The following is a 144,179-nucleotide window of genomic DNA, read 5'->3' as shown; positions in this document are numbered from 1 at the left end:
GCACAGCTGAAAATCAGGCATCAATTGGGCCCATTTATTTTCAGTAAAAGAGAAGAAGCCTGGAAGGAGGCAGACAAGATGTTGAAAGACTTTCTGTTATTAAAAACAAGTTTTTACTGGGCACCTTATGACCCAAATCACTTTATCAACCTTAGAAGAGTCAAATACAAGCTTGCATCATATGAACACTGTGATATCCCCAAATTGAACAATTTGCCAACCAACCAGAATGGGTAGAGGGCACACTAGTTGAAGAACTATCTAAGGAAGAGATAACAGAAAAAGCAATCAAAATCCTTGAAAAAGCAGTTGACTTGGAATCTTTTGGACAGGTGTCTTTTGCAGCTCCTTGGCAGCTTGGAGTAGGCACCTCATCTGCCACGGCCCCCCAGCAACCAGTCCAACAGACTGTCCCACCAGCAACAACAGACAAAGGTAAAGAGGTAGAGAATTCGGAAGAGCAAGTGCACCATTTAGGACAACAAGAGAAAATGGCGGATCAACCAGTTTCTACTGATGAACAAAGTGAAGGGCAAGACTTTTCGACACAAACAAAGGTAACAAAAATTCCGATGTTGCAGACACCTCTCAATGAGGAGAGATCAAAGAAAAGGGACAGACAGCAAGAAACACCTCCACGCACATCCATAGAGCAGCAAGGGGAGAAGAGACAAAGGTTAAATCCTTTTTCAGAAGAAGAAATGCCAGAGACAACCACTGAACAGCAGGTTCCTCCTAGCATGGAGACATCGGCCAGCTCATTTCAGCAGGAGCATGAGAGACAGCGGGGCGTGGAAGTATCATCCACAATACAACAAGGCCGACAACCCTCTGACATTAAAAAAGCATTTACTGATATAAAGGCTAGGAATGAGCTAGTGAGAATCCAACTGTATAATCAGTTAATAAGGATGGCTCCCACCAACCAGCAAAGACTAATGGCAGCCTATGACATCCAAGAAGGCAAGATGACCCTTGGTCACTTCAGGCCTACAACTCAACAACCCCAATCAGCTGTTGATTACATTAGAACCAATCTGGAGGTGTTTGCCAAGGATATACATCCAATGGACCAGATTTAATTGCACAAGCAGACAGGGGAAATGCTGTATTCTACCCTAGCAGATAAGACATTGCTAGCTCACAAATTGCAAAATTCTTTGCACAACACTGTTGCCCAACTTGAGTTGGAAAAGGCTTCCTCATAGGACAAGGACAATAGAATCAAGTCCTTGGAGGAGATTGTCATAGAGATGGGATATGATCCCTCTAATCCCAGGGGCGTGCAAGCTCTATTAAAAAAGAGGGATGAAGACATAGCTTCCCTTAGGAAACAAATCAAACTGTCATCTACGTTGCATCCTCAGACTACAGAGGTAGCTCAACAGAAAGAAGAAAAGGATGTAGTAGCTTTACTCATGACCTTGCATAAAAGGTTGGCAGAAACAGAGACTGCCTTGGAGGCAGCATTGCAGGGAAGACAGGGAGAGTTGGCCTCTCAGCCAATTCAAACAGCTCAGATCTCCACAGCCACCCCTCCCACGACCAGCACAACAGTCCCCTCTATCACTCCAGTAGCAGAAGCAGGTACCTCAAGTTCAGCACCAACTACAGCAACTACCTCAACACCTACAGATAAAGACACCAGCTTAAAAATGGACAATATGATGAAGGAAATTGAAGCTCTGGAATTACAAATGACAGAGTTGAGACAAACCAAGGAAAAGCTGGCTACAATTGAGGCAAAATATGACAAATCAAAGCAGGAGGTAGCTGAGAAAACAAGAGAGGTCAAAGCCTTAGAAAAAAGAATAAAAGAGCTAGAGAAAGAGCTCACTTTTGATAGAACTCTAGCTGATATAAAGAAAATTCTATGGGCCAAAATCGGCCAATCCATTACAGACCAGTGGCAAGCCATTGAAACTATTCACGAGCAAATGGAGTTGATAAATTTGGCTCAATTCGAAAACCAAAAGGCCAGAGCATCATTGAGAAATATGCCTGAGGAAGCAAATAGGATGATCCAATTCTTGAATACTCAAACCAAGGGGCAGCTGGCAGCATTAGGAATCAGTAGCAGGATTGAAACTATCTTGCCAATAAAAAAGGTGTTAACCCTTAGGAACTTTGTGCAGGAATTGGACAGAAAATGCCAAGAGATGCAAGCTGAGGTGGATGAGTTCAAGGCAAAGATCATGGCATTGCATAGCAGAGGACTGCCAAGTTTGTTAACCAGTGCCGGAAGACTGCTGTCACATGACCTTTATGCTAATAGAGTCAATAATTTTGCTGCCAACCAAATCACAGCTTCCTCCAGCACTTCAGAAGGAACAGGGCCTCCATCAGGACAGAGTGTTTTTAATAAATTAGAAAATCTATTCTATATTGCACAAGAGATAAATCACCTGTTCGAATTCCAACCCACCTTCCATAGGTACACGGAGGCTGAGGAAACATTGATAAAGATACAGAGGCATCAGCTGCCTACGGAGGACTGGTGGAAGGGAATAAAAGAGATATTGCTCAGGTGATTTGGTTTATTAATTATTTTTGGTCAAGTTACAGGTCAGCATATAGAAATGGCAAGATACACCTGTCAAAGGTAGATCGACATGGAGCAAAATTGAATTGATGATTACAGCTCATCCAATGCTAAAAAGCCAAACACGCAGGACAAAGACCCAGGCAGCAGCAGGCAACGTACCAACATCAGGGGACACGCGCTAAAATAAATGCACAGCAGGCAGCCCACCCACTCAACCTACAAAGTCAATGGTTTTCTGACAAAAAAAGACAGCTAGCAAGCTAACATTAACTGCAGTGTTAAATGTTTCATTTACTCCCTGGCAGGAGTTGGTGATGTAATTTATTGTCTGAAGAGTCATCACCTAGATATTTTGTGACTTCCTTTTTTGTATATATACAACCTCTTGCACTGTAAAAGGGGTTGATCGACTGATGTATCCAGGAAAGACTTGCACTGTATTTCTGATATTTTTTCTATAATCAAAGACTGCATACAAGCTTGGAGAATGGACTGTTGATGTGTGATTAATGTTCCTGAAGAGTTAAATGAGGAATTCTTGTGCTGCAATATGATACAATAAGTCTCCCTACCTCTGTTATTTCATTTTCATACATACTCAAGTCACTTAACAAAGGATTGGTATAGAATTTGCTTTGCTGCACTCTATGCCCAGGCTCTGTGGCTTCTTAATGTTTTTCTTCTTGAACTAGACATAAATATGAATTCTGTTATGGCTCATGTTTGATCTATTTTCACATATGAATGACTGTCATCTAGGAATTCTTAGCTGCTCCCAGATAGAGTTCATTCATCTTCTTCCTGCTAACCTGTTTGAGAGATTCTTTGCTGCCTCTCATTCTTTAGCCCTTATTCATCCTTATAAACTTGCAAAATTGTTTCATGAACAGCTACCCTGCTCCTCATCCTTTTCGTGATTAAGAAAGCACACCAACAGTCTTACTCCATGACCCCATGCCCAATGGTTTGAAATTTACCACCATATGCCTTGCCTCTCTACTTGAAACATCATCTTTCCAACCAAAACACAAGCAAAACCCCTGAACTCAATAGCTAGCCTAAAATTATCATTAGCAAAGCTAAATCAAAAAGAGAGAGCCCTCTCTGACTGCAGGTGGGCTAGAACCTGCAGTCCAAAGTTGGTTTGTGGTTACCTCGGCCGTATCCTTTCTTGAGATTAAGGACAACCTGAGTGATAACAGGTGTTATATTGAGATGGACATGGCTGCCCTAACACGAGTATTCCATAATGGATTATCCAAGTAAGAGAATGGAGAGGAATTGTTTTGTACCATACATGTAGGCCACGATTTCCATGGTTTTGACCTTGTTGCAGCTTCCCCATCTCTTTCATATGCTACTCCGATCCTAGATAAGGAAGGAGAACTATCTATGGGATGCTCCTTTTGGTAATGAGGGAAAAACACTTCATCAAATTCTTGATTTTTCTGAACCTGCAAAACATCCAATTTTGAATTTAGAGAGCTAATAAAATCAACTTTAAAATTTTCAAATAAAACATTGATTTCAGCTCTTATGTCCCCTGTTCTTGTAGCAGATTTGGAAAAGAAAGAAGAAAATTCTCTAGAATTCTTACCAGCCTTGGAGATTCCTCTTGAATACCTTATGCACAATTCACAAACATCATCATATGACAACTGAAAAACATCACCTTTTCCTATCAGATTTAAGATTTCTAAAAATTCATCTTTGATTCCTTTAAGAAAGAGCGTTTTTAAGATCTCCTTTTCCAAATACTTATGCTTTGATTTTTTAAGGTTGTATCAAAATTGCTCCACATAGTCCTCCAAGCTTTCATCTTTCCCTTGTATCATATCGAAAATATCTTCATTGGATTTGTGGTAGTGTTGGTACTTCTTCAAGAATATGTTATTCATGTCCTTCCATGTTTGGATGCAGTTCCCACCTAGGTTCATGAACCATCGGAGAGATGCTCCTTTTAGAGTAAGAGGAAACACTTTCAACCTTTGGACATTAGTACAATAATCATATCCTCTACAAATTATTTCGAACTCAAATAAGAATGTATCTAGATCTTCATTTGTCAAACCATGAAAATTTGGTAGAGAAGATGGGGGAATTATGTGCATTTGTGTCACTCCTCCTAGATCTTTGATAGAGAATTCAAAATTAGAAATGTGAGCCATTTCTTACCATAAGAGAAGATGTTCTTCACGTGTTTCTTTGAGGCTCCTCCCTCAAATGTTCCTGTCAATTGGTTAGTGAAATGGGTGGTGCTTACATCACCACTCGAGTGGAATTATCAGATTTTTAAAAAAATTCTACCTCTAAATTTCCTACTTCAATCCGTACGAAATTTTGCTGAAAAGAAGGCGGAGGAGCAAGCACTTTACTTGCTCATTATGCAGGTTCTTGCCTTCCATTTTTAATACACATTTCTTTCACAATAGACAAACATCAAACACCTACTTCAACTTTTATGAAATTGTGCTGAAAAGCGGGCGGAGGAGCAAGCACTTTACTTACTCGTTAAGTAGGTTCTTACCTTCCATTTTTAATACCCAATTCTTTCCTAGCAGCAAATATCAAACATACATCACTTTCTGTGAAATGGAAACACTCTCCTTGGCAACGATGCCAAAATGTTGGGTGCTAAAAGGTGTCTTTTAAAACTCCTAATTGCCTCACATTAATTATCAACCTGGGTAAGTCTTTTTGTTTCAAGAGTGTACACAATATGTGCAAGCTATAAATCCAGAGAGTAATGCTTTTTAAGTTGAACTATAAAACTTGATACAAAAGTAACTCAATGCAATCATAAATCTCAAGCTATAACTTTTAAAGGAAATAATACATCTAAGCATCAGGACTTAATCTCAAGCAAAATCATAATCAAATCTGAAGCAAGAAATTCAATTGAAAATAGCATCAACCGAGAGCATAGTAGCATTAACCAATCTCTTCTAGTTGATTCTATCTAAATCACACTCAATCTCAATTAAGAAATTCAAATGGAAATGATGTCAACTGAGAGTTCAGTAGCATTAACCAATCTCCTTCAACGGATTCTATAATAACCACACTCTTACGTATGCCCTATTCTGCAATGCTGTAAATGAAAGAAAATGAAATCAATGCTCTAATCCACGCCTGCCTGTGTAAAAATAACTCACGCTTATGCTAGAAATTAAACACTCTGTAATGAAATTAACACACGCTCTGCAATGAAATTAACACTCACAACCTATAGAATTGATAGAATTGAAATGCTACCGGTAATGGAAATCTATAGTGTTGGTGCTAATATAGCTAGATATCCCAGTTGTGGCAGGCCCTTGCCACTTCTGAGAGGAAAGAACTTACAGTAACCGGAGAATTAAAAACCACCCAGGCTTAATCAACATGTCTCATTCGATTCAATCTGCACGCGTCAAGGGAAATCAACGGACTCTTTCATTGAATGAAAATAATATAACATAGTCTACCTATAATTCAACAGTGATTACATGTATATATCAAAATCTCTCCTTTATCCCCTCTCCTCCTATCCTATCCTATCCTATCTCTAATGAGCCATAATAATCCCCTTCTTTGATCTCTGTTTTCATTTAAATACACAGAGAGCAGGCAAAAGTTACAACATAGATGATTACAAAATGATTCCCATAACAAAATTGGATTGTTCACAACAAATTGATCAACAAGATCATATTTGCAATATCTTTCCATCAACATTCAACAGGAATAGGTCGAATTTGGTATTGAAACTGGGATAATTTGGAAACTAGCCGCAACAACGAATCTGAGAAAAAAGTATTAAAAGAACCTTCTGTTTCTCTTAATACTGACCAAATTTGGGAAAAATGCACATTACAAAACTAATTCGGTCTGTTCCAAACAAAACCCATTTTTCGGATTTTCTAGATTCTTCTCCATTTGCCCAAAACGTCCAATGCAAAACTATCACTTCTTATTCCAACGAATTTCTAAGTTGGAATATTTAATGATGAGATGGAGATCAAATCTGCAATCTGGAAAATATTTTGGAGGCTAAAATGGTAAGTGATGTTACAAAAAATTTATTAATAAACCATCATTAGTAAAATCATGCATAATAATCATCAATTTATTAAAATAAAGGAGAAGAAATAATATTTATCCAGAAGAGCATAAATAATTATAAAATAGAATTATATGATAAATCATGATAAATGACGTGATAAAAAAATGGTAGAAATGGATGAAATAGGCATTAAAGAGTGATAATAATAATGACAAACTAGTGGCCCAACACAGATAAGGCCAAGGTGGAGAACGACCTGGTAGAGGTTGAGGACAGGTGATTTGCTACAATTGTAGGGGACCAGGACATTACGCACGAGAATGTACGAACCCGAAGTGTCTATCATGTCAATATTGCACTAAGTTTAACCATGCGAGAGAAGACTACCCTGTATTACTAAATAAGATACGTAGAAAAGGGGCGCAGCCTTAGCAGCTTACCCAAAACCTAAAGATGATGAGGGATGAACCCCGAGAAGAAGACCCTAATGTGAATATTGTGTTTTGAAGTGGAATGACAACAGGCAAAGATAAGGGAAAGTGACCTAAAGATGATGAATGGGTCCGTAAAGCTCTAGAGAAGGAGGTTGGCTTTGATTTGGAGCACGTGAAGGAAACCTTCATGGAAGTAAAGAAAAGCTTCGCTAGGGCTTATAACTCAGGAAATCAGGATAAGCAGTCTGAAGAAATGGACCCATCCATGCTTACTAAATTTTTGGAGACTTGTATGAAGCTGCTATAATATAGCAAGGCCATAAAGGGGTTACAGGAGTTGATCAATAAATGTGATGGTAATACTCCTAATGGACCCCACGTGGTTAGGAAAATTGGTAAGCATAAGCCAAGAACAGGGTGGGAGATGAGACTCACCACGCAAATAGGAGAATATGAAATGGACCAAGTTATTCTAGATCTAGGGTCCAATGCTAATGTTTTTCCTAAACAAACATGGGAGAGAATGGGGAGACCTGTGCTGCAGTGGTATCTTATTCAATTGAGGGTGGAAAATCAACAAAACATTATCCCCATGGGAAGATTACAGGGAGTGATAGTCGATATTGAAGGCGCGAGCACATTGACCAATTTTGAAGTGATAGAGATTGTGGATGAAAACAATCCCTACCCTACACTCCTTGGGATTGACTGGGCTATCGACATGAATGGGGTGATTAATTTGAAGAATCAAATGATGTCATTTGAATGAAAATTGCTTCGCGTAGTAGCATTGTTGGACCCTATAGAAGGACTGCGCTACAATGAACCAATCTATGATTATGAAAGTGACAATGATTTGGACCAGATTTATAAGATAATGGTTAGAGATCAAGACTGGGTGAATCTGCCAGCTGATGGACGTATTGCATGGGACCGCTAAAGCTCATGCACATCAGATTTAGACGAGGAATTGGAACACTAGCATAATAGATTGCATGAAGTGTCTACGCTACGATGTAACATGATGACCAAATTGTTGTGATGCTTATCATCAAAGGTAAGAAGTCTACCTTACTATGATGGTTTAACTGATGTTGATAAATTTTTGGATGAAGTTGAAAGGGAAGCACCAGAGAAGCATCACTTCCAAGCGTTGGAGTTGGCACTGTGCGCTATGCCTGCAATATGGTGGGGTATGCATAAAGACAACTTCGATGGATGGTGCGAATATAGAAGAATGATGATGGTGTGGTTTGGTCACCCAAAGGTACAATTGGAAGATAAATACGATGGAAGGAGTGACCCACGCGATCACTTAGCCAAATGGACCAATACTTATCGAGTAGAACCACAACCAGAGTGGGTGCATCTGTTCTATCACACCTTAGACGTAATACCTATGAATTGGTACTTGAGCTCCGCCATGGCACAAATGAATGGGATGTTTTGAGATAGGAATTCTTGATGACATTCAGCTTTGAAGATGGATTTGAGTGCATTGATGAAGTGTTGTAGGAGGTTAAAGCAGCGATCTTCAGAATATCATAGGATCCCTTGGATTTGATTCAACTAGATTGGACCACCCAGCTACGCCACGCGCTAGAGTGCTACAATGTGACTGCTGAAGAGGAAGCTGAGGAGTTGAGGAATAGTAATACCTGTTTCTAGGAAAACTAGTGTCTTTTCAATTTGCTAGCCCTCTAGGATTGGCATCTATCCTAGAAAACAAACAATCAAAGAAATTTAGGATTTCCTCTATGTATGACAGATAAGAGAGAGGCAAAGGAACCAACCTGGATCTTTCGCTTGACTCCTTGCTTGACTTCTCTCCCCTTGATAGATCTTGCAACTCCTCTCCTACTTATCCCGCTTAGAGAATACCTGTAGAAGCAAAGTAACAAAACACCATCAAAGCATATTGATTTATTATATCATAAGCAATGCAAAATCAGAAATACATTGAACATACAATGGCATTCACAAATAACAATATTCACAAATACACGATTGTATGGAGAAAAAATCAAAGAACTTTATTAAAATAGAAGGGAGAATTACAACCCAGCTGTTTGATCCAGCATCATCCCCCCAACATTAAAGCCCTTTTCACCTCATGAAAAGCAAGATCACCCAACAATACAATGCTCTTTCTCAAAGACAAACTCAACACTTCCTTACAAGTTACAAAATTCCAACCTCTAGATCTCTCAGATGAGGGATCCATTTATAGATGTATGCAAGGGTGTGAGTCATCTCTAGGTTTTTGATTAGTGTCATTCCACTTGTTGTTTTTGGTTCCACTTGGAGATTTCTCGGATCTCTTACTCATCCCTGGGTGAATTCAGAGAGGCAAGTGTCATAGAAGAAGTTTCTAGAAGATTCCATGAGCATCCACTTAGCAAATTGTCTCGGACATTTTTCCATTCTCACTCATTGCACCCCATAGAAGGCCTCTTCAGTATGCATCACACCTAGCTAGTGTAGGAGTTAGTATGCATCGCACCATGATAGTGGGGCAGTCAGTATGGTCTAGTTTTGGCCAGTTCTGGATGGTATTTCAGGTGGAACTTTTGGGGAATGATATAATCAGTTGACCATGATACTTTAAGGTATGAAACAACACTTTTAGGGGTTAAAGAGCCCTAGTTTATCAACATATAATATTGGGGTTGCAGTGCCCAAATATGTCTATAACAGTTGCCCCCTAAAACATGAAATCATAAATCTTTGATGTCGGGTGAAATGCTTTATCACGAGGATACAAGGTAATCAAACTAGAAGGTGACCTGTATAAGATACAATACAATACATCATCATCATATTATTTTCATGATCTAGCTGAGGCGGGCATTCCCATGCTCAGCTTTATAAATTCATTTTCATGTACATAGAATAGATAATCATCTGTAGTTGTAGACTGGTGATTCTTTATATGTAGAGTCATCATTCTTGGCTTGGATGACCATCTGTGTAGCTTCTGTGTACATTTGATGTCTTTATATTCTTGAATATATTGCAGCCCGGATGGATGAAACTAGTTACGGGGTCTTCAAACTTGTTCAATCTTCACCCAATGTACATGTTGATCCATTTGAAAAGATGTCCTGAAGTCAAACATGGAAAGACATCGTCTGATTACTAGCCAATAATGTAAGCCGTTAACAGATGCGAGAGGAATCATCGATAATGATAATGACCCTCAAGGTACTACAGTACAATTCACGTGTTGTGAATATATGATCTGATGTTGAACACCACACAAAATCTTTCGGTCGAAGGCCATTGATGTCAACCTGTCGCTAGAAGTGAGAAACTTGCCATTGAGGCATGCAAGCTTCAAAGTACTGAAAGGGTTGCTTATAAGTCAACTTCTTGGATAATGAGCTAATGTCAACAAGAAGTGACCGGTCATAGGAGGGGCTTAATATATCCTACATCTATGACACAAAATGAAGCAAATGATTTTCTGAAGGTGAAAACGATCTGATGACACAAGGTTTAGGAATGGTGGTCATGAAAAATGGAGGGTGAAGCTATTGCAGTGGATGAGGCATTAGTTGGATGGTGAAATCTCTGAATGACTTCTCTTGAACATATCAGCGACACTGAGATGAATTGGTAGCGTTAACCCCAAAAATGGATGGTGTGAAGTACTAACAGTGAAATGACCAGTGAACGGAATAACCCAACTTGACTCAATCATGGCGATGGAGTGAAAGTGTCATGTTCAAGAGTGACCTACTACCAATAAAATTATTCAAGTTTTCTTCCCTTTTCCCCCAGTCATTGCTGACCAATACCTCTTTATTTTTGTCAAGCTTGAGGAGGATAACATATGCTTGTTATATAATTTTCCCTTTGGGAAAACCTGTCGCTATGTTTTAGTGAGTCTAGCGATAGTGAAACTTGTTCTTGTCATGGTGGACAAGTTTTTCGCTATTGTTTTAGCAAGTTTAAAGACAAGGATAATTCGGTCCTTTTCATGTTTAGAGAGTTTGAAAAGGGATGAAAAGGAAACTCCAGTAGTTCTTTTTCATAGCATAATCCCCTAAGTCCAAAAAAGGATAAAATAATACAAAAGGGATGACTTCTCGATAACTTTAGCGAGCTGAAAAGACAGGCGCTCAAACTTTTTCACGAGATAATCCCTCAGGTCTGAAAAAGATTAAAATATATAGGAGGGATGGCACTTTCAATTACTTTAATGAGTTGGAAAGGCTAACATCTCGACAATATTTTCATATTTAACAAGTCTAAAAATACTTTAAAGGGGACTCGTTTTTTAGGAACGAGTGGCGTTTAGGGTAGCAACTGGTTCGGGTAAGCTTGGAACTTCTCAAAACACGGTGATGTGAAGAGGGTGGCTAACAAGCCCACTCGTCGCAGCTGTTCCTCAAAAAGGTAAACAATCAAGTGGAAGCATATGATTGGCCAAAATAATGGAGGTGATGGTAGGAACACAACCAAGGCTCAAAAAGCTGATAGGAGGGAAATCACAAAGGTTATTTACCGAAGGTGGATTCATTTTTTAATGAGCTTGAACCATGCGATAACATTGCTCATTGTTGGTTTCATTGTGTTTACAAGCTTGAAACGAACAAACATATGCTTAGAGGCGGGTTCATTTTTTAATGAGCTCGAACCTTGCAGAAAGTAGGCTCATATGGAGGCGGGTTCATTTTTTAGCGAGCTTGAACCTTGCAGAAACTATGCTCGGTTTTTATATTTCCTTTCTATGCAAACTAGAAATGACAAAACTAAAAGCTAAAAAAAACTAAAAAGCTAAGGAACCACTGAGGTTAGGTAGGATGATTTTTTGTCAGCAGTTTAGACAAAACACTTCCTTTGCTTCGTCCGTAGCATAGACGAAGGTGAATGGTGTGTCAGACCAATCACCTAACCTAAGGAGTTAAAAAACTAAAAAGCTAAAGAAACTAAAAAGCTAAAAAGCTAACAAAACTAGGAAATGAAATTGGTCATTTTTAGCTTGCATAAAAAGGTTTGCATGCCCCCAACATGATGAAAAGGAGAGTCTCTAGTAACCATATGGAAACTTACTGTGGTTATGCAGGATGGTTTCATCCACAGAACAGACAAAACACTTCCTGCACTTCGTTTGCCAAATAGACAAAGGTGAAAGGTCACCCAAACCAATCACATAACTTACAGGGAAACTTATCTCTACAGGAAAACTTAACTTTTCCGCTGGGTTCATCTTAAAATAGACAAGGGTGCATGCCCCCCTAAGCTTCGTTACATTCACCAGTTTACTCGCGGTAATTAGGTGGATGGAATGAAGGTTGAAGAGACACTCTTAATGCAAAAGGACCATTTAGAGATGATGTTTGACTTGGATCTGTGTTTGAGCCCGGAAATGAAAGTTGTTCAATAGTGACAATTTTCCTTCATGCGGGAAACACATCACTCGAAAGAGTGTTGAAACAATAGCTTCCATGCTATAAGCATAGTCACGTCCAAGGAGTAGATTGTAATCTAATGGTCTTGGGACTACCATCACGTTCAGGTGAACGGTTTTCCTTCCTAAAGTTATCGGTAACTTAGGAAGGATCCCTAATGGTCGATTGATTCCTTTATTAAAGCCTGACAAATTCTACGTAACAGGAATAAGCAATGGCGAATCAAGTGATTTCCAACTAGGTGAGGAAAGGATACTCACTGATGCCCCTTCATCTATGATAGTGCCAGACACAATCATTTTGTAAACTTGTACTATGATCCAAAATGGTACATTAGAAGGAAGGCGAGATGTTGCTAGTCAATTCCAATCAAAGGAAGTGACTAGACTACTTGGAGGGGGTACCAAATAAATGGTAGAAATGACCCCTTGAGTTGAGGGAACTGGGGGATTCCCTTCCTGTTGTGAAGGAATGGGCGGATTGCCCCCAAGTTCATCGGAGTCTGAATTAACAAAGAGAATTTGAACGGTATCGTTCTCACTCTCTTTGGGAAGGATATGATCTTTTGAAGGTAAAACTGGGTCGACTGCCATCTCGACCTGTTGACTTTGGTCTGGTATGGACTTAGAAGATTCACTTTCAACGATAGGTGTTTCGACCGATGGTTCAGTTAAGTCAGTCGGATTTTCAACTAGTAAAGGACTTGGGGAGAGTTTCCTATATCCATATGGAAGTCGCTACAGTGAAGCAGGACGGTTATGCAAGACTCCTTTGGCTTCATCTAGAAAAGGACAATAGGGAAGGGTATGGTCCCCTTCACATAACTTACATGGAATTTGGACCTTTCTTCTCTGCCCATTATTACTAGTTGATGGTGTGCTATCAACTTTATCACCAGAGTTTGACGACACCGCTTGGTGCGAATGGGGGGACCATTCTCTCAAGATCCGAGGAATGCAAAAACATTCTCAATGTAAATGGTCTCCTCTATAAATTATGCATGGATCTTTAGGTTTGAAAAGCTTAGTGTGTGGATTTTCACCAAATGCTACATGGTTTCTCCCTTGCTTAACTGACTTCTTCTTCTTCTCCTTTCCTTTCTTCTTCTTCTCACGCACTTGGTTACTAGCATCACTATTTTCACCAAGCGAAAACGAAGAAGGGGAGGGAGAAACAAATGAAGAGGAAGGTGAAGGGTCAACTTCAGTTTCAACTTGATGCTGATTCAATTGCTGAGGAATCATGGTGTTCTGAATGACAGAGGTTGAGAATAGCCATATTGGTAGGCCAATAGTCAAACCTAGTAGAGACAAAGTGGCCATATGAGGAGCACCAATATTTCCCCAAGAAGTAAAAGGACTAGGATTACCCTCAAGAGGGATTCCTTGATTGGTGGACTCCATTATCTCAACCTAAGATCAATGAAGGAACAGGGATGTTATTCTGAATTTAATAAATTTTAATGACGCTTTGACACAACTTTGCTTTTTCAAATTTTTAAGAGTTGAGAAAAGGCTAAAGATGACTCTAGTCCCCTTCGATTGTTAATGAGCCTGAAATGAAAAGTTCTCAGGTGGACCTTTTCTTTTAAGCAGTCGAAAAGGAACGAAAGTGACTACTCTGGAAATCTGGATAGAGGGATTACCAAACCAATTGCAAAACTGCAAAATACACCTTGGTGATAAATTAAAGAGAAATTACCAAGGACCTATGTATGGTAGTCAATCTTCCCAAATGTTGTGTTCAGTGCATTGCGATGGATAGGGCAGCAGACACGGCTTCCTATGGATAAAGGATATAAGCCTATTGTGGTCTCCTAATATATACGTGACGGTACGGGGAGCACAAGTCTGTGCTAGCACTTGTCGTATCAAAGAGGAGGAATCACCCAACCTTCGATGAAAACGATAGTTACTAGATTTTACAATGTCGGAACACGTCTCTAGCCTAGACCTATAGATGTGTTGCGTTATGTTTCGAAGTGTTGTTAAGATCATTGAAATTTATTTTAGAGTTGATCTTGTTTAAAAGTTTTCCTTTCAATGGTTCACCATGTGATTTAGATTTAAAATTCCTAAATATGAAGTCTACAATGATAAACAATCGTTGTTTATTTTGATCAATGAAAATCTTAGCTACTAAGGAAAGAAGATTATGATTCTTTCAAACAAAGAGCAAACAACACACACTAAATGCACTTTTCCTAAATCATTTTTCGCACACAGTCTAAATGCAAATGCAAATTCATGTATTTGTTTTTGTTCTCTTTAATGTGAAAATGCCAAAAAAGAAAACTAAATATAGTAAGGATCTGAAATATTTTTACTCAAAGTGACATTTCGACAATTTCTTTTTCAAAATATAAGGGAAGACTAAATGACACTTTTCAATTTTGAATAGAAAATGCTTTTGACACTTCAAATATCAACAAATCAAATCAAATACATGAAGAAAAGTTCAATCGAATATTCAGGGAAGGAAGACTCTACGACACTTCTCTTTTTGACACAAAATGACAGTTATGACACTTTTTGTACCAAAACGATAGATTGATTTAAGCAACGTTTCGACAAAGGATTGTAAATGATGGACAAATACACAAAAAAAATTACTAATCCAAATCAATGGAGGCTAATCTATGTAATGCAAGTAGGCTTCAGTAATGAGACACTGTTCATAAGCAGCAAATCAACTAAATAGAACTGAAAACAAGGACAAAAACCCCAAATTTCAAGGAGAGAAATAGGTTTAGTCAGTCATCGCACCTATGCTTCACAGAAACAAGTATGAATCACACCTGCTACACTCAGGAAGTGTGATGCATACTGGTTGACAGTGACAGACAGTGCGATGGGCCAGAGAGCGCAACTGAAGTGGGTTTTGGCTCAAATTTGCAGCTGATTTTAGTGATTTAAGTTGAGCTATGATGGACAGTAAAGAGAAAAGTACAGAGGTATGATATTGAGAGGTTACTAAGCTACCAACAGGGCATCTAGAATGCTTGTAAGTCAGATGTTCAATTCATAAACTAAACCGGAGATTGACTGAAGCAACATTCATCTACTATGCAATTGCAGAGAAAGAGTAGTTCGAAGGCTATCTGGCTAACTTCAGGATCCGTTTATGGTTTATAAAACAAACAAAAATAAAAAACAAGCATCTATTCGATCCCCAGTGGAGTCACCATTTTGTTTTTGGGAAAACTAGTGTCTTTTCGATCTGCTAGCCCTCTAGTATTGACAGCTATCCTAGCAAACAAACAATCAAAGAAATTTGGTATTTCCTCTATGTATGACGGATAAGAGAGAGGCAAAGGAACCAACCTGGATCTTTCGCTTGACTCCTTGCTTCATTTCTCTCCCCCTTGATAGAGCTTGCAACTCCTCTCCTACTTGTCCCGCTTAGAGAATACTTGTAGAAACAAAGTAACAAAACACCATCAAAGCATCTTGATCTATTATATCATAAGAAATGCAGAATCAAAAATACATTGAACATACAATGGCATTCACAAATAACAATATTCACAAATACACGATTGTATGGAGGAAAACTCAAAGAACTTTATTAAAATAGAAGGGATAATTACAACCAAGCTGTCTGATCCAGCATCATCCCCCCAGCATCAAAGCCCTCTTCACCTCATGAAAATAAAGATCACCCAACAATACAATGCTCTTTCTCAAAGACAAACTATCAGCACTTCCTTACAAATTACAAAATTCCAACCTCTAGATCTCTCAGATGAGGGATCCATTTATAGATGTATGCAAGGGTGTGAATCATCTCTGGGTTTTTGATTAGTGTCATTCCACTTGTTTTTTTTTCCACTTGGAGATTTCTTGGACCTCTTACTCATCCCTAGGCGAAGTCAGAGAGGCAAGTGTCATAGAAGAAGTTTCTAGAAGATTTTATTATCACTTAAGAAAAATTTCAAATTTCTGAGCATCAGTTTGATTTCAAAAGATTGGTGTTAGTCTTGGTCTGGTCTTTCCATGGTTGTTTTAGAGTCTAAGATTTTGAATAGAGTCTTGTTGGTATGGTCAAATAGGGTCAATATTCTGTTCTTGCCTATCATTTGTCTCATCTCACACATGGATTCCATATGTCAAACTTGTTTCAAGGTTTTTATGCGCTATGAAACTGTCTAGGAGTTTTTGTAGTGCAAAACCCAGTCTAGGTGTTTTCGTAGTGCAAAACCCAGAATTTGCATTGGCTGCGCTACGAAATCAGGGATTCATGTAGATCCATAGCAAATCTCATCCAGCTATCAAATCTATCAAAATCCGTTATTTTTACATCATCAGTTGTCAGCCCATACACTTTGCCTATCACATCCAACCGCTTATTCTCATCATTAGGGTCGTTAAGTGTCTTGGTACGCTCAAGTTGCAAGTTTCAAAAAGAAGCCAAGTATTCGTAGTCATGATTATGTTTGGGTTCATGTATGAGGAGCAAATTGGTAGGCATTCAATTATAATTCCTTGAAGATCAAGCGAGGCAGTGATCAAGATTGAGACGGTGCGATTTTTTTCAAGTCTTCACTTTGTTGGAATTTCATGGAGGGGTCTACAGAAAGAAGAGATCATAGGTCAGGCAGGTGTCTGAGGAATGAACTCGAAGGCTTAGATATCATCCTAAAGAATAATGAAGCTGAACAAGCCTTAAAACAGGTTGGCTGTTGGAGATTTTGTGAAAAACTTCAAGGAGGCCATATGCAAGTCACCAGGGAATCTGCTTGAATTTCAGAGGACTGAATTCGAAAGTTGGGGTGCTTGAATTGCCAATCTCTCCAGAGGTTATATCTACAGTCACTAAGATTCCAAGGGGATAGGAGAGATGGTTGAAAAATTTCAAGTTTGATATGATCCCCTACAAGGAATTTATGAAGCCGAAGTTCATTGATTTAGACTTAAACAAGTCAGTGCCCAAGAGTTTTGTCAAAGATTCATATGCTAATTTACTTACCTGCATACAGAGATACTTCACCTGCGAGGGGAGGTATCATAAGGTGTATTATTATCACTTCAAGATTCTTCTTCATTTCACTGGAAAGATATCTTTTGATTTGCCTTTCTATTTGTTTCCTAGCCTAGGCAAAATGTGTGACAAGGTTCAGTTGAAGAAGGAAGCCTGTGAGACCTCGTTGTTTCATCATGGCTTAGTCAAATTGATCGTTTTGCATGAGCTCCAGAAAATAGATAGGGAATGGTCCATGTTCGTGTTTATGTCTGGCTTCAAGAATGAAACTGGTCTCAATCCTTAGGCTATGAAGAGTTCTCCACCAGCAGTTAGTCATCGTGCAGAAACACGATCAATAAGATTCATGAAATTGAAGGCTAGGAAATAGGTAAAGGAGACCCAAATATCACTAGTAATCCAAGACACACCTCAATAGTCACAAAAATGGAAAGGTCAAATAAAAAAGGGGGTACAAGAGCAATCTACAGGTGAAATGGTCCAAAGAAGAGTAACCAAGAGCCAGTTAGCTAAAGAAAAAGGCAAGACAATGGTTACTGAGCCAAGCTCGACTTCAAAAGGAAGTCTGAATGATTTGCTTCAAGCTATTGACATTGAGGAGTCTCCTCTGGTTTGAGCAGACTTGATAGAAACAGGTAAAAGCAAAATCAGAAAGGCCAAAACCTCTAAAAAGCTCAAATTTGATGATCAGGTTTTTGAATTTGTTTTTAAGCCAAGAAGACCTGTGACAAGCCATTCAAAAGAGATACAAGAGATGCTGCCAGAAGCAAGTGAAACAGGGGAGGTAAAAAAATCTCATGAAGGACCTGTGACTTCATCAGAAACATCATCACAGCTGCATAAAAACGATAGAGGTAAGGCAGTTATCTCTCAAGAGGAATATAGTGTTGAAGAGTTGAAAAAGAAGTTGAAGTTAGCAAATCTTGAAATTGCCAAACTGAGGAAAACCTCAAGGAAACATGCAATCAAGGAAGCTTATTTTAATAAAATGGAGGCTCTGTGGGAAGACAAAACGATTTCAATACCCGAAGTGGTCAACTGTCATGCTCAATACTACACCTGGTCAGTCCCTGCAATAAAGGAAGTGAAATACATCAGGAAAGTTAATACAAAACTGAGAGCTGGAATCAGAATTATGAAGAGGAAAATCGAGGATCTGAAGATACAACTAAGCCAACGTGAAGGACATCCTTAGCTAAGAGAAATCACATAGCAAGTAAGGCTAAGTCCTAAATTTTGATAAATTACCTTTTTGAAGTTTACCTTGAAGAATAGTGTCTATGCATTCAGTTTTGAACAGCTTCAGGACAGATGAAAAAGACATTTCAAGAAAAAGAAAGCTCAAGATAGTCAAATTTTGGCCTTAAACTATGTTTTTGAAATTACACAGTAGTTTCGTAGTGCGCTACGAAACTGCTGTAGGTGATGCCTAAGGCACAGTAGTTTTGTAGCATGCTACGAAACTGCTATAGCTGCATATTATGTTTCGGTTGACCAATTTTGAGAGACAAAAGGGAAATATTTTTGAAAGGGAGTTTCTGAAGAGGATCATTTACAAAGTGTAAGCATCCAGCAAGGGAAAAACAAGCAGAGGAAAGACATATATGAACTCTAAGCTATGTGTTATAAAAATGATCATTATTCATAGCTAGTATTGTTCATGATGCTTCAGGCAACATTAAAGAGGTTTTGTCTTCTCACGTGTATATGGGCAAGGTCTACAGTACATGGAAAACAAGATAGTCCAATACATTTTTGTGTAATTAAGAAGAACAACAGGGATAATTGATTTCGAAGATCCTTGTGGAGACCAAAAGCAGAAAAACAGGAGCAGTTTCCTAGTTTCCAGGAGCAGTAAAGAGATGAGGCATCAAGGGCCAGCAAGGAATTTCAAACCTCCACCAAAGCTAAACTGAAGAAGGCCATTTGTCAGAGAACGAGTTTGGATTGTAATAAATGCTACTACCAACATGATGAGGAGTTATACTCCTAATTGTTTTAGGTCTCTAGAACTGCCAGTTAGTAGTCAGTTACATTTAATAGTTAGTTTTAAGTGTTAATAGGTGTCATAGTAGGAAGAATTCGAGTTCCCCTCATGCTGGAGGAGGAATCTCAGTTATGTAAGGAGCTCTATATATAGGAGAAAATCTAATGTACAAAGGGTTGGAAAATTTCAGAGAAACTTTGTTATTGTGCTTTGTGTAAGACTCTGTTTTTAGTAATACAATATTTGGCTTTACTTCTCAGGAATCAGAAGGAATTCAATGTTTAGAATGTCTTGTATTGTTCTCTTCTCATTATCTACAGCAGTATGAATGTATGTTTACTTAGAAATCACTGATTGTGCTCTAACTTCCTTCATACATTTATAGACTGTGTTGTCTTATATTTCTCTAATGTGTTCTCCAAGTGTTGAATTCTAGATGCCTTGACTTCCATGTAAGGCTAACATTATTGTCATACTGAAACATGTTTGACTCCATAAGCCCAATGAATATTTTCTAATTGTGTTTCAACAATTTACACTTCTTCATTTGTTTCATAGAGTTAGCCATCTTATTCATTATCAAAATCTTTAGTCTTGTGAGAGAGCCCTCTCAGGTTGAGGAGGCTAAGCCTTAGCCAAAAGTAGGTTTGAAATAGTTACTCAAGGTCTACCTGATCAAAAACCTTTCAGGGGTTGATTTTGAGATAACAGATTCCATGAGCATCCACTTAGCAAACTGTCTCGGACATTTGTCCATTCTCACTCATCACACCTGACAGAAGGCCTCTTCAGTATGCATCACACCTAGCTAGTGTAGGAGTCAGTGTGCATCACACCCTGACAGTGGAGCAGTTAGTATGGTCTAGTTTTGGCCAGTTCTGGATGGTTTTTCAAGTGGAACTTTTGGGAAATGATATAATTAGTTGACCATTATCCTTTAGGGTATGAAACAACAATTTTAGGGGTTAAAGAGCCCTAGTTTATTGACATATAAGATTGGGGTTGCAGTGCCTAAATATGTCTATAACAATACCCCAGAAACAGAAGGACACCATGAAGTTGAGGGGCCGCAGATAGAAAATCCAGATATCACCACGCCACTGAAAATAAGACAAGTGAACATTGGGACAAAGGCGGATCCAAAGTTTGCAAAGATAGGGGACTACTGGGATCATTCTATGGTGGATAAGGTTGCTGAGTTGCTCCACGAATACCAGGACTTGTTCCCTACGAAATTCTTCAACTTAAAGGGGATAATAGGGGACCTGGGAGTTATGAAAATTACGTTGAAACTAGACGTGAAGTCGATCAAGCAAAGGCCTTACCACCTCAATCAAAAGTATAAATAAAAGGTCTTCTTAGAGTTGGATAAAATTCTTACAGCAGGTATTATTGAACCGGTGGAGGAATTTGATTGGGTGAGCCCAAAAATAGTTTAGGAAATGAAGTAGAAGGATGAAATAAGCATATGCATAAATCTCAGGGAGCTGAATGATGCTTGCGTACATGATCCTTTTCTGACTCCATTCATCGATGAAGCGTTGGATAATGTAGGAGGACAGGAAGCATATTTGTTCACTAATGGGTTCTCGGGATACCATCAGATCAAGATCGTGCTAGAGGATAGAAGTAAGATGACCTTCAAAACTGAGTGAGGATGCTTTCAGTATATTGTAATGCCCTTCGGTCTGAAGAATGTGTCGATGATATTTTCATGCGTAGTCATCACAGTTTTCAAGGACTTCATTCACAAGTTTCTGGAGGTATACTTTGATGATTGGATGATGTTTGGGCTAGTGAAGCACCATGTAGCTAGCCTATGCTTGATCTTGGATACATGCCGGAGGTATCAGATCGTGCTCAATTTGAAGAAATGTTTGTTCTGTGTTCCTTCAGAATATTTCTAGGCCATGTGGTATGCAGATAAGGATTAATAGTGGACCCAGCTAAGTTAGTAGTTATAATTAATTTGGAGGCACCAAGAAGTGTGAACTAACTACTCGCAACGTTGGGGCATATGAGATACTATAGAAATTTAATCAAGAGTTATGCCCAGATTACCACGCCAATGGAGAAGCTACTAAAGAAGGATGCCACATTCTATTGGAATGAAGAATGTTAGTGGAGCTTGGATGTGTTAAAGGAAAATATGGTCGCCGCAATGGTCCTAGTCTTCCTAGATTGGAAGAACGAATTTCATGTGCATGTGGATGCGTCATGTATTGTGCTCGGAGCAGTATTGACATAGGCCGGTGAGGGAGAGTTGGATCATCCTCTAGCGTTTGCAAGTCAGAAGTTGTCTAAAGCTGAGAAGAATTATTCAACGACAGAGCATGAAGGTTTGGCTATGGTGTACGTGCTCCAGAATTTCATACACTACTTGCTAGGTGAACACTTTAAGATGTATACAGACCATTATGCATTGAAGTACCTGGTTAACAAGCATATGTTGGGGGGGAAGATATGTAGATGGCTGCTGCTATTTCAAGAATATGATTTTGAAGTATCTGTGAGGCTAGGACGATTGAATGCAGGACCAAATCATCTGTCGTGCATTGAAACAGGAGAGAAGCCTACTAATTTGGAGGAAGGACTACCTGACATGCATCTCTTTGAGGTGCATGTAGCTGACAATCACTTTTCAAATATCATACACTTCCTGACAATGGGAATGGCTCCAAAAGGGTATACTAGTCAACAAAAGAAGGATCTCATGGTGCACGTGGCAGACTTTTATTTCATTGTAGCACATTTATATAAAATGGGCTCGGATGAAATTCTGCAATGTTATGTGTCTGAGTTTGAATGGAATGACATCCTCGCTGAAGCTCATGGAGGAGCTGCGGGAGGACACTATGCAGGAAAAACAACATCGCAGAAGATTTTACGTGATGGGTTGTGGTGGTTGACATCGTGTAAGGATTCCAAAGCTTATTGTAAGGCATGTGATGCATGTTATAGGATGGGGAAGCCATCATGGAGGGATGAGCTGCCTTTGAATCTGCAAGTGTCGTTGCAACCATTCGAAAAATGGGTAATTGATTTTGTAGGACCAATTCAGCCTCCACGAAAGAAGACGGGTGCACAGTATATCATCACCGCGACGGAGTATTTGACCAAATGGGTGGAGGTGCAACCTTTAAAGGATTGTATAGGGGAAACAACAACAAATTTCCTCTTTGAATATGTGCAGACTAAGTTGGTTGCCTGAAGATTTTAATGAGTGATTGCAGTACACATTTCCTTAATGAAATGATCAGTGCACTGACACAGGAATTCTAAGTTTATCATCAGAAGAGCATGCCATATCACCCATAGGCTAATGGGACGATTGAAGCATTTAATAAGATATTGGAGAACTCTCTGAAAAAAGTTTGCAATGTGCAGAGGAATGATTGGGACGTGCACATACCTGCGGTGCTATGGGATAAGAGAACTACATGTAAGAAACTGACTGGATAGACACCCTTCAGGCTGGTTTATGGCATATAATTTGTGATGCAAATGGAGTATATTGTACCTAGTCTATGCATAGCAGTGCTCACAGGAATGGAAGATCTCGGAGCCTTGGGCGAGAGGCTCATGTAGCTGAAAGAGCTTGAAGAAGATAGATTTTTGGTTGTATTCCATTAGCAAGTTCAGAAGGAGCACAAAAAGGCATGGCACGATCCAAACATCAAACTGCACACATTCAAGGTAAATGATTTGGTTTTATTATATGACAACAAGTTTGATCAATTTCCTAGAAAATTTCAAATGCATTGGATGGGGCCATATGTCATCAAAGAGATTACTAATGGTGGAGCAGTTCAACTAGTGAAATTGAATGGAGATCCATTTCCCAGAAAGGTAAATGGCAGCTGATTGAAGCCATACACTGTGGATCTGGACATTTGACTATATGATGGAAGCACAATATTAGTGCTCTAGGTAGCTGAAAGGAGGCGCGAGACTATAAACTACACTGCCTGGGTTGTTGAGCTGCGTGACAAGGGGATGCGCGAGATGGAAGAATGTCACAACATCAGCCGAAGTGCGACAAGAGCTGTACTATAGAAGGAGATACAACCAAGGCAACAAGAAAGTAACATTACAGTCATTGTTCATGATTTGGCAGTCAGAAAACAGTTAAGGGGAGAGGGGGGTCGACATTTAAGGATGAAATTAAGAGCGAGATCTTTGAAAATATGCCACCAATCTAGCATTTATGAGTAGATTTTGGGGGGAATGGTTGGATTTGAATTCGAATTTTCTTATAAATTATAGATGGCTTCCCAACACAAAACACTTTTCATTTTGAGAGCTTTTGTGTCATGCTATCGGTTGTGCATGAATCCTATGGTTTTTGAGGATTTGGTCGCCAATTTAGTATTTGACAAGTTACCTAAGGAAACCCAGGAGCTCCTTAATAGCCTCATGTCAGTTCCCATAGAAACTTATAGTGTTGGAGGATCTATGGCCTCTTAGGGAGCTTCCCCTGAGGTCGTAAGTGTGGAGGTGCCCGCCGCAGTACCAAATCGCCAAGGTTATCTAAGTCGAAGCCCACACCAACAAGAGAGGCTTCCAAGACAAAGAAAGATAAACATAAGGCGACATAGCCGATGTGCAAGTCACCAAGGAAGCATCAGAGAAAAGAGAAGCCCACCGCGTAGGAGAAAGGCAAGGTGGTAAACCTAGAGTTCGACGAGGGTGCAGAGGAAACTGATATGGGCGTAGAGGACATTGATATTGAGGGAGTAGAACCTATATCAAAGCTACTAGAATACATCACTCTGTGCCAGGGAAAGGTAAAGGTCCTGAAGGACCTTGATGAGGGAAATTTTCTCCTTAACACACCCCTGGTGCCAGAAAACATTACATTTGAAGGTCCGTGCTTGGCGGGCATCCCACATTTGAAATTACAAGATTGGGACTTGGGGGACACTGAACGGTTCCCCCACATGGCTACTGATAATTTAATGCAAAGATTATTCTACAAGGACTCGGGTGTCACCGTACTGGAGCCAGTGAAGTGGATTCATGGGGTGCAAAACACAAGAATGCTAAATCTACTATGGGTACCACATTACCACCGTGCTCCCATAAATTTTATAGTTACCAAGAAATTTTTGTGCTCGGTGCATGAAGGGTGTCTGTGGTTGGGAGAGTCGATCCCTATAATTGATATGTTGATCCATAGGATCACCCTACTACCCCATTCAGGGCTAAAACTAGCCAAGGCATTTGGCAGAAAGATGGGCGAGCACGACCTCACTAAAAGGATTAAGGACAAGTTTAAGCTTGTCAAGAAGTCATGCAGATATTCAATTTCGAGTATTACAGACACCACGATGAAGGTGGCCACCCAAATCTTGGTTGGGAAGGTAATGAGGAAGTATCACGCAAGTGAGGTGCCAACACCAGTTGTTTCATTAGTGGCCCAGTGTGCGGAGGGTGTACAATTCAATTGGGCATGCTACCTGTGTAGCTAGTTCCTCGTGAACTACAGGGAGGCATAGAACCACAACAAAACATTCCACTACTCATGACTATTGTTATCGATTGTGTTGGTTGCGTGGGAATTACTGGAGGAAAACCAGTTTCCTCCAATTGCGACAGATCTACCAAAAGCAGGGAAGTTTACTTCACTATGGGCCATGAAGGACATTGGATGGGTCCAAGAGAGTAAAATATTTTGGGTGTTAATGGAGCCAAGCATCTGCACGGCCATCAACCGCAAGCCACGACTGTCACCAACTGTTTTTGAGCAATTGTCAGGATACGCAGAGTTCAAAGAGGACTTCCACTGTATTTCCATCCGGGCATGCAAGGACCCAGATCATAAGTGGTATGATCTACCATACCTCGTTACAAATGATGCCATAGCAATGGTCCTCGATCGTTGGCTATCCGAGTGGTGCACATCACCAGATTTTTCCACCGGGTCTAGTAAGTCCGCAGGAAAGCAGAAGAAGGAAGAGGCCTGGTTAAAAATTCATCAGTTGGCTAATAAGAGAAAGGAGGAGGCTGAGGAGAAGGCACACGCAGAAGCAGAGGGCACTGCCAAGGAATGGGAGGAAGAGTGTGGCTCTAGAAGAAGTCAGACATCCCTGTCATGACAGACAGAAGAAGAAGAGTGATCAGAGCAGGGTCGTGCAGATCTGGAAAGCACTCCCTTCCAGGTAAAGTGGAATTGGGAGCAAGAGAAGGAAGGGCCGCACAGAAAGACCAAGGCCACTAAGTCATCCCTAGACCTGATCACCTTCACATAGGGTGACTTAAGTGACATTGGGGATAAGGTAAGGGACATGATAGTGGAACTGTTGTAGTTTTTTGAGCAGCAGTAGAAGCAAGCCTTGGTTTCCATTAAGACAGGTCTGCGCAAGCTGCAGATCCAAATTACTCAACTTGAGGTAGATGTAGGGTAGAGTAGTGCATCGTTGACTAGTTTAGCATCAGGGACCACTGGAGTAGTAGAGATGGTTTTCTCTTTGGATCCTTAGGCTATCACGATACCTAATGGAGCCATAATTATAGAGATAGATGCTAACAACGCTGCTTTAAGGAACATTGGTCTCAACCTGGCTGCACTCCCAAGTGACTTCGTTCACATGCTACAAGCAGGTGTGATTGCAGAACTTAGGGCCCGAGAGAAGCGTGCACTGAGCATGATCAACGAGTAGAAGGTTAATAGTGAATAATTGTTTTTTGAGAAAACAACAATGATATACACTTAGAAGAAGGTCTAGGAGAAGAAAGAGCGCACCATAGTGGTGGTAGTAGAATCATGTAGAACCATTCCGTAATTTCACATCCTTGAAGAGGCACCTGTGGAGGCCAAGATTTGGAAGTTGGTCGTAGGTGTACGTGGTGGTCAGACCAAAATGGCCAAGGTTCAGTTTGAGGTGAACCCCAAGATTAAAAAGCTCAAGTTAAGGGCACAGCCTTCAACTCCACCAGAGGTAAGAGAACAGCACAAGGCAACTGCCAAGAATGTAGTCACTACAGTAGATGCCACGGTTGCAGAATGCACTGTGCTCTTCAAGCAATTGATGGAGGTACTCACGAGTCTGTAGGAAGATCCCAACCTATAGAGGTTGAATATTGAGGCAAGATAATTACAGTAGCATTACGAAGACGCACACAATCACCATCACACAAAGATTGGCCAAGCTAAAGGAGGAAAAGGAACTCAAAGAACAGGCGGAAGCAGCACAGTGAAAAGAGGCAGTCCTCAAGGCCAGATTGGGGCCTTGGCTAGATGAGGCCTATGTGCTCTCTTCCACCATTAGGGAGAGGTTGGCTAGCCTACAGACAACACAACAAAAGATTTAGGTAGATAGCACAGGACAAGAAATGGAGTAGCTGGTGGAGCACGTCAAGCAGGAGGCTACGCAGTGTACAACTGAAGTTGCAGTGGTGCAAGTGGAGCTGGGATGTTTTTGTAGTAAGATCTCCATGCTAGCAGAGTGACTTGGGGGTGAGTCAGCATATTTGTGTTCGATGCCTATTGGGACAAGGTCCCCTAGGGTCGATTTTAGGGTTAAAATCCCAAGTTTTGGGGCAGAAATCCCATGTTTTTGTATGTAAAGTGTAAAGTATCTGTAATTTGTGGTCACGGAGCGTGTAGATGTAAAGTGTCAAAAAGGGTTTCCACCCTTCTTTTATGTAAGTTGTGTCGACTTTAGAAGATCTACCCATGGTTCGTGGACTATGGGCTTGTATAAAAAGGAGAGTCTTAGAAGTGGGGATTGTACAAAAAGGAGAGTCTTAGAAGTGTCTAAGGCAGTTTTGTGAGAAGTAGAAGTAATAATGATGAATGTAATGGGTCATTAGTGAAAAGAGTGAAGGGTCAAAGAGTAGAAGGGAGGCTCTGCATCTGTGTGCGTAGAGGCCTAGGGTAGAATTCCACAGCTGAGTGCGTGGACCCCTGCAACTGAGTGTGCAGGGTAGTTAGAGTCTGTAAGAAGACCCGAACTACTAATAAAGAAGATTACTCTAGAAATATCTATGTTTGATCTATTTACTTCTGTTATGAATAAATGCGGTTATGTTATGTTGAATCATGGTTTCATGACCTAATTCTATATTGATGTGCGAATCTATATGTTTTACATTGTCCCTTGAACGCAAGTGATAATATCTGTTTACGTGAAGAACATATTAATGCATATTGAAGTTATCAGATACTTAAGCCGATTTGGGTAAATATGGAAGTAAGTGTGATTACAGAACCACATAAGTGGTTGATTCACCTAGTTAGGGTCCGTGAATGGCAGTCGTTGACCTTCACGAAGGTCTAGAGGCCGATTAAAAGAAGTATATTGATTACCCCTAAAAGGCTTATCGATTTGTGTGAAGGTAAAGTTAGGGCATAAAATGACATCGCCACCATCTCTAGGTGCAAAAACATGGTTCCAACATCCCCCCATACTACTTCAGGTGAGAATTCAGTCTGCGCTTTGTGGATTGATGCCAAAAGCGCTAGTAGTGTAGGGATTTGTTTGGCTAAATTAACGCTAAACCTGGGTCAGGGCCCCCTAAGCCAACACAACTCACTTCTTGGATTCATACATAACCCTTCAGATTAAGGGGGAGAATTTTGGACACCTAATCCTCTAAGGGTTGGTGTGGAAGCTGAAAAATCAAAGGGAGTCCAGGAGACCTTGGAATATGGAATCCAATGGTCACTCCCATGTATTATAAATTTGTATCATTTTTTAATAGGAAAGGGATTCACGCTTTACCTTATTTGGCTGTCCACATTCCATGTACATCTAACAGGGATTCTTTTAGGAATTTCTCCCTAGTTGTTAATTTCAACACCATATTCCAAATATTGATATGAAAATGTTTGATGGCAAGGATCCAGTAACATGGATACTACAGATGGAGCAGTTATTTGATCTACATGATGTGAAACAAACAAAAAAGGTACACATTTTATATTTATATTTAGAACCCAATCAATTTTTGTGGTATCAATGGATATTTTCTTGTAAATCACTTGGATAATTTTTACGAAGGAATCAGTAGCACATTATGAGGATACAAAGAGAAATACCTTCTTTAGCCAATTGATAAATATCAAACGAAAGGGTTTAGTTGGGGGGTGCAATGAGGACTTCCAAATATTGAATAGCAAGGTTACTCATATTCCATAGGAGCATGTAATTGATGTCTTCATAGGGACATTAAAGGATAAAATCCAACATGAGGTTCTCCTTTGGGAACCTAAGTCGTTGGAGAATGAATTGAGGGTGGCAAGAAAATTTGAAAGAAAAATTGTTCAAAAAGTAGGTTTACCACTCACAACTATAAATATGGAACTGTTATCACTCCTAGCCTCCCACAATCTACAAGGTTGACACCACAACAACTGGAGGAAAAAAGAGCAAAAGGGATTTCTTACAGTTGCGATAGAAAATACAATAAATGTCATAGGTGTGATGCGAATAAATTATTTTACATAGATTGTGAAGAGGATGTAGAAAAGGAGAAAGAAACATCAAAATAAGAATATATACACCACGAACCAACCCACGAGCTAAAAGAGAAGAAATTAATCTGACAATAGCTTGTAATGTATTGGTGATAATTATCATTCCTAAAACTCTCAAGATAGAAGGTTATATCAAGATGAAAAATCTAATAATATTGATTGATTCATGTAGTACTCATAATTTTATTCATTGTAGATAGCCAATGATTTGAATTTCTTTCTATATCTAGCACCTGAGTGTCAAGTGATAATTGCAAACGGATGAATTTGCACCTGAGCTACACCAGACTTCACAAAATCCTTTATTGGGGAATGCAATGCCTCGAGAAATGAAATTGGTTTTGTTTTAATGCAATAAGGAAGACCCATAACTTTTAAAATTTGTCCAATCATGGGAGACTATTTACAAAAACCTATTTATGAGAAGGAAATGTTGGCAATACTACATGGACTAAAGAAATGGCACCCTTACCTAATGGGAAGACACTTCAAGGTAAAAATAAATCATGATAGTCTTAAATAATTCTTTGAACAAAAATTATCTTCAGAAGAGAAGAAAAAATGGGTCACAAAGATCTTGGGTATGATGACTTTGAAACCATCTACAAAAAAGGGAAGCAAAATGTTGTTGTAGATACACTCTCAAGAAAGGATGAGGATGTGGAGGCATTTCTCCATGCCATTTCTACTATCCAACCTGATTGGATAACTGAATCAAGGGATGAATAGAAGAATGATGAATAGGTATGGACACTCATTCAAAAGTTGTAGCAATATCCTAGTGCATATTATGCATTTATTTGGAAAAATGATTCATTGTGGTACAAATATCACTTATATCTATGTAAGAAATCCCAACTCAAAAAGAAGGTTATTTTGGAATTGCACACCTATCCTATAGGAGGGCACTCAAAGGTTTTAGAAACCTACCATAGGGTCAAGAAGTTATTTTTTGCAATGTCCTTAAATATGATATTCAGAAGTTTGTGGTAGAATGTTTGGTTTGCCAACAAAGTAAAATTGATACAATTAATACCCTAGGTATTTTACAACTATTATCCATTCCAAGTCAGCATTGGGAGGAGGTCTCAATGGATTTTATCATAGATTTACCCAGTCCCAAAGGAAAGAATTTCATCATGGTGGTAGTTGATAGATTGCCCAAATATGCACACTTTTGTGCACTATTTCATCCTTTCAAAGCTAATCCAATCGCCACTACATTTGTGGAAAGAATTCAAAAGCTACATGGAAACCCAAAGATTATTATAAGTGACAAAGATACCATTTTCACTAGAGAATTTTGGACAACTATTTTCTTGTCATGGTACTCAATTAGCCCGTAGCTCATCTTATCATCCTAAATCTAATGGGTAAATTAAGATAGTGGATAAATGCTTGGAAGGATATCTTTTTTGATTTGTATTTGATGAACAAACAAAATGGATCATGTGGTTAACTTTGGAAGAATGGTGGTATAATTCTTCCTTTGTTATGCAACCAACTCACAAATAGATAGATAAAAGACTTAAAAATTATCCTCTTCAAGGGGGAAACCTCCTTTACATTACATAAATGAACAATTCTTGGATGATACAAATAACAAGACCTCCTTTGTATATATAGGGGTCTAAGGGGTCACAATATAATCAAAGCCTACATAACAATAATAATGTAAGGGAACAACAATAACAATAGTGGGATTCTATGGGGCACACCAATAACAATATGGGCACAACAATAACAATAAGGGGGGTACACTAGTAGTATAGGGACCTAACATGCCCCTCTCCTTCAAAAAAGAGTTTTCCTCAATGCTTGAGAAGTTCTGGATTCTTCTATATGAAATTATCATCCTCCCATGTGGAATATTCGATGGGTAAGTTCTTCAACTTAATGAGGTACTCTAGAATTGATTGATTCTATATTGGGTTCTTGTTTCCATGACTGCTTCAGGCTCAAATATGATTTTTCCTTCTTCGTCAAGTTCTAGAAACATTGTTTGAACTGGAAGCTTGTCACCTATAACCTTCTTTAAGCATGAAACATGGAAAAATGGGTGTAATTGGGAAGATTCAGGCAACTCCAATTTGTATGCCATAGTACCAATTTTTTTCAACACCTTGTAAGGACCGTACTACTTGGGTGATAGTTTATTATCCTTCTTAGCTTTCTTGAAAGACATTTGGTTGTATGGTTGTAGCTGTAAAAATACCCAGTCACCTACATCAAAACTTCTTTCACTATGATGCTGATGTCCCCTTTGTTTCATTTGATTTTTCACCAGAGTGATGTTATCCTTTAAGAGTTGGAGAAATTGTTTTTGATGCTTGATGTGATCTTCCATTGCTTGAACCTTAGATTTTTCTCTTAAAGATGTTGTGATGGATGGTGGATGATATCCATAAAGTGCCATAAATGGGGTCATTTTTTCTGTCGTATGGATGGAAGTGTTATACCACCATTCAGCCAGAGGTAACCACTTGACCTATTGTGTTTGTTTGTCAGATACAAAGCAATGAAGATATCCTTACAAACATTTGTTCACTATCTTATTTTTCCCATCATATTGAGGATGATAAGATGATCTATGAGCTAATGAGTACCAATAAAAGGAAATAATTATGTCCAAAAATTTCTCATGAAAATGGGATCTCGATCACTTACTATCATCATTGGATTTCCATGAAGTTTTTGAATTGTTTCCATAAATGTAGTAGCAACTATGGTGGCTTTAAAAGGATGAGATAATGCACAAAATTTTGCATACTTGGTAAGTCCATCAACTACCACCATGATGACACTCTTTCCTTTAGACTTGGGTAAACCTATGATAAAATCCATTAATACCTCCTCCCAGCACTGACTTGGAATGGATAAAGGTTGTAGAAAACTGGGGGTATTAACTGTCTCAACTTTATTTTGTTGGCAAACCAAACATTTTGCCAATTTCTGAATATCAGATTTAAGGCCATCACAAAAAATTCTTTCTTACCCTATGGTAAGTTTTTAAAAATCATGAGTGCCCTCCTAAGGGATAAGTGTGCAATTCCAAAGGAATCTTTTGTTTGAGTTGGGAATTCTTACAAAGATACAAGCAATATTTGTACCATAATGAATCATTTTTCCAACTAAATGTATCATATTTACTCGGATCTTGTTGCAAATTTTGAATAAGTGACCACACCTCTTTATCATTCTTCTATTCATCCCTTGATTTAGTTATCAACTCAGGTTGGATAATAGAAATGGCACAAAGCAATTCTTCCACATCCTCATCCTTTCTTGAGAGTGCATCTGCAACAACATTTTTCTTCCCTTTTTTGTAGATGATTTCAAAGTCATATCCCAACATATTCTTCACCCATTTTTGTTGCTCTTTTTAAGATAATCTTTGTTCCAAAAGATATTTAAAACTATCACGAGATGTGTTTACCTTAAAGTGTCTTCCCATTAATTAAGGTTGCCATTTCTTTATTGTATGTAGTATTGCCAACATTTCCTTCTCATAAATAGGTTTGTGTAAATATTTTCCTTTTATTGGATACATTTCAAAAGTCTTCCTTATTTCATTAAAACAATAGCAATTCCATTTCCTATCACATTCCAGAATAAAAAAAATTGTGAAGTCTGGCGTAGCTAAGATGGTGCTTGGCACATTGCCTCTTTAAGATGTTCAAAGGCCTCTGTTGCTTGTGGAGTCCAAGAAAATGCATCTTTCTTTAGTAATGATGTTAGGGGTGCCTCTATTCTCCCACAATTCTTAACAAACTTGTGATAATACCTTGTCAATCGAAGAAATCCTCAAAGATGCATTATCATTGTGGGGATTTTCTATTCCTTAATGGTTGTAATTTTGTTAAGGTCTACCTTAACACCCTCATGAGATAAAATGTGACCCAAATATTCCACCTCCTGTACTCCAAAGAAACATTTTGAGGTTTTTGCATATAATTGTTTCTCCACCAATAGTTTGAGCACACTGTCAACATGTTGAAGATGATCCTTCCAAGACTTGTTGTAGATTAGTATATCATCAAAAAATAATAATACAAATTTCTAAGTTAGGGTTTGAAAAGGAATTAATAAAACCTTGAAATGTAGAAGGCGCATTAGCGAGGCTAAAAGGCATGACCAAGAATTCATAATGACCCTCATGAGTTCTGAAAGTTATTTTCGTAATTTCTTCAGTATTCATTCTAATTTTAAGATATCCTGAATGAGGATCTAGCTTGGTGAAGTAATTTTATCCATGTAATTAATCCAACAATTCATCAATGACAGGAATGGGAAATTTATATTTAATAGTGAGCTTGTTGAGCTCCCTATAATCTAGACACATACGCCATGATCCATCCTTATTATGCACCAATACAATTGGAGCAGAGAAATAACTTTAACTCCGTTGAATTATACCAACCTCTAATAGTTCTACAACCATACATTTAATTTCACTCTTTTGGGCATAAGGATACATGCAAGGTCTAATGTTTGGAGGAACACTTCCTAGAATCAAGTTAATGACATGATCATGATCACAAATAGGTAGGATGCCTTTTGGAGTCACAAACACCTTGGAATGATTGTCCAAGAATTTTTGGAGATCTAGAGAAATATATGATTTTAATGTTTGAACCCCTAGTGAGCATAATTGTGTAATTACGTCCCATTGTTATTTCTTCAGAAGATTTTTCATGCCATTAGAGCTGATTACCTTTCCTATTTTCCCTACGATGCCCTTTAATTCAACTTCCTTTCCTTCCAAATATTTTTTCCAGAAAAGTTCTTGAAAATTGAAAGTTATCATCCCCAAAGGTTGTAACCATTAGACTCCTAGTATGACATCAACACCACCCATTGGAATGAAAGAATTGGAGTATTCAATACATATCCCCCCGTGGTTAGCTTGATATTATGGCACTTTTCAGAGAAATTTGTAGTTCCTCCATTTGCAACCATCACTTGACTCTCTGGTGCTGAATATAGGGAGCAATTCAGTTCCTTGGCTCTCTTACAATGAATAAAATTATGGGTACTACATTAAACAATCAACACTATTACCTTTTTCTTATTGATATATCCTTCTATATTAAGAATTTGAGGAGTGGTAATTCCTTCCAATGCATTATAATATATGGTCAGATTCATTTCTTCTTTCTCTGGGGTTGGTTCCTAGTGTATATCCTCCTCTTTTGATGTTTCTTGTTCCTTTTCTTCCTCCTCTTCACAATCTATGTAGAATAATTTCTTTTTGAGCACACTTACGACCTTCAATGTATTTTCTATCACAACTATAACAAAACCCTTTTGCTATTTTTTCCTCCAATTGTGGTGGTGTCAACCTTTTAGGTTGTGGAAGGTGTTGTGCTATTCAACAACCCCCATTTGTTAATAGTAGTAGTCAATATTACATTAATAAATGGGGAACCTTTAACAAAATCTTTCCAACAATAAGTTTAGCATTTAGGCATTTTTCTTATTAATTTTGGAGTAAAACAAGATATCAATCAAACCCCTTTTCAAAAAGTACTAGTAAATGCTTTCCTTTCCCGCATATCACATGATTAAGCATGATTGAAAGCCTTACTAATCCACCAAATCTAGAAAAAAGAAATCAAAGAAGGACTGTGTGCTAAAATGCTTTGAAACTACTAAGTTTCTTATATAAACTAGGTCCTTAGGTATTTCTCATCAAAACTAAGTCTCGCATCGCATATAGCTATTCGTAGAAGGCACGCCTTAATAAGCTACCTCAAAAAACAAGTGAAATGCGAAATTGCGATCACATCATTTCCCTTACCACATCGCATTTAGAGCATTTAAAAGATCACCGAAAACTTATCGCCCGTCGAAATTGAGAAATGTGATCAAGACCCAGACCCACTCCCGACATACATTACAAATGAATGTTTAGGTTTGATGCTTAGTAAAAAGGTCTTTACATAGAAAACCTAACAAATGATCTATGTCTTAGAAATAATAACAAGTTTCTTGCATATCGCATATCGCATCTCCCAAAAACATAAGGGATGATAAGAACAACGAAAAGGCATAATGTGATAATGCGATCTGCGATATTGCTTCGCAAATCACAAAATCGGCATTATCGCAATTGAAAGTCTCGCCACCCTAGAAGCTTTCTTCCCAACTTACGATGCAGACATTTATAAGCATTAAAGCTAAGAGATAAAAAAAATTAGTGAGCATTTAATGAAGGTTAATGACATTTATGTGTGAAAATCCATTCAACGTGATATGATATATTCTTACTTGTGTTCAAATAAAACTCCCTTTATCACCTTTATAAGTTGTCTGCATTATTCCATTTCACATTCGTTATTATCTTTGTATATCCGATAGCTATTGTTTTTCTCCACTTTCAGGAATAGTCCATAGAACAAATCTTTGGGAGCGATGGTGAAGAAAGGCAAGGCAATTGCATCTGAGAAATCATAAATGACTCCCCTATTTTCAGATACTACATGTAGCAGAGATGGAGGAACCTCTACGTGGGAAACCATGTATAATATATTAGAAGAAGAGGAACCAAGACTTTTGGAAACAAAGATCACAGTTGATGGTCGTGACTCCTTAGATGCCTCCATTTTTTAGACGACATGCTAATTTTTGCATCGCATAGTTGTGTGCCCAAAGATAATCCCTTATATAGATAAGGCTAAATGGATTATTGATGAGGCTGATATCTCAGACAGAGAATCCAGGACCAGAAGCCAAAAGGTTATGGGATCTTTTTAACCAAACAACCTACAGCTTATGTACTATCTACTAGAGCCACAAGTCATCTACAACAAACAGTTTGTTGAGAAGTTTGCCAAAGAGAATGAGGACCCAACAAATTGCACCAGGGCCTGGTCAAATAATGAGGGCAAAATAAAAAAGGATAAAAATGGTATGTACTCTACTGCATCTATTTCTCTGCCTCATAGTTTTGTAGCGGCCATGCTATGTAGGATGTTTGGCAAGCCCGATAGCACTAAATTTTCCCAAGAATGGATGCCATTAATAGATGTAGTCGTAAACACAACTATAATGAATTGGGCCCAAATTTTGTCTGAAAATATAGCAAAGGAAATAATCGATTATAGGAGGAAAAGGAGTGTCTCAACAAGGGTTTACCCTCAATTTTTTATGAGTGCCTATGTGATGGATGCAATTTGTTTTGGTTCAAAATTTCCTGTCATGGGATGGAAGTGGAATTTCCAGGATCTACTTCCCATTCATATATACCATAAAGACATGTGGGAATCTCAGTTTCACCCACATTTTTACAAAATTTGTCATGAAGTGATGCTCCCTATGCACAAGCAGGTTTACAACCGAGACGCTCCTAGGTTTTCTAAGGAAGCTGAAGTAGATATCCTCCCAGTGGCTAGATGATTTGGGGAGGAAACATTCACATATATCAGGGCATTTGGAAGCATTACCTTGTCACATGTCCTCCCCTACTATGTTTTGGATAAATTGATGGCCAGAGAGATAGTGTATCAAACAGCTAGTGAGGGTGGGCTAAGAAAAGAATTAAAGGAAGCGAAAAAGGCCACTTGGCCTACATTCCCTTTGCAGTGTGGAGATTTTTCACTACACGATGTGGGGCATGCATTTAAATAAACAGGGATCATGTTATCTCTACAAGTACCTAAATTTCCAGGAAGGAAGTAGGACCCATTTGGAACTGCCAAAGACTTTACTACCATGGTAAAAGTGAAAGTATTCAGTCATGAGAAAGATGCATTTAATGACATATTTTTATAGAAAGAGACATTCAAAGAAGTAGAGCGCATGGCATCACTACTTTTTGACCAAGGAGAGCTCGAGGCCTTTCATAAATACAGAGAAAGGAGACTGTTAAAGGTCCCATTGGACAAATTGTACATAGAACCAATAAGGGAGCCAACGCCCAGCGTAAGTCTGGAAGGGAGTTCCAAAGAAAATTCTAAAGTTGATTCTGAATCAAAATCCCAAGAAAAGTCTACCAGGGATTGAGAGCACTCAGAACAATAATCACAGAATGGGAGAAGCAAAAGTAAGGAGCCAGAAAGAGATACAATCTAGTGTATAGAAAATACAGTTCAACAAACTTCAACTAAAAAATAGGCTGAAATTCATTCCACCTCCACCTAGCCAATAAAACCCCCGGTGATTGATTTAGACAAATAATGGGAGCACTTTAATAAAAATATCCATGCAGAGGAACAAATGTCAAAGCTACAAACTCCACAACACAAAACAACTTAAGAAATTACAGTACAGAAAATTGTAAATCCTCAAGAGGTAGAGCACATTCCTGTCACTCCTACTTCTGAAATTGTTTTGAGGATTGAGGAGATTCCTCATTTATATGTATTCTACAGTCATGCCCACAAATCCATTGTTAAAAGACAAAGGAAGAAAAGGAAGTTGGATGCTACAACTGCTACTACTCCCGATAATGAACTGATGGATATTGTCTGGAAAGGCTCACCCATTGACCCATCCGAGAACCTTACTAGACTGTCACAATTTGTAGGAGCCTATGCTAAAACAACTATCAATAAAGAAACATAGGTGAAAAAATCTCTTAAAGAAAGGGAAAATAAAATTTTGCTAATAGAACAACAGTTACAACAACAAAAATCTAACCAACAAGCAAAATCACAGTTAGCTAAGCTCCAAAAACAATTCGAGCAGATGCAAATAAAACATAAGGCTAGCTTAGCAGAAAAGAAAGAACATATACAAGGAATAAATGATCTGCATAAAGATGATCCAAAAAATGATCAGTTTATCACTGAAGCATTTGGCCTTAACTCCCAACTAATGCACCAAAAGGAACTATTATGCCAAGAGATATCGCAATGGAATTCCTATTATGAGACAAGTGACAGGTTGACAAGTCAAGTCATTGAGATGAGACTCGAATATGATGAACTCTTGAAAAGAGTTTCCGACTTCATTACTTGGCAGAATTCAGAAGAGGGAGAAAGGCCAACTTGCCTAAACTGGAGAATTACACAAGGAAATTTTATTTGCAAACTGCGATTCTAGGCTTAGACAGGCAGAAAAGGCAACATCAAATGCAGCAGAAACAACAAACAATGTTATCGAGAACATCAATGAAAATTTACAAAGTGCCAACCTGGTGGCAAAGTCCATTCCATGTTTTCTTCCAAATGTCAAACAACTCAAACAACAGCGGAGACATGCAATAGATGAAAAAGGAGAAGCAATTAGGAAAATGACCAAGCTAAACTGGGAAGCATACTAAAGATATTTAGTGAAGCCTCACAACTAGTAGATGACCCTGTGATGCTTAACCACCTCCACAGAGAAAATGGTGCCAGCACTGACTGGCGCCATGTTCACTGAGCAGTTGAAATTTGAAAGCAGCTGACCGTCACAATTTAAGATCATGATGGACATCTGCGATCTCAAAGATCAAATGCAAAGGAGTTAGTCACCATGTTATTTCTATTTTTGTTTTATTTTGCATAATTTGAGCAAGGTCGATTAAAACTCCTCAAATATTTTTGTAATAATCTATTTTTAGTTTAATAGTTTAGTATTTAAACCCCTCTCAATCATTTAGAGAGGGGTCTAAATTTTTTATCAAAAACAATCTTCAAAACATGCACTTCTGTCCCTTTCAGGAAGTTCTAGTGAAATGAATGGAACAAGATTTATTTTTATCTTATTTGGCATCTTCTACTGAAATTTCACTTTTGTACTCTTAGATGGTGTTGGATTGATTGGAAGTAGATCGATATTGTTGAATCACATGAGCAGGACTTATTACAAATGGTACTTTTATCTCATAATTTTTTTTACTTATGTATTAAGAAATAACTTCTCTTCAAGTTGTTTATGTATGAAAGTTTGAATCTTGGTTATCATTTATTGCACTTTTGTATGGTGATGGCCTAAATTTTATGCTGAATACATGAATAATTTCTTATGCGATATATCTTTCACAATTTTTTCGACTAACTATTTATCTGAAACCATTATTGTTAAAATAATTTCATTTCTTATTATAATTGAATGATCTTTATTACAAATTGCTTTCACACATTATTGTAGATCACATACTTCAAATTTATTCCCAGGTATAGTCATAACTAGGTAGTGTTTAAATTAGGATATATACATGTGATTATTAGTTTAGATTAGATTATTTTTAGCTTCAACATTACTCCAAGTATCAGATATCACCCCATCGACACTATCATAAATTAGATTGGGAAACTGATCCCATTATCCCCAGTCAGAGCTACTACACCAAATGGAAAAGGAACTGCCAACCAAGGGCCGTACCGGGTGGTTTCCCCCCATGTTGTAAGCAACGATTTTCAAGGCTTCAACATTTTTGCGCTAGAAGGCGGGCCTGACTGTGATTGGCAGGTAAATCCAAATCAACAGGCCATTCTAAGAGTTAAAATCCCTCATCATCACCTCCAACTTCTCGATTGCATTCCAAATCTCATGATCCTACGTGAGAAGTTGCAAATAAAACTACAAAACACATTGTTGAAATCCCAAAGAAGCCAGATCATTCTTCTTCTACTGAAGCCCCTGAAGTCCAATCCTTGATTCATAAACTACAGGTGATTTCATTATCTCAAGAAAAATCCGAGTTATCCCAAGATAGTGTTACCTCTTAATTTACCCCATCTCAATGGTTAACTGGAGCACATAGTGAAAAACTCGGAATCCCACTATTCAAATTCCCTTTGCCAAGTCATAAGAAAGCTAAGAAAACACCATATGAATCTCACATTGAGGCTCTCTCATTGACACAATTGTCATATTCATTCATTCCATCCATACCATCACAAGATCAATCATCTCCCTCACCACTCTAGATCATGATTCACATAGGTAAAGGAACTACATCCTCCTCTACCCAATGACCTTCAACCACTTCTACACCTTCTCCTACTCACATGCCAACAATGGAACAGAATCATCCGAGGTCATGGACAAACCCAGGAGTTGTTAGGATGGTTGGGCCTTTACATCAATTACGATCTCATCCAGAGAAATGGTTACCAAAATTCAATCCTGATAATGTCCTACTTGTTGAGGAACATATAAACAATTTCATGTTGTCCATTAACTTGAATGAAGTAGTAGAAGAAGATGCAGTTGTAAGATTATTTCCATATAATTTACAAGGAGTAGCAAGATCATGGTACTTCTAATTACCATCAAGTTCTATTAATAGTTGGGATGCCTTTCAAGAGCAATTCTTAACTAAATATCGAGTTGATAGATCCACATCTACCCTAATCAATGATCTCTCAAATTTGAAAGCTAAACCCAGAGAACCCATTAAAGACTTCAACTTTTGCTTCAATAAACGATTGAATAAGATACCAACAATGTCTAAGCTTAGCAATGAGGTCCAAAATTAGTGGTATATTTTTTCTCTCCCTTTAAACAAAATGATTTTCATAGATAGAGCTGCCAAATTGACTTTGATAGAAAACATGAAAGAGGGAATAGCTATAGAAAAACACATTCTAGTTGTATAAAAGAAAAACACATTAGAAGAATGAAAATCAAAGAAAGTGACTTTTAGGGATGACTCCAAGAAGAAACCACCTAAATATCCTTTTGATCTTAAAGGTTTACAAAAATTCCTCAAAACGATGTCTAACAAAATGGTTGATATCAAAAAATAGGTAGCAGAGACTTCCTCTAAGAAATATTTTAGACCATTTAAGAGGATTTCCCCTACTAATCGTAAACCTCCGAATTCTATATCACATGCCCAATTAGATGGAGAGGAAGATGAAGTTTTAGGAAATGAAGAACAAATAGATGATGAAGAAGTGGCAGAGTTATAAGGAATGTGGGATTTTATTCTTCCCAACGAAGAAACTCAAGAAGCACTACCTGTTTCCACCTGAAGTAAAAACCCTATTGATTTGCCACAAATAAATCCAAAATAGAGGGCTTCATTGCAACCTCCTAGGGAAAAAACAACAGGTAAGAAGTCTTCACCAAAATCAACTCAAACCACTCCTTCTCAATTAGATTCTTTGCCTTCAGCTAAAACCCTGATAGTTTCTTATGAAATGGAATATAATATTGTTGATGATATGAAGACTAGGGAAAACATCACCTTTCATGAGCTTATCAAATTGAAACATCAGCAGAGGATACTCCTTAAAGAACTCAAAGAAATACCCACTGACCTCTTCCTGCTGTTGTGCTCTCACAAGTCGCCCATAAAATTGGAAGACTCCTAGCACTTCTTTGGACAAAAATGATCCAACTGACATCGCTATTATTGGAGGAAGATATAAACCTCATACTCCTCCATTCCTCCTTACTTTTGAATTTTTGAATAAGAATTTACACAATTGTTTAGTTGATTCACGAGCTTCATCTAACATATTACCTAGAACAGTTTGTGCAAAGTTGAATGTTCAGCCCCAAAAATCTGTTGTATGTATAGTACAATTAGATCGATCTCAAGTGGAACTTGTTGGGGAACTTAATCAAGTAACCATCAAACTTTCATCAAACTCTATAGTTTGTCAAGTCATTAACATTCTTGTGGCTGATATTCATGAGTTATATGGCTTAATCCTTAGTAGAGACTGGTCAGAGAAACTTCGTGGTTATTTTGTAATTGACTGGTCTCACATGTGGCTTCCCTATAATGGCAAGAGAAATAAAATAAGGGTTGGTTGCGAAAAACATCAAAATTACATAGTCACAGAGCTAAAAGGAGAAAATGAACCAGTCGCGTATAGCAACAATATCATTGGAAACTACTCAGTAGAATCATTTCTAGGAAATTTCAATGCTTACACTTCACCTTTCTTGGAAAACTCTGTTGTATCTCAAGTCGAAAATTTTTCCCAAACAGACACTTCTAAGTGTGTAAATTTTGTAGATAAACCTGTAGTTAGCTCTTTATTTTGGAAATTATTTTTTGATGGATCTAAATCCAATGATGGAGCAGGAGCAGGATGCATATTAGTTAGCCCTGAAGGGGAAAAGACTATGTTAGCATGCTGACTTGAATTTGATTGCACAAATAACACTGCAGAATATGAAGCATTAGTTCAAGGTTTGTATAAGGCCACTGGCCTTAATATCAAACACCTCCAAGTGTTTGGATATTCGGAAATTGTGATTAAGAAGGTAAGAAATACTATACATTGTTTGTCAAGACATTTGAAACACTATCAACCGTTGGTCCAAGACCTGACTTCCCACTTTATAGCATTTAATATTTTCCCTATTCCAAACTCCAAAACACCAGTGTCGATCTCCTAGCTAATGTTGCTTCCAATCTTATTCCACCAGAAGATTATAGCCCCGATCACTTTTCTATTGAATTGAGTTTTAGGCCTTCTATTCTCGATAATATCACCAACTCGAATCTTTAATAACAACCCAGATATCATAATCTTTTTGACATCAAAAGGCTCTTATGATGACCAGATAATTGATGAAGACCAGCATGATAACCAAATTAAACAAGAAACAACCAATAATGCTATACCAAAGTCTGTAGTTAAGTTGGAAGATTTATATGACCTTAAAGACAGATTTAAAAAACCCACCAATTCAAAACTTCAGAGTTCAAATCTGAGGTTTGAATTTATTAACCTTGGAAATGACATGAAACCTCAAAATATTAATTTATGCCTTGGACTTAAATCAGATGAAAAATTAGCCTTTACATGGTTGTTGAAGAGATACAAGAATGTCTTCGCATGGAACTATGAAGATCTTAAAACATACAACGCTTCTATTATTCAACATACTATCCTCGTGACATCTGATGAGAAACATGTTCAGTAGAAATTAAGGAAAATCCATCCTAATTTAGAAAACTAGATTAAATATGAATTAAACAAACTGCTGAAAGCCAAAATTATTTTCCCTGTCAGACATTCCCGGTGGGTCTCCAATCCTGTCCTAGTTATAAAGAAGAACGGAGATATTCAGATATGTATATACTTCCGCAACCTCAAAAAAGCTTTCCAAAAGGAAAAGTTCCCATTGCCTCATATGGAACATATATTGCAATCAGTTGCAGGCTCAAAACTAATGTCTTTCCTGCATGGATTCTCAGGTTATAATCAGATCCTAGTACATCCAGATGACCAGCTGAAAACTACATTTAGAACAAAATGGGGAACTTATGCTTATCAAAAGATGCCATTTGGACTAATTAATGCTGGTGCTACTTTCCAGAGAGCCATGGACATAGCCTTCAAAGGTTTAGTAAACAAATCAGTAGTGATTTACTTAGATGATATAACTGTATATTCCAAAAAGCGCAGTAATCATCTAAGAGATTTAAAACAAATCTTTGAGCGTTGCCAAAGGTATGGAATTTCTCTTAACCCTAAGAAATATTTCTTCATGTTAAGTGAAGGAAAGCTCCTTGGATTCATTGTGTCCAAAGTAGGGATTCACATAGACCCTGACAGAATAAGAGAAATTTCTAAAATACCTTTACCTCATAATAAAAAATCAATGAAATCTTTCCTAGGTCAGATAAATTTTGTTAAAAGATTTGTCCCTGGCTTCTCACGAATTGGTTTACTTCTTCAATCTATGATAAAGTAAAATTCTATGTTTAAATGGGGACACTCAAAACATTAAGCTTTTAACTTGATTAAACAAGCAATCATAAATGATCCATCTTTAGCTGTTACCGGGAAAAGTGTCTATTTAGAACTGCTCTATCCCACTAAGGTGTGACAGCTGCCTTAGAAACAAACAGAGAAAAACTACTTTTGTATTTCCTTTATGAATTATAGATAGAGAGGAATAGAAAGAACCAACCTGTGTCTTGCACTAATCCTTTGATCCAATTCCTCTCTTCTTTGATAGTCTCCAGCTACCTGCTCCCTTGCTTGCCCAGCTTCACAAAGTACCTGTAAGATCACAGAAGAAGAGCACTATACAAAGACAAGGATCTATATTCATAAACAACTTAGGATCAGATTTAAGTTAACCACACAAAATGTAACAAGCATCAATGATACAAAAGCATGGAGGAAAACTCAAATAGTTTTTATTGATAAGCAAGAAAAGATCCAGGAGGAGTTACAACCAGTGGTTCTGACCCAGCATCAACCTCCCAGCAAAGAAGCCCCTCTTCACCTCAAACAAAGCATAAATCACCCAACAATCTGATGTATGTCTCTAGAAACCAACAACAATTCCTTACAATATGCAAAATTCCAGCCTCCAACCTCTGGATCTCTAGGATGAGAGATCTATATATAGATATTTTCAGAGGTGTGAGTCAGCTCTGGGTTTTTTATTAGTGTCTTCTCTCTGATATTTCTTGATGCCACTTGGAGATCTCATTGATCTCTTACTCATCCTTGGGTGATTCTGAGAGGCAAGTGTCCCAGGAGAAGTTTATGGAAGATTCCATGATCATCCACCTCGCAAACTGTCTCCGCCACTTGTCTTTTCTCGTCCATCGCACCCCATAGAAGGGCTTTTTGAAATGCAACGCACTTCCCATGTGTACAAGGTGCAATGCATCGCACTCTGGCCATGGAGCAAGTGCAATGATCCAGTTTTGACCAATTCTGAGTAGTTTTTCATGGAGAACTTCTAGGAGCTGTAATCTGTTGACCTTGTTCCTTTAGGTGTTAGAACAACACTTTTAGGGACTTAGGAGCCCTTGGTTTATGGACATTTCATTCTTGGAGTTGTAGGGCACAAAAATGTCTATAACATTAGCAACCCCAATTTTTTCAAATCATTTCTATTTATGCACTTTCTCTTCCGAGAAATCATATGCAGCCATATTGACACAAGTCAATGAAGAAAAAGCTGAAGCCCCAATCTCTTTCTTTAGCTCCAATTTGAAGGGGGCTGAATTGAATTACTCAGATGTTGAAAAACATGATTTTTCTGTTTTCAAATCAAAAAACACTTCAGACCTTTTCTCCTCAAAACCCACACCAAAGTAATAGTGTCATTGTCAGTAGTGAGAAATATGTTAATACAAAGGGATGTAGGTGAGAAGAGAGCAAATTGGGTGACAGCTCTACAAGAAAATGACATTGAAATCAGACTAGAAAAAATTATAAAAGGTCAAGGTTTTTGCAGGATGTTAGCAGGAGCTTCTAATCTATCAGCACTACAAGACTTAGGTGATGATGTACAAGTCTATGAGGTAAGCCTTAATGACACAGAGTCAAGATATGCTGATATCATATTTTACTTAAAAAATAGATATGCCCCAATGCAATTAAATTACAAGAAGAGAAGGACCTTGAGGCTAAAAGCTAAACAATATCAAATCATCAAAGATGTGCTATTTAGAATAAATTATGATTCCATTTTACTTATATGTCTTGAAAATATGAGGCAAAGAAGGTGTTGCAGTAAATTCGTGATGGACCAGCTAGTGGACATTTTGGAGGAGATACCATCGCACATAAAGTCTTGCATATCGGCTATTATTGGCCAACATTATTCAAGGATGCACATAGTTATGTAAGGAGATGTAAAGTTTCTCAGACAACTGCTGGGAGACAAAGAAAACCCGCATTACCATTACAACCATTCAATATTGAACAACCTTTTGAGCAATGGGGATTGGACATAATAGGTGAGATCGTTCCTCATTCTTCTAAGCAACATAGATACATCCTTACAACAACTGATTACTTTACAAAATAGGTGGAAGCAATTCCACTCAAGGTAGCTAATTCTGAAAACATCATTGAATTCATCAATCAATTTATCATTACCAGATTTAGTCTACCATCTTCCCTGATGTTTGATAACACATCTTATTTTTCAAGCAATGTGATGACAAAATTTGCTCTTAAAAGAGGTTTCAAGCTCAAGTACTCTGCTAACTATTATCCATAGGGAAATGGGTTAGAAGAATCTGCAAACAAGAATCTCATAAGGCTTATTAAACAAACTATTGACCAAGTCAAAATAACTGGCATAAGTCTTTGATATTTGCTTTGTGGGCAGATCGAATAACTTAGAAAGCCTCCATTGGCACTTCTCCTTTTAATTTGGTCTATGGGAAAGACGCTATCTTACCTACAAATGTAGCTATTCCCTCTTTAGCCTTAGTTTAGTTCATTGAAGAAACTCCTTCCTCTTCTATGCAAGTTAGACAGTTACAAATCCTTAAGCTTGAAGAGGAAAGGGAAAAGGCTAGAGTCACATACTCACATCATCAACAGTTAGTCAAGATTTCCTTTGATTCAAATTTTGTAAGTTCAAAATCTTTTCAAATCGGAGACCTAGTATTAAAATGGGATAAAGCTCATGAAGAAAAAGGTAAGCATACCTGTTATAGACATTTTTGTGCCTTACAGCTCTAGGCATGAAATGTCCATAAAACAAGGGATCCTAAGTCCCTAAAAGTGTTGTTCCTACCCCTAGAGGAACAAGGTCAACCAATTACAGCTTCTCCCAGAAGTTCTCCACCAGAAACTGCTCAGAATCAGTCAAATCAGGATCATTTCAGCTGCTCCACTAGCTACCTGCGTTGCATAGCACCCAAGTACGCTAGCTAGGTGCATTGCAATGCAACTAAATGCACTACCAGGGTGCGTTGAGTGGGAAATGCCAAATGGTAGTGTCATTCTGCGAGGTGGACAGACAATGGAAGCTTCCAGAATCTTCCTCAATGACACTTGCCTCACTGAGTTTGACCAAGGATGAGTAAGAGGCTCTCAGCCTCCAAGTGGAAGCAAGAACTGACAGAGAGAAGCCACAAGTCAAATCATAAGCTGACTCATCCTCTCTGCTTACATCTATATATGGATCCCTCACCCCAGAGATGCAAGAGGCTGGAATTGGGTACTTTGCAGAGAATTGCTGTTGGTTTTGAGATTGAGATTAGTGCATTGGGTGATTTATGCTTTGTTGGAGGTGAAGAAGGGATTCCTTTGCTGGGAGGTAGATGCTGGATCGGGACTCACTTGGTTGTATCTCCTCCTGGATCTTCTTGTTATATCAATAAAACTATTTGAGTTTCTCCTACATGCTTGTGTATCAATGATGTTTTGTTATATTTGCATGTTTAGCTTAAATCTGATCCTAAGCTAGTTATGAATGTAAATCTATGTCATTGTGTAGTTTTCCTCTTCTGTGATCTTGCAGGAACTTGGTGAAGCTGGGAAAGTAAAGGAGCAGGTAGCTGGAAGCTGTCAAAGAGGAGAGCGATTGGATCAACGGACTAGCGCAAGACATAGGTTAGTTCATCCTATTCCTCTTCGTTTACATTTCATAAAGAAGAATACGAAAGTAGTTTTCCTTGTTTGTTGCTAAGGCACTGTCACACCTTAGAGTGGGATAGGGGCATTTTGAGTAGATACTTTTCCCAACAACAAAATGGCGACTCTGCTGGGGATCGAACCCAGAACTTCTTGCTTCGGAAGTAAATACCGTATCGACAGATAAGGGCAAAGAAACCAAACAACCAGGAAGCAAGAAGAAACAAGGCAAAGGGAAGAAGAAGAAACAGGATGAGTCATCTCCTGAAAAACCTTCTTCAAACCCTCCTGGAAATAGGAAACCCCCTTCAGGGTGTCAGATATGTGATGAGGATCACTGGACAAAAGAATGTCCATACAAAGCTGAGATTAAGAAATTCTTTAAAAGTTCGAAAACCTCGGCAGTGTTAACTGATCCGTTTCCAAATCCAGCAACAAATCTGGTTGATAGTGGAAATTCTTCCCCGTCTCAAGTGCTAATGTTGTCGATTTCGAAACAACAGAATGATGCTTTGATTTCGATAAGGAACAAAGATTACGGGAATCCATAGCTGTCGAACGACAAGGATAAAGATCAACCAAGTAGTTCGACAACAACTTCGAAAGAAGTTGTACCACCTGTCATTCCTGAATTAACAATAAAACCGCCGAAGGGAGTAGTACACGAGTCAACATTTAATCCCCGCACTAGAGCAGTGCAGCATTATAATATAGTGGAAGATTTGGCCCAATCGCCATCCGCTATGTCGACTCTTGAAGTACTACAAAATTGCCCATCCCAAAGGCAGGCTTTGTTATCAGCCATTGGTGGGATAGATCCTAAGGATTCCAATCTTGTATCCTTCGACCACAAAGGATACGATCCTCAGTTACCAGCTCAACTAGCTTTCCTTGTTCAAGTGAAAGCCCTCAACAAAACTGTTCATCGAACAATTATTGATGAGGGGGCATCTACATGTATTATGTCGATGAGTTGCTGGAAAACTTTAGGATCTCCAACCTTGTCGCGGTCCTCGACAACATTAAAAGCATTCGACGGAAGGACATATACCCCATATGGTATCCTAAATAACTTGAAAGTTGAACTAGGGGGAAAAACAGTAGAAATAGATGTTGAAGTCATTGATGGGAATCTTGATTACAACATCCTACTAGGAAGACCATGGATATATGCCATGGCAGCTGTTGTGTCGACCTATTTTAGAAAGATTGCATTTCCCTTTCAAGGAGGGATTACAATCGTCGATCAACAAAACTTCCTCCCCAATGGTTCTCAAGTTACAGGAAGCATTCCCATGATCCATGGAAGCCCCCATTCGCTTCAGAATATCGGAGTAGGCCTATTAAAAGATCCTATACTAATGGGAACTTTCGCTCTTCCACCTCCAATCAATCTGGCGGAAGTAGTGTCGATAGGAACCTGCAATATGATATCTTCCACAAAGATCTCAGAAAACGATATCAGCATGGATCATGCAATGGTTTTGCCCCCAAGCCCAATAGAAATATTATAGCAATCAATGTTTCTAGCATGGGAGGCAAACCCGAATCAACGCTCATCAAGCGTTTGGGTAGATAGGTCTAGAGAATATGGTACCCCTTCAGATCCTTGGTCGCGAGTGCATGGAATCGACGAAGGAATTGTACAATCAATGTTGATTGAAGGGGCACCATGGAGTGATTGCCACCATCGTTCCCTTCTTCCGGATTATGAAGAAGATACTCAAGATGACCTTTATCATCCTTCAGTTTTTGAATTCCTATCAAATACTGTAAATACGGTGGATTCCGAGCAAAATTTATCCAACATTGAAGAGACTATAGCCATAAATATCTCGACTAAAACGGATGTTGTAGAGAATATTTATGTCGGAAAATGTTAATCTCCTTCAAAACTGGAAATATATAACGCTCTTTTTCGCGAGTTCAGAGATGTCTTTGCTTGGTCATACAGTGAAATGCCAGGCATCGACTTGAGTATCGTTGAACACGAAATTAAGATGTATCCAGATGTCAAACCGGTACGACAACGGCTCAAGCAGGTGCACCCCAAGAAAGCCGCTGCCATTAAGGCAGAAGTTGAAAAACTTCTCCATGTTGGTTTTATCTACCCGGTTCCTCTAACCGATTGGGTATCGAATATTGTCCCTGTTATGAAAAAACAAGGGACAATTAGAGTGTGTGTCGATTATAGAGATGTAAATCAAGCTTGTCCAAAAGACAACTACCCTACACCCTTTATCGACCAGATAATTGATGAATGCGCCAGATGCGAAATCTTTTAATTCATGGATGGATTTTCTGGGTATAATCAAATAAATATCCGCCCACAGGACCAGTCAAAGACTGCATTCATTTGTCCGTGGGGCACATTCGCATATCGAAAATTACCCTTTGGTTTAAAGAACGCAGGGGCGACGTTTCAGAGGGCAATGAATTATGCCTTCCATGACATCAAAAACATCGTTCAACCATACCTTGACGACCTTCCGGCTCATTCGTGAAAGCGGACTGATCATCCGCAGCATTTAAGAGCGATATTTCTATGTTGCCGACACTACAAGATACGACTCAATCCACACAAATGTGTATTTTGCGTCAGTTCTGGTCATTTACTTGGCTTTGTAGTCTCCAAGGATGGGATTCATCTCGACCCATGCAAGGTCCAGGCAATCATAAATCTACCTCCACCTTCAAATTTGCTTCAGATTCAGAAACTCCAAGGGAAAGAAAACTTTCTGAGGAGGTTCATTCCAAATTACGCCGAATTTGCTAAAGGTTATACACATCTTTTGAAAAAGGAGGTACCCTTCGTCTGGGATCAGGTTGCGCAAGCTTCCTTTGATGCTTTAAAAGATTCCTTAATGAAAGCATCATTAATGTACGCCCCCGATTATCAAAGAGATTTTAACGTGTATCTGGCTGCAGCAGATACAACCATCGCAATGGTTTTAGTTCAAGAAGTCGATGGAATTGAACACCCTATATATTATTTAAGTAAAAACTTAAATGATACAGAAAGAAAATATTCTTATGTTGAAAAACTAGCGCTTGCAGCTGTTCAAGAGATACAAAGATTTCGACACTATGTCCTCTTCCGGAAAACTACCATTCTATCATATTGCAACCCCATGACTTATATATTGTCGCGACAGTTGCTGGGGGGCAAATATTCAAAATGGATAGCGATCCTTCAAGAGTTTGATCTGGAATTTGTAAAATCCAAGTCAAAGAAAGCTCTAGTTTTTGCAGAACTATTATGCGATCTCCCATCGTCGTCCAACGATGAAACATCCGAAGAATCAATCGTGGATGAGAATTTTTTTCTGATATCTACAAGCAATGAGTGGTATGGAGATATAATAATTTATCTCCAAACCCAAAAGTTTAGGCCTAACACCTCTCATTCTGAACAAAAACGTATTCGATACCAAGCAAAAGACTACATGATCGTCGGTGATACACTTTACCGTTGTGGCATCGAAACAGTTCTGAGAAGGTGCCTCACCCATGAGGAGGCCGAGAAAGCCCTGAATGAGTGTCATTCAGGAGCTTGTGGGGGGCATCAATCTGGATATGCTACAGCACAAAAAATCTTACGAGCATGATACTTCTGGCCAACAATGTTCAAAGATTGCATAACGGCAGTCAGAAGTTACCATGCTTGTCAAATTTTTGATAGTAAAACCAGAAGACCACCCGCACCTCTATAGCCAATAGTTGTTGTTGGGCCGTTCGCCAAATGGGGCATCGATTTCATGACATGTAACCCCACCTCGACCGGGGGGCATGGGTATATCATAGTCGCAGTTGACTATTTTACCAAATGGGCCGAGGCGATGCCTACATTAGATAATACTGGTGAAACAGCTGCCCTTTTCTTTTTTAATCATGTAGTCGCCAGATTCGGCGTACCACAGGCTATAGTCACAGATCATGGATCGCATTTTCGCAATCACATGATGCTCGAATTAGCTGCCAAACTAGGATTGTCTCACGACAGCTCTACTCTGTATTATCCGCAAGCCAATGGACAAGTTGAAGTGATCAATAAGGTCCTGAAGCGCATGTTGCAAAGGATGATCGGAGTTCACAAAAGAAGGTGGCACCTAATCCTATACTCAGCCTTGTGGGCTTACCAAACATCAGTAAGGAATACAACCGGGTTCACACCCTTCCAACTGGTATATGGCCTGGAAGCAGTCTTACCAGTCCAGTGCGAAATCTCGTCTCTTAAACTCGCAATCGATCTCCTCCCCGGAACTTCAGAAGAAGAGGCCCGTTTCTTGGAATTAATCCAATTGGATGAAACCCGTCGTGATGCCGCTTTGGCTAACGAAGCCCATAAGAAACGAGTCAAGGCGCAGTTCGACAAAAATGTCAAACCCCGTGTCTTCTCAGAAGGTGACTTGGTCTTACTTTACGACCAAGAATCCGATAAATTGGGAGCAGGTAAATTTAAGTCTTTATGGATGGGCCCCTATATTGTTAAACGGGTGTTAGCAAAAGGAGCCTACGAGTTAATGGATTATGACGGAATTCCACTGGCGCAACCCCGTAATGGGTTGTACCTCAAGCGTTACTATGCTTAAATAGTAACCAATATTCTTTTGTTGTATTTTGTTTTCGCTAAAGTGTTCGTTTTGGTCGAGTAATCCACATTTTTACATTTATTGCAGATGTCAAACCTTTTGGAGACATGTGTTGGATATGCCGACGGAGCGAGTCGTAGTTCGCGGAACCTGTCCTCCGCAACATGGGCCATTTTTTATCCAAGCGGCGAGTTAGTAAGTTTCAGAGGTGTATGTATTGGTCAATCAACGAATAACATCGCTGAGTATAGTGCATTGATAGAACTTCTCTCTGATGCCATCACCCATGGTATACGCCGACTAATCGTCAGGCTAGACTCACAACTCATAATACTACAACTCAATGGTATATATTCCGTCCGAAACCCAGCTATTTATCGCATGTTCCTAAGGGTTAAGATTTTGGAAAGACAATTTGATCTTATTCAATACCAACATATTTCCAGAAACTTAAACACATTAACCGACTCATTAGCAAACTATGTGTTAGATAGACATTTGCAACATTTATAAAAAGAAACACATCATCAATGTTTTACATGTGGATCATATAGCTCAACCAGAATAAAACCTCGAAAATCAAAAATATATATATATATATATATATATATAGCTGTTTATGGTTTACATATAATGTTCTGTAACCAAGACAAAATCGGTCACATGACCCAAAAACTCAAAATGCTAGGGGGCACCCTAGTCTAATGATGCTCGTGATAGCAAGTCACAGCCTGTGCGATCATGCGTAAGAGACGAGTCCATCGTCTAGGCACACCAGTAGTATGCCGCTGTAACTGCAAAGGTAGCTCATCGATCCTCACATCTGGAATACCAAAAGTAAGGCTCTCAACCTGCTCCTACACAACTGTGAGAGTCTCTGCCACATCAAGGTCATGAAGAATGACCCTCCCGGTAACCTCTCCTGCTGGGACAATGGCTGGTATTCTCGGGCAAACTACTGGATGAACAGGACCAACATCTGCATGTACACATGAGTTTGATTAAAGTCTTGATAGAATAAAGCACAAGGACATTATAAATAAAAAACAATAAACAGTGATATGGTCAAAGATTTTACCAATAGAACCCCATTGCTCGCCATCTGGCAGTACTAAACCCGGATCACCCCGGAAGTCCATGCCAGCATATGGATACTCGGCATAAGCCATCTCCTGACGATCAAACCACCTGAAGAAGGTATCAGAAAACGAAATCTGAGACTGGCCAGCATGCCTAGACATATGGTCAACCCATCTCTGCATACGTGGTTCAGTAGGAGAAGGTAAGTCGAGTGTAATGTACTACGGTTGCATCAGTGGTATCTTCTCCAAGGCAAAGGTGGTCAAAATAGAACCGAACCCAAAGTTCTTCAACCTCCCGTCCTTTATCTTGGTCAACTGATTTTTCATCACAAGAAGTACTGCATCGCACCAGTTGAATATTTTCGGTTGGAGGCATTCCAAGGCATGCTGCATATAGGATCTGTTGGCTACATGAAGAGACACACTACCGACCATCCTACCAAAAGTAAACAGGATAGACCTAAGGGACCTGTCAGTGACATCACAGATGATGATCTTGCCATCTTTACTTGGCTGAGATCCTTCCCGGCAATACTGGCGGACATAATCTCTCACAGAGTCACTCCCTCGGGCCGAACCTGACAAAGAGATGGGGGCACCCCACCTCGATAAGCCAGTCAAGAAGTAAATATCTACTGCAGTCAAGGGGATAGATTTGCCCCTAATCTAGAAAACTTGATTCATAGGATCCCAAGCATCGAGCAAATCCTGCAGTAGTGTTATAGACATTTTTGTGCCTTACAGATATAAGCATGAAATGTCCATAATTCAAGGGATCCAAAGTCCGTAAAGATGTTGTTGCAGCTCCTAAAGGAACAAGGTCAACCAATGACAACTTCTCCCAGAAGTTCTCCACCAAAAACCACTAAGAAACAGTCAATTCACGATCAATTCAGAGGCTCCACTAGCTGTCTGGGCTGAAATGCAAAGTCTACACTGGCTAGGTGCACTGCAACGCAGGTAGAAGCACTACCAGGGTGTGCTGAGCAGGAAATGACAAATGGCAAGCTCATTCAACGTGGTGGAAAGACCCTGGAAGCTTCCAGAATCTTCTCCAATGACACTTTCCTCAATGAATTCGACTAGTGATGAGTAAGAGGTTCTCGACCTCCAAGTGGAAACAAGAACTGATAGAGAGAAGCCACAAGTCAAAACATAAGCTGACTCATCCTCTCTGCTCACATCTATATATGGATCTCTCACCCAGAGGTTCAGGAGGCTGGAATTTTGTATTTGCAGAGAATTGTTGTTGGTTTGAGATTGAGATTAGTACATTGGGTGATTTATGCTTTGTTGGAGGAGAGGAAGGGATTCCATTGCTGGGAGGTAGATGTTGGATCGAGCCTCACTTGGTTGTATCTCCTCTTGGACTTTATTACTCTATCAATAAACTATTTGAGTTTCTCCTACATGCTGTATATCAATGATGTTTTTTTATGCTTACATGTTTAGCTTAATCTGATCTTGAGCTTTTTATGAATGTATATCAGTATCTTCTTGTAGTTTCTCTCTCTTGTGATCTTGCAGGAATTCTTTGAAGCTGGGCCAGTGAGAGAGCTGGGAGTTGGGAGCTACTGAAGAGAGGAGTGATTGTATCAACAAACTTCCGAAAGACACCGGTTAGTTAGATCCTGCTTCTTCATTTACATTCCATAAAGAAGAATACTCGAATAAGTTTCCTTGTTTGTTGCTAAGGCACTATCACCTCTTAGAGTGGGATAGGGGCATTCCGAATTGGATACTTTTCCCAAAAACAATTTGGCGACTCCACTGGGGATCGTATCTTGTTGGTTTATTTGTGTTTCTATTCTTGTTCTTCTCATAAACTCAGGAGTGCCGAATCGAAATGCATTTGCCATTTTCAAATGCAAAGTAGAGATTTGCCTCTCTAGTCCAATCACTGGGCCTGTTTTTATGATCTGAACAAATTGATCCACAAGTGCTCTAATAGCCCTTTGTGATAGATCTTAGTCCTCCTATAAATCATCCTCCTATTTGTACCTAATTGATAGCTTTGATCCGGCTAAAAACTGTTGATTTAACTGCAAACCGTAACCCAGAACCCAGAAACAACTCTCGTTTCTGCTTCAGCACAGACTCTGTGAAGAGGTTATGCATTTCAACGCAGGTCCCGTGAAGGCTACCTGCGTTGAATGTCAAAACCTCTATGCTGAGAGTGCGTTGATCAGCCCTTGCCTTGTGCAGCTGTGGTTCCCTGATTCCTTTTTCTCAGTTTCATCTCTGTTTTTTGCAGCCTGTTATCAGTCAGTGTACCTATCTGAAACCCCTTTTCTTTGCCTCAATTTTGCCTCAGTTGTATAAAGAAACTGTATTTGTTCTTTGTGTATTTGTTACATCATTTGCAGTTTCCCATTACAAAAGTAAACTAGTCATACTGTCACCCTTAGACCTTGACCTGTCATAAGTGTCATTTTGATCTTAGGAGTGAGTTTGTTTGCTGTTAACAGTTGATTGAGCTTTTACTTTTGTCATTTGGTTTGAATTTATGCATTTCTAGTGTCGAAACAAGTAAATCATAAAGTGTCGTAATCGTCTTTTTGATTTTGAAAAAGGAACTTGTTTATGTTTTCACTTGAAATCGAATTCAAATTTGTACAACAGCTTTCTTTTTAGGCATCAATATTAAGAAAGCGAAAAGAAATACATGCATATGTGCATTTGCATTTTGATAGTTTGCATGCTTTGATTTAGGGAAAAGTGAATTACAGTGTGCTCTATGCTCTTTGAGAAAAGTTTGTGTCTTCCTTTTCCCTTTGTAGCTAGGATTTTCATTGTTGAAAAGATATAAAAGCTTGCTTATCATCTTTAGACTGCATTTAGGAATTGTATCATACATCTCGTGGTGATCCAAAAAGGCAAAATTCTAAGAAAGATCAACCTAAAATAAATTGAATGAACTTAACAACGCTTTGTAACTTAACGCACAACATAGAGGTCTAGGCTAGAGACGTGTTCCGGCGTCGTAAAGCCTGGTGACTATCGATCTCGCTGATGGTGGGTGATTCCTCCTGAGGGACGATAGTGCCAGTATGGATTGTGCTCCCACGTACCATCGAGTATATATTGGGAGACCCCTATAGGCATAAAACCTTTATCCTTAGGAAGCCGTGTCGGCGCCCTACTGATCACAATGCACTGAACACAGCATTCAGGAAGATTGACCGCCCGTACCTTAAAAAGTATTCTGCGGTTTTGCGAAAAGTTTGGCACACCCTCTACCTAGAACTCCAGAGCAGTTCCTTTTGGCCTTTTTCAGACTCTATAATGGAAAAATTCCATCCGAGCATTTGTCACTTCGGGCTCGTTAAAACATCGAAGGAGACTAGAGTCATCTTTACCTTTTCTCGACTTTTTAAAACTAAAAAAGCAAGTTGTGTCTAAAGCGTCGTTAAAATTTATCTTAAACAGAAAAATCACCCCTTTTTCCTGCGTTGGTCTTTAGGTTGAGAAAATGGAACCCACCAACCAAGGAATTCCCCTTCGTGGAAATCCTAGTCCCTTCTCCTCTTGGGGAGATGTTGGTGCGCCCCATATGGCCACATTGTCGCTTCCAGGACTGACAATTGGCTTGCCGGTCTGGCTCTTCTCAACCAATGTCGTTCAGAACACCACTATTCCTGAACAGTCGAATCAACAGTTAGACCAGACCAGAGTTACCCACCAGCCTTCCACTTCATCTAATTCTTCCTCTCCTCCTTCCTCTTCGCTTGACGGAATTGGTAAAGCAAAAAACTAAATTCCTAAGGAGAAGAAGGAAAAGAAGAAGAAAGAGAAGAGGAAGAAGGAGCCAAAAGCGACTGGGGGCAAACAAGTGTCGTCTGACAAAAATCCACACACAGCACTCACTAGGCCTAAATCGCCATGTGTCATATACAAGGGAGACCACTTCCACAGAGATTGTCCCTGCATCCCTCAGATACTAAGGGACTGGTCTCCCCGTTTGCACAATCCGGTGGCATCAACCTCTAATAGCCATGTTGAATGCATACCGTCAACTAGCGAAAGTGAAGTCCTTGGACAAAAAGGGAGAGCTAGATCCCCCTGTAGACTGTGCGAAGGCAATCATGCCATCCACCGTTGTCCCTTCTTAGACGAAGCGAAAAGAGTTTTGGATGATCATCCGGTGTCACCATTACGACTTCCTCCTGGATATAAAAAACTCTTGCCAAGTCCTTCGTTAGTTGAAAATCCAGCTGGCCCGCTCAAGTGGTCAACTGAAGCGTCGGTCATTGAAGATGAACCAACTGAATCCATACCCGACGAAAGTCAAAAGGTCGAGGCGGCAGTTGACCCAGTCTTGCCTTCAGACGATTTATCTTCGAATGATACAGTCACTGAAGAGGATAAAGATGACACCATCCAAATTCTCTTCATCAACACAGACTCCGACGAGCACGGGGGCACTCCCCCCATTACTTTATCACAGGAAGGAAGTTCGTCAGAGCGATACCCGGCCGTTTACTTGGTCCCACCACGAATCAACCTAGTTGTCTCCTTCGACTGGAACCAACTAGGTAGACCTCGTTTGCCAGCAAGCATACCATTCAGAATTATCATCCAAATATACAGAATGGTCATGGCTGGCACCATCATTGATGAGGGGGCATCTGTGAGTATCCTTTCCTCTATTGCTTGGAAAGCGCTTGGTTCGCCAACGCTTTTGCCTAAAATGAGAAATCTGACAGGCTTTGATAAAGGAACCAGTCGACCTTTAGGGATCCTCCCCAATGTGCCCATAACATTGAGAGGGAAGACCGTTCAAATGAACATGATGGTCGTTCAAGGACCCTTGGATTATAACCTACTCCTTGGACGAGACTATATATATTGCATGGGAGCCATCGTCTCCTCACTCTTTAGAGTAATGTGTTTTCCGCACGAAGGAAGAGTGGGCAAGCTCGTGGACCAGCTTTCATTTCCCAGATCACGCATCACAAATAGTCATATACCATCCCTAAATGGTCTCTTCACGCAAGAAATGCCTCAACCCACAGTCCGTCCTCCCGATGAGCGCGAGTGATTCGAAAGGATATGACTGGAACCCAGGGGGCATGCGTCCTGTTCTGCTTTGGTAGGAAAACTTTGGGTATAAGGTAGGTTTCCGCGGGAGAATATGACTAGTCTGTACCCCGCCCTTGCTGGAAAGGGGTTATTCTAGAATAAGATTCTTTTGTCAAAGTTATGTGAGTTGACAGACGGAGTCTCTCACCCTTGTCTATTTCGGTAGACATTGCCGAAGAAGTGTTTTGTTTGAAAGATTAATGAAACAATCTTTGGGTAGCCTGAAAGAGGTAGGCCTTTCCTGGTAAAAAAAATGTTTTACTTGCAAATTGAGGGGTAACCTTGAAATCGTACTTTATACTTGGGGGCATGCAAACCTTTTGGAGTGCAAGCAAGGGGTGGCTATTTATTTTTAAAATTTTTAGGACCTCTAACCCTTTAAACTCGTAGGATTAGTCGTTTCCGAACTTGCATAAAGAAAGGATTCCAGGAGCATAGCTTTGTGAGGCGCAAGCTCCATAAAAAATGAAATCTTACATGAGACATTCTTATTATATGACTGGATAATCGAGCAGTTTTAGCGCATAGTTCATGCTCGTTAAAAAATAAACATAATATCGAGCAGTGTTTTTCCACGTTTAAGCTCGTTAAAAAATGAACTACCCTCCGGTAAATAACCACCGTGAATGTAACATTATCAGCCATTAAAGCCTTGGTCGTGTTTGCACCATCACCTCCACTTTTCATTTGGCAGATCGTTCACCTCCATATTGATTGTTTACCCATTTTGAGGAACAGCTGCGAAGAGTGATTTCACTAGCCATCCTTGTGACACTGCCGTGATTGGAAAATTCCAAACCTTACCTGGAATCAGCTGCTAACCTGTTTATCACTCGTTCCTCAAAAGATGAGTCTTCTTTAAGCTCTTTTCATCTGACTCGTAAAATATGAAAAGATTGCCGAGTTTTGGCCTTCCAGCTCGTTAAAGCGACCGAAAGTGCTATCCCTCCTCTAGATTTTAATCTTTTTGGACCTGAGGGATTATTACATAAAAAGATCGAGTGCTTGTTTTGTTCGGCTCGTTAAAACAATCGAAAACTCATCCCTTCTGTATTGTTTTATACTTTTTCGGACTTAAGGGATTAGATGACGAAAAAGGACTTTCAGAGTTGACTTTACGTACCTTTTCAGACTCTCTAAAAATGAAAAGGACCGAGTTATCTTTCTCCTTAGACTCGTTAAAAACATTAAATAGCGACAAACTTGTCTTTAGACGAGAACGAGTTTCACTATCGCTAGGCTCGTTAAAACATAGCAATGGGTTTGCCCGAAGGGAAAATTATAGAACAAGCATATGTTATCCTCCTCAAGCTTGACAAAAATAAAGAGGTACTGGTCAGCAATGACTGGGGAAAATTGGGAAGAAACTCAAAGAACCTTATTGGTAGCAAGTTGCTCTTGAACATGACACTTCCACTCCGTGCCTGAGTCGGGTTGGGTTGTTTCATTCACCAGTCACATCGCCATGGTCTTGCCATACCATCCACCTTTGGGGTAAATGCTACCAATCCATCACACAAGTGTCGCCGATATGTTCAACAGAAGTCATCCAGAGAAGTCAACCATGTCCCATCCACTACCATACATTATCCTTCATCCTTTCATGGCCGCCACCCTGAACCATATATCATCAGATCGTTTTCATCTCCATCAAAATCATTTTCTCCGTTCCGTGTCACTGATGTGGGATACATTAAGGCCCTCCTTTGACGGATCGCTTCTTGTCGACATCAGCTCATTATCCAAGAAGTTGATCTAGGAACAACCCCTTTAGTACTTTGAAGCTTGCATGCCTCAATGGCAAGTTTCTCACTTCTGGCGACAGGTATACATCAATGACCTTCGACCGAAAGATTTTGCGTGGTGTTCGACGCCAAGTCCTTTATTCACACCACGTAAATTGTACTACGGTACCTTGAGGGTCATTATCATTATCGGTGATTCCTCTCGCGCTTGTTAACAGTTTACATCATTGACCGGTAATCAAGCGATGTCTTTCCATGTTCGACTTCAGAACATTTCTCACATGGATCGACTTGTACTTAGAGTGAAGATCGAACGAGTTTGAAGACCCCGCATCTAGTTTCATCCATCCGGGCTATGATATATATTCAATAAAAATAAAGACATTGACATGTACAGCATTGCAGCACAGACAATCATCCTACCAAAGGATGATGATTTCAGCAGGATCATCAGTCTATCATCAGACAATTGTCTGTCCTATGTACATAAAAATGAATTTATAAAGCTGAGCATGGGGATGCCCGCCTCAACTAGATCATGAAAGCAGTATGAAAAATAATGTATTGTACTGTATCTTATTACAGGTCTCCTCCCAGCATTGAATGAACTTCAGATCCTCCTAATAAAGCATTTCACCCGATAAACGGCCTCATACTTTAGGGGGCAACTGTTACAGACATTTTTGTGCCTTACAGCTATAAGCATGAAATGTCCATAATTCAAGGGATCCAAAGTCCCTAAAGATGTTGTTACAGCTCCTAAAGGAACAAGGTCAACCAATGATAGCTTCTCCCAGAAGTTCTCCACCAAAAACCACTCAGAAACAGTCAATTCAGGATCAATTCAGAGGCTCCACTAGCTGTCTGCGCTGAAATGCAAAGTCTACACTAGCTAGGTGCACTGCAACGCAGGTAGAAGCACTACCAGGGTGCGCTGAGCGGGAAATGACAAATAGCAAGCTCATTCAACGAGGTGGAAAGACCCTGGAAGCTTCCAGAATCTTCTCCAATGACACTTGCCTCAATGAATTCGACTAGTGATGAGTAAGAGGTTCTCGACCTCCAAGTGGAAACAAGAACTGACAGAGAGAAGCCACAAGTCAAAACATAAGCTGACTCATCCTCTCTGCTCACATCTATATATGGATCTCTCACCCAGAGGTTCAGGAGGCTGGAATTTTGTATTTGCAGAGAATTGCTGTTGGTTTGAGATTGAGATTAGTACATTGGGTGATTTATGCTTTGTTGGAGGAGAGGAAGGGATTCCATTGCTGGGAGGTAGATGTTGGATCAGGCCTCACTTGGTTGTATCTCCTCTTGGAATTTATTACTCTATCAATAAACTATTTGAGTTTCTCCTACATGCTCTATATCAATGATGTTTTGTTATGCTTACATGTTTAGCTTAATCTTATCTTGAGCTTTTTATGAATGTATATCAGTATCTTCTTGTAGTTTCTCTCTCTTGTGATCTTGCAGGAATTCTGTGAAGCTGGGCCGGTGAGAGAGCTGGGAGTTGGGAGCTACTGAAGAGAGGAGCGATTGGATCAACAAACTTGTGAAAGACACAAGTTAGTTAGATCATGCTTCTTAATTTACATTCCATAAAGAAGAATACTCGAATAAGTTTCCTTGTTTGTTGCTAAGGCACCATCACCTCTTAGAGTGGGATAGGGGCATTCCAAATTGGATACTTTTCCCAACAACAAACAAGGAAACTTATTTGAGTATTCTTCTTTATGGAATGTAAATGAGGAAGCAGGATCTAACTAACCTGTGTCTTTCGCAAGTTTGTTGATCCAATCTCTCCTCTCTTCAGTAGCTCCTAGCTCCCAGCTCTCTCACCGACCCAGCTTCACAGAATTCCTGCAAGATCACAAGAGAGAGAAACTACAAGAAGATACAGATATACATTCATAAAAAGCTCAAGATCAGATTAAGCTAAACATGTAAACATAACAAAACATCATTGATATACAGAATGTAGGAGAAACTCAAATAGTTTATTGATAGAGTAATAAAGTCCAAGAGGAGATAAAACCAAGTGAGGCCCGATCTAGCATCTACCTCCCAGCAATGGAATCCCTTCCTCTCCTCCAACAAAGCATAAATCACCCAATGTACTAATCTCAATCTCAAACCAACAACAATTCTCTGCAAATACAAAATTCCAGCCTCCTGAACCTCTAGGTGAGAGATCCATATATAGATGTGAGCAGAGAGGATGAGTCAGCTTATGTTTTGACTTGTGGCTTCTCTCTGTCAGTTCTTGTTTCCACTTGGAGGTCGAGAACCTCTTACTCATCACTAGTCGAATTCATTGAGGCAAGTGTCATTGGAGAAGATTCTGGAAGCTTCCAGGGTCTTTCCACCTCGTTGAATGAGCTTGCCATTTGTCATTTCCCGCTCAGCACACCCTGGTAGTGCTTCTACCTGCGTTGCAGTGCACCTAGCCAGTGTAGACTTTGCATTTCAGCGCAGACAGCTAGTGGAGCCTCTGAATTGATCCTGAATTGACTGTTTCTGAGTGGTTTTTGGTGGAGAACTTCTGGGAGAAGCTATCATTGGTTGACCTTGTTCCTTTAGGAGCTGTAACAACATCTTTAGGGACTTTGGATCCCTTGAATTATGGACATTTCATGCTTATAGCTGTAAGTCACAAAAATGTCTATAACAAGTAGGTTGATCTACTGTCTCATGCTAGAGATGCGGAAGAACTTCAGCAAGCCACAGTTCCGCAGCGCGTTCATTGTAACCGGATCATGTAGGGCAATCATGTCCTCTTATTCATGTTCTCTTTCTCGCCATGTAAGGGTCATCTTGCTCCAAGATCTCTGAAAAACAAACAAGAGAGGAGTTAAATCCTGATTTTGATGAGAAACAGGCAAAAATCTTCATCAAAAACTGTGCAACAAATTCCTTTTCTGCACCCAACGCACCTGTAGCAGTGTTCCACCTGCGTTGAATGTCAAACTGCCTTCATACTGGCCAACATTCAATGCAGGTTTCGATGTACCCAGGGTGCGTTGATGGCCGAACGAACCCATCAAACCCCATGGGCTCAGAAAAGCAGAGAATGAAGCACAGAATGCAAAAAGGAAACCATGAAATGAAAGCTCAGGTTTAGCTCCTACCTGGTCCAGACGGCGCCGAGAATCGTCCACAGAATCTCCCGAAATCAGCTGATGAAAATCAAGGGGGAATAGGCACCTCCAAAGCTCTAACAAACCAAGTTCAAATGAAATGGTAAAATGAGAGGTAAAAACACTTTTTAATTGCTTTTTACGTAGTTCAAAGTAAAATATTAGCGTTTTAATCTCATTTTCAAGCAAATGTTATTCATTTCTAACTAGTTTGATGAAGCAATTGAAAATGCAGTACTATCTTTGAAAAGACGAAGCTATTTATGGTAAAAAATCAAAACAAGACCATCTTATCGAGCAGTTTTAGCACATAGTTCATGCTCGTTAAAAAATAAACATAAGACCGAGCAAGTGTTTCAATCCGCGTTTAAGCTCGTTAAAAAATGAACTATCCTCCGGTAAATAACCACCGTGAATGTAACATTATCAGCCATTAAAGCCTTGGTCGTGTTTGCACCGTCACCTCCACTTTTCCATTGGCCGATCATTCACCTCCATTTGATTGTTTACCCATTTTGAGGAACAACTGCGAAGAGTGATTTCACTAGCCATCCTTGTGACACTGCCGTGCTTGGAAAATTCCAACCCTTACCTGGAATCAGCTGCTACCCATTTTATCACTCGTTCCTCAAAAGACGAGTCTTCTTTAAGCTCTTTTCATCTGACTCGTAAAACATGAAAAGATTGCCGAGTTTTGGCCTTCCAGCTCGTTAAAGCGACCGGAAGTGCTATCCCTCCTCTAGATTTTAATCTTTTTGGACCTGAGGGATTATTGCACAAAAAGATCGAGCGCTTGCGTTGTTTGGCTCGTTAAAACTATCGAAAATTTATCCCTTCTGTATTGTTTTATACTTTTTCGGACTTAAGGGATTAGATGACGAAAAAGGAATTTCGGAGTTAACTTTACGTACCTTTTCAGACTCTCTAAAAATGAAAAGGACTGAGTTATCTTTGTCCTTAAACTCGTTAAAAACATTAATAGCGACAAACTTGTCTTTAGATGAGAACGAGTTTCACTATCGCTAGGCTCGTTAAAACATAGCGATGGGTTTTCCCGAAGGGCAAATTATAGAACAAGCATATGTTATCCTCCTCAAGCTTGACAAAAATAAAGAGGTACTAGTTAGCAATGACTGGGGAAAAATTGGGAAAAACTCAAAGAATCTTTATTGGTAGCAAGTCGCTCTTGAACATGACACTTCCACTCCGTGCCTGAGTCGGGTTGGGTTGTTTCATTCACCGGTCACATCACCATGGTCTCGCCATACCATCCACATTTGGGGTAAATGCTACCGATCCATCACATAAGTGTCGCCAACATGTTCAAGAGAAGTCATCCAGAGAAGTCACCCATGTCCCATCCACTACCATACATTATACTTCATTCTTTCATGACCGCCACCCTGAACCATATATCATCGGATTGTTTTCACCTCCATCAAAATCATTTGCTCCGTTCTGTGTCATTGATGTGGGATTCATCAAGGCCCTCCTTTGATGGATCGCTTCTTGTCGACATCAGCTCATTATCCAAGAAGTTGATCTAGGAACACCCCATTCAGTACTTTGAAGCTTGCATGCCTCAATGGCAAGTTTCTCACTTCCGGCGACAGGTATACATTAATGACCTTCGACCGAAAGATTTTTCATGGTGTTCGACACCAAGTCCTTTATTCACACCACATGAATTATACTGCAGTACCTTGAGGGTCATCATCCTTATCGGTGATTCCTCTCGCGCTTGTTAACAGTTTACATCATTAACTGGTAATCAAGCGATGTCTTTCCATGTTCGACTTCAAAACATTTTTCACATGGATCGACTTGTACTTCGAGTGAAGATCGGACGAGATTGAAGACCCGAGATCTAGTTTCATCCATCCGGGCTGCGATATATATTCAGGAAAAATAAATAAATTGACATGTACAGCATTGCAGCACAGATAATAATCCTACCAAAAGGATGATGATTTCATCAAAATCATCAGTCTACCATCAGACGATTGTCTGTCCTGTGTACATAAAAATGAATTTATAAATCTGAGCATGGGGATGCCCGCCTCAGCTAGATCATGAAAACAGTATGAAAAATAATGTATTGTATTGTATCTTATTACAGGTCTCCTCCCAGCATTGAAAGAACTTCAGATCCTCCTAATAAATCATTTCACCCGATAAACGGCCTCATACTTTAGGGGGCAACTGTTATAGACATTTTTGTGCCTTACAAATCTAAGCATGAAATGTCCATAAACCAAGGCATCCTAAGTCCCTAAAATTGTTGTTCCTACCCCTAGAGGAACAAGGTCAACCAATTCCAGCTTCTCCCAGAAGTTCTCCACCATAAACTGCTCAGAATCAGTCAAATCAGGATCATTTCAGCTGCTCCACTAGCTACCTGCGTTGCATAGCACCCAAGTACACTAGCTAGGTGCGTTTCAACGCACCTAAATGCACTACCAGGGTGCGCTGAGCGGGAAATGCCAAATGGCAGTGTCATTCCGCGAGGTGGACAGACAATGGAAGCTTCCAGAATCTTCATCAATGACACTTGCCTCACCGAGTTCGACCAAGGATGAGTAAGAGGCTCTCAGCCTCCAAGTGGAAGCAAGAACTGACAGAGAGAAGCCACAAGTCAAATCATAAGCTGACTCATCCTCTCTGCTTACATCTATATATGGATCCCTCACCCCAGAGATCCAGGAGGCTGGAATTGGGTACTTTGCAGAGAATTACTGTTGGTTTTGAGATTGAGATTAGTGCATTGGGTGATTTATGCTTTGTTGGAGGTGAAGAAGGGATTCCTTTGCTGGGAGGTAGATGCTGGATCGGGACTCACTTGGTTGTATCTCCTCCTTGATCTTCTTGTTATATCAATAAAACTATTTGAGTTTCTCCTACATGCTTGTGTATCAATGATGTTTTGTTATATTTGCATGTTTAGCTTAAATCTGATCCTAAGCTAGTTATGAATGTAAATCTATGTCTTTGTGTAGTTTTCCTCTTCTGTGATCTTGCAGGAACTTGGTGAAGCTGGGCAAGTAAAGGAGCAAGTAGCTGGAAGCTGTCAAAGAGGAGAGCGATTGGATCAACGGACTAGTGCAAGACACAGGTTAGTTCATCCTATTCCTCTTCATTTACATTTCATAAAGAAGAATACGAAAGTAGTTTTCCTTGTTTGTTGCTAAGGCACTGTCACACCTTAGAGTGGGATAGGGGCGTTCTGAGTAGATACTTTTTCCAACAACAATACCAAGTTCCAACAAATGTGGCTTGGTCCATTTGATATTGTGGAAGAAATAGGCCCATCAACCTTCTTATTATAGGATTTATCAGGCAAGAGAGAATCTCTACTTGTTAATGGGAAAATCTTAAAGACATATTTTCCATAGAAGATGATCTCTTCTATTCATTGTATATTATTACCTTTATTTTATTTTTCTAGAAAGAATAATACAAGCTGAAAAACATTTACTTTTGGCTTTACAAATGATAGTCTCTTTATAATTTTTACTTTTCACTTGTATGAGTAAAGACTGTTATGAAAATGATCTTCACACATGAAAAATATAGTTAAGTTCTATTGCTCTAAAATTGTCTATTCTCTACCAAAATTATTTGATCTTTGATGACACTTAACTTTAGAAAGAAATCTTTCCTCTACATCAGCAAAACAAAGTATCAATAATAAAACAGAGTCTCTCTACAGAAAAGCATCTTCAAAATCTACAATTTTCATCCAGAAGCTCTTAAGGAGCCAATGATTCTCCCCACCTAATCAGCCTTCATTTTTAAAGTGTAATTCTAAAATATACTTTAACTTAAAGGATAAGAGGTCTCATCAAGAACCGGCTTACCATGATCATAAGGTTATAACTAGCTGACATTACCAATACTTAATATCAAAATAAGGTAATGTCTTGAGATAGTATTAATCAGGAAGACAAGAGGTATCATTAAGAGCCATCTTGTTTAGTTAAGTTATAAATCAAGTGACTGGAATTGTCAATTTTGGTCACCAAACCAAGACATTTTCCTTTAAGGGTTAAAAGATAAAAAGCTAAAGAAAAAGAATTATTTCAAAAAACAAAAAGGAAGTAAGTATATAAGCCCGAGCTTATATTTAAAATTACATTCTAACCAAGGTGGGATACTGAATCATTTTTGGCTAAAAGGTAACCCTATCGAGGCTATGAACACTTGCTGGCAGTAGAGGCTCTACCTATGACAATTGAGTATACCAAAAACTAATCTGAGAAGAGCCTCCCTATTTTTATATTTAAAACCAATTAATGACTGATGTAGATAAAGTAACTTTCTTATGAGCTGAGGATAATCAAAAGGATGATAATTAAGTAGATATTATTTAAATATTCAAAGAGTAGTATGACTTATCTTATATTTCATGTAAATTTTATTTTCTAAATCATCTTTATTTTGGAAGTTTTAGAAATTTCAAAAAAATCTCAGAGATAACTCGTTCTTCCAAGTGAATCACCAATTGTTGTGTTTTTTTTTTTTTAAGTGTGGTTCACGGGCACCGGAGTGGCCGCTACGTCCACATAGAGAAGCGGGGCAGCTCCACCTGAAGGGATCTGCCGGTCGGCCATATCAGGCCTAACCCCGAGGGCGTCGAGGAGATTTGACCCCGTGACCTCCCAAACCGGGAGAGTACTTAGCAACGGGAACTCGACCATTTGAGCTATCCCTCGGAGTTGCCAATTGTTGTGTTATTCAACAACCCCCCATTTTTTAATAGTAGTAGTCAATATTACATTAATAAATGGGGACCCTTTAAAAAAATATTTCAAAAAATAAGTTTAGCATTTAGGAATTTTTCTTATTAATTTTGGAGTAAAACAAGATATCAATCAAACCCATTTTCAAAAACAACTAGTAATGCTTGCCTTTCCCGCATATCACATGATTAAGCATGATTGAAAGCCTAACTAACCCACCAAATCTAGCAAAAACCAATCAAATCAAGACTTCATGCTAAAATGCTTTGAAACTACTAAGTTTCTTATATAAACTAGGTCCTTAGGTATTTATCATCAAAAGTAAGTCTCACATCGCAAGTCTCACATCGCATATCACTATTTGTAGAAGGCACGCCTTAATAAGTTACCCAAAAAATCAAGCAAAATGTGAAATTGCGATCACATCATTTCCCTTACTGCATCACATTTCAAGCATTTAAAATAGCACCACAAACTTACCACCTGTCGAAATTGTGAAATGCGATCAAGACTCAGACCGACTCCCGACATACATTACAAATGAATGTTTAGGTCTGCCGCTTAGTAAAAAGGTATTTCAATAGAAAACATAACAAATAAGCTATGTCTTAGAAATAATAACAAGCAGCTCACGTCTCACATCTCACAAAAACATAAGAGACAATAAGAAAAGTGATCAAAAGGCATAATGCGATAATGCGATCTGCGATATTGCTTCGCAAATCGCAAAATCAGCATTATCGCAATTTGAAGGCTCACCACCCTAGAAGCTTTCTTCCCAACTTACGATGCAGACATTTATGAGCATTAAAGCTAAGAGATAACGAACATTAATGGTCATTTAGTGAAGGTTAATGGCATTTATGTGTGGAAAGCCATTCAACATGATATGATATCTTCTTACTTGCATTCAAATAAAACTCATTTTATCACCTTTACAAGTTGTCTGTATTATTCCATTTCACGTTCATTATTATATTTGTATATCTGATAGATGTCGTTTTTCTCCACTTTCAGGAACAATCCATGAAAAAAATCTTTGGGAGCGATGGCGAAGAAAGGCAAGGAAGTCACGTCTGAGAAATCAGAAATGACTCCCCTATTTTCGGATACTACATGTAGTAGAGATGGAGGAACCTCTACATGGGAAACCATGTATAACATATTATAAGAAGAGGAACCAAGACTTTTGGAAACAAAGATCACAGTTGATGGTCATGATTCCTCATATGCCTCCATTTTTGAGATGGCATGGTCATTTTCGCATCGCATAGCTGTGCGCCCAAAGATAATCCCTTATACATATATGGTAAAATGGGTTATTGATGAGACCGATATCTCAGACAGACAATTTAGGACCAGAAGCCAAGAGGTTATGGGATCTTTTTCGCCAGACAACCTACAACTTATGTACCACCTACCAGAGCCACAAGTCATCTACAACAAACAATTCATTGAGAAGTTTTCCAAAGAGAATGAGGACCCAACAGATTGCACCTAGACCTGGTCAAATAATGAGGGCAAAATAAAAAAGGACAAAAACGGTATGTACTCTACTGCATCTATTTCTCCCCCTCATAGTTTTGCAGTGGCCATGCTATGTAGGATGTTTGGCAAGCTCGATAGCACTAAATTTTCCCAAGAATGGCTGCCATTAATAGATGTAGCCATAAACACAACTATAATGAATTGGGCCCAAATTTTGTCTGATAATCTAGCAAAGGAAATAAATGATTATAGGAGGAAAATGAGTGTCTTAATGATGTTTTACCCTCCATTTTTTATGAGTGCCTATGTGATGGATGCAATTTGTTTTGGTTCAAAATTTCGTGTCATGGGATGGAAGTGGGCTGTCCTAGATCCACTTCCCATTCATATATACTATAAAGACATGTGAGAATCTCAGTTTCACCCACATTTTTACAAAATTTGTCATGGATTCATGCTCCCTATCCACAAGTAGGTTTACAACCGTGACACTCTTAGGTTTTCCAAGGAAGCTGAAGTAGATATCCTCCCAGTGGCCAGATGATTTGGAGAGGAAACATTCACGTATATAAGGGCGTTTGGCAGCATTACCTCACCACATGTCCTCCCCTACTATGTTTAGGATAAATTGATGGCCAGAGAGATAGTCTATAAAATATCTAGTGAGGGTGGGCTGAGAAAAGCATTAAAGGAAGAAAAAAATGCCATTTTGCCTACATTCCCTTTGCAGTGTGGAGCATTTCCACTACATGATGTGGGGCATGCATTAAAAGAAGTAGATATCATGTTATCTCTACAATTACCTAAATTCCCAGGAAGGCAGTATGACCCATTTGGCACTGCCAAAGACTTTACTACCATGATAAAAGTGAAAGTATTCATTCATGAGAAAGATGCATTTTATGACATATTTTTATAGAGTGAGACATTCATAGAAGTAAAGCACATGGAATCACTACTTTTTGACCCAGGAGAGCTCAAGGCCTTTCATGAATACAAAGAAAGGAGACTGTTAAAGGTCCCATTGGACCAATTGTGGATTGAACCAATAAGGGAGCCAACTCCCAGCATAAGTCTGGAAGGGAGTTCCAAAGAAAATTCTAAAGTTGATTCTGAAGCAGAATCCTAAGAAAAGTCTACCAGGGAGTCAGAGCACTCAGAACAACAATCACAGAATGGGAGAAGCAAAAGTAAGGAGTCAGAAAGAGATACAACCCAGTCTATAGAAAAGACAGCTGAGCAAACTTTAGCTAAAAAATAGGCTGAAATTCATTCCACCTCCACCCAACCAATAAAACCCCTGGTGATTGATTTATATGAAGAATGGGAGCACTTTAATAAAAAGCTCCATGTAGAGGAACAAACGTTAAAGCTACAAACTCCACAACACAGAACAACTGAAGAAATTGTAGTAGAGAAAACTATAAATACTCAATTGGTAGAGCACATTCCTATCACTCTTATCTATAAAATTGTTTTGAGGATTGAGGAGATTCCTCCTTTAGATGTATTCTACAGCCTTGCCCATAAATCCGTTGTTCAAAGATAAAGGAAGAAAAGGAAGTTGGATGCTATAGTTGCTACTACTCCTGATAATGAACTGATGGATATTGTCTAGAAAGACTCACCCATCGTCCCATCCGAGAACCTTACTAGACTATCACAATTTGTAAGAGCCTATGCTACAACAACTTGTTGGCATTATGGCACAGGTTTGGAGCTATGGCATGGGTGTTGTCCTTGATGGCAACTCTCTTTGATAACAGATCTCAGTTCAGGATTTCAGAATGAAGGAAAAGACATATACGCAAGTTCATCTAGACAAAGATGCGTATACACGTGGGTTAGACGTTACAAAGGCACGTATGCGTATACACACACTTTCACGCAAAGAAAAGCGCATATATGTTGGAAAACTTACCTTTGGGAGCACTTCAATAAAAAGCTCCATGTAGAGGAACAAACGTTAAAGCTACAAACTCCACAACACAGAACAACTGAAGAAATTGTAGTAGAGAAAACTATAAAATACTCAATTGGTAGAGCACATTCCTATCACTCTTATCTATAAAATTGTTTTGAGGATTGAGGAGATTCCTCCTTTAGATGTATTCTACAGCCTTGCCCATAAATCCGTTGTTAAAAGATAAAGGAAGAAAAGGAAGTTGGATGCTATAGTTGCTACTACTCCCGATAATGAACTGATGGATATTGTCTAGAAAGACTCACCCATCGTCCCATCCGAGAACCTTACTAGACTATCACAATTTGTAAGAGCCTATGCTACAACAACTTGTTGGCATTATGGCACAGGTTTGGAGCTATGGCATAGGTGTTGTCCTTGATGGAAACTCTCTTTGATAACAGATCTCAGTTCAGGATTTCAGAATGAAGGAAAAGACATATACGCAAGTTCATCTAGACAAAGATGCGTATACACGCGGGTTAGACGTTACAAAGGCGCGTATGCGTATACACACACTTTCACGCAAAGAAAAGTGTGTATATGTTGGAAAACTTACCTTTGGTCCATGGTAGTTAGTCCTTAGTACTTGAACCTATGGTTTTCGACCATGTTATCTCATCATAAGTGTTAATCCCAAGTATTGGACCTGTGGTATTGAGAAAGGCCTAAGACTATAAAAGAGGAAGGAGATCATTTGGTAAAGCATCTTTGGAATCAATTGAATATCTAACATGTGCTAGATCTGAAACTTTTGTGATTGGGGTTATGGTGCAAATCTGGATCTGAATGAAGGAGGAACCTAAGCGCATAAAGAAGGATAAGATCTATTGATGGGTCATAATCTTTCAAGCTTGAATGATAGTATCCTTGTATGATTTTGATCTGTTCTGTGAGGTGCACACTTGATCTATAAATATGATAATCTGGGTTATTTAGCATTTGACTGTTTGAAAGAGTAAATTCTCCTTTATAGATCTGTATGTAGGTTCAGTGAAGCGAGGGTGCGTATACACGCAGGTTCAGTAAAGGAAAACTCCGTATACGCAGGTTGCTCCACCCACAGGAGCGTATGCACGCAGGTTTTAGGTTGTTTAAGTAGCATATACATATTTTATTGTGATCTAGCTGTCTCTGTTTGTTGCTGTAGTGCTCTGGGTTCAAAATTTGGCATATGGTTACTGTTGTTGTGTTCTGGGTACAGCTGTCAGAGAAGTGTTTATTGTGAATCAGTTTTGTTCAGTGAAAAGGAGATTGGTTGAAGCAGAAATCTTGATGATTGATTGATGTTTATGGATCCAGTCTGAAAATTTATGAAACGTGGTCCCTGGAAGAAAGAGAAGGTTGTAGCCTTCAGTAGGCCAGCACCTATGTACTAGTATCTTGGCTAGTACAAGAGCTAAGGGGGTTGTAGCTCCCTTCCAGGAGAAGCTGGAAAACAAAAGAGGGTTGTAGCTCTCTGCAGGTTGTAGCCTACGTACTGGTAAAGGACTGCACCATTACATTGTAAAAGGAAGTTTCTAATTAAAGAAAGATAGAGACAAATTGCAGCAGGTGGTTTTCACCCACATTGGGTTTCCACCTTATATCTTCTGTTCTTGTGTGTGACTGTCTTCTGTTCTGTTTTACTGGTCTGGTTACTGTTTATTTCACTCAAATACACAGATTAATAATCAACATCTGAAAGATAAAGTAAATCATAAGTTAGCATTGTATACGCGGGTTTCCTTCTACATAGTTGTGTATATACGCGGGTTTTACTAACTGAAGTAGCGTATATCCTCTGATTTTTAAAAGGGAATATTTGGCTTGATAATACTGATTCAGCCCCCCTCTCAGTATTATTTCCAACAATTTGGTATCAGATCATGTCCTTCTGAAGAAGCTTGATCGCTTGGAGGAAGATCCATCATCATGAGAAACTACGAGAGAGAAGCATCTATCAGGCCACCGATTTTTGATGGGACAAACTTCATATATTGGAAGGTAAGGGTTACTGCCTATCTTCAATCTCTTGGTACAGAAGTCTGGGATATCATCGATATAGGGTAAAATTTTCCATCGGAAACTCCTAAAGATCCGAATGAGAAGAAGAAATATGAAACAAATGCAAAGGCAGTGAATACCCTATTAGGATGTCTATCTCAATCAGAATTCGTCAAGGTTATGCAGTATAAATCCGCAAAGGAAATATGGGACAAGATTGTTCTGAGCTATGAAGGAGATGAACAGGTAAGACGAGCAAAACTTCAAACCCTCAGAATTCAGTATGAAAATCTCAGAATGCACAATGATGAAAGTGTGGCTAACTATTTCCTTCGTGTAGATGAGATTGTTAATTATATGAAAAACTTGGGTGAAGAAATAAAAGAGGCTGTTGTGGTTGAAAAAGTTCTAAGATCTTTGTCCCCTAGGTTTGAATCTAAAGTTTTTGCAATAGAAGAAAAAGAGAATCTACGAAACCTTACCATGTCACAGCTGCACGAGATTCTAACTACTTATGAAATGAGGAAAGGAGGACCATTGGACAGGAGAGAAGCTATTTTCAAGGCTTTAGGCAAAGGAGACTACTATGAGTCAGGACACGTGTCAGAAGAAGAAGAAGAATCAAATTTTGTCAAGAATCTTCAACGGGGTGCTGGAAGATTCCGAGGTAAGTTACCTTTCAAATTCTTTGCTTGTGGAAGAGTCGGTCATTATGCTACAAAGTGTCCTCATAAGGATAAGATTGACAAAGGGAAGGAACCTATTAGATGGAACAAGAAACAGAATGCAACTAAGAAAAGTTACTACACTCATGAAGACAGTGATGGCCTATCAAATAGTGACGAAGATGAACGAGGTAATGATTATAAACTTTTAATGGCTTTTGAAGATGATGATTACATGGATGCTATATATGTAGATGGTTTTTATGAAGAGATTTCTAGACTCAAAACATGTTTAGAAGAAAAATATATGATCATTAATACTCTGCAGTTCCAACTTGATGAAAAAGAAAATTTTCTTGAGAAGTTAGAATGTGAAATTGTTGGCCTTAGAAAAGAATTTGAGAAAACAAAGGCTCTTAATATTAAATTTGTTAAAGAATCTAAAACTCTGGATGAGATTATCAATGTACAACGTTTTCCACTAATCAAGATAGGTCTGGGGTATAATGGAGAAGCATCTCAAGCATCCACCTCAAAGAGTTATCTTGATGCAGCAAGGAGGAATGAGCAAAAGCCCAATGGAGATCACCAGGTAAAACATGGACGAATTACATCAAGAATAAATAAAGAATACCAGATAAATCAGGGGCAATCCATCTTAAGGGTGAACAAAAGCTACAACCAGCCACAGGTAAAAACTTCTCAATTTTCTTCAAGAATGGATGACAATAGAAACTACAATCATTTGGGTGGTAGATTTGATAATCGCAGAAGTTTCTTCAATGGCCAATTTTTCTCTTGCCATAACTTTGGTCACAAAGTAGCTCAATGTGTTGCCTATAAGACAATCATGACTAGAGAAGCTCAAAAACAAAGAAATATGGCTGGGATTACGAAAAGGACCTATAACAACTTTTCGGCCCTTGAAAATGAAATTGAATGTTCTATTTGTAATAACTTCGGTCATGAAGATTCTGAATGCAGGAGCAGGTTTTGGCAGACAAAGGAACAAGCCTCAAGCACCAGAACATGGAGAATAAAGGAACCACAACCAGAAAGATGTGGGATAGCTTTTTATGCAGAAGGACAGGAAAACCTATGGTACATCGACAGTGGATGTTCGAAGCATATGACAGGTGATAAAGAAAAACTTGAATCATATAGTGTTTCAGAAAAGGGAAAGAAAGTTTCTTTTGGAAATGATACCCCTGTAGTCATAAAAGGAAGAGGCACTGCTCAGTTGAAAGAAAAGGTCAAAGCCGGAAATGTTTCGTATGTTGATGGCGTGAAGCATAATCTACTGAGTGTCAGTCAAATGTGCGATCAAGGAACCGAGGTAATATTTCGATCAATGGATGTAGTGTTTGTGATCTTGATACAGGAAAAATAGTGATCAAAGGTAGAAGAACTCCAAATAATTTATAAATATTTGAAGAAGGACAACAACAATGCTATTTGAGCAAGGATGATGAACACTAGTTATGGCACCGGAGGTTGGGGCATCTAAGCTTTTCACAAATAAGGAAAGCATGCAAATACCAGGAAGTTCATGGTCTTCCAGATATCAAAATTCCAGACAACACAATATGCAAATCATGTCAGTTTGGTAAGCAAACCAGAACTAACTTCCCTGAGAAGGAAGGATTAGCTAGCAGGCCTCTTGAGCTAGTCCATACAGATGTATGTGGTCCATTTAGGACAAGGTCACCTCGAGGAGAAGAATACTTTATGTTATTCATTGATGACTTCTCCAGGATGGTTTGGTTAGGACTTATGAATCACAAAGACGAAGCATTTGAAAAATTCAAATCCTTCAAAGCCTTGGCTAAAAATGAATCAGATCACAAAATTAACTGCCTCAGGTCCGACAGAGGTGGGGAGTTTACCTCAAATGAATTTTTCAATTTCTGTGAAGAACATGGAATAAGAAGGGAATTCTCTACAGCTAGGACTCCTAAGCAAAATGGAGTGGTGGAAAGGATGAACAAAATGGTCCAACAAATGGCTCGTGCTATGCTTGATGAGTCTGGAACTCCCACAACCTTCTAGGGTGAAGCTGCATTTGCTGCGGTTGTTATTCTCAACAAAACAAATGTCCAAGTGAATAGCACTAAAACTCCTCATGAGCTCTAGTATGGTGAGACTCCTTCGGTAAAGCATTTCAAAATTTTTGGAAGCAAACGCTATATTAAGAATAATGATGAACAACTTGGCAAACTTGAAACTAGAGCAGACGAAGGCATTCTCCTTGTTTATTCTCCCCACAACAAAGCATATAAGTGTTACAATAAAAGACTTGGAAGAATTGTTGACAGCATTAACGTAGTGGTTGATGAAAAAGGATACATTCCTAGGCAAGTAAATTATGAAAATATCGAAGAGGATGAAGACTACTCTCCAAATCACACTGATGATGATGAAGAACCTCAAGAGGCACCAGAGGAACAGATAAGGATAGAAGAGAAGACTCCATCCAAGTATGTTTAGAAGAATCATCCAGAATCTCAAATTTTGGGGCAGAAAGAGGTAGGTATACAAACAAGAAGAACAATTGCAGAAGCCTCAATATATTCGGCTTTGCTCTCCTCCACTGAGCCACAAAATGTAAAAGAGGCATGCAAAGATGAATGCTGGGTCAAGGCAATGGATGAAGAACTTGAGCAGATCGAAAAGAACAACACTTGGGAGTTGGTCCCTAGACCAAAGGATAAGAATGTCATAGGAACAAAATGGATCTTCAAGAACAAGTTGAATGAAAATGGGGAAGTTATTAGAAACAAGGCCAGACTTGTCTGTAAAGGGTATGCTCAACAAGAAGGAATAGACTTTGAAGAAACTTTTTCTCCCGTTGCTAGACTTGAGGCCATCCGAATGTTCCTTTCTCTCTCAAGATTTCAAAAATTCAAAGTATTTCAAATGGACGTGAAATCAGCCTTTCTAAATGGAAACTTAGAAGAAGAAGTGTACATTGAGCAACCAGATGGTTTCATTCTTTGGAATGATCCAAATCTTGTATGTAGACTTAAGAAGTCCCTTTATGGTCTTAAACAAGCTCCAAGGGCTTGGTACTATTGTTTGGACAAATACCTTCATCAACAAGGTTTTTCAAAAGGATCAGTAGATAGCAATCTTTATATAAAAATTGAAAATGACAAATTTCTAAAACTTGTTGTGTGTGTAGATGATATTATCTTTGGCAGCAATGAAGAAGCTATGAGTCAAAGCTTTGCCTTGGTGATGCAAAAAGAATTCGAAATGTCTTTGCTTGGAGAACTGACATATTTTCTTGGATTTCAAATCCAACAAAATGAAGGCGGTATCTTTTTGTCTCAAACCAAGTATCTCAAGCAGATCTTGAAGAAATATGGCATGGAAGATGCAAAACCAGTATGTACCCCCATGGTTACAGGATGCAGCCTCAGTGCAAATGATGAATCAGCAGCAGTGCATCAACCAACCTATAGATCTATGATTGGAAGTCTACTTTATTTGACAGGTACCCGACTAGACATCATGCATGCAGTGGGAATAGTTGGAAGATTTCAAGCAAATCCTAAGGAAACTCATCTTCAGGCAGTTAAGAGAATCTTCAAGTACCTTCAAGGAACTCAAAACTATGGCTTATGGTATCCTAGAGATACAGATCTCACACTTCATGCTTATACATATGCATATTGGGACGGAAGCGTGGATGACAGGAAGAGCACAAGTGGTGGTGCATTCTTCATGGGTTCCAGATTAGTATTTTGGTTCAGCAAGAAACAGAGTTCGATTGCTTTATCTACAGTTGAAGCGGAATATATGGCTGCTGCATCTTGATGCACTCAACTCCTTTGGATGATGTAGACCTTGTAGGATTTTCAAATCACTTGTACACCACCTATCTCCATCTTATGTGATAATACAAGTGCAATCAGCATTTCAAAGAACCCAGTCATGCATTCAAAGACCAAGCACATATCGATCAAGTATCACTTTCTTCGGGAACAAGTGTTGGAACAAAAGGTCAAATTGGAGTATGTTCCTTCTAAGGAACAAGTTGCTGATATTCTCACTAAACCACTGCCCAGGGAAACTTTTGAATACCTCAGACAGAAGCTGGGGGTAGTTGATGCATCATCTTGCTGTTAAATCTTGTCTGGATCAGAGAAAAATGGGTGTACAACGAGTTTCCTGAGGAGGATCCGTGTACATACGCCGGTTTGTGTAAAGACAGTCGTGTATATAGAGGTTTGATGGATATCAGTAGGAACAAGCTCTGGTTGAAGATATTCTGATATGGGTCTGACAGAGACCTTTCGACACAGGTTCAGGGGGAGCAGATAAACTTCTAATGATGCATTATTGGCATTATCTTAGAAGATTTTGGTTCTAAGCAGTTGTTGAGTTCAGGTGGAACAAAGGCAGAGGGAGAACAGAAGGAAATCTTGGTTGCTGATCTGAATGGTGATTGACAGATGCTGTTGCTATCAGTTATTGGTGACTTTCATAAGTATTTCATCTCTATGTCATGTATCTCTTTTGTGGTATCTCTTTTATGGTGTCAAGGTCATGTAACGACCTATTTTGGTTTCCCCACTATGCCTGGGATGAACATGTAATGAACTTGGTTGTCATATGTAAATTTCTGATGTATCCCCACTTGGTTGGGTGGATGATCCCCACTTGGTTGGGTGATGGATGTATGTATTGAGTCTTTTGGTGATAGGAAGGTCTTTTATGATGTATAAGTCATGGTTCTTCTTGAAGAACATCTTTTTGCAGATCTTGCCTACAGTCAGGGGGAGCATGGTCAGCACAGCAGGGCAGAGATTTCAGCATGTACTCAGGGGGAGCACAACCCTTTGCCCTTGATGACAAAGGGGGAGAATGACTTTGAGGATCTTGGGGTTACCATCAAGTCCAAAGGGGGATATTGTTGGCATTATGGCACAGGTTTGGAGCTATGGCACAGGTGTTGTCCTTGATGGCAACTCTCTTTGATAACAGATCTTAGTTCAGGCTTTCAAAATGAAGGAAATGACATATATGCAGGTTCATCTAGACGAAGATGCGTATACACGCAGGTTAGATGTTACAAAGGCGCATATGCATATACACGCACTTTCACGCAAAGAAAAGCGCGTATATGTTGGAAAACTTACCTTTGGTCCATGGTAGTTAGTCCTTGGTACTTGAACCTATGGTTTTGGACCATGGTATCTCGTCAGAAGTGTTGATCCCAAGTATTGGGCCCGTGGTATTGTGTTATTATGGTTTTGGACCGTGGTATTGAGAAAGGCCTAAGACTATAAAAGAGGAAGGAGATCATTTGGCAAAGCATCTTTGGAATCAATTGAATATCTAACATGTGCTAGATTTGAAACTTTTGTGATTGGGGTTATGGTACAGATCTAGATCTGAATGAATGAGGAACCTAAGCGCATAAAGAAGGATAAGATCTATTGATGGGTCATAATCTTTAAAGCTTGAATGATAGTATCTTTGTATGATTTTGATCTGTTCTATGAGCTGCACACTTGATCTATAAATCTAATAATCTGGGTTATTTAGCATTTGACTGTTTGAAAGAGTAAATTCTCCTTTATAGATCTGTACGTAGGTTTAGTGAAGCAAGGGTGCATATACACGCAGGTTCAGTAAAGGAGAACTGCGTATACGCTGTTTGCTCCACCCACAAGAGCGTATGCACACAGGTTTCAGGTTGTTTAAGTAGCATATACATATTTTATTGTGATCTAGCTGCCTCTGTTTGTTACTGCAGTGTTCTGGGTTTATAATTTAGTATATGGTTACCATTGCTGTGTTCTGGGTACAACTATCAGAGAAGTGTTTATTGTGAATTAGTTTTGTTCGGTGGAAAGGAGATTCGTTGAAGCAGAAATCTTGATGATTGATTGATGTTTATGGATCCAGTCTGAAAATTTATGAAATGTGGTCCCTGGAAGAAAGAGAAGGTTGTAGCCTTCAGTACGCCAGCACCTACGTACTAGTATCTTGACTAGTACAAGAGCTAAGGGGGTTATAGCTCCTTTCCAGGAGAAGCTGGAAAACAAGAGAGGGTTGTAGCTCTCTGCAAGTTGTAGCCTGCGTCCTGGTAAAGGACTGCACTAGTACATTGTAAAAGGAAGTTTCTAATTAGAGAAAGATAGAGACGAATTGCAGTAGGTGGTTTTCACCCACATTGGGTTTCCACCTTATATCTTGTGTTCTTGTGTGTGATTGTCTTTTGTGCTGTTTTATTGGTCTGGTTACTGTTTATTTCACTCAAATACATAGATTAATAATCAACATCTGAGAGATAAAGTAAATCATAAGTCTGCATTGTATACGCGGGTTTCCTTCTACATAGTTGCGTATATACATGGGTTTTACTAACTGAAGTAACGTAGATCCTCTGATTTTTAAAAGGGAATATTTGGCTTGATAATACTGATTCAGCCCCCCTCTCAGTATTATTTCCAACACAACTATCGATAAAGAAACAAAGGCGCAAATGTTGCTTAAAGAAAGGGAAAATAAAATTTTGTTGTTAGAACAGTAGTTACAACAACAAAATTCTAACCAACAAGTAGAATCACAGTTAGCTAAGCTCCTACAAGAATTTAAGCAGATGCAAATAAAACATCAGGCCAGCTTAGCAGAAAAGGAAGCATAGATACAAGGAATAACTGATATGCATAAATATGATCCAAAAATTGATCAGTTTATCACAAAAGCGCTTGGTCTTAACTCTTAGTTGATGCATCAAAAGAAACTATTATGCCAGAAGATCTCGCAATGGAGTTCCTATTGTGAGACAAGTGACAAGTTTACGAGTCAAGTCATTGAGATGAGACTCGAATATGATGAAATGTTGAAAATATTTTCCCACTTCATTACCTAGCAGAATTTAGAAGATGGGAGAAAGGACAACTTGGCTAAACTGGGGGAATCACACAAGGAAATTTTATTTCCAGACTGGGATTCTAGGCTTAGACAAGCAGAAAAGGCAACAATAGATGCACCAACAGTAACAAACAGTGTTATCAAAAACATCAAGGTTAATTTACATAGCGCCAACTTGGTGGCATAGTACATTCCAGGTTTTCTTCCAAATGTCAAACAACTTGAACAACAGTGGAGACAAGAAACAGAGGAAAAAGGAGAAGCAATTAGGCAAACGACCAGGCTAAGTTGGGAAACATAATTGCAACATTTAGTTAAGCCTCATAGCCAGTGGATGAACCTGTGATGCCTAACCACCTCCACGGAGAAAATGGTGCCAACATTGACCAACACCATGTTCACTAGGTAGTTGAAATCTGAAATCGACCAACTGTCACAACGTAAGCTCATGATGGACATTTGCGATCTCAAAGATCAAACGCAAAGGAGTTAGTCACCATGTTTATTTCTATTTTTGTTTTATTTTGCATAATTTGAGGAAGGTCATTTATACCTCCTCAACTATTTTTGCAATAATCTAATTTTAGTTTTATAGTTTAGTATTTAAACCCCTCTCATGCATTTAGAGAGGGGTCCAAAAAATTTATCAGAAACAATCTTCAAAACATGCACTTTTGTCCCTTTGAGGAAGTTCTGGTGAAATGAATGGAACATGATTTATTTTCATCTTACATGGCATTGTCTATTGAAATTGCACTTTTGTACTCTTGGATGTTATTGGATTGATTGGAAGTAGATCAATATTGCTGAATCACATGAGCAAGACTTATTAAAATGGTTCTTTTTTCTCGTAATTTTGTTTTACTTATGTATTAAGTAATAGCTTCTCTTCAAGTTGTTTATGTATGAAAGTTTGAGTCTTGGTTATCATTTATTGCACTTTTGTATGGTGATGGCCTAAATTTTATGTTGAATACATGAATAATTTCTTATGCGATATATTTTTCATAATTGTTTCGACTAACTATTTATCTGAAATGATTATTGTTAAAACAATTTCATTTCTCATTGCAATTGAATGATCTTTATTACCAATTGCTTTCAGACATTATTATAGATCGTATACTTCAAATTTATTCCTGGGTATATTCATAGCTAGATAGTGTTTGAATTAGGATATCTACATGTGCTTATTAGTTTAGATTAGATTACTTTTAGCTTCAACATTACTCCAAATATCACATATCACCCCATCAACACTATCATAAATTAGATTGGGAAACTAGTTCCATTATCCCTAGTCAGAGCCACTACACCAAGCGGAAAATGAACTACTAACCAAGGGTCAGACCAGGTGGTTTCCCCCCATGTTGTAAGAAATTATTTTCGAGGCTTCAACAGAAGGCTAGGAGCAGCAACACTTCCATCTTTATAGTTTTGAGTGGTAGACTTCCTTGTTTCCATAATTTTTCTTTCAGCTTTTCTTGCCACCTTGAATGCCTTCTCCAATGAATGAGGTTACCAAAGGAGAATCTCATGTTAGATGTTATCTTTTAAATTTGTTATGAAGACATCAATCCTATGCTCCTCTAGAATATTGGTTACCCTAATATTCAATTTTTGGAAGTCTGTAATGTGCTCTGCCATTGAACCCTTTTGTTTGAGATTTATTAATTGGCTAAAGAAGGTGTTGCTCTTTGTGTCTTCATAATGTGCTATCATTTCCTCCATAAAAATTGACCAAGTGAAAAATGGTTTACGATAGAAAATCCATATATACCATACAAATTGATTGGGTTCTAAATACAAAGATGAAATACGTACCTTATGTGAGGGTTGCACATCATGTAGATAAAAATATTGCTCCATATGTAGTATCCAAGTTACCAGATCCTTGCCATCAAACTTCCTCATATATATATTTTGAGCGGGTGTTTCCTAAACCCCACATTGGAGTCTCTAGAATCATAATTTATATTCCTTTATCTTCATCATGATTTTCATGGATTTCCTTGTCACCACTGGGATGCCTTTCTTCTAGCAATTTTGCCAAACCTTCCTTCAATCACACTATCTTGACATTCTTCATTCCTTCCATGTATTATTTTAAACCATCATTCAAAACTCCCACATAATTTTTATACCATCTATCCTAACATTCATCATGTCTTCCAATTCATTTTTTGTTACTTTTTGCAAGAGAGAAATTTGTTGCACTTGGTCTCATAAATTTAATATATCATGTTGTATTTCTTCCTCTTCTTCATGCATCATAGAAGAGCTTTATAGTTACTTACTAGGTGTGTCAATTTTTTTGTTTCAAGGAATTTTGAATCAAACAATGATATCTATGCTTCAATATTCCCTTTGAATCACTTCAAACTGGTTTTTCAAACAAAAGTTATGCAATTTGTTTTTGAAAAATACACACATTTTTATTGCTTTCAGAAGCTCAATCTTGAAACAATTGTAACTCTGTAATTTCAGATCTCCAAGTTCTAAACTTTCTTCCTCTGATAGCTGGCTAAGTACTCTTTCCAACCCCATAAGTCTGATCGATATTGGATTCTTCAAGGAAGAGTTATGCCAAATCTCCCACGATGACCTGATTATGGGCTAGTTCAGTAGAGCGAAGTTGCACGAGATGCCACATGTCATTGTTTCAACCTTCAGCCCTGAAATTTCTACATGAAAAACTATAGTCTATTTGATTTTAGCCACATTTTACATAATTCAAATCCAATACTTGAAACAAAATTTATGATGATTTTCCCTAGTCATATGTTTGTGATAAAATTTTGGAGCCCAAAAAATCCATAACTTCCGCAGAACATATCTCCAAAACTATAGCGAAACAATATCTGAAATGTTTACATGAAGTTCTGATTTCTGCTACACGTGATAAAAATTTTAACTTCTGAATCCTCGTAAAAAAATTGTTATAGCGAAAATTCCAAGATGACTTGTTTGAAGAAGCGAAACCCTAGAATCCAAAGCTATGATACCAAATGTTACACAACCAACTCACAAATAGATAGATCAACGACTTAAAAATTATCCTCTTCGAGGGGGAAACCTCCTTTAAATTACATAAATGTATAATTATTGGATGATACAAATGAGAAGACCTCCTTTATATATATAGGGGTCTAAAGGGTCATAATATAATCAGAGCCCACATAACAATAATAATGTAAGGGCACAATAATAACAGTAGTGGGATTCTGTGGGGCACAACAATAACAGTATGGGAACATGAATAACAATAAGGGGGATACACTAGTATTATAGGGAACTAACGTCCTTCCATACCGTGGAAAAAATGGCCTCATTTATGGCTCTTTATGGACATCATCCACCATCCATCACATCATCTTTAAGTAGTGGAAGATCACATCGAACATCAACAATAAGTTTTCCAACTCTTAAAGGATAGCCTAACTCTGGTGTAGAATTGAATGAAACAATAGGAAGATCAACTTCGTAGTGTAAGAAGTTTTGATGTGGGTTATTGGGTATTTTTATGGATACAACCATACAAACAAATGTCCCTCATGCAAGCTAGGAAGGATAATAAACTATCACCCAAGTATTATGACCCTTACAAGGTGTTGCAAAAGATTGGTACTATGGCATAGAAATTGGAGTTGCATGCATCTTCACAGGTACGCCCAAATTTCAATGTTTCATGCTTAAATAAGGTTATTGGAGACAAGCTCTCAATTCAAACTATATTGCTAGAACTTGACGAGGAAGGAAAAATCATATCAGATACTGAAGAAATCATAGAAACAAGAATATGACAATTGTGAAATAGATCAATTTAAGAGTATGTCATTAAGTGGAAGAAATTACATTTGAAGACTCCACATGGGAGGAGGATTATTTTATGCAGAAGCATCTAGAACTACTCAAGCGTTGAGGACAATATTTTTTTTTAAGGAGAGGGGCATGTTAGATCCCCATAATACTAGTGTAGCCCCCATATTGTTATAGTTGTTCCCCATGGAAGCCCACTATTGTTATTATTGTACCCTTACATTATTATTGTTACCTAGGCCCTATTTATATTTTGACCACTTAGACTCCTATATATACCAAGGATGTCTTGGCATTGGAATCATTCGAGAATTTTTCATTTATGTGATGTAAAGGGATGTTGCCCCCTCAAAATGGATTATTATCTAGTCATTGATCTATATTTTCTTATGATTCTGTGTTATTTTTTATCTTTATGTGTAAATGGTTCGTCTCATTGTTACTTAAGTGGTTTCCTCACTCTCCCCCTTTGACATCAATGGAAAATGGTGACCTCTCCTCACTTAAACACCATGTTGGCACTAATACCAATTGTTTACTGATGAAACATGATAAACTACAAGAATACTGTAAGATAGACATTAGAAGCAAATAATCGTCTACTCATTCTGCACCTAATGAACATCAATGACTCTCCCAACACCATGACCTTTTTCTTGGTGAAACATGTTCTCCCTAGACATGTATTCGATCCACAAATAACTCTTCATGGCTGTGTTGATGGGAAAAAATGACCTCATAAACATTAAGGGAATCCACCTAGCTAGAGTCTCAAATTATACTCTTTTACTTTTGGAATGGTGGTTCTGGCTGGTATTTTGGGTCTAGTTACCCATTAAATGAAACTTGGATGGAAATGGATAAGGTGGTAGTGGTGGTGGATTTGTATTGAAAACTTAGTATAAATATAATTTAATATAAATTAAAAGTAATATAATCTAATTAATTTACCCGAGTATCTCAAAACATATGTGATATAATGATAATGTTAATTGATGAAAATAAACATTTTCATAAACCACGTATTATAAAAACGATAAAAGTTTTAATTTGATTAAATAGTTAATCAAATGAATGTTAAGATCAACACACATGAAATAGTGCTTTCTTTCCTCACTATATTTATAACAAATTTGTTTCACACATCAATAGTGATTGTGTTCAAATAAGAAGGAATAGATATATGAACAATTCTTAAAATATTAAAAAAAATATATAATTCCTTTAATGATAGAAAGTAAACAGAACAGATAGAACTACCTAATATGAAAATAGTTTGTTCATGCTTGAACTAGAATGATTTAGGTATATATAAAGTAAAATCAAGTACAAAGTGCAACAAAAGTTCTCCTTTTCTTCCAAAATCAGAACCCTTTCCATGAGTTTGAGAGGGAGATTTATAGCTTTCTTTACAACAAGAGGGTAAAACTAATTATCCTAAAAACTCTCAACTAAAACGTAACAAATTACCATAAAAGAGTAAAAGGTTACAACAATCTCAATCAATTGAAGTCGACCTAATTGTTTTTTTCCATTGTCTTTGAATCTCTAGAAGTGATGACAACTTTGGAGGAGATCCAGGCATGATGTGAACCTAACAGCTGGAAATAGTTGCCTTCAGAGGTGGTAGCATTTGAATGGATGTATTGGTAAGTTCCTTCAAGACTAACCAATGAGTATAAGGCTTGATCAAGAATTTCCATTTAAGATCCAGGTTCATCTTGTTAATTGGTCATTTTTACTAATAAATTGAGTCCTTTATTCCAACCAAATTGCAACATCCCTAGGTTAAAAGTTCATGTAATAAAGTTAATAAAGGAAAAATAATAAGACCAAGGTCATGTGATACGTATTCCAAGCTAAATGCTGGGAAAAAGATCCTAGTGGGTGTCACTTTTGGTTTATTTATGGCTAAATAAATTTGTCAAAGGCATTAGAAAATGAAAAAATGAATTAATTGACATTTATTTACCAAAATAAAGGAAAATAGGAGAAAAGGGAGATGAAAGGTCACAGGTTTGCATGAGAGGAAAATTGAAAGAAAAATAGAGTAAAATGAAGAAAATAGAGGCCTTAATGATAAAATGCTTCTCAGGATTAGTTCATAGCCTTTTGTTAGTTCAATTTGGAGCTCTCTCTATTCTCTCATACTATTGCACACTTAGAGCATTCTTGGAGTACTCTAGCATTGGAGAAAGCAATCAAAGGAAAGCAAAGGAAGAACAAAGAAAGAAAAGGACAAGCAAGGAAGGATGGATCAAACTACTTCAACATGAATATTTGTTGGTAACAGGTTGCATGTATGATTTCCTAGCTGGTTTATGAATGCATGGTGCATGCTTATGTGTATTTGGTTATCTTTCTATCAATGGCATGGGTTTTTCTGGTGTGAAAATGGTCTTAGCTTTGCCTTTACATTTATGGATAGCCATGGTGTGATGGGGTTCTTTATTTGGTTGAGCTTTGGATTGCTGGAAGGTTTTGGAACCGGGTGAGGTGGTCTCAGCAAAAATTCCCAAGGGTTGGTGGCGGTGGTAGTTTAATCTTTGGGAAGCCCTCAACAGGTGGGTGGAGACATGAAAAATCCTCAAGGTATTGGTGAAGAAACTCTGAGGCATCCAAGATTTTCTTAGGCTTAGTGATCTCTTGACCGGTTTTGGTAAGATTACAATAGCTTGAGCGTGGAGGTGGCTTAATCTTCGGGAAACCTTGGTTGTTTATGTTTTGGTTTTCTTATGTGATCCCTTGACCAATTTTGGCAAGACCGTGGGAGCATGAGGGGGGAGGTGGCTTAATCTCTAGGAAGCCCCGACTTTTTCAATATTGAGATCCGACATTCATGCTTGGAAAATGGCATAAGGGGCATTAGTTAAAAGAAATATTTGGTTCAACTCAATCTATGTTCTGCTCGTACATGGAAGTCCATGACTTTGTTGGCTTTTGCATAAGTTAATAAGATTTATTTTCCCATTGTAATCTATGAGAAATTGTACTTGTTATTATAGTGGTTTAATGGTTGTTATGTCATGGTTAGCAATATGGTTATGTGCTAGTTATAAGCATGGAATTGCAATGTACTCGCTGTTTTTTTAGGATTTGATAAGTGTTTGATAGTTAATGAATGCATGGGCTAAAAAACGTTATTTTAGCTATTATGAGAGGGCCTTAGAGGTTATTTTCATATGAGCCTCAAACTCCTATGTTCATATATGCATTCATGACTTGCAGATTACATTTTCATCATATGTTTGATGAAATGACTGTCATGGTTAGGCCTTGTTAGGTCAAGTCCTTAATCAAGTTCTGTATGTTTAGCATTGTATTTAAGTATTTTATCATTATGGAAAGTCTTAGTAAGTAATGGGCAGTGGTCTGGAGGTTGGCCTGGAATTGTGGCTCAAATCTTGGGACCACAGGCACTGAATTGAGAAATTTAGGTCACATTCCCACTCAGGAAGGCTTGTGCATGTGGTTGTAGGGTCACATGTGCACTCTTGTAGGCATGTGCATGTGATTGGGGTTTTAAATCACTAAAAAAACAATATAGCTTAGGATTGGGTCACCTAGGGTGGTTCTTTGACCCCTGAGTGTTGTGTAAGCCCTGCAGGTTTTCAGTTAGAGGTCAATACATTCTAGGTGTAGGATCCACTTCCGTAATTGAAGCTTGGAGGCCAGGTCATGTCATGGTAACTCTTCCTCTCATGTTTACCCTAATAGACTGGTGACATTGGGTAAATGTGGGAGGGGTAGGTACAGATTGGTATCAGAGCTCTCGGGTTCAACACTTGAACTAGATGGGTGGAATGTGTTTGTCATGCATACATGACAATGTCTATGTGGTTGTTATGCATGCATTTTCATGGTTATGGTTATCATCCATGAGGTCAATGTGTACAGTTGGTGTTTTCATGCATGATGTTGATATATTGATATGAATATTTATATACATGTATCATGCTAATTTCGACTAATTTTTCAAATGAGACAACCTCCCTTGAACTTCACTGACATATGCTGATTATGTTTATGTTTGGTTTCTGACATGGTATATTTACAGGAAGAAGAAGATCATAGATGGTTAGTTGAATGGTGGATTACAGTTCATGAAACTCTCCTTATAGATCAGATGAACAACCAAGAGATGAGTACTCCCTTGACATAGAAAATACTTTGAGAAGTCTAAAGGAAGAAATCAAAAGTTTCAAATAAGATAATGACAGGATCATTCAGTCATAAGAAAGGCTTGCCAGGACATGGGAAAACAAGCAGAAGTCAATGAAGTTATCCTTCTGAGTTTATCAGACTTGCAGAGATAGGGACATCCATGAATCTGTTATGGACAAGAGGACATGACTAGTGGGACATATGGTAGCAGGTCTCATGAAGGGCACAAGTTGTATAGGGATGACACGATCAAAGATTGTAGGTCCTTGGATACACCGGATAAGAGATCAGGTAGTGGAAATGGGTTCTACTATAGTTCTAGTTCAGATAGGTATCATGGTCATGATCAATATCATCCTTATAGGAGGAGTGTGAGGGGATATTTTCCAGATAAGTTCAAGAAAGCCAAGCCACCTACATTCGATGAAGAGTTGAAGAAACTAAAGGGTGCAGAGGCATGGTTGCTTGGAATGAAGAATTTCTTTTAGCTGCATGACTATATAGAAAAAATGAAGGCCAAGATAGTTATTTTCAACCTCAAAGGGAAGTAGACATTTGGTGGGAAGATGTGAAGTGTGTCAAATATTAGAGTTGGATTTTCCAATGCCTCATTTCCCTATGAGCTAACTATGGTGAGTTATAAGATCACATAGGGACTTATATCTGTCAAGTTTTCATATTTATCCTTAATTGACACTAGGTTTCCTCCATTTTTATATAATGGAGGTCTTCTATGTACTTTTACGTAATCTTATGAGTAATAGAATAAGACATTAGGACAAATGAGTTGAGTTGACATGAATTCAAGGGACCCTTCAGGAAGAAGTATTTGTCAAAAAGGTAATATGAATGAAAGGCCAAGGATTTCTATGCATTGAAGATGGGATATATTATAGATGAAGAGTACATGATTAAGTTCCTAGAGTTGTTGAGGTATGTGCCTTGTCTTAAGGATGAGAAGAAAAAAGTTTATAGATTTATCAGTGGAAAACCATTAGCATTTAAGGATTAGATTGAGTATGATGAGCCCCAGTCACTGGAAGAATTCATTGGAAAGTTGAAACATTATTATGAGAAATCAAAACATAATACCAAGTCTGAGCAGGGTTGGAAAGGGAATGGCAATACTAAATATAAGTGGCCACCAAACAGAGAAGACCTTGGGATGAAAGTGAGAAGGAAAATGTTGCTTCTTACAAGAAATTTAATGCAGTTGGGAAGGGACATGGATATTAGCCTGGAGAGAAATAGAACATAGCTAGTGGGCCTTTGCAGTGTTGGATATGTGGAAAGGATCATCACAAGAAGGATTTTCCATTGTATCAAGGAGGTAGACCTCAGATATATAGTGCCTAGGGGACACAAATAATTTGGGATGTTGGACAGAGCATTCCCCATATTTATGAAACATTTGATAACAATAAGGTAGATCACTAGGCATCCATTATTAAGATGGAAGGTAATATTTGTGATTGAGTTGTTTCTAATTTGATTGATGGATCTAATTATAGTTATCCTAATCCTAACTTGGTGGATAAGTGTGGTTTAGAAAATAAGTACATGTAAGGTATTGGTTGTTGCAGTTGGCTACAGGTACTAAGAAAAGAGTTCATCATTAGGTGAAAGCTTGTTCATTTTAGCTAAATGGTATGCCTACATCAACACATCTAAATGTGTTTCATTTGGGTTCATACAATATGATTATGTGTATGGATTGGTTGTACCTTCATAAGAATAAGGTGGATTGTTATGAGAAGGCTATTGAGTGCTTGGATGATAATGGAGAGAAGAGAATCTTGTAGGGTAAAAAGAAGCCTACATTAGTCATAATGGCTATAACTATGCAGGAAAATCCTAGTTGCAAGAAAGGGTCTGTATTGTTTCCAATGATAAAGGCAAGGTTGTTGAAGATGCAGAAGACTTGAAGAGGTATCTAGTTTTGCAACAATTACATGATGTATTTCCAGTAGAGATTTCATATTTTTTGCCTCATAGGGAACTATATTTGTCTGAGTTGGTACCAAGAGTAGCACCAATTTCAAAGGCACCCTACATGATGAACACTCTAGAGCTAATGGATTTCAAGTTCCAGTTGAAGGAAATGCTTGAAAAGGGATACATTAGGCCAAGTGTGTCACCTTCGGATGCACAAGTGTTCTTTGTGAAGAAGAAGGATGGTACCTTCAAGTTTTGTATTGATTATAGGCAGTTGAACAAGGTGACTATCAAGAACAAATATTTGTTGCCAATGATTGATGACTTGTTTGATTAGTTGAAGGGAGAAACAATGTTCTCGAAGATTGATTTGAGATCAGGGTATCATCAGGTACACATCAAGGAAGAGGAAATTTACAAGACAACTTTCCAGACCAAGTATGGGCATTACGAGCTTTTTGTGGTTCCTTTTGGTTTGTCTAATGCTCTAGCTACTTTCATGTGTTTTATGAATATTGTGTTGCATCCTGATCTGTACAAGTTTGTGATAGTATTCATTAATGATATATTGATATGTTCTAAGAATGAGGAAGATCATGTCGAACACTTAGAAACAGTATTGAGATTGCTAAGAGAGCATCAATTTTATTCAAAGCTTAGTAAATATAGTTTATTTTAGGCAAAGGTAAATTACTTGGGACATACTATTTCTAAGGAAGGCATAACAGTAGACCTAGGAAAGATCAAAGATATCATGGAATGGGAAGCTCTTAGGAATGTGGATGAGGTCAAATCATTCATGGGGTTAGTAGGTTATTGCCAGTTGTTCATCAAGAACTTCTCATGGATTTCCTATCATATTACATCATTGCAAAGGAAAGGAAATAAATTTGAATGAACAGAGGAATGTGCAACTAGTTTTGAGTAGTTGAAGCAGTTGCTTACAAATGCTCCAGTTATAAAGACTGCATATCTAGATAAAGAGTCCATGGTGTGTACATATGCTTGCAAGAGAGGACTTGGTGGTGTTTAGATGAAATAGGGATATGCAGTATGCTACGAGTCAAGGAAATTGAATGAGCACAATAAAAACTATGTGATGCATGATCTTGAGTTGGAAATGATCATTCATGCATCGAAGATGTGAAGGAACTATATTCTTGGTAGGTGGTTTGTGTTTATGACTAATAAAAGTGGGCTAAGATATTATTTTAACCAACCTAATCTGAATTCTAGGCAAGCTAGATGGTTGTCCATGCTCAGTGAGTTTGAATTTGAGATCAAGTACATTAAGGGTAAGGAGAACATGTTTTCATATGCTCTTAGCATGAGTGTAGGTAAATCACATTGCAGCTATGAGTTCATATGGGACATATTTGCAAGATTGGATTTTCCAGGTAGGAAAAAAAGATGTCAGGTACCAACAACTTAAGCATATGTTACAACAGTGAGTTCAAGAAGCTTATATTGAGGGAATTTCATGTTAAGTCGTATTCAAGTCATCCAGGATAAAAAAATACTTTCATAGCTGTGAAGAAGTTGTATTATTGGATGAATCTAAAGAAAGAGGTAGTTGAGTTTGTCACAAGGTGTTTGGGTTTTCAACAGGTAAAAGTAGAGTGTAAGCATCCAGGTGGTCTATTACATATGATTTTGATTTTGTAATGGAAATGGGAGGTTATTTCTATGGATTTTATCACAATTTTGCTGAGGACATCAAGATAACATGATTCCATCATAGTTGTGGTTGATAGGTTGACCAAGGTAGCTCACTTCATTCTAGTGAAGTCTACTAATTCAGATAGCGAGGTAGCTCAGGTATTCATTAAAGAGTGAGTGATATTGCATGGTATTCATAAGAAGATTGTGTCATACAAATATTCCAAGTTCACTTACATGTTTTGGAAGGAGTTGTTTGTAGGTTGGGGACAAATTTGGCTTTTAGTACATCTTATCATCCACATATAGATGGACAGACAAAGAGGGTTAATAGGATTTTAGAGGATATGTTGAGGATGTATGTTATACACTAATAGAGGAAGTGAGAGGAGTATATTCCACTAGTTTAGTTTGCATACAATAATGGGTATCAAGAGTCACTAAGGATGAGTTTGTTTGAGGCACTTTATGGGAAATGTTGTGATATTCCTATCATCTAGAGTGATCTAGTGAACATGGTGTCGATTGGACTAAACATGTTGGCAGAGATGGAACAAGAAATGTAGGTTATTAAAAAGAATTTGAAGGTAGCACAAGATAGACAAAAGAGTTATGCAAATTAGCATAGGGTATTTAAGGAGTTTCAGGTTGGGGAACATGTGTACTTGTGCATCAAGCCCAAGAAGGTCTCATTGAGGATTGGGTCATGTGCTAAGTTGGAACCCTTGTATTACGGGCCTTTTGAGATGCTTGGGAGGATTGGACTAGTGGCCTAGAGACTTGCACTACCGCTGACAATGAAAGTACATGATGTTTTCCATATTTCATTACTTAAAAGATATGTGACGCATGATGATCATGTCATTGACTGGTCTTCATTGCAAGTGGATCTACAAGGATAATTCGAGCCGAAACCTCATTGCACATTGCAGTGGAAACAACTCATGCTCTGGAACTGAGCAGTTGAGCAGATTAAAGTGTAGTGGAAGTAATTTGGGCCCAATGAAGCCATATGGGAGATAGTTGATTAGATGTAGGCTATGCATCCTTCATTATTTTCCGGTTGAGGAAATGAGTCTTGGTATATGTATATATCTATATATGGTTGTTATTAGAAATATCACAACAAGTTGTGTTATAAAGCTCCAATAAGTAGTATGATTATCATGATGGTTTTTGTTTTAAGCAAGTTGTTCACTGTAAATACTGCATTGAGCCAAGTTATAAATATCCATGGTAGAATGTTTTGGTTTTTAGTGGTTTTGTTGGTCATAAGTGTCATAAAACACTAAGGATGGTCTTCCCTTAAGGGGGAGGGGTTTGTAGCAACCCCAAGTTAAAAGTTCATGTAATAAAGTTAATAAAAGCAAAAGAATAAGAAAAAGGTCATGGGACATGTATTCCAAGTTGAATGTTGGGAAAAACATCCTAGTGGGTGTCACTTTTGGTTTTTCTATGGCTAAGATTGGCAAAGGAAAAAAGGCATTAATTGGCATTTATTTATAAAAATTAAGGAAAATAGGAGAAAATGGAGATGAAAGGTCACAGTATTTCATGAGAGGGAAATTTAAGGAAATATAGATGAAAATGAAGAAAATTGAGGCCTCAATGATAAAAAGGCTTATGAGGATCAGTTCACAACTTTTTGTTAGTTTAGTTTGGAACTCTCTTTATTCTCTCATACTATTTCACACTTATATCATTCTCGGAGCACTCTAGCATTGGAGAGAGCAACTAAAGGAAATCAAAGGAAGGACAAGGAAAGCAAAGGAAACACAAGGAAGGTTAGATCATACTACTTCAACAGGAACATTTGCAGGTAATAGGTTGCATCTGGGATTTCCTAGCTGGTTTGTGAATGCATGGTACATGCATGTGTGTATTTGGTTCTCTTGCTATCATTGGCATGGATTTTTCCTGGTGTGATAGTGGTTTTAGCCTTGCCTTTCCATTTCTAGATAACCATGGTGTGATGGGGTTCTTTATTTGGTTGAGCCTTGGATTACAGGAAAGTTTTGGAACTGGGTGAGGTGGTCTGAAGAAAATTTCCCAACGGTTGGGGTGGAGGTGGTTTAGTCTCTGGGAAGCCCTCGACAGGTGGGTGGAGAGAGGAAAATTCCTCAAGGTATTGGTGAAGAAACTCTAAGGCATCCAAGCTTATTTTTGGCTTAGTGATGTGTTGACCAGTTTTGGTGATATTATGATAGCCTAAGGGTGGAGGTGGTTTAATCTCTGGGAAGCCCTGAATGTTTATGTTTTGGTTTTCTTATGTGATCTCTTGATCGGTTTTGGTGAGATCACAGGAGCATGAGGTTGGAGGTGGTTTAATATCCAGGAAGCCCTGCATGTTTATGTATTGAGATCCCACATTCATGCTTGGAATATGGCACATGGGTGATTGGCTAAAAGAAAGATTTGGTCCTTGACTTGGTTGGATTTTGCATAAGTTAATAAGAGTGATTTTTCTATTGTAATGTATGAGAAATTGTAATTTTTATTATGGTTATTTAATGGTTGTTATTTCATGGTTAACAATCTCGTTATGTGTTGGTTATAAGCATGGATTTGCAATGTACTCTAGTTATGTCTTGTTCAATATTTGATAAGTATTTGATGGTTAATGAATGCATGTGATAACAAATTTTATTGCAGCTATTATGAGATGGCCTTAGACATTCTTGGTGATTCTTAGATAAGTATTAGACTCCTATGTTCAAATATGAATTAATGACCTCTAGATTACATGTTCATCATATGTTTGAAAAAAAGACTATCATAGTTAGGCCTGTATAGGTCAAGTCCTTGATCAAGTTTTGTATGTTTAGCATTATATTCAAGTATTTTCTAATTCTAAAAAGTTTTAGGAACTTATGGGTAGTGGTCTAGAGGTTGGCCTATAATTGTGGCTTAGATGTCGGGACCACAGACACTAAATTGAGTAGTTTAGGTCACAACCGCACTTAGGTAGGCTTGTTCATGTGGTTGGAGGGTCACAACTGCACTCTTGCTTGCTTTTGCACGATTTCGAGGTGTTAAGTCAGTGAAAAAACGATCTAGATCAGGGTTGGGTCACCTCGTGTGGTTTTTGGCCCCTAAATGTCCTATAAGCCCTATAGGTTTTCAGTTTGCGGTCAATAAGTTCCAGTTGTCTTCCCCACTTCTAGAACTGAAGCTTGGAGGCCAGGTAATGTCATTGTAACTCGTAATCTCATGTTTACCCTGGTAGACTAGTGAAATTGGGTAAATGTGGGAGGGGTCATTACATAAATATTTTGTAGTTTCTCCACATCTAACAACAAATTTCTGGATGATCGAATATCAAATTTGATTCAAGAAAAGAGTCGGCAGTAGACTCTACTATAGCATTAGAAAAATCATGTGCACCACTAAGAAACTTCTTTATCAAATGAATCTTGGCTTTAAAACTTTTAAAAATAATAGACTTTTGCATTTCATCAATTTTAGAGAAATCCGATTTCTTAACCTTAGTAATGTTCTTCCATTTTGGAAGCATGTTTGACTCTCGTTTGGCATCATCATAGTAGGTATCCAACTAATTCATTAGTTAATGCATCTCCTAGTTTTTACTATGGTTGTATCAAACTTAGCTTATCAAAAAAATGTTGGAAACCTTTGAGCTACTGATAGGCGGGAAGGGTGAATCAATAGTGTGACTTATTATCAATTTTTACCAATTTAAACTTCTCTCATGAATCAAGTGTATTAACCAACAACACATTAGATTATCTCATGCACATAGACCATATAAGAAGCTAAAACAAGATAAGCATGAGGGAAATAATAAATAACACATCAAGAACACATCCATATAAGAGACACAAGTTATTTGGTGCAAAACCCATCACCAAGAAAAAAAGCACCCTTGCTGCTACTACGCTGCTCTGAATCTTCTATTAAGAAAAATGTGTCTTTTACATAAGTTACTGGCTCCCATAAGTCAGGAGACTTGACCTCGTATACAATATGCCGACTCTGATTAGCCTAGAGACTCGATTCTATTGATCAACTCAGAATACTATGTTCTCCACGGATCTATGAACTACCATCCACTGAAAGACACCATGATCAATTGATCCTCGTCAAAATACGATTTGACCATCCAACTACCATTGGATTGATAAGTCCTTCCTTTCACTGAAACTTCACAATCACTTCTCCACATCCAATAAGTCATTGCTCCTCTAATATATGCAAGCCTCCTTTAATCTATTTTCAAAATGGAACCCAAGACAACCAAGATCTCTGCTATGATACCGATTTTTGGAAAGCTTTGATCACTACTGAGAGGGGGGCTGAATCAATAGTGTGACTCATTAACAATTTTCACCAATTTAAACTTCTCTACTGAATCACACATGTATTAACCAACAACACATTAGATTATCTCATGCACATAAACCTTATAAGAAACCAAAACAAGATAACCATGAGAGCAACAATAATCAACACATAAGAAACACATCTACACAAGAGACATAAGATATCTCATGGAAAGCCCTTCATCGGGAAAAAAACCACCCTTGCTGCTGTTGTGCTTCTCTGAATCTTCTATTACGCAAAATGTGTCTTTTACATAGATGACTGGCTCCCATCAGTCATGAGACTCCACCTCATATACAATATGTTGACTCTGATTAGTCTAAAGACTTGTTTCTATTGATTATCTTAGAATACTATGTTCTCTATGGATCTACGAACTACCATCCACCGAAAGACACCATGATCAATCGATCCTCACCCAAATCTGACTGGACTATCCAACTACCATTGGATTGAGAAATTTTTCCTTTCATTAAAACTTCGCAATCACTTCTCAACATCCATGAAGTCACTGCTCCTCTAGTCTATGCGGACCTCCTTTCATCTATTTTCAAACTAGATCCCAAAATGTTTTTCTCAACTCAATTCAACTCTGCAATACAATCTCCAGCAACAATACAATACCATCAATAAAAAATCACCACAATCATATGCTCTCACACCAGAAAAATAGTGGCTATGATCCATCCAACAAAAAAAGTGAATAATATCACCAACAACTGAAATAAAACTCATAACAAAACCTCACACAAAAATATGAATGTTGCATAGTAAAATAAACAATATAAGACACTATGGCTATGTTCCAAATGCATCAATAGCTCCTACAAAAACAAATTTGAGAGTCACTAATATGGAGCTCCATCAATACTAAACTCTGCTATAACTCTCTGCAACACTGATCTAAAATTTGGAGATATGAATCAATACTATGCTTGAGGAAATAAATCTTCTCATACTGCTGCAATTATAGTTCATACACTGAATCAATCAAGCTCACTATGGATATTAAGCATACTCACAATGAAACCTTCTCTAACTCACTATCACACACCATTAACCACCACTTATGTCCAAAATCAAATATATAAAACATGTAGGGCAAAACTAAGCATGGGGCGAGGATCAAGGGTGCACAAATTGGACCAAATCAATCCACTAAGACCACTACTTGTGCAATAAATTATTTCACATCATTTGAGGACCTTCTCAAACCATTTCTTACCTTTACAACTAATTCTAGAATCCTATGGGAATTTCTATGCTATGTTTCTTCTAGTTTACGCAAGGAATGCAAAGAAATTAACAAGAAAATCCTTAGTCACATGCATAACACTGGTAAAACTTGATTGGAACCTTTAGTCATTGCCATAGGCTTGTCTACCAGTGACTGGAGCCTTTTAGTGACTCTCATAGGTTTTCCTCCATGCGACTGGGCCTAAGGATGAAGAAAAACACCAAGCTTTAGGTCAAAACCTCTACCCCCTATTGGATGCTCTTGTTCAGCTCTTGTACATGCCTCCAAAATTATGACATAGACTCTGACACATCTTCAAGTGGATCAAACGTGTCACCCAAGTTTCATGGCCAAGTTGACCTAAAAGGGCCAACAAACAAGGTTGGTAAGAGTGCCAATAAGTCCTCCACTCTCCAACAATCATCTCCACAAGTTGAAACACCTATGAAAGACCTGCAATACTTTGTAGCACATCTCCATCATCAAACATAAGGCGACCAAACTAAAAAAAGTCACCTCCATGAGCATAAGCATGAAGACCTAGATCAATACCTAGTTACCAACTCAACTAGAGTGCCAATCATCATCTCCATCACATGTGGATATGCATCATCCACATGTAAAAACATCATCAACCAAACAAATTCCATAATCTGACCATCATGAGTGTGACATCATACTTTTGACATCTATGCCAACAAAATCATCCCAATGTAAACAAAACGAGCTACAACCATGCCAGAATGAATGACATCCAAACATCATCTAGGCTACAAGGGTTGACATCAATGCCAATATGAGCTAGCTACCATCATGAACTAATGCCAACATTAACTAGATGGATCTGTGCACACCATAATGCTAACAATACCCCCCTTTGGCATTAATGGCAACCATAAAAAACTCCAGGCCATCATCTACTATCACTCCCCCTTTGACATCAATAACAAAGGGTCAACTCCATATGATAAGGCAACAAAAATGAAGGGCAAATACTGGAGTAAATAATCTCTACCTCCATGGTTTAAGAATGATGCACATCAATAAGAATCCATGCCTAGCAACATGTAGCACATATCCCAATCGTCATACATAGTAAAGTACCAACCAACAACCTCTAGTGGAAACAACAATATGCCAACATAAGGAAACCATAAGAAACATATGTAGCATAATATACAATAATATTCACATCAAGTCACATCCCATATCTCCATAGCAACCACATAGCAACAACCTCCAAACATCTCTGAACATGACATGAGGCCAAAAACCCCAATTGTCATAGCATATCATGAGGTTCACCATGACACCTCGAAGCAGATCATAATGCCAATAATGTATGGATGAAATGAATTAGTGCAAGTAAATTCTCCCGTGAACATGTGCCATCTCCAAGCTATAGTGACCGCTTTTGCTGCAAACAATGCTTCCTTTGACAAATAGAAGCATCATATGGACCAAGACTCCACATGAACATGACCATATGACATATACAATGATAAATACATGGATATAGAAGTGACATAAGACCTCATACATTCTCTCATATGACCATAACATGACCTCATGACTCATGACTATAAGACCCAAAAGATAGTACAATACAAATACATGGCTTCATGAGCATTTTACATGAATATGCCAATAAATACATAACTATTATGATCATCCTATATAGACAAATGACTCAAATACACGATACATCATGAGTATTACATCATCATTATCCCATATATATGGTTGCAAAATAGACTCATGATACTCCTCCATAACAAGCCTATCACCATGATGAGTCATCATACAAAAGAATGGACTCTTGACCAATACATAATGATGATACAATAAAAAATGCATGGATGTAGTAGTCATCATAGAACAAATCATATATGGATGGCCCATGTCATATGTAATCTCTATACATGGCTACAGGAATGAGTACATTTTATGCACGACTGCACTTATTTTCAACCAACTGTTAGTGGAAACCAAAAACACATATGTGGTTGAAAAATGTACTCCTTTTCACTCATGAAAGAACACATAAATATGCTGAAAATAACTGAGTGAAAACAATGAAGAATATGCCAAATAATCTAGGCAAGCATCATACCATGCATAGCTGCCCTTGAGCTCAATATACCTCCAAGAGATAGGTTGATCCCGTGAACGTAAATGTGCATGAGGCTCAAAATAACTCATCAAGTGTTGTTGCAATAACCTCGTGCTCATCAAGTGACCAAATGCTCCCCCTGAGCTTGTTCACCTCTCATGAATTCTGTAGTCCTCTATGAATATGCATGGAATAATCATGGACTGCAGAAGGGAATTCTCTTCACTACTTGAAGAGATGCTACTCCTTGTTCCTCCACACGATCTTTGGATACTTCTTCTCTTCTTTAACTTGCTTCTTTTCTTCCTTCATTTTCTTCTTTCCTTCTTTCACTCGTTTTCTTCTAGGTCCCATTTTCTTTTGCTACTTTTGTCGATTTTGGCTTGAATAATGGGGAAACAAAGAATCTCTTGCCATATGGATAAAATTATGGCATGTATAGCACTTCACATGGCCAAGAGGATCAAATCATCTTCTACTCATGCCAGATCTAAATTTTGCATGAAATGTGCTTCTCCTCCATCGCTTAGACCTGTAATCTATTTCCTTATGGCCAAACAGGTGACATGAGTAACAATAACCATAAAAATCACAATTATACATGTTGGAAAATCTCCTTGGCTACTGATATTGTTGCAATCTCTACTGATTTGATCTATACATTCTCCTCCTGCAGCTAACTGCAACATGTCCATACCTGTGCTAGCTGTAGCATTGTACCTCATTCATCGAAGGAACAAAATGACTTTGCTTCCTTTGAAATATAATAGAGCTGACACAATAATCTCTAGGAGAAAATGGTTTTCTGAATGTAGGGGCTCGTTGAGATTTTCTTCTCTGTTGTTGGTTTTGTTGCTTGATCGACTACTGGTTATGCTTCTTCTTTCCTAGGTTCTCACACTTGTTGCTGGTATTGTTTTCTATAGGTTTCTTGGTTTCTTCTTTGATATTTTTTATTGCATGGGAACTAGATTCACCCTTTTGAAATCCAAGACCAATTATCCAATATTGATCTTTGGATCTCAAGCAAACTATCCAATGCCACAATACTCTTCTCCATATTTCACTGCTTTCTTAAGGAAGTCACTTTAACTTATAATCTCTCAACATATTCTTCCTTATCTTTCTACTGATTCCTCATACCTTCCTCAACTCTTTCTGATTCTACCAATTTAACTTTTAAGCTCACAATCTCTTCCATTAGCTTGGTGTCTTATCATCAAATATTTGCAATAATTTTTCTTCATCCTTGCATGCAACTATTAGTCTACAAATCTCAGCTCTAAGCACCTTAATATCATTCCCATATTCACTAGGAAATGTAAGATGATCAAAATCTAAATCCTCAAAATTGTAACTCAAAAGAAAATTATTAACAGTTATAACTTTGAATTCATTTTGCTGCAATACTTTTGGTTCTTCATCTTCTGATTTCTGCACATTCTTTTTTGAACCACTTGCACTAGGAATATGAGACTCTTGTGGCTAAGCTTCCTTATTTTTAAGGCCATTCATTTTCTAAAATTGTTTCCTCTTGTTCTTGCCCATTCTAAAAAAAAAATCAAATTTCTACCAACAAACCCAAGATCTACTCTCCAATGATCAAGCTACAACCAAGATCTCCACTCTGATACCAATTTTTGGAAACCTTTGATCACTACTGGGGGGGGTGAATCAATAGTGTGACTTATTATCAATTTTCACCAATTTAAACTTCTCTATTGAATCAAACATGTAATAACCAACAACACATTAGATTATCTCATGCACATAAACCCTTCATCGGGAAAAAAACCACCCTTGTTGCTGATGTGTTGCTCTGAGTCTTCTATTACGCAAAATGTGTATTTTACATATATGACTGAATCCCATCAGTCAGGAGACTCCACCTCATATACAATATGCTACCTCTGGTAAGCCTAGAGACTTTATTCTATTGATCAACTTGGAAGGCTATGTTCTCTATGGATCTATGAACTACTATCTGTTGAAAGACACCATGATCAATCGATCCTCACCCAAATCTTACTGGACTATCCAACTACCATTGGATTGAGAAATTGTTCCTTTCACTAAATCTTCGCAATCACTTCTCCACATCCATGAAGTTTCTTCTACTCTAGTCTATGCAGACATCTTTTCAGCTATTTTCAAACTAGATCCTAAAAATTTTTGCTCAACTCAATTCAACTTTGAAATATGGCCTCTAGTAGAAAGAGAATCCCATCAATAAAAAATCACCACAATCGTATGCTCTCACACAAGAAAAATAGTGGCCATAATCCATCCAACAAAATAATTGAATAATATCACCAACACCTGAAATAAAACTCATAAAAAACCCTCAAACCAAAATATTAATGTTGCATAATAAAATAAACAACACATGACACTTTGGCTATGTGCCAAATGCATCAATAACTCCTGCAAAAACAAATGTGAGAGTCACTAATATGGAGCTCCATCTATACCAAACTCTGCTACAACTCTCTACAACACTGATATGAAATGTGGAGATCTGAATCAATATTATGCTTGAGGAAATAGATCTTCTCATACTGTTGCAATTAGAGCTCATATACTGAAGGAATACATATTACTATGGATTTGAAGCATTCCCACAATACAACCTTCTCTAATTCACTATCACACACCATCAACCATCACTCAACTCCAAACTCAAATATATAAAACATATAGAGTGAAATTGTGGTTGGGGCTAGGATCAAGGGTACAAAAATTGGAAAAAATCAATCCACTAAGACCACTACTTATGGACTAATTAGTTCACATCATTTGAGGACCTTTTCAAACAATTCCAGACGTTCACAACTAATTTTCGAAGAAAATGGGAATTTATATGCTAATTTCCTTCTAGTTTGCAAGAGGAACGGGGAAAATTCTCATGAAAATCCTCAGTCGAATGAATAACGGTGGAAAAACTTAACTAGAACCTTTATTCACTCCAATAGGCTTGTCTTCTAGTGAATGGAGACTTTTAGTCACTGTCATAGGCTTGTCACCATGTGACTCAGGCTAAGGATGAAGGAAACCACCAATCCTTCAACTCAAAACCTTTGCCAGCTATTGCATGCTCTTCTTCATCTCCTATACATGCCTCCAAACCTTCTACATAGACTCTAACATATTTTAAAGTGGATCAAACAAGTCTCCCAATTGTCATGACCAAGTTGGCCTAAAACGGCCAATAAACAAGGTTAGAAAGAGTGCCAACAAGTCCTCCGCTCTTCAACAATCACCTCACAAGATGAAACACCTCTAATAAACCTGTAGTACTCTATAACACATCTCCATCATCAAAAATACAACCATCACACTACAACAAGTCATCTCCATGAGGATAAGCATAAATACATAGATGAAGACCTAGTTGCATACTCAACTAGTTCCAATCATCATCTCCATCATATGTATATCTGCATCATCCACCTGTAGTAGCATCATCAACCAAACCAATGCCATCAAATGAACATCATGAGTATGACATCATAATGTTGACATCAATGCCAACACAATCATCCCAATGTCAACACAACGAGCTGCAACCATGCTACAATGAATGGCATTCAAACATCAACTAGGATACAAGGGTTGACATCAATGCTAACATGAGCTATTTTCCATCATGAACTAATGCCAACATCAGCTAGATGGATCCATGCACACCATAGTGCCAATAAAAAAAGTTGTTGTTTTTGGAGTTGAGCATTAAGCTCATAGGCTTCTTGTATGAATTTGACTAAATGAGGAGTTCTAGCCTGCATCTGTTCTATCTTGTTCTTCAAATGTCTCAAATGTCCATCCTTAAGCATCTCTTTAGAATGTTGGATTTGAAGTGAATTAAATTGTATTTTCAATTCCATCAATGTGATATCCTTTTGACTTAATTTTGTCTGCCACTATGCTTTCAATTATTCCTTTTCTTTTACAAATTCCTATTCCATGGTGGCGATCTTTTCATTCCTTTCCTTTAGAAATTCCTATACCTCTATTGTCTTGTCCATAGCTGCAAAGACATAGGAACCTACAAAATAAGTCAATTTACCAACCTATTCACCAATAGTGGCAGAGTATCCTCTCTAAAGAACTTCACAAGGAGTAGCAAGAGGAGCATTTCTTGAGATAAATGCTTGAGATTCATCCAACTTTCTCCTTTTTCTGCCCCTTTTTACTACAAATTTATATATTTGGATGTAAAAAACATCCATAGCAGGAATCGCCTCATTATTGAGGAAGATTTCAGAGGTAGGATTGGCAAGGATGATTTCCACCTCAAGATGAATAGCCAATGGTGTTTTCTTAGATACCGTTTGATCTGCAAGAGTCTTTTGCATAGTAATAGGATTATTCTGTGGGTTTTTCTCTTGAGAAGAAGTTTCATTCTCTTTGTTTATGATTTCATCCTTTGGCTTATCCACGGTTTGCTCAAATTATTTACATATATTCAGCCATTTTGGGTCTTATGTCTGAACTTTCCCTACAAGATTTATAGCATCGATTGTCTCTTTTTGTTGTTTCTGAGTGGGCACCACAATGTCTTTGAGTGATGTACCTTTTTCTACAGGGAGTTTCCACAAATTTGTAGGAAAAATAGATAACCTTGAATCCTTGAACATCATGAACTGCTCCCATTATTTTACTGATAATGTTTCATCAACAATGTTTAAGATTGTGCTATATGAGGAAGCCTAAACAAACAAATCATCAAACTTATGTTCTTCACGATGAAACATTTTAATGCCAACAATTGTAGCAATTTGACGTGCTATTCCATCAAGGTCATATGATCTAGCAGGGGTGCTAGCCAATTTTAAGGCTTCTATGGATTTTACTTATTTTTCTACATGATCATAGTTGCTCAAGGCATAAATTCCAAAATGGAGACGAAGCTAAGGCCATACACTTTTGTTACTGTATTTTGGTGCCTTGGTTATTCCATGGGCTATTGTCTAGTAAGACACTTCTCTACATAGAAGTTTATTGGGAATGTAGAGGGGAAAGACATGATGCACAACATAGCTTCCAAAAATTATGGTATAAGTAAATACTTCCTCACCAAACTGGTTCCTGATTTTCTTGATGTCATCCATGGATTCTAGAGACATTATTGGAGGCTTGACTTCAAATACTATTTCATAAATATAAATGATGACCCAATTGCAGATTTCATAAAAATTCTCAAGTTAATTGGATCCCCAAATCATATTATGATAAATGCTAATTTGGATAGGATCAAAAGGGGTCCATTTCCATCTCATGGTCGGGAAATCCAAAGAAAAGCAGAGGCAATCCATAACGTAAGAAGACATATAAAATGGGGGAATGATATTTTTAGAAACACTTCGAGAGGTGGAGTAAGATAGAATATGTTTTTCTAGATTATCAAACAATATATTTTCCCAATTAAAGATATAACCCTCACATGCCTCATCGATTAAAGAAACCCAAGTATCAGGAAACTCAGAAACTTTGGGCAAATCAGAAGTATCTGCATAACATGGAAGCAATTTGACTAAAAGGAGTAGAAGTGAGGTTATACAATACTTACCATTCTCCTCTAATTTGTGTTTATTTTTTTCTTGCCTCCAATATTTTATGGAATCAACATCTTCTCCATGCTTCTTGATGAAGTCTTGTACATACTGTTTGTCAAAAGTACATTGTGGTTTAGAAAAATGGTACATAGCTTGAAGGTCTACTGGTGTGAACAAGCCAATCATGGTTCCCTTTTTGGTATGAAGCATTCACTTTGTTATATATACAGTCTCAACCACCCACATGGTCATATCAGTATATGACATTAATCTGGGCCTCGCTACAATTCTATGCAAGAAAGAATTTGCTGTGTCTTGAGGGGTTGCCTTAGAGGTAGGTGTTTCATTGTCAGTCATCATAGTCCTCATTGTAACTTAGGTCCCTTCATCTTCAAAATATTTTTACATATTTTCCCATGAATAACTCCTTAAATCCTTTGTATAGACTGTATCTGAGAGAAAGCCTACATCCAGAAGCTTTTCATCTACAATCTCCTTGTATGGACCAGAGGTTTGTTGTGCTGGAGCCTTCCTTTTAGGATTTGACTTCTTCATTTATTATAAGTGGGAAGTACCATATATTTCATATAAGTGATAAAGGATACAAATATAATTAACTCATATGAGATAAAATGTGGGAAGCAACAATAGGAATTAACTAAAAATTGGCAGTTTTAACCCATTACATTAACTAATTTTCATCATAAATGTGCTAGCGAAGAACCATAATTAGAGTGCTTGATTTTTTGGACAGTAGATGTGTGGGAGAACATGTGAAGAGTGCCATGTCAGATCCCTATAGTGAAATTATTAGGAGAGAGTGCAATTTTCTATTTTATAAAGCAACGAGGCTTCCAAGCTTACAGGTAGTAGAGGAGTTGGAGCGAACATAACAGACCGAAGGGAAAAGCCTATGTGCAAATAGAAAATAGTTTCGGGTATAGGAGGAGTAGGATAAATATAGAGGAGAGAGGAATATCCAGAGGGTTGACTACCTGAAAGGTTTTATTAATTGAAATTGGAAAATGTTACAGGCTTCCAGGTAGGTGGGATATTCGAGTGAAGTGAGGCCACTACATGTAAAGTGAAGAGATAATATTGTATTTGTGGGAGTGTGGGCCAAACCTCTTATGCATGAATTTGGTATGAAGTGGAGCCTAGAAGCCCGTGTGCCTGAGATATTTTAGAATTAGAATTTAAGGAGTTACATGCTTTCTAATACTAGGGTGCCTTGCTGCTAAGTTGTAATATAAAAAAGTGCTTTTCAAAAGGTTTTGATAGCATTGGTTGAGGCCATGGTGGTTCTTAAAAAAAGTATATTTCATTATTATAATGCTTTAATAAAGAAAAGAGAGTTTATTTAGGAAAAATTATAAACTTAATAAAAACAAAGGGTCCCAATTATTATTATAATCTAAAAATTAATGAGAGCTTGTTGTTTGCTACAAAAATTGGTGATGCGCTAGGAAAACTATTTATCTCTGTTATAAAATTACAAAATGTATAAAGATGAAAGAATAAATATTAAATGATATAAAAATTTTAGAATTCAAATCTCCCATCAAATATATCCTTAATGTACACAAAAAAATATGACATTTATCATTATTTTATGAAGTTGTGAATGTTTGACCCATACATTATACAACTATTACAAAGTAAATATTAACAACAATAGACCTTGTTGGAAGTTAGTTTTGAGAATACAAAGTAACCAAAAAAATTTAGTATTAAAAATAAACTTCAATACCACATGCAGGTCCATTACTACCAGCAAGTGTCCATGGCCTTAGAGGGTTTCCTTTTAGCCTTAGATATGCTAGTATCCCATCCATTATAAATAACTTTTAGAGAATATATAATTTGCACATTATATGTTAATTGAAATTCTTTATACTGATTGAAATCCATTGTCCTCGCTTGGTGACCAAATGCTGATAATTCCATTGACATATCCTAATAATAGTGAACAAGTCAACTTGTGATGAGACCTCTTGTTTGATAGTCTTATGGTGAAAAGCCATTACCCTAGCTTGGTGACTGTTACCACTCTGTAATTTCCCAAGGGTGTTAGAGAAACCAAAAGGTAACCACAAAACCACTTTGGAAGCCAGGATCTAGCCCTTCCAGCCTCAAAGAGGGATCTCTCTATATGATTTAGATTTGTTGATTTAAGATATTAGGCTAGTTATTGAGTTATGAGTTTGGTTTTTTCAAAGGTTTGGTTGAAACTGCAAGGAAAGTCCATTGGGAAATGGAGTCATAAGCCTTAGGGTGATAAAATACAAGAATGTTAGAACATATGTAACAAGACAAGGTAGGTAGGCTTTTGGATCTTTAGAGAATTTATGGAATGAATGGGATGAAATGACTTAGATTCAATTAAACATAGAGCATACTAGGATGAATTCTATATTTAATATCAAAGTGAAAACATAAATATTGTTTATAAGCTAGAGTAGAGTGTATTTAAACAAATTCAACCCTTAATCTTATTTAAACAATAGAGATAAAAAGAACATATGGAAAACTAGGAAAATAACACTTTCACATGAGAGGAAAACATCACCAATTGCATGGCACAAGAATCCTAGAACAAATTTTTGTATTAATGAAAATGATCACTTCAGTACATGCACAAATTTACATCAAATATTTGGTTTCTTCATATGAGTTCGAACCTTTTGTACTCTGAAATTTGAAGTATTTATACAAATTTATCAAACTATCTTGATTTAAAATATCAAGACGTGTCTACAAAATATCCAAAAAATTTGTTTACAAATATAGTGCAGGAATATAGGAAAAATGAAACTATTGAAGCTCTCTAGCACTAAATTCGAGGATTCTGGTGATGAATCGGCCTGAAAAATTATTGCTTTGTTGTTGAAGATGAATAACTATTTATTCAAGAATTTGAAAAAATTTATCCCATCTATGTTCATTTGGGGTGAAGAATTTGATTAACTTTTTCTAGGTTTCATCCGCCTTAGTATATTTTTGGAAAGTAGGCTTCAATATAAGCATATGTTTTATTTTATGTTTGATAAGTAAGTCGAACTTCAAACCTTCCATGAAATTTTTACCTATAATGGTCACCTTTATGTTGGAAAATTTATATTTATCTCTTGCTATGAAATTTAACTTTTGTTGATAATCATCTAGTTGAACTAATTTATTTCCAATTCCCTTTAAATCTAGAAGCAACTTTTGGTGTAGTATGTTGAACTTCTTGTGGAGTTTTTTAATGCTAGACTCCAAATTATGACATTTATTCTCTAACTGTAACATTAAATTCCTTATTGTAAGAAATCTTCATACCTCAAGTATCGTCTCAGTTCTCTCTACAGTCTCGTATTCTTCTAGTTCTTATTTGGTCTTTGAAATCATGATTCTTATTAAGGAAGTAGCTTCACTTGGTTTCTGACCCAAGTTTTCCTTTATCTATTCGATGACCTCTTTTGATTTCTGTACCAATTTCTCCTAGTCGAAAATAATTTCAATGGAAGGTGAAATTTCAGTCATAGCTACATTAATTTCTACCTAAATGTTCACCTTTTCCTGTGCAACTATCTGTGCTATGGCAGGTTCATTATTTAAAAGTTAAATTCTCTGAGTAAATATGTGAGTCTTTTGGATCTCTAACAAATACATATTATCAATTTTTAATTTCTACTCTTGGAGGTTTTTAAGCTGAGCTTTCAACTTTTCAATCTCCTTCCCTTTGATAGACAAGTCTTCCATAGGTTTGATTAATTCTCCAAATGTATATATAGACCATGTCTCCATTGTAGTAGCTGTTGAAGTAGGAGCCCATGTTGTTGATGTACCTGCAACTAGAATTGTTGTGAGAGGAATGACTGCTAATTGAGTTGACTTCTCTTTCTCTTTTAGCATCTTTTCTATTTTAGTCTCCATTTGTTTAATCTATCCATTATGTTCAATGATAATTTAAAACATATCTTATTTCTTGAGAAGCTGAAGATTATGGTGACCCGATGAAAATGTTTTCAAATTGAGGGAAAGTAGAAGTATAAGGACCTGTCAAAACTATTATAGACTGGACATTTTCTTCCTGTGAAAAATCTTCTACTGGATTGGTTTTCTTTCTCTTTTTATATATTTGGAATTATTTCCCATGAATTTCTGAGATTGAATGGGAAACATCCTCCCTTGGTCTTTTATCTCGCTTTTCCTGTGGCACTGGTGTCTGTGATTTTGTAGTAGAAAGTACCTAATCTTCTAATATAAAATGGGGACCTAAAGGCTTCTTGTCAACCTACAAGAACCTCTCCCACTCCAAAGCTTAACTAATTTCCAAGATCTATGCTTATGATTGATAATTTGTGGAATTCAAAGAACTAGAAATAGGTGTATGCTTTTAGTTTTCCTATAACTGACCAAATGCCTTATGTTTATTTCCTTAAACTGATATGCAACATATAACAGTGAAACAGTGTAGCAAATAAACATCATACACATAACAGCAATATAATTAGGAGTTCACCCAAACCTCTTGGGCTACATCTCTGTGAGCTCTAGTCAACTCAACTAGGCTCTTTGGGATTATGAATTAAATTCTTTTACAAGTTTCACACTCAACTCCATAGGCTTACAACTGAACCAATGGGCTTAGAATGCCATCTATATCCCTGGATATTTCGCTCTCTGGCTCTCAGCTCTTGGCTCTCGGCTCTTGGCTCTCGGCTCTCGGCTCTGGCTCTTGGCTCTTGGATCTTGGCTCTGGCTCTTGGCTCTTAGCTCTCAACTCTCAGCTCTCGTAAGGAGAATAATTGCCTCCAACCTCTGGTGGCGTCTCTCTATTCTCCTCTCACTGGCTCGGATTATTATAATGAGTGAGCTCCTCCTGAGTATCTACACAACAATGGAATTTATCCCTGAGATGGCTCGAACTCCTCGAATCCACAATAATAGCCTCCAGACCCCCTGGATGTTTACCAAAACCTCTTTGGTTCCCAAAAATGCCTTCCTCTATGCTGGACCCTTCTGTTTGTCTCTTCACCTTCTCTTCTGCGTTTTTATTCATGTTTTCATGATACGTTTAGTTACATCATTTACTTATGGCGAGTAGCAATGATGTTTGAAATAGAAAATGACTTGGAAAATGAAAGGACCGGTGGACATGGGAAAAACCCTTTCAATGGAGCTAAAATCCCAAAAATAGATCATTTTACCAAATACACAGGAATACATGGCAAAACATAGAAAACCTGACTATGAACCTTAATCGGATCTCAAAAGGAAACTACACCTGCATTTATAGAGTCATTGGGTCCATGCACATCGCAAATTGTGTGTCACATGGTTTGTTGTTCCCCTTTGCTCTATTGTGCTCCGATCTCCGATCTTCGATCACTCCGATCAGTGCCTCATCAACTATCGGCATTATCGCTATATCGCTTATCGACAGTTGCTGCTTCCATGAACTACAACCCTTCAACTTCCTCGATCAGCAATCTCTGATCAGATCCTTACTGTTGATTTCCCATTTAATCTGACGGTTCGCACTAAACCTGAAACATCGAGTAGTCTGCTCAATCTCCACCGTTGATCCACGATCTCCAATCCAACGTCTGATAGGAATTTCGAGAGGCCCACTTGCATGGAGATTACCTACCCGAAAAAGTGGTTTTCTCTCTCCTCTAGCGTGCTACATGTTGGCTAGTGTATGGAATCAGGTGAAGCCCTTCCAATACCACTTACTGCCTGAAGCCCGCCTGAAATACCGTTTACTGCCCTGCATCCGGAACTCAAAAGGTTTAGCTTATTTTCCATAAACTCTTTCTGATCCACTTGCTTGTAGGTTTAGTTGTAAAATGTGTTGATCTCCTTTGATTAGATGATCCTCTGCCCTTGACCTTGTTCTTCATTATCGAAGGTCTGAACCAATCTTTGACTACCACATCATCCACTGCGCTGACATCGCCATAAACCCGTGACTCTTTCCCAGGTTGCCACATGTCTTGTTGACGTAGCCATTGACTCTTTGGCCCAAAGTTTGACTTGGTTCTATTTTCTTTATCCGAACTTGGATTTACATGCAGTTTGCACTATTAGCACCTTTTCTGCCTTTACCTCTATTTGAAACCTTTTAGACTTAGAGGCCATGCTAGATCCATTTTGGATCACGCCTCCCCATTGGGAATCTTTTGGACCCGAAAAAATTGAAATAATGATCTAAACAGTAGATGAGAGTAACAATACCCTCTTCTTTTAGCCTCCATACACTTTCCTTACATAGTGCCTCTGAACCAAAGCCTTTGAACACTTCTTGGCTATGTTGGTTCTCCGGTTAAGAACTGTCTTCCTCCTTGACTTCATGTATAACTCCTACTGAGAAGGTTACAAAAGGTAGTTTGAACTTCTCTTCCTTGATCATTGATCCAAGGCGGCTAAAAAAAATGTGAAGTTACATCTTCTTCACAAAAAATTACATTTGTATCTGTTTGACATATTGTCAACAACAATTGTCAACAACAACAGAATTACAGACAACAACTGGATGGCATAAACTCTTGCTTCATCAAAAGAAATAGATTTCACATCTTGTGAACACCTCCATATCTTTACATCTGCATACAAATGATTGGCTAGATAACAAGCCAACAAAACATGCCTTTAAAACAATTGACCCTTCAAGTCAAGCATGTAGAAAAAGAACTTTAGGATTCTTTTTCAAAGATGAAACACTTCATCATTATCTCCATATTGGAGACCAAATCAACTTTTTCCAAGTCAACATTAACATTACATTCATGCTTAAAAACAAAGCAATCAACCCTTCAAGTTAATTACACATACATGTCCAAATACAAGGAAATCATCAACATCCTTGTGTTCATGAACATCATTCTCATGCATGCATTTCATCCTTCAACTTTCACTTAAGTACATTGTGTTATCACTGAAAATTCTGTTGCCAAAATTGCTCAGACTAGCTTAAGGACAAAGTGTTTTCGCAGCGCATAAATCCTTTAGCAGTTTCGCAGCGCAACCTGTTTTAGTGATTTCGTAGCGTGCTACGAAATTGGGGATTTGTTCAAACAATAAATCAGGTCATTACTTTGGGTCGTTTGTGAGGTATTTTTCTAATTTACTTCCACCTGATGATAAGGTTTCTGCCCGAATGGTGCTTACTACTATTGACACTGCAGTGTTTAGAGCCACACCAGAGCCTTTTTGGTCCATCACAAACAGTTGTTCAGTTGCAGCCCATTAATATTAATCTTCAAGAGGAATCATGTTTAAGAATTACTTCTTTTGTGGCTGATGGAATTGTGGTAAATCCTGGTGATGTTTTACCTGATACTTCGGTGAACGCCCTTTACTTCAGTCTCAAGGAGATTGACCTTACAATTCCGGTAGATGTAGCAAAGCTAGATCAAGACATTTGCAAAATTGTTGATAACTGCTTCACAGGGGCAAGACTTCATGTTGAAAGATTGATTTTTATACAGTCACCATATTTGTCATTTGAACTTCTCAATCTTGAAAAAGATCCAGCTTGTTTTTCTTTATGGAAGGGCCAGCCTATTGATTCCAGTCAAAGAAAATGGTTTTTGCGGGCAACACACTTGAGTTTATCTCTAGAGACGGGAAGCTTTGATGATTTAGCTCAGAGTAAAAGCCCTCATGATTGGACGTCAGGCTTGTGGAATTGTGTTGAATTGCATGAACCTGGCATAGAAGGAGCAATGGTGACGGCGGATGGTAGTCTATTGGTTACAGGACCACCTCCAGGTGGTGTGGTCAGGATGGGTGTAGCATGTAAAAAGTTCAAACACTTCTGTAGAGCAACTATTATTCGTCTTGAAATTATATGCATATATGGGGAAGGTGGGTGAGGAAATATCAAGAAAGATGAGTGGACTTGTTGTTTCCTGGATAAATGGTCTTTTCGTGGACCCACCACAAAGAACGCCATTTGGTTACTCACCAGCAGATCCTCGAACCCCTTCTAATTCTAAGTTGGTGTGGGAGGAGCTTTTGAGGTGTCCCGCTCTGGAGGACGGGATCGACAGAGAGGGGGCCAGTCCAGAGTTATACTTGCAAAAACAGCTCTAATGGATCTTCTTCAAAGTAACTTGTATCTTTTTCCAGTATGTATAGACCAGTGCTACTCATCGGATTCATCAATTGCAGATGGGTACTTTACTGTCCTGGCAGAGGTGTACATGTGGCAAGAACTTCCAAAATGTGAAACACAGAGGTTGCTAAGCCTTATACTTTACAAAGTAGTTGATCCCTCAAGACAAATAAGAGATGATGCATTGCAAATGCTTGAGACCCTGTCTATTAGAGAGTGGGCAGAAGAAGGTGAAGGCGCAGGTCGATATCGGGCAGCAGTTGTTGGCAGTCTTCCAGATTCTTATCAACAATTCCAATATCAACTCTCTGCAAAGCTAGCAAAGGGGCATCCGGAGTTGAGTGAACTCCTGTGTGAGGAAATCATGCTAAGACAACTAGATGCTGTTGATATCATTGCTCAACATCAAGTATTGACATGCATGGCCCCTTGGATTGAAAATTTGAATTTTGTTACGCTTCTAGAATCGGGATGGAGTGAGAGATTGTTGAAGAGCCTTCACTATGTAATGTCATGTCATGGCGACCAGTTTCTAGATGAAATAGAGAAACTCTGGAGTACAATAGCAAGTAAATCAAAAAACATTATTCCTATGCTTGATTTTCTGATAACGAAAGGTATCGAGGACTGTGACTCAAATGTCTCCGGTGTACAGTTTGCAATGTCAGCTTCCAATACGGGCGGTGCTTGAGACAATGCCAAGAAATACGCCAAGAAATACATAGAGGCATGGGCATAAAAAGCTGCGAGGGATCTTGGACCTAAAGGAGGTCATGTCATGGAGGTAACTGGAGATGGAACAAATGATGCACCTGCACTTCATGAGGCGGGCATTGGTCTATCCATGGGTATCCAAGGAACAGAAGTTGTCAAAGAAAATTCAGATATCATCATTTTAGATGATAATTTTGCATCAGTTGTGAAGGTAGTTCGGTGGAGTCGTTCAGTTTATGCAAACATTCAGAAATTCATTCAGTTTCAACTCACTGTAAATGATAAGACAGCCCGTGCAACCAAAGTGAGAAACACTGTAATTTTTAATGCCTTTGTCTTTTACCAAATATTCAATGAATTCAATTCAAGGAAACCGGATCAGATAAATATCTTTCGAAGATGTGCATGATTCTTTCATCTCAGATACAGAGCGCAGGCACAAAGGGAAATCAAGTCATACAAGTGGAAGAAATAAAAATGACAAGAAACATCATTCCAAGCAAAGCTACAATAACGATAGTGATCATTCAAGATTGTGGTTTTCATCATATAAGAGTAGAATGTTGGTAGATGTTTGAGCTTCAAGGAACTCTATGTTAGTGCTTGATAAAACTATTGGTTGGGAAGCTCCTATGTTCAATATGAGGATGATGTTTTGCTCAATATGCCTGCCAAGCATTCCTTTGTGAAAGGGCACGGTGATTTTTTTTAATGAGAGAGTCGTCAGATACAGAATTTCTATCTCAAGGTTTCAAATGTGCCAGTATCTTTGGGCACACTCTCCAGAATAAACACATTACATATGCTGAAGCTGTTTGAAAAGCATTCGGATAAGGATGCAGAGAGAATTTCTGAGAATTTTATTCAAGTGGAACAAAAGGACTTGTCAGTCAATGGTGAAAGTAGACCAGAAGTCCATGCATTTAAGGATGAGAATGGTGATGTAGCTAGTGAGGTAGACAATTATATGGATGCTCTTACTACCATGGAATCAGAAATGGAAACAGATTCGGATGGCAGAGCCAAACATGAGTTTGTTTCAGATTTCAATTCAACACATAAGGAAGCAGGTATTGAAACAACAGGACAGTTACATGAGAATGATGGTCAGTGTTCGGACCTTGCTGATGCTGAAGCTACACACTGGCAATCATTTAGCCATGAAAGGAAGACTGTGTTTTTTCAATTAAACAACAGTTTCGTAGCGCGCTACGAAACTGCTGTAGGTGTTGTTTTTAGCGCAGAACAAACAGTTTGATGAAGTGACCGAAAATTTTTAAGGGAAAAACCCAAGGGACATATAGGAAACCAAATGAAGCTAGCATGGCCATTCAAATGATGACAGGTGTACCTTATGTAAAAGTAAAATGTTTTGACTGAAGTTAAAGTTTTGATGATAAAGGCACTTTATTACCGGTCATTAGGGTTTAGAAGGAGTTGCATACGAGGAATATTGTTTTGGCTTGTACACCTACCCATCAACGAAGCCTCCAACACATCTGAAATATGGTGGTGCTCATCAATTTTGGGGTATTAAAGAGCTGGGAACATGCTGCTAAATTTTCGAAGAGTGGTGGAAGACAAGGACCGGAAAAACAAGGGTTTTATCCTAATGATTAATAAACCATCAAAGCATTCAGCATCCAAAGCTAGCGTGGAACATTGAATCATCCTCTCAATCATCTCAGCCAAACGAAAAGGAAACCATGTGTCAAAGCTGCAAGGAGGAATCTTCTACGAGGAGGATAGAATTAGAGTTATAGTTAAATTAGGACTCTTTAAAACTCCAGTTTGGCACTTATTGTATTTAATGAGTCAGTTCAATACCAGATAGGGGTCATTAGTGACAGTCATCGAGCTCCCCTCATGCTGAAGGAGGAAGCTCTAAGTAGTTAGAAGTATGTGTCTATATATAGCTGAATGATCTATGTAATTAGGGTTGGATGTTTTTGAGAAACAGAGTTTATTTTGGCTTATGTAAGAACTTGTTTTCAGTAATACAAATGACTGCTTTTTCTTCTCAGGATTCATACATTGTTTCAGATGCTCAAGATGTATGTGGTTTTTTTTTATCCTTTATGTTTTACAGCTTTATAGATACACAATCACTAGAAATTCACTCTGCTGCTCTGATTTCCTGTGTGTATTTGTAAGTTTAGGTTTATTTGAGAGGTGTCTTGAGTGTTTAAACATTACATGCCCTGACTTCTATGAATGAGTGGTTTTATAGTTTGCTAAAATGATGATTAACTCCATGAGCCCAATGGGAATCTTTGTAAGGTCTGTCCAGCCAATTTATATGTTAAATTTACTTTGCAAGAGTTAGCCATCTCATCAATGTTTAAAATCAATAACCCTTTTGAGAGAGCCCTCTCAGGCTAAGGAGGCTAAGCCTTAGTCAAAAGTCTGGTTTGAAATAGTTACACAGAGTCTGACTGATTAGCAGCCTTCAGTGCTTGATTTTGTGATAACATTTTGGTGCGTCTGCCGGGAGCCTGAAGATTATTCTTTCCCGAGATTATGAAGCTGAACTTCTGAAGGTAGCAGGAGCTCAGAAGGTTTTTGAGGCTGCAAAACTACCTTGGCGACTCCATTGTTGAAGAATTCGAAATTCATAGATTCATGGTGATTCCACTGGAGTTATGAAGACCCAGATGCTACCATTCTTATTTCAAGGTATGCATGCATAGATTTTTCAGGAATTCATGGTTTCCCAAATCATTTTCCCAAGGATGCATATTTTCTAAGGAATGGTCCAAAATTCAACGGAGAAGATTTGAGTTTAACTTTGAAGCATATAATAGATTTTTGTGAATTTTCAAAGCTTCTTAGAGTTAAACATGAGGATGTTTTCATTATGCTATTCTATGATTCACTTCAAGGGAAATGTAAACAATGGGTTGAAAGCTTTCCTGTCAAATCCATTAAGTCATTTCAATACTTTTGGCTTATGTTTTTGGAGGAATGGATGGATAGATCAGATGCGGTGGCAAACTCTCCTTCAGTTCAAGGTTTCAAACAATGGAATAATGATCATAGTAATGGAGAAATAGATGAAAATTTTTCTTTGTCTTTGTCCTCGTATCTAAAGTCATGTGACTGAAAGGCAGAGGATAAGATGAAATTTTTGGATGAATTTGCCAAAGACATTGAGAAAGACATTGAAGGTTTAGAAGGTCAAATTCAGGCATATAATCTTCATAATCATGATCATTATTTTCAGAAGCTTTCTATGGCAGAACACAAGGAGAGAGTGCTGCTTCCTTTTTCTTTCACGATTAAGGAACTGTACACTGTTGTTGAAGATCAGTTTGCACAACCTGAAAGTTACAAGAGTCATCAAGCTGATTATGTATTCTGGGATCCTGTAGCTGACTACATGGAAGAGTTTTACTCTCAAGTTTTTCAGTTTTTCTATGAAGATCAGAGGCAATTTCAGTGGCAGTGGTCATCACAATATTATTGTGGCTCTGAACTCCGATGCAGTCAAAAAACTCAAATATCAGATAAAACAGAGGATTGGCTACATTGGAAATTTCATATTGATTGAGCAGAAAGAAGTTGAAATTGTTAGGGTAGGTAGGTAGGTAAATGCAAATAAGCTCAAGGTTAACTGAGCATTTTTCAGTAGATGTAGCTTTCTTTCTCCTACAGTCATGCTTGTCAAGTAAATTTCTGTTTGTCATAAATAGATAAGGCACTGGACCTACGAGTTCTTAGTGTACCACAAGGGCACACTATCCCAAGTGGAGCCACTGTTATCACTGGAAATTCTGTTGCCAAAATTGGTCAGACTAGCTTAAGGACAAAGTGTTTTCGCAGCGCATAAATCCTTTAGCAGTTTCGCAGCGCAACCTGTTTTAGTGATTTCGTAGCGTGCTACGAAATTGGGGATTTGTTCAAACAATAAATCAGGTCATTACTTTGGGTCGTTTGTGAGGTATTTTTCTAATTTACTTCCACCTGATGATAAGGTTTCTGCCCGAATGGTGCTTACTACTATTGACACTGCAGTGTTTAGAGCCACACCAGAGCCTTTTTGGTCCATCACAAACAGTTGTTCAGTTGCAGCCCATTAAGATTAATCTTCAAGAGGAATCATGTTTAAGAATTACTTCTTTTGTGGCTGATGGCATTGTGGTAAATCCTGGTGATGTTTTACCTGATACTTCGGTGAACGCCCTTTACTTCAGTCTCAAGGAGATTGACCTTACAATTCCGGTAGATGCAGCAAAGCTAGATCAAGACATTTGCAAAATTGTTGATAACTGCTTCACAGGGGCAAGACTTCATGTTGAAAGATTGATTTTTATACAGTCACCATATTTGTCATTTGAACTTCTCAATCTTGAAAAAGATCCAGCTTGTTTTTCTTTATGGAAGGGCCAGCCTATTGATTCCAGTCAAAGAAAATGGTTTTTGCAGGCAACACACTTGAGTTTATCTCTAGAGACGGGAAGCTTTGATGATTTAGCTCAGAGTAAAAGCCCTCATGATTGGACGTCAGGCTTGTGGAATTGTGTTGAATTGCATGAACCTGGCATAGAAGGAGCAATGGTGACGGCGGATGGTAGTCTATTGGTTACAGGACCACCTCCAGGTGGTGTGGTCAGGATGGGTGTAGCATGTAAAAAGTTCAAACACTTCTGTAGAGCAATTATTATTCGTCTTGAAATTATATGCATATATGGGGAAGGTGGGTGAGGAAATATCAAGAAAGATGAGTGGACGTGTTGTTTCCTAGATAAATGGTCTTTTCGTGGACCCACCACAAAGAACGCCATTTGGTTACTCACCAGCAGATCCTAGAACCCCTTCTAATTCTAAGTTGGTGTGGGAGGAGCTTTTGAGGTGTCCCGCTCTGGAGGACGGGATCGACAGAGAGGGGGCCAGTCCAGAGTTATACTTGCAAAAACAGCTCTAATGGATCTTCTTCAAAGTAACTTGTATCTTTTTCCAGTATGTATAGACCAGTGCTACTCATCAGATTCATCAATTGCAGATGGGTACTTCACTGTCCTGGCAGAGGTGTACATGCGGCAAGAACTTCCAAAATGTGAAACACAGAGGTTGCTAAGCCTTATACTTTACAAAGTAGTTGATCCCTCAAGACAAATAATAGATGATGCATTGCAAATGCTTGAGACCCTGTCTATTAGAGAGTGGGCAGAAGAAGGTGAAGGCGCAGGTCGATATCGGGCAACAGTTGTTGGCAGTCTTCCAGATTCTTATCAACAGTTCCAATATCAACTCTCTGCAAAGCTAGCAAAGGGGCATCCGGAGCTGAGTGAACTCCTATGTGAGGAAATCATGCTAAGACAACTAAATGCTATTGATACCATTGCTCAACATCAAGTATTGACATGCATGGCCCCTTGGATTGAAAATTTGAATTTTGTTACGCTTCTAGAATCGGGATGGAGTGAGAGATTGTTGAAGAGCCTTCACTATGTAATGTCATGTCATGGCGACCAGTTTCTAGATGAAATAGAGAAACTCTGGAGTACAATAGCAAGTAAATCAAAAAACATTATTCCTGTGCTTGATTTTCTGATAACGAAAGGTATCGAGGACTGTGACTCAAATGTCTCCGGTGTACAGTTTGCAATGTCAGCTTCCAATACGGGCGGTGCTTGAGACAATGCCAAGAAATACGCCAAGAAATACATAGAGGCAGGGGCATAAAAAGCTGCGAGGGATCTTGGACCTAAAGGAGGTCATGTCATGGAGGTAACTGGAGATGGAACAAATGATGCACCTGCACTTCATGAGGCGGGCATTGGTCTATCCATGGGTATCCAAGGAACAGAAGTTATCAAAGAAAATTCAGATATCATCATTTTAGATGATAATTTTGCATCAGTTGTGAAGGTAGTTCGGTGGAGTCGTTCAGTTTATGCAAACATTCAGAAATTCATTCAGTTTCAACTCACTGTAAATGATAAGACAGCCCGTGCAACCAAAGTGAGAAACACTGTAATTTTTAATGCCTTTGTCTTTTGCCAAATATTCAATGAATTCAATTCAAGGAAACCGGATCAGATAAATATCTTTCGAAGATGTGCATGATTCTTTCATCTCAGATACAGAGCGCAGGCACAAAGGGAAATCAAGTCATACAAGTGGAAGAAATAAAAATGACAAGAAACATCATTCCAAGCGAAGCTACAATAACGATAGTGATCATTCAAGATTGTGGTTTTCATCATATAAGAATAGAATGTTGGTAGATGTTTGAGCTTCAAGGAACTCTATGTTAGTGCTTGATAAAACTATTGGTTGGGAAGCTCCTATGTTCAATATGAGGATGATGTTCTGCTCAATATGCCTGCCAAGCATTCCTTTGGGAAAGGGCACAGTGATTTTTTTTAATGAGAGATTCGCCAGATACAGAATTTCTATCTCAAGGTTTCAAATGTGTCGGTATCTTTGGGCACGCTCTCCAGAATAAACACATTACATATGCTGAAGCTGTTTGAAAAGCATTCAGATAAGGATGCAGAGAGAATTTCTGAGAATTTTATTCAAGTGGAACAAAAGGACTTGTCAGTCAATGGTGAAAGTAGACCAGAAGTCCATGCATTTAAGGATGAGAATGGTGATGTAGCTAGTGAGGTAGACAATTATATGGATGCTCTTACTACCATGGAATCAGAAATGGAAACAGATTCGGATGGCAGAGCCAAACATGAGTTTGTTTCAGATTTCAATTCAACACATAAGGAAGCAGGTATTGAAACAACAGGACAGTTACATGAGAAGGATGGTCAGTGTTCGGACCTTGCTGATGCTGAAGCTACACACTGGCAATCATTTAGCCATGAAAGGAAGACTGTGTTTTTTCAATTAAACAGCAGTTTCGTAGCGCGCTACGAAACTGCTGTAGGTGTTGTTTTTAGCGCAGAACAAACAGTTTGATGAAGTGACCGGAAATTTTTAAGGGAAAAACCCAAGGGACATATAGGAAACCAAATGAAGCTAGCATGGCCATTCAAATGATGACAGGTGTACCTTATGTAAAAGTAAAATGTTTTGACTCAAGTTAAAGTTTTGATGATAAAGGCACTTTATTACCGGTCATTAGGGTTTAGAAGGAGTTGCATACGAGGAATATTGTTTTGGCTTGTACACCTACCCATCAACGAAGCCTCCAACACATCTGAAATATGGTGGTGCTCATCAATTTTGGGGTATTAAAGAGCTGGGAACATGCTGCTAAATTTTCGAAGAGTGGTGGAAGACAAGGACCGGAAAAACAGGGGTTTTATCCTAATGATTAATAAACCATCAAAGCATTCAGCATCCACAGCTAGCGTAACATTGAATCATCCTCTCAATCATCTCAGCCAAATGAAAAGGAAACCATGTGTCAAAGCTGCAAGGAGGAATCTTCTACGAGGAGGATAGAATTAGAGTTATAGTTAAATTAGGACTCTTTAAAACTCCAGTTTGGCACTTATTGTATTTAATGAGTCAGTTCAATAGCAGATAGGGGTCATTAGTGACAGTCATCGAGCTCCCCTCATGCTGGAGGAGGAAGCTCTAAGTAGTTAGAAGTATGTGTCTATATATAGCTGAATGATCTATGTAATTAGGGTTGGATGTTTTTGAGAAACAGAGTTTATTTTGGCTTATGTAAGAACTTGTTTTCAGTAATACAAATGACTGCTTTTTCTTCTTAGGATTCATACATTGTTTCAGATGCTCAAGATGTATGTGGTTCTGTTTTATCCTTTATGTTTTACAGCTTTATAGATACACAATCACTCGGAATTCACTCTGCTGCTCTGATTTCCTGTGTGTATTTGTAAGTTGAGGTTTATTTGAGAGGTGTCTTGAGTGTTGAAACATTACATGCCCTGACTTCTATGAATGAGTGGTTTTATAGTTTGCTGAAATGATGATTAACTCCATGAGCCCAATGGGAATCTTTGTAAGGTCTGTCCAGCCAATTTATATGTTAAATTTACTTTGCAAGAGTTAGCCATCTCATCAATGTTTAAAATCAATAACCCTTTTGAGAGAGCCCTCTCAGGCTAAGGAGGCTAAGCCTTAGTCAAAAGTCTGGTTTGAAATAGTTACACAGAGTCTGACTGATTAGCAGCCTTCAGTGCTTGATTTTGTGATAACATTTTGGTGCGTCTGCCGGGAGCCTGAAGATTATTCTTTCCCGAAATTATGAAGCTGAACTTCTGAAGGTAGCAGGAGCTCAGAAGGTTTTTTAGGCTGCAAAACTACCTTGGCGACTCCATTGTTGAAGAATTCGAAATTCATAGATTCATGGTGATTCCACTGGAGTTATGAAGGACCCAGATGCTACCATTCTTATTTCAAGGTATGCATGCATAGATTTTTCAGGAATTCATGGTTTCCCAAATCATTTTCCCAAGGATCCATATTTTCTAAGGAATGGTCCAAAATTCAACGGAGAAGATTTGAGTTTAACTTTGAAGCATATTACAAATTTTTGTGAATTTTCAAAGCTTCTTAGAGTTAAACATGAGGATGTTTTCATTATGTTATTCTATGATTCACTTCAAGGGAAATGTAAACAATGGGTTGAAAGCTTTCCTGTCAAATCCATTAAGTCATTTCAAGACTTTTGGCTTATGCTTTTGGAGGAATGGATGGATAGATCAGATGCGGTGGCAAACTCTCCTTCAATTCAAGGTTTCAAACAATGGAATAATGATCATAGTAATGGAGAAACAGATGAAAATTTTTCTTTGTCCTTGTCCTCGTATCTAAAGTCATGTGACTGCAAGGCAGAGGATAAGATGAAATTTTTGGATGAATTTGCCAAAGACATTGAGAAAGACATTGAAGGTTTAGAAGGTCAAATTCAGGCATATAATCTTCATAATCATGATCATTATTTTCAGAAGCTTTCTATGGCAGAACATAAGGAGAGAGTGTTGCTTCCTTTTTCTTTCACGATTAAGGAACTGTACACTGTTGTTGAAGATCAGTTTGCACAACCTGAAAGTTACAAGAGTCATCAAGCTGATTATGTATTCTGGGATCCTGTAGCTGACTACATGGAAGAGTTTTACTCTCAAGTTTTTTAGTTTTTCTATGAAGATCAGAGGCAATTTCAGTGGCAGTGGTCATCACAATATTATTGTGGCTCTGAACTCCGATGCAGTCAAAAAACTCAAATATCAGATAAAACAGAGGATTGGCTACATTGGAAATTTCATATTGATTGAGCAGAAATAAGTTGAAATTGTTAGGGTAGGTAGGTAGGTAAATGAAAATAAGCTCAAGGTTAACTGAGCATTTTTCAGTAGATGTAGCTTTCTTTCTCCTACAGTCATGCTTGTCAAGTAAATTTCTGTTTGTCATAAATAGATAAGGCACTGGACCTGCGAGTTCTTAGTGTACCACAAGGGCACACTATCCCAAGTGGAGCCACTGTTATCACTGAAAATTCTGTTGCCAAAATTGCTCAGACTAGCTTAAGGACAAAGTGTTTTCGCAGCGCATAAATCCTTTAACAATTTCGCAGCGCAACCTGTTTTAGTGATTTCGTAGCGTGCTACGAAATTGGGGATTTGTTCAAACAATAAATCAGGTCATTACTTTGGGTCGTTTGTGAGGTACTTTTCTAATTTACTTCCATCCGATGATAAGGTTTTTTCCCGAATGGTGCTTACTACTATTGACACTGCAGTGTTTAGAGCCACACCAGAGCCTTTTTGGTTCATCACAAATAGTTGTTCAGTTGCAACCCATTAAGATTAATCTTCAAGAGGAATCATGTTTAAGAATTACTTCTTTTGTGGCTGATGGCATTGTGGTAAATCCTGGTGATGTTTTACCTGATACTTCGGTGAACTCCCTTTACTTTAGTCTCAAGGAGATTAACCTTACAATTCCGGTAGATGCAGCAAAGCTAGATCAAGACATTTGCAAAATTGTTGATAACTGCTTCACAGGGGCAAGACTTCATGTTGAAAGATTGATTTTTATACAGTCACCATATTTGTCATTTGAACTTCTCAATCTTGAAAAAGATCCAGCTTGTTTTTCTTTATGGAAAGGCCAGCCTATTGATTCCAGTCAAAGAAAATGGTTTTTGCGGGCAACACACTTGAGTTTATCTCTAGAGACGGGAAGCTTTGATGATTTAGCTCAGAGTAAAAGCCCTCATGATTGGACGTCAGGCTTGTGGAATTGTGTTGAATTGCATGAACTTGGCATAGAAGGAGCAATGGTGACGGCGGATGGTAGTCTATTGGTTACAGGACCACCTCCAGGTGGTGTGGTCAGGATGGGTGTAGCATGTAAAAAGTTCAAACACTTCTGTAGAGCAACTATTATTCGTCTTGAAATTATATGCATATATGGGGAAGGTGGGTGAGGAAATATCAAGAAAGATGAGTGGATGTGTTGTTTCCTGGATAAATGGTCTTTTCGTGGACCCACCACAAAGAACGCCATTTGGTTACTCACCAGCAGATCCTCGAACCCCTTCTAATTCTAAGTTGGTGTGGGAGGAGCTTTTGAGGTGTCCCGCTCTGGAGGACGGGATCGACAGAGAGGGGGCCAGTCCAGAGTTATACTTGCAAAAACAACTCTAATGGATCTTCTTCAAAGTAACTTGTATCTTTTTCCAGTATGTATAGACCAGTGCTACTCATCGGATTCATCAATTGCAGATGGGTACTTTACTGTCCTGGCAGAGGTGTACATGCGGCAAGAACTTCCAAAATGTGAAACACAGAGGTTGCTAAGCCTTATACTTTACAAAGTAGTTGATCCCTCAAGACAAATAAGAGATGATGCATTGCAAATGCTTGAGACCCTATCTATTAGAGAGTGGGCAGAAGAAGGTGAAGGCGCAGGTCGATATCGGGCAGCAGTTGTTGGCAGTCTTCCAGATTCTTATCAACAGTTCCAATATCAACTCTCTGCAAAGCTAGCAAAGGGGCATCCAGAGCTGAGTGAACTCATGTGTGAGGAAATCATGCTAAGAAAACTAGATGCTGTTGATATCATTGCTCAACATCAAGTATTGACATGCATGGCCCCTTGGATTGAAAATTTGAATTTTGTTACGCTTCTAGAATCGGGATGGAGTGAGAGATTGTTGAAGAGCCTTCACTATGTAATGTCATGTCATGGTGACCAGTTTCTAGATGAAATAGAGAAACTCTGGAGTACAATAACAAGTAAATCAAAAAACATTATTCCTGTGCTTGATTTTCTGATAACGAAAGGTATCGAGGACTGTGACTCAAATGTCTCCGGTGTATAGTTTGCAATGTCAGCCTCCAATATGGGCGGTGCTTGAGACAATGCCAAGAAATGCGCCAAGAAATACATAGAGGCAGGGGCATAAAGAGCTGCGAGGGATCTTGGACCTAAAGGAGGTCATGTCATGGAGGTAACTGGAGATGGAACAAATGATGCACCTGCACTTCATGAGGCGGGCATTGGTCTATCCATGGGTATCGAAGGAACATAAGTTGTCAAAGAAAGTTTAGATATCATCATTTTAGATGATAATTTTGCATCAGTTGTGAAGGTAGTTCGGTGGAGTCGTTCAGTTTATGCAAACATTCAGAAATTCATTCAGTTTCAACTCACTGTAAATGATAAGACAGCCCGTGCAACCAAAGTGAGAAACACTGTAATTTTTAATGCCTTTGTCTTTTGCCAAATATTCAATGAATTCAATTCAAGGAAACCGGATCAGATAAATATCTTTCGAAGACGTGCATGATTCTTTCATCTCAGATACAGAGCGCAGGCACAAAGGGAAATCAAGTCATACAAGTGGAAGAAATAAAAATGACAAGAAACATCATTCCAAGCGAAGCTACAATAACGATAGTGATCATTCAAGATTGTGGTTTTCATCATATAAGAATAGAATGTTGGTAGATGTTTGAGCTTCAAGGAACTCTATGTTAGTGCTTGATAAAACTATTGGTTGGGAAGCTCCTATGTTCAATATGAGGATGATGTTCTGCTCAATATGCCTGCCAAGCATTCCTTGGGAAAGGGCACAGTGATTTTTTTTAATGAGAGAGTCGTCAGATACAGAATTTCTATCTCAAGGTTTCAAATGTGCCGGTATCTTTGGGCACGCTCTCCAGAATAAACACATTACATATGCTGAAGCTGTTTGAAAAGCATTCGGATAAGGATGCAGAGAGAATTTCTGAGAATTTTATTCAAGTGAATCAAAAGGACTTGTCAGTCAATGGTGAAAGTAGACCAGAAGTCCATGCATTTAAGGATGAGAATGGTGATGTAGCTAGTGAGGTAGACAATTATATGGATGCTCTTACTACCATGGAATCAGAAATGGAAACAGATTCGGATGGCAGAGCCAAACATGAGTTTGTTTCAGATTTCAATTCAACATATAAGGAAGCAGGTATTGAAACAACAGGACAATTACATGAGAAGGATGGCCAGTGTTCAGACCTTGCTGATGCTGAAGCTACACACTGGCAATCATTTAGCCATGAAAGGAAGACTGTGTTTTTTCAATTAAACAGCAGTTTCGTAGCGCGCTACGAAACTGCTGTAGGTGTTGTTTTTAGCGCAGAACAAACAGTTTGATGAAGTGACCGGAAATTTTTAAGGGAAAAACCCAAGGGACATATAGGAAACCAAATGAAGCTAGCATGGCCATTCAAATGATGACAGGTGTACCTTATGTAAAAGTAAAATGTTTTGACTCAAGTTAAAGTTTTGATGATAAAGGAACTTTATTACCGGTCATTAGGGTTTAGAAGGAGTTGCATACGAGGAATATTGTTTTGGCTTGTACACCTGCCCATCAACGAAGCCTCCAACACATCTGAAATATGGTGGTGCTCATCAATTTTGGGGTATTAAAGAGCTGGAAACATGCTGCTAAATTTTCGAAGAGTGGTGGAAGACAAGGACCGGAAAAACAGGGGTTTTATCCTAATGATTAATAAACCATCAAAGCATTCAGCATCCAAAGCTAGCGTGGAACATTGAATCATCCTCTCAATCATCTCAGCCAAACGAAAAGGAAACCATGTGTCAAAGCTGCAAGGAGGAATCTTCTACGAGGAGGATAGAATTAGAGTTATAGTTAAATTAGGACTCTTTAAAACTCCAGTTTGGCACTTATTGTATTTAATGAGTAAGTTCAATAGCAGATAGGGGTCATCAGTGACAGTCATCGAGCTCCCCTCATTCTGGAGGAGGAAGCTCTAAGTAGTTAGAAGTATGTGTCTATATATAGCTGAATGATCTATGTAATTAGGGTTGGATGTTTTTGAGAAACAGAGTTTATTTTGGCTTATGTAAGAACTTGTTTTCAGTAATACAAATGACTGCTTTTTCTTCTCAGGATTCATACATTGTTTCAGATGCTCAAGATGTATGTGGTTTTGTTTTATCCTTTATGTTTTACAGCTTTATAGATACACAATCACTCAGAATTCACTCTGCTGCTCTGATTTCCTGTGTGTATTTGTAAGTTGAGGTTTATTTGAGAGGTGTCTTGAGTGTTTAAACATTACATGCCCTGACTTCTATGAATGAGTGGTTTTATAGTTTGCTGAAATGATGATTAACTCCATGAGCCCAATGGGAATCTTTGTAAGGTCTGTCCAGCCAATTTATATGTTAAATTTACTTTGCAAGAGTTAGCCATCTCATCAATGTTTAAAATCAATAACCCTTTTGAGAGAGCCCTCTCAGGCTAAGGAGGCTAAGCCTTAGTCAAAAGTCTGGTTTGAAATAGTTACACAGAGTCTGACTGATTAGCAGCCTTCAGTGCTTGATTTTGTGATAACACATTGTACTTTCAAATCTTAAATGAATATAATGTTGCAACAATAAAGTGAGTCTCCTACTCAACTTTTCCATTCACCTTCTTGGTAAAACCCTGCAACTTGCATTACATCAACAAAGAAATGCAAATAGATGCATTGTATCAATAGACACACAATCTTAATTGGATAAGAATTCTAACCATTTCTTACCAATCCATTTCAAAGGCACTTCCTTTGTTTGCACATCAGCATCAACATGTGAATCATCCTGAAACACATCAATCATGGAATATTTCTTTCCATTCCTGCCATTCTTTCTTTCCACCTTCTTCAAGTTTCATGGAAGCATTGTTGGATTTAGAGTCCAACACTTTTTAGCAATGTGTCCTTGCTTATGGCAATAAGTGCAACACATGTACATCTTTTCAACAGCATGATTTTCCTTGGCCAATGGACCTTTAGCTTCTTGCTTCTTTTCCTTCAAAATTTTCCTGTATGCGATCATTCTCTTCCAACATCTAGAAACACTATGTTTATCCAAACCACAAAAGGAACATGCAATTATTTTCGCATGCTTATATGGAAATTTACCATGCTTTACATAATCAAAAGGAATATGATTAGAGCCAGATTTATACCTTTCTCTTTCACCTTTATTACCTTCATGAGGAGGTGAGTCAAATGAAGAAGTGGCTCCCTTTGGATCACCATCAATCTCTTCAATAATTTCTGAGTTTCCACAATTCTCCGGTTCAAGTGTATGCTTATGAACACCTTTTTCCTACGAAGTATGTTTCAAACTATTGGATTCCCCAAAAATACAATTTTTACACTTCTAGGGTAGAAGACCTGACATGAAACTCCTTCTAGGAACTGTTTCAATTTCCTTCCTAGCTACTTTGAAACTTTCTCCATAAGATTGTCCATAGCTAAGACCTAAATACTTAGGCATTTCCTCAACCATTATTGGCTCAACAATACCCTGTACATGTTTGCCCAATCCTTTTCCTTCATAGCCCATTTTGGACATTAAATTGGAACCTATGCCTCTAGTATGTTTTTCAAAAGAACCAATATAAACATTCTTAGAGGAAATTGAAGACAAACTAGAATTATTTACCTCTTCTTCAAGCTGATACTTGACTAAGGCTTCTTTGGCAACAAGGAGCTATGTCTCCAACTCACGCACCCTTTCCAGATCCATATTTGCAATATGAAGTTGTCTCTCCATTTCCTATAATTTGTTAGGAAGCAACTGCTTCTCTTCCTTCATGGAATTCAATGACTCTCGAAGTTCGGTGCTCTTCCTTCCATCCTCGTACATTTCTCTCACCATATCCATCATGATGAACAAGTCTTGCTTCATGTCTTCATCAAAAAATCTTGTGATGAGGGAATAATTTGAGGACTCACTTGTAGAAGTAGTCATTATCAAAATGAACAAAAGAACTTCAAACAAGATTAACAAAGAGCTTATTTAAGCATCCTTTTGCAACAAACCTCTTGTGCTTCAAGGATTGCTTTGAGGTCCTTTGGGATAAGAAGAATGCCTTCATCCCTTCTTCCTTCTTGTCCTCTCCTGGACTTAGCTATCAATATCTTTCCTTTCACCTCTGCAAACTTAAACACTAGTCAGTTTATAAACAATCAAACAATCAATCCTTGACTGTTTAAATAAGTTTCAAGTTAAACAAGCAAATATATTGCTCTGTTAATCAAGCATTCTACTTTGATCAATCAAGCATTATGATACCACCTACTTCATGATACAAACTGCTTTGGTATAACTTACTCTGATATAACCAGCTCTGATACCACCTGATCTAAAATGGGGACCTAAAGGCTTCTTGTCAACCTACAAGAACCTCTCCCACTCCAAAGCTTAACTAATTTCCAAGATCTATGCTTATGATTGATAATTTACAGAGTTAAAAGAACTTGAAATAGGTGTATGCTTTTAGTTTGCCTTTAACTAACCAAATGCCTTAAGTTTATTTGCTTAAACTGAAATGCAACATATAAAAATGAAATAGTGCAGCAAATAAACATCATACACATAACAAAAATATAATTAGGAGTTCACCCAAACCTCTTGGGCTACGTCTCCATGAGCTCTAGTCAACTCAACTAGGCTCTTTGGGATTATGGCTTAAATTCTCTTACAAGTTCCACACTCAAGTCCATAGGTTTACAATTGAACCAATGGGCTTAGAATGCCATCTTTATCCCTGGCTATTTGGTTCTCTGGCTCTTGGCTCTCGTCTCTCGGCTTTTGGCTCTTGGCTCTTGGCTCTTAGCTCTAGGCTCTAGCTTTCGGCTCTTGGCTCTTGGCTTTGGCTCTCGGCTCTTGGCTCTCGGCTCTGGCTGTTGGCTCTCAGCTCTCGGCTCTGGCTCTCGGCTCTTGGCTCTCGGCTCTCAGCTCTCATAAGGAGAATAATTGCCTCCAACCTATGGTGGCGTCTCTCTATTCTCCTCTCACTAGCTCAGATTATTACAATGTGTGAGCTCCCCCTGAGTCTCTACACAACAATGGGATTTATCCCTAAGATGGCTCAAACTCCTCGAGTCCACAAGAATAATTCCTCCAGACCCCTTGGACGGTTACCAAAACCTCTTTGGTTCCCAAAAACGCCTTCCTCTATGCTGGACCATTTTGTCCGTCTCTTCGCCTTCTCTTATGCGTTTTAATTTTTGTTTTCATGACACGTTCAGTTACATCATTTTCTTATGGCGGGTAGCAATGATGTTTGAAATAGAAAGTGGCTTGGAAAACGAAAGGACTAGCGGGCACAGGCAAAACGCTTTCAATGGAGCTCAAATCCCCAAAATAGAGCATTTTACCAAATACACAGGAATACATGGCAAAACATAGAAAACCTGACTATGAACCTTAGCCGGATCTCAAAAGGAAACTACACTCACATCTATAAAGTTGTCCTGTCCACCCACATCGCAAATTGTGTGTCGCATGGTTTGTTATTCCCCTTTTCTCTGTTGTGCTCTAATCCCCGATCTCTGATCACTCCGATTGGTGCGTCATCGGCTATTGGCATTATCGCTATATTGCTTATCGGCAGTCACTACTTCCATGATCCACAGCCCTTAAACTTCCTCGATCAATGATCTCTGATTAGATCCTGACCATTTATTCCCCATTTAATTCGACGGTTTGCACTAAACCCAAAACATCAAGAAGTCCACTCAATCTCCATCGTTGATCCATGATCTCCAATCCAATGGCTGACAGCCATTTCGGGTGGCCCACTTGCATGGAGATTACCCACCCAAAAAAGGGTTTTCTCTCCCCTGTGGCATGCTACATGTCAGCTAGTGTATGGAATTGGGTTAGGCCCTTCCAATAACACTTACTGCCTGAAGCGTGCCCAAAATACCGTTTACTGCCCTCCTTTCGAAACTCAAAAGGGTTAGCTTATTTTCCATAAACTCTTTCAGATCTGATTTCTTATAGGTTTAGATGTAAAATGCGTTGATCTCCTTTGATCAGATGATCCTCCGCCTTTGCCCATGTTCTTCATTATCGAAGGTCTAAACCAATTTTTGATTGTTGCATCATCCATTGTGCTGACATCAACATAAACCCATGAATCTTTCCCAAGTTGCCACATGTCTTGTTGACGTAGCCATTGATTCTTTGGACCGAAGTTTGACTTGGTTCTATTTTCTTTATCTGAACTTGGATTTACATGTGGTTTGCAATATTAGAACCTTTTCTGCCTTTACCTCTATTTGAAGCCTTTTAGACTTAGAGGCCATGCTAGATCCATTTTGGATCATATTCTACCTCCTACAATGTGTTTTCCTGCCATTGATCTTGATTCATATATTGCTCAATTTTAGGTCTGAGAGTATGAGTGCAAGTAGTAGTTTTCTACTCTACCCTCAACTTTGATATTATTCCTAAAGGATCATGTGACCAAGTGAAACTAATCTTAAATTTGATCTATTTGAGCATAAGATCTCCTTCTTTTGTTCCCGTCCTAGTATTACAAACGAAAATCCGAACTTGTGCTTTGATTTAGAACTAAGATTTTCCTTTCGCTGTCACAAAGTGTAGATCATCCATATTTAGCATTTTCCTAATTTACTCTAATGCAAAAATTCTAGTAGAAACAAATTTAGGCAGTTTATATGGAGGCAATTCACATCAATACACCCTGATCTCAGTGTAATTTTGATATAGGTACCAGTCACCTATCTTTGTTTGTTCACTGAGATGTAGAATTATGTTAATCTCAGGTCCAGTTATAGGTTCACCATCACTATTAAGTAGGAAGGAAACTATGTACAAAAACTGGTCTATGTAATCACTAAATGTGAATGCATTGGTATTCTTCCTTCCCAATGAAGTCCAATGAATGACAGACTATGCATTTCCCTGTTCATCCAATTTTTGTAGTGGAAATTGAAACCTGTATGCTTGATGGAATAGGAACAAGTAAACTAAAAATGAAGCATGTTTGAAGACTCCTTCTGTAGAAAACTTAAGGAATTGTTCATGGATGACCTCTACTAATAATGCACTATAATGAAAAATGACTGAAGGATTTTCTTCTACTAAAAACATTGATAGAAAACCTATAATGGCTTCATAAACCCATTGATCGGTTTGATTGTCCAAGAAGCAAGAAACTATAGAAATGATTTGTTGTTTCATTTTAGGAAACATTGAGGATGGATAAGGAGGGTTTGTTTTTGGTAATTGGAAATTCTCAAGTAGAAATTTCTCGAAATTTTTTTCTCTATGAGGAAAAGTCAATACTTTGTAGAGTTCCACGAGGGAATCTATTGAAAAGGGTTTGAGAGAGGATGAATTTTTAATCTGAAGTATTTGGCATATGGAGTCTACGGTAATTATGAACAAAATGTCTTTTTTCTAAGCACCAACTTCTCTTTAACTAGGTATGTACCTACAAAGGCACCATGAGACAAATTCTTGAAAATTATGGGTTTGGGGAAAAATGAATTGAGGTATGCAGGAGTCCGAAAAACTCAATTCATCACTGAGATCAAGAAACTTTTGTTTTAATCAATTGTAGAGTTTGCAGAGGTCGAACTCACAACTAGTTTTAGAAATTTTATAGTGTTGGTCCACTAAGGGCTGATGGTATAAGTCAATTATAGGGGGAAGCATAGGGTTTTCCCCTGTGTCTTTCGATTTTCCTTTCGAAGACATGTTGAAAAAAATGAGAGGGGAAAACAGTGTAATTACCTAGAAGTTGGTAGGAGGAACATTGTTTGGCTTGATACAGTTATAATAGTAGTAGAAAGTTCAAACATTCAATGTTGTGGAATCACAAAGGAAAGGCCAACTGAATGGGGTTCTAGCTTATTTTATGGGTGAAATCACTTTACCATTGAAAATGGCCCATTTAACAGAACAAATTGATTAATCTAACAATGATTATATTTTAAACGAATACTTAATGGTTATATGGCGAGGATAAAGATGTGATAGGAGTGTGAACAGAGTGGGAAGGGGACGTGACACTTGGCGGGAGCGAGTTGGAGGAGAGGTGACATGTGGCGGGAGCAGATTGGAGTGGAGGGAGTGGGGTTAACCATTATTATTAGGTGGGAGGAGGGGAAAGGCAGATTTCAGGGGGGGGTGAATGGTAAGTAGTTTAGGTGGAGTGGGGTCTGAAGTCCACAAGGGAGAATCATGTTACAAAAGCGGGATTTGGAGAATCCACTTTTCCGACACCCCCCCCTCGATTAACTATCGGAGGGGAAGTGGGGGTTTGAAGTCGTTGAGATCCATTGATCTAAGAGGGATAGATCACGGATTTAGATTTTAGCTCAAGTGTTATTATAGGTGATAAAATGTGTTGTGTCTAAATAAATTTATTAATATTAAGCTAATCGCATTTAAAATGTGCGATTAAACTAATTAAACTTAATTATTTAACATTCTTAGGGAGAGAAATCCTGGAATTTTTATTTTCCTACAATAGTTTCTTAATAATGTTAACTAAATTCTTATTAGAAGACTCAGCCAACCCATTCCCTTGTGGGTAATAAGTAGTAGAGTGTCCTAATTTTATGTCATACTTGTGGAAAAAATCAACCATTCCCTTTAACTTGAAAGCAACAACATTGTCAATAATGATTTTATGTGGACATCCAAATCTGGAAAGAATATTACCTTAAAAAAACTGAATGATTACAGAGTTTGTAGCCTATCTGGTTGGAATGGCCTCAATCCACTTAGTGAATTAGTCAGTTGGTATCAAAATCCATTTATGTTGAGCTAAGGAGCTTGGATGAATTTCTCCAATGAAATCTAGATCCCATTGTTTGAAATTGGCTTTAAAGGTAATGGAAAAAGTTTTCTCTTGCCTTCAAAGATTTGGCATTGATGGCATGTTGAAAATATCCTATAAACATCCATAAACAAGGTAGGCCAGTAAAAAATACCTCTTGTGATTTTTTTGGCTGTGGCCTTCCAGTGTAAATTTCTTCCACAGTCTCCTTGATGAAATTCCTCCATGAACTTGTTTGCTTCATCCTTCAATAAAAAATTTAGCAAAAGTACCCCTAGCATCCTTCCAATACACATTCTGATCTAAAATGCAGAATTTCATCAATTTTAACTTGAGAAATCTTTTTTTTGCTTTTGTTAAACCAGGAGGAGCTTGTGAATTTGTAAAACAAAGATAATATCTGCATACCACAGAGAGGTAGAAAATGCTTCTGATACTCATGGAGTCGCCATCTCTTGTTGTTCATCAAGTGTAGCTATACAATTTATGTCTAGTGCATGGAAATTTGATTCAGCCATTAGCTTAGCCAATCCTTAACCTTTGATGAGCTTAGTAGGTCTTACTTCAATGTCATATTCTAAAATCACTACAATCCATTTGCCTCTTTTCCCATCTGGATCAGTCTGAGTGAGGATATATTTCACTACAACACTTGGAACAAATGCAATTATATGGGAATGTAGAATGTACACTCTAAAGTATTTTAGTGCCTTTACTAGAGAAAAGGCTTGTTTTCCCATGATATTGTACTTTAAGGAGGCATCTCTCAAAGATCTATTGAAGAAAGCTATAGGTTGTTCAAATCCCTCACTATTTTTCTGCAACATAACCACTACAATGGTGTGTTCAGATGAAAAAGAGAAAATCATGAAATCTTTAGTAAAATCAAGGCTAATCAAAACAAGAGCAGTTGTCAAAGCTACCTTTACTTCAATAAAAGAATTTTTAGCCTCAATATCCCATTTTATCTAGTATCTTTCTTCAGCATGTTTGTGATTTCTCTAAAGATCTCAGCTAGGTTTGTAATAAGTATTCTTAGGAAATTTATCCTATCGAGGAAAGACTACATTTTTTTTTTATTCCTGGGAGGATCAATCTTCATTATGGCTTCAAATCTGTTGGGATCTATTCTAATACATTTTGAAATAATGTGACCAAGTAGCTTTCCTTCCTTTAAACCAAAAAGAGATTTTTTGGGGTTTAAGGAAATACCATATTTCTTGCATTTTTCAAAAACCTTCCCGAAGTGTAACAAGTGGTCTTCATATGTTTTGGAAAATAAAGCAATGTCATCTAGGTAAATTACAATGAACCTATCCTTTTCATCAGCAAATAAAATATCCATTTCTCTCCAAAAAGTGGCCCCTGCATTCATAAGGCAAAAAGGCATTTTTACATACATAAAGGTCCCCCAAGGTGTAGTAAAATATGTTTTATGTTGATCATCAAGATGTACTAGAATTTGGTTATATCCTAAGAAACCATCTAGCAAAAAATGATGGTGGAACCAACAAATTTTTGTAAGATCTAATCCATTTTATGTAGAGGGTAGTTATCCTTGAGAGAAACCTTGTTGAGATTCCTGAAATATACACAAAGCCTAATTTCTGCTATCTTCCTTCTTGTTGGCACTAGATTAGACACCTTTTGCATAAATGATTTTTGCATCAAACAAATTTTTAACTTCCTTTTGTATTAGAGCTAACATAACTGTATTTACCCTCCTTAATTTTTGCTTGAATAGTTTTTGGTCTTCTCTGATGGGAATGGTATGTTGTATGATATTTGCTCATATGATTTTAGATATTCATAGCTCCAAGAAAACACATCAAAAAATTCTGTTAATAGCTCAATGCATTCATGTTTTTATTTGGGAGGCAAGGGTTTGGACAACTTTACAATCTTAGGACTTTCCTCAGTACCTATATTACATTCCTCAACCTCAACTCCTACAAGTTCTATTTTTTCCTTTTTGGCTACATCGTTAAAATCAAACAGCTTTTCTAATGGTGCAAATCCTCTTGGTAACACATTGTCTTTCAATTGTAGAACCTTAAGTTCCTCTGGATTATCATCAGTATCATTCGGCACTATTTAATTTATATTCTCATCTACATAATTATCTACATCAATATGTACACTCTCAAACTCTTCTTTCAACTGTAAAAAAATTAGCACTCTCTTATCACTACCAAAAACCTGCCAATATCTCACATTATCTGAAACAACTGGCCTATGTTTCACTTCCACCTCATATTTTCTATTGGGATGGAATGGAATTTTACAAGTACTAGCTGAAGTAGCCAAAGTAGCAGCTAAGATAATTTTCCCTCTAGGAATAAGAAACAATTGATATTTAGGAAAAACATTGTAGAAAATCTAAAACTGCATTTCTGTAGGCCCTTAGTCTAGGGTCTTTAGCCGAGTACTCACCTTTAATTTGGTTAATTATGAGTTCATAATCCCCATGTACATAAATTATTTTAGCTCCCAACCTCTTCAAAATTTGCAGTCCTAAAATCAATGCTTCATATTCAGATATATTATTTGTACATTGGAAATTAAGCTTGTAAGCATGTCCCTTTGCTATACCTGTTTGTGTGTTTGAGATTAAAACACCTGCCCCTGCTCTTTCCTTGCTCACATCCCCATCAGAATCCATGTTCCAAAGGACTTCTCCTTTTTTATCTTGGTTCCCAACATCTAATTTTATTTCCTCTGTCTTGCTTAATTTAGCTTCCAAGTGTGACACTTCCTCCTGTACACATTCATTGCTATACAAAATAAAGGAGTCCATATCTGAATGCATAGAATACAAGGGGTAATTATTTGGTTTATCTTGGCTACTAACCATATATTTCATTAATTTTTCCCTATATAACCTTGTCTGTTGATGAAAAAAAGACAATTTTAGCATAGGTCATGTCCATTTGCAAAGTACCCTGTAACGTTTCTCCCCATGATCTTGATAGCAACATTCCATACTTGGGAGGTATGTCTGCTACTACAATGTCCATTACCACACTTTGTGTTGGTATTTGGGCTAGAGTCACACATAAATATTTGATGGTACCTATGCATCTTACTTTGTTGGAGTCAAAAGAATATAAATCTTTGTAGGGTCTTGTTATTTCTAATCCTAACTTCTCCATAATGGCTCTAAGAATAAGATTGTTCGAAGCACCAGAATCAAGCATAGAATTGTGCAAAATTTTGTCAAGAATGTTCAAACTGATATAGAAAGGTGGAACACTACCATCCTGAGACTTCCATTAAACTTCAGGCCTAAACTGTTGACACCTAATCCGAAACGGATGGGTGAAGTTGGATAGTCATCTAGAAGATGAACTGATCCATTTTATGTATGTATAAATAATAGTTGGCTAATGAATAAAATTATCAGTTCTTTCTTGCGCTCACTAATTTCTGGAGTTAACCTGGCCTGACATGGTATCAGAGCACATGTCCGAAAATAGTGTAACTCCTGCTGAGCGCTGCATCATCCTGAGCGATTCCCTTGAAATAGCGCTGCCAGAGAGCGATTCTCTGCGCATATAGTGCTGTCACTGCTGAAGACTGTGCCCTGTCTTGAGCGCCTCTGTCCTGTCATTCTCTGCGCATCAGTTTTGATTTCCCTGAGCGTTCTCCTTCCGTCCTGACGTTCTCTGTCCTTTGCATGAATGCTGAGACTTCATTGGTATCATCGACTATCAGAGAGAACTCGTTTTCCTTCTTTCGTGCTCCATTCATTCACGTTTTACTGTGTGTACTGGTTTATGCTGCCTGAGCATTTTGTATCAAGCTCACGCTCCATTCATTCACGTTTTACTGTGCATATTGGTTTATGCTGCCTGAGCATTTTGTATCAAGCTCACGCTCCATTCATTCACGTTTTACTGTGTATTGGTGTATGCTGCCAACGCAATTTTTTATTATTTCAAAAACAATACAATTGGTCTCTTTCAGAATCGAGCCTATCTGCTTCATTTCCTGAATCCATAAATGCTGCGGCAATGTCATGGCTATGAGTCCACGAGTTCCAGCAGTGAGGTATGGGATGGAGTTGCGGTTTTAGTTGAGCCAATAATATTCACTTTGACTTCAAGAAAAAATGCAGTCCATCTTCAAACACAGTAGACCGTGGCCCCTCGCTGTTGTCGATGTTTTCTTTGTTATAATTAAAGGCGGTGATGGTGGTGGCATAACCTACAACTGTCGAAAAACAAATCCCATAGATCGGGCTTGTTTGTGGAGATGCGGGGTAATGCGAGTTTTGTATGCTTTCTGGCCTGAGTTTTGTATGCTTTCGGGCCTGTTTGTTGATGAAACCACCGAACGCTCTCTCGTTCAGAGATGTTGTAACTGTAATGCCTTTTAAAATGGATTTATAAGGGCAGAGTTTATGGATTTATAACGACCCAGTTCATGAGTTTTGTATGCTTTCTGGCCTGACATAAACAATAACTCAAGTTGGTCATCAATTAAGTTGATTGTGTTTGTCCCTTCCTCTATCTTCAGAGCCTTCATGACTTGAGATCTATATGCATTCTTGTTAATTAATTCAGTCAGAGGAATATAATTTTTTACCTTGGCTAATTCATTTTCAATACTGAAAGATGTCTAAGGTTTATGATTTGAATTTAAATAGGAACACAATGAAAACCATAAATAAAAAGATGCAAGAGAAACAATACTTCATTTCATTAGTATCAAATATTGAAATATGTTTACAAACATAATGGAAATATGACTAGCTCGGGCAATGGTAACTTATCTTTGAGAAGAGATGTGGTGGCTACATGCCTCTGAACTATGTAAAAATGAGGCTCGAAGGCATATTTATTATTTATAAACAATGTAAAACCCTAAACATCCAAAACCCTAACCCTAGGAGATGAAGCAACAAAACTATGGGCGACGTTTGGGTAAATGGGTACATCAATTTCCGGGGATCGTAACTTTGGCCTACGATCTCCGTTTGATGCAAAAAATACCTCATTAGAAAGATATATCTAAGGACTACAACTTATGATTGGAAAATATTAGACAAGGGCACTAGTAGGCCCCATTTTTTTTTCCAAAAAAATGTTGTTTAGGGCCTAAAAATGGCTCTGGAAGTTTACGACATGAAAAACTGCCAAAAATATCAAACTGTGCTACCATTATGGAAATTGAAAAAACTAAAAGAAACAATGGTGGGGGTCCAAGTGGAATATGTAGGTGGACACCAATATCCACCTAGATCAATTTATCTATTTATTTGATATTTACATCCTTTTTTTAGAAGTCTCCTTTTGAGAATCATCCTTTGACTGGCTAGTAGAAGGGGTGTCACTTTGAATTTTCTTGGGAGGATTTTCAACAACCTTTTTACTCCTCAAATTGTATTGTCTGTGCACCTCCATGATAGCATTTTGGTATCCTTGTTTATAATCATCTGACTCTGAAGGGATGAATTTTGGTTGTGATAGCAAGAACATATCTTGCTCCTCTTTAGTTAAGAAAATGTGGTCAATTTCACTTTCCTCAAATAAGTTTATTTGATTTTCCTTAGGATCCTTTGGTATCTCAACTTCTTCATCTCCATAACTCTCTTGGAAAGAAGGTCTAATTTTTTGCTGATCAATTTGGCCTATATGTTCTCTTTGCTTAATTTAAGATTAAATTTTCCTAAAATTAGGATTTCTAATTGGAGGACCACCTTGATTTTCCCTTGGAGGAGCCCTGTCAGCTATGTTGGATGTGGAGCATGATTATTTAGAGGTCTTTGTTTCAGCCAGATGTATACCCCAGGATGTTTGTACACCCCTCCACGTGGGGGGGGTGCAGGGGGGACTTGTCCCCCCCGGGGGGGTTTGGGGGGACCGATCCCCTCGGATGGGGGGTCCAACAGCCAGTGGTCCCCCGACGGGGGTTTCGGGGGCAGCACCCCCGAAGCTAAAAGCATATGTAAAATTGCCTTGTAAAAGTATAGTAATTTCTAGTCAATCTAGGCCGTCCATTAGGCGGATTATCTAACGGTAAAACTTGTGTTTAGTTTAGGGTTTTTTTCCCTAGAAAGCAACCCCTCTCTTTGTATGAGGGCATTGTATTGAGGCTATGTAATTGATGTGTATTCTCCGAGTGAGAAATAGAGAGGTGAGACTGTGAGAGAAAATAGAGGATATTATAGCGGATATGTTGTAGGTTGTGTCTCTTCATTTTGCTAGATAATAGAAAGGAAGGACTGGCTGTTCAGGGTGGACGTAGCCCAAATTGGGTGAACCACGTATATCTCCATCTCTCTGGTTTTATGCGTTTTCTGTGTTTATATTTATGCAATATTCTATGTGTTCCATTGCTCTGTAATATATAATTTTCTAACAAGCTAAACTTATCCTTTCCATCATTCTTTCCATGGTTTTAACTAAGGTATCCAACTTATTGTTGGGCACCAATTCTGCTTATCTTTTCCTCACATTTTCACCCATCCCTTCATCCCTTTTGCACTAATTGACATGCATTTATGATGATAAACCTATGAGGTAAACCTCCTTTCTTATGTCTCTTGGAATATTTAATTGATGAAGTAAAGTCACGAGGGTTTTGCCTATGCGAACTACTAAAACTAGTTAATCTCTTTCGAGGCATGTAGTAGTAGTTTCGTGATTCACAACAGTTTTTCAGAAATGCTAAGACAACATAACCAACTCGCAACTATTTTCAAGCCTATTTTGGATCGTTTCTATTCTCGCTCTCTCAGTGACTAGTGTTGTTCTAAACTGTTGTATATTTTGGGAATTTAGTTGCTAGGTTTTAGGGAATACATTATTACCCATGTATTGTATAAAAGGGGTTTTATTCTTGTGTGAAGGGTTAGCCACGGAGAGATACGTATTGTAACAGCTTCTTCACAGATTAATAAAATACTAGCAATTTTTCTATTCTATCTCTAGATGTAATTTAACGCAGCCCTGATCAGAGAGTTGGGCCCGCTCTTCTGATCAGGTGCTACATTTCCTTTTATGTATGTTGTTTTATTGTTGTTACAGATCTCTATAGATTGTTGTGAATGCCTTTTAAGCTATGTGATTTAATTTATATTACTGTTATAACAATGTATTTATTTCGTAATCATGAATCCTTGGTTGATGTAAGACTATAACCTTGCCCCTGCATATACCTTGCATGTTACCTTGAAAGTTTTATGCACCCTAATTGATGAATTAATGTAGGAAAGGGTTGAACATCTTATTCACACTCCGACAACAACATTTTGGTGTTGTTTTCAGGGAGTCTAACAAGGTGCAAGACATAGTCTGTATCAACTAGAGGATCAATCTCTCATCTTAGGTAGGGAAGTGCTACCTTGCTCTAAGTCCTGAGCATATTGTTTTGATTTTCGTTGTTTTTGGGCCGAGTTGTTTTCTTCGGTTAGTTGTTTTGAATTTTTCTACATTATTAAAACCCAATCTCTCGTCTTAAGGAGGGAATGGTCCTTTGACGCCTTGCTGCAGGTCCCGAGGCGTAGATTTCCTTGTATGGGTGTTATTTTCTTGTTTAATTTCTTGTCCTAGGGAGGAAAGGGTCTTATGACACCCTGCTCTAGGCCCTGAACCCTAGATCTCCTTTTAGCCGTTTTCCTTTCTTGTTTGCTAAAAATTGATCTCTCATCCTCAAGAGGGAATGGTCTTTTGACACCCTACTCTAGGTCTTGAGCATAGTGATTTAATTTAGATATTTTCCTCTCACCGACTTGTATGAATAGAGAATCTAATAAAAAGGGAAGAGGAAGAGCCCCAAATAAGGGAGGATAGGATTTGGGAAGGAATACTTATATCCAGCAAATCATCACAAAAGCTGAATCAGAGGCATCTTCTCATGTTGTTGTAAGGCCAGGTATTCGAACACGATCTGAGGGACAATCTGTAGAACAACTAGTTCTGTCGACAATACCCCCTGTTGATTCAACACAATAGACCCTCCCAGCAGTAGTATACTCAATAAAGGAGTACCGCTGCTGGTAACAGAGGAATAATAAGTTGCAAGCAAAAGATATGAGGGATCAGCCCATTCTAGTAGGGAAGAAGAAGTCGCAGAAAAGGGGTTTGAAAATTCAAACCATTGTGATAGAGAGGAAGAATATGTGGGGGTAATTTTATCACTAAGGGATAAAGGAAGTGTTGTTAAAGCAACTCAAACTCCTATGATAAGAACCCTTCCATCACTTCCTGTAGAACCTGCTGAAATCCCCAACGATTATTGGAGGATATTCGTGGCACCTACAACCTCTACTATTGACTTCCAAATTGGGGATCTTGGGACAGGCACACCAACTAATTCCATTCCTTTAACAACTTTACCTAGATTTCATGGGCTGACTTCGGAGGATTCCGACACATTCCTGTTTGAATTTGATATTGTATGTTGGGGATATGACTATATAACGGATGCTTAGAAATTGAAAATATTCCCTGCTACACTAAAAGGGACAACCCTGCGATGGTTTACAGTTCTAGGAGGAAAGACTATCACCACTTGGGATGAGATGAAAACCTCTTTCTTGGAGAAGTATCAGGACTATTGTAAATCTCAAGATATTAAGGAAGAAATTTTTAAGTTCATGCAGAAAGAAGATGAGAACATGGAGGATTGTGTGGAATGGTTTAAGTACATGCTACAAAGATCAGGTCATTCTACCTTGGATAAGGACATTTTAAAAATTATCTTTCTTTGAGCCCTTCGAGAAGACTCTCTGGAGCTGTTAAACATAGTGGGGAAGGCAGACATATCAAAATAGGACTTCGATACCATCTGTGAGCATGCATTTAGTTCTCGTGGGGAGTTTCAAGGAATAAACAGGGAATTCGATCAATAAAAGTATCTAGTGGAAGTGTCATGAAAGAAAAAATTGGAAATATGCTAGATAACTTGAGGACTGATATCTTGAGTACCCTCTCCGTGCAGATGGACACATTACAAGTAAAACAGAAATAGATGGATTTGGAAAGGACTATGGCTATATTTTTCCCAAAGTGTAGAAAGAAGCATCCATAGAGAGAATGCCCATTGAACTCTATAGAGGAATGTACAATTTGTGAGTTGAATCATGCAACAAGTTCATGCCCCTCCTTGCCAGGATTGAAAGCGATCTTTCAAGGGACAGGTGAAGAGATGGAGCAGTTGTACTTTATGGGATCTAAAAATCCATGGAAACCTCAGTCAACAACTAGAAATAAAGTTATGTTTCTGGATCCATCTCAATATTTCAAGAATTTTAGTATGCGTCCTCAGTCCATCCCTTATCCACCTATGTGGCCCCAATATCAGCTTGCAGTCTGGTAGCAGCAAGCTCCTCAAGCTAGTTCGAGTTCTTTGTGGGCTTCGAACTGGCGTAGACCCTCTCCTCCTGGGTAGTTTCCCCAGTCAATGCCATAACAACATCTCCAGTTTCCCTCTAATATGCCTCTTAGTAATCAGCTTGTTCATCCTCAACTTCATATCCAACCCAATTCGAATCCTAACAATAAAGGAGCTCAAAAAGCTAACACCCTCAACCTACCTTCATACAACATCTCCACCATAGAACTTTATGAGATGAATTTGAGATTTGGGCAGGTAGTAGATGCTCAACCCTCACCTATTATCATTACACAAGTTGGCAGTGAGGCAAAAGAATCAGAAACAGTTGAGGAGGAATCGAACCAAGTTAGTAAAAATCAGACACCTCCTCAGCCGCTAATTACTCAAGAACACTGAGCTGAACCACCCTATCCGGAAAGATTGACCTTGAGTAAATAGATCCCTCAAGCTGAGTTTGACTTGTTAGGGGAGTTACAAAATTTGTTTGTTAAGATCCCCCTGTTACAAGCTATGAGGGACGTACCTATATATGCAAAAACTCTTAGGGAATATTGTGCTAAGAAGCCTAAAAATAAATCAAGGGACCCACTCACCATTCATGTGATGGGAAAGCTATCAAATTTTATGATGGGAAAAGCCATT

This window comes from Pinus tabuliformis, chromosome 9 (genome assembly GCF_031772625.1).
Source record: "Pinus tabuliformis cultivar Carrire ecotype Pingquan chromosome 9, CPIR1, whole genome shotgun sequence".
In the NCBI taxonomy this organism is placed as follows: Eukaryota; Viridiplantae; Streptophyta; class Pinopsida; order Pinales; family Pinaceae; genus Pinus; species Pinus tabuliformis.
This window is presented reverse-complemented; position numbering follows the sequence as displayed.